The sequence below is a fragment of the Hemitrygon akajei genome, chromosome 9 (assembly GCF_048418815.1).
Source record: "Hemitrygon akajei chromosome 9, sHemAka1.3, whole genome shotgun sequence".
NCBI lineage: Eukaryota > Metazoa > Chordata > Chondrichthyes > Myliobatiformes > Dasyatidae > Hemitrygon > Hemitrygon akajei.
The window spans coordinates 50,969,196-51,094,833 of record NC_133132.1 but is presented as its reverse complement, the minus strand read 5'-3'; the positions used below and the strand labels follow the sequence as shown (position 1 = coordinate 51,094,833).

The 125,638-nt window shown below is 41.8% G+C and overlaps 2 protein-coding genes across 3 annotated transcripts; one reads left to right on the top strand and one right to left on the bottom strand.

Annotated features, from left to right (window-relative positions):
- Window positions 1-8,877: 8,877 nt before the first annotated feature.
- bub1 (BUB1 mitotic checkpoint serine/threonine kinase) lies at window positions 8,878-58,455 on the top strand. Its single transcript, XM_073055958.1, has 25 exons — window positions 8,878-8,968; window positions 11,192-11,251; window positions 11,339-11,480; window positions 12,509-12,705; window positions 15,388-15,503; window positions 16,867-16,982; window positions 17,332-17,402; window positions 21,580-21,767; window positions 22,572-22,684; window positions 25,444-25,817; window positions 26,259-26,317; window positions 27,614-27,733; window positions 29,639-29,770; window positions 32,883-32,976; window positions 33,064-33,139; window positions 38,872-39,064; window positions 39,154-39,241; window positions 39,523-39,782; window positions 49,197-49,340; window positions 49,788-49,912; window positions 53,921-54,082; window positions 55,389-55,546; window positions 57,538-57,722; window positions 57,931-58,033; window positions 58,140-58,455. Exons 1-25 carry the CDS (start codon window positions 8,925-8,927, stop codon window positions 58,339-58,341), a joined length of 3,522 nt encoding a protein of 1,173 aa, XP_072912059.1. The 5' UTR covers window positions 8,878-8,924; the 3' UTR covers window positions 58,342-58,455.
- A 116-nt stretch (window positions 58,456-58,571) lies between these two features.
- On the bottom strand, window positions 58,572-117,884 carry tpcn3 (two pore segment channel 3). Of its 2 annotated transcripts, XM_073055959.1 has the most exons (19): window positions 117,666-117,884; window positions 114,171-114,253; window positions 108,711-108,825; window positions 99,383-99,511; window positions 97,766-97,882; window positions 95,905-96,023; window positions 90,384-90,485; window positions 87,241-87,367; window positions 76,821-77,022; window positions 73,481-73,625; window positions 70,728-70,913; window positions 70,586-70,650; window positions 68,016-68,103; window positions 64,298-64,367; window positions 63,999-64,218; window positions 62,390-62,480; window positions 62,177-62,290; window positions 61,986-62,098; window positions 58,572-60,549 (listed from the first exon to the last, which is right to left on the bottom strand). In XM_073055959.1, exons 1-19 carry the CDS (start codon window positions 117,762-117,764, stop codon window positions 60,404-60,406), a joined length of 2,331 nt encoding a protein of 776 aa, XP_072912060.1. In that variant the 5' UTR covers window positions 117,765-117,884; the 3' UTR covers window positions 58,572-60,403. The 2 variants fall into 2 exon arrangements, with proteins under 2 accessions (XP_072912060.1, XP_072912061.1); XM_073055960.1 differs by lacking the exon at window positions 62,177-62,290.
- Window positions 117,885-125,638: the final 7,754 nt, after the last annotated feature.

Genomic DNA, 125,638 nt, shown 5'->3' with positions numbered 1-125,638 from the left:
CAGATCAGGCATTAGAGAGAATAAGACTGCGCTAATATCACAGGAGGATTGCTAACATCAGAATTGGCCAGTTCCGATGTAAAAAGAGGCTTTAGAAACTTAAACTTGTTGAATTTGATTTTGAGTCTGCAACATGCCCAGCTGGAAGATCGGTGGATGGCCTGAGGTTGTTTAGTTTGGAACAGAGAAAGCTGAGGGGAAAGACAACTGAGATACTTAAAATTCTGAGGGGCTTACATAAACAAGAAGGACTCATTTGCTCATGTTATTGGTGTTTTTTAAAACATTTGTACTGCAATTTTAAAAATTTATATTCACTTTTTCAGTATATGAATTCATTGTCAATTTCTAATTGGCCTTAGGGAACTGGTGATGAGTCATCTTCCCTGATCTGCTGTCCCTCTGATGGGGGTGCTCTTATAATGTTGAGAGATGGGATGAATGCACCACAATAAACCTTCAAGCCAGAATGATGTGCAATGTGGTCAGAAACCTGCAAAGGATCAGGTGAATGTATGGTTCTGGGGAGCATGTGGCACCTAAGGGGCCACTTGTGAAGGAGCTCCCAGTTGTGTGAGGGGAATTGGGTAGGAAAACTGGCCATCACACAGCACAGTGAGTCAGAATGCCTATTTTCCATAACATAACAGAGGCTGTAGAGGTGGGAATCTCCAGGACATCTGGATCTTCCGGGGAAACTTCTTTGCACAAAGAGTGGTGCATATTTGGAATGTTCTGCCAAAAATAGTGGTTGAGGTGGGCACATTATCAACATTTAAAAGCCTTTAAGGTAAATACACAGGTAAGAGGCCTAAGGATAAAAAATGACCAGCTGGGACGAGCTTGCTGGGCAACACATCAACATGGATGAGTTGGGCATAAACATCTACTTCCATGTGCTGTGACCCTATAACAGCCACAGCTCCTTGTAGGGAACAGCATGTCATGTCATCTGGCTGTCAGAAGCACACGACAGCCACGGCTGCAGACACAAGTAGAACTGGGCACTCTAAATGCTGAGCATAATCTAGAACAGGGATACCCAACCCGGGGTCCTCGGACCCCTCGGTTAACGGTAGGGGTCCATGGTGTGAAAAAGGTTGGGGACCCCTGCTCTAGAACCAACAGTCACTTTAAATACTTAAAAAAAAAGATTTATAAAAACCCTCATTGTATGTTTTAAGTTTTTAGCTCTTCAGAAAACCTTCAGTGGAATGTCAACTGGGTGCCAAATGCCGTTCTCCTCTTCCTTAGGTTTCCCAAAGAACGCCAATTTCCTCCCACATCCCAGAAATGTATAATTTAACAAGTTAATTGACACTGGTGTGTAGGGGAGTATTAGAATGTGGCAGCGGGACATACATGAAAATGATGACGATGTGGGGAGAATAAAAGATTAATGTGGAAGTAAATGAAATAGGTGTTTAATTATATGCATGGAATTCGTGGGCCAAATGACCAGCTTCTGATCTCCAACCTGATGTCATGAACATCGATTTCTTGAACTTCCAGTAATTGCCCACCCTTGTCCTTCACCACTCCCTTTTCCTGTTTCCCTCTCTCACCTTATTTCCTTACCTGCCTATCACCTCCCTCTGGTGCTCCTCCTTCTTCCCTTTCTTTCATGGTCTTCTCTCCTCTCCTATCAGATTCCCCTTTCTCCAGCCCTTTATCTCTTTCACCAATCAACCTCCCTGCTCTTTACTTCACACCTCCCCCTCTCCCAGTTTCACCTGTCACCTGCCACCTTGTACTTCTTCCTCCCCTCCCCCCCCCCCCCACCCTCTTACTCTGACCTCCTCTTCCTTTCCAGTCCTGATGAAGGGTCTCGGCCCAAAACCTCGACTCTTTTCTCTTTTCCATACATGCTGCCTGACCTACTGAGTTTTTCCAGCATTTTGTGTGTGCAACTTCAGTTCTGTATGATTCAATAGTTCAAGTGAAAGTGAAGAACACCACTTAGAGAGTATAGTGGTTGAAAGGGCAGGTAGATCTACAGCTGTATACAGACATTAACATGGCAAAATGATAAAGCAATCAAGAAATTGTATGAGTTTCTTTGCTTTGTAAATAGGGTCAGTGTCTGGTCACGTGTAGGCCCTGGCTAGAATGCATTTCTAGAATGAAGACACAGTCCTCTAATGGTTGTCAAGGGAAGGGGTCATAGAAGATTCACCACAGTTGTTCCTCTCAGAACAAAAATAGACAAGATTGAAGATTGTAAGATGTTTGATAAAGCAAGGGGGAATAAACTGTTTCCTCTGGCAAGCAGGTCAGAAATAGCTCATAGGTTTAAATTAATTTGAAGAACTAAAGGGGAAGTAATTACTCTACTGTGCAGATGTTGAATCTGGAAGGAGTTTACAGAACTTGGAGAGAATAAAATTGGTTAGAAGAAGATCAGTGAACAAATCGATTGGAAGCATGGACTCATGGACTAGAGAGCCTATTTCAGTGCTGAATCTTTCTATGACTCTATGAATGACAAATTACAGAGAAGGTGATCCGGAATGGACCAGGAGAAAGAACAATGAAGGAGATTAACCTGAAATTTTTGAAATAGTATCTTAGTTACTAATGATGGGACATTGGCTTAAAACACTCTCTCTGCCTCTGTCTGTCTTTCCCCACAAATACTGCCTGAGTATATCCAACATTTTCTCTTTTGGGCATCTAGCATCTGTAGTATTTTGCTTTTGAGTACTTTCTAGGATCATTGGGGAAGGTGGTGGGTTGTGAGACTAAATCTTACATGGATGTGACAAAACAAATCTTTCTGTGATATTGTGATTCGGTGATTTCTATTTATGCTGTGGGCAACTTGATAGACACCACCAGTAGAAGTAAAAAAAAATCTGCAGATGCTGGAAATCTGAAATAAAACAAAAATACTACAAATATTCAGTAGGTCTGGTATCATCTTTGGAAGGCAATGCAAGTTGCATAAAAGTACAGATGCAGAAGTGACTGCAAACCCGGTGCAAAAAGAAAACAACTGCTGGAAGAACTCAGTATGTCAGGCAACATCTGTGGGATCAAAGGGATGGTCAACATTTCAGAATGAAACCTTACATCAGATCTCAGAGTGTAAGGGAAAGATAGCCAGTTTAAAGAGATGAGAGGGAGGAGTCAGGAGTTGATAGATAAGAACCAGATGAGGTGGGGATAATGGACAGATAGAACATAGAACAGTACAGCGAACAGGCCCTTTGGCCCACAATATTGTGTTAAACCAATTAAATTAGTAATCAAATGGCTAACTAAGCTCTTCTGCCTCCACAATGTCCATATCCTTCTATTTTCCTCATATTCATGTGTCTATTTAAATATCTTTTAAAAGTCCCAAATATTTTTGCCTCTACCACCACTCACTGTAAAAAAAATTACCCCCCTCACCTTAAGTGCATGCCCTCTGGTATTAGGCATCTCAACCCTTGGAAAAAAATATTGTCTGTCTGATCTATCTATGCCTCTCATAATCTTATAAACCTCTGGCACACCTCAGGAGTGTGTGCTTAGCCCATTGCTCTACTCTCTATATACACATGACTCTGTGGCTAGGCATAGCTCAAATACCATCTACAAATTTGCTGATGATGCAACCATTGTTGGTAGACTCTCAGGTGGTGACGAGAGGGCATACAGGAGCAAGATATGCCAACTAGTGGAATGGTGCCGTAGCAACAATCTGGCACTCAACATCGGCAAGACGAAAGAGCTGATTGTGGACTTCAGGAAGGGTAAGACGAAGGAACACATACCAATGCTTATAGAGGGATCAGAAGTGGAGAGAGCAAGCAGCTTCAAGTTCCTGGGTGTCAAGAACTCTGAGGATCTAACCTGGTCCCCACGTATCGATGTAGTCATAAAGAAGGCGAGACAGTGGCTATACTTTATTAGGAGTTTGAAGAGATTTGGCATGTCAACAAATATACTCAAAAACTTCTATACTTGTACTGTGGACAGCATTCTGACAGGCTGCGTCACTGTCTTGTATGGAGGGGCTACTGCACAGGACCAAAAGAAGCTGCAGAAGGTTGTAAATCTAGTCAGCTCCATCTTAGGTACGAGCCTACAAAGTACCCAGGACATCTTTAGGGAGCAGTGTCTCAGAAAGGCAGCGTCCATTATTAAGGACCTCCAGCACCCAGGGCATGCCCTTTTCTCACTGTTACCATCAGGTAGGAGGTACAGAAGCCTGAAGGCACACACTCAGCGATTCAGGAACAGCTTCATCCCCTCTGCCACCTGATTCTTAAATGGGCATTGAATCTTTGGACACCACTTTTTAAAAAATACTGTATATTTCTATTTTTGCACGTTTAAAAATATCTATTCAATATAGGTAATTGATTTACTTGTTTATTTATTATTATTATTTTTAAATACATTTTTTTTCTCTGCTAGATTATATATTGCATTGAACTGCTGCTGCAAAGTTAACAAATCTTACGTCACCTGTCAGTGATAATAAACCTGATTCTGAACCTCTATCAGATCTCCCCTCAGCCTCTGCTGCTCCAGAGAAAACAACTCAAGTTTGACCAACCTCTCAGGGTACATGCTCCCTAATCCAGGCAACATCCTGGTAAACCTGTTCTACACCTTCTCCAAAGACTCGACATACAATGGGGTGACCAGAAATATATGCAATACTCCAGATGCTGCCTAAATAGAGTTTTATAAAGCTGCAGAATAACTTCCTAACTTTTGAACTCAGTGCCTTGACCAACATGGGGAAGCATGCCATATGCCTTCTTAACCACCCTATCAACCTGTATAGCCACTTTCATGGAGCTATGAACTTGGACCCCAAGATCCCTCTGCTCATCATCACTATTCAGGGTCTTGCCCTTAAGGGTACTGTCTCTTTGCATTTAATCTACCGAGGTGCAACACTTCACGTTTGGCTGGGTTAAACTCCATCTGCCATTTCTCCAACCACATGGGCAACTGATCTATATGCTGTTGTATTCTTTGCTATTCTTCTACCCTATCCATGACACCACAAAGCATCTACAAACTTACTAACCCATCCATCTACATTTTCATCTAGGTCATTTACATACATTACAAGCAGCAGATGTTCCAGTGCAGATCCCTGCGGAACACCACTAATCACAGACCTCCAACTAGAATAAACCCCTTCGACCACTACCCTCTGTTTTCTATGTGCATCCAAATGGCTAATTCACGATGGATCCCATGCATCTTAAGCTTCTGGGTGAGCCTCCCATAAGGGACCATGTCAAACACGTTACTAAAATCCACGTAGACAACATCCACAGCTCTACCTTCATCAATCACCCTTGTCACCTCGTCAAAAAACTCAATCAAGTTAGTAAGACATGACTTACTCCTAACAAAACCACACTGCGTCTCCCTAATTAGGCCACCATTTTCCAAATGCTCCCAAATCCTCTTCCTAAGAATTCTCTCCAGTAACTTTCCTACCACTGACATGAGACTCACCGGTCTATCATTTCCAGGATTATCCCTGCTTCCCTTCTTAAACAATGGAACAACATTAGCTATTGCCCAGAGCCCCAGTACTTTGCCTGTGACTAGAAAGGACACAAAGATATTGATCAAGATCCCAGCAATCTCTTGTCTTACCTCGCTCAATAAACTAGGGCATACCCCAACAGGTCCTGGGGACTTATCCACCTTACTGTTCTTTAAAAGACTCAACACCACCTCCTCCTTGACTTTGAAATACCCTACCATATTAATATGCTCAACACTGATCTCTTCTCCTCCACATCCTTCTTCCTGGTAAACACTGATGTGAAGTGCTCACTGATGATTTCACCCCATCATCCAAGCAAATGTTCCCCCCTTTATCCTTGAGTGGTCCCACCCACTCCCTAGTTATAGTTCAATAGTTCCATTTAATATCAGAGAAATGCATACAATATACACCCTGAGTTCCTTTATCTTCGCAGACATCCATGAAGACCCAAATAATGAGTAACAGCTAAAGCGTTAGAACCACAAAGACCCGCCCCCCCCCCCACTCACCCCTCCTCTTGCTCTTAATATATGTATAAAATGCCTTTGGATTTGTTTTAATCCTACTTGCCAGGGACTTTTCATGACTCCTTCTAGCTTCCCTAATATCCTTCTTGAGTTCTTTTCCAGCTTCTTCATAATCCTCAAGGGCTCTGTTTGATTCGAGCTTGCTAAGCTTTACATACTTTTCCTTTTCTTTCTTGACTAAATTCATCACCTCTCGCAACTACCAAATTTGGAGCCAGGTTGGAGTAGGAGGGAGGGGAAATTCTGAGATAGCGACTGGTAGGTGATAGTTGAAACCAGATAGGGCAAGGATGATGGGAAGATCAAGTCAGGTGAGGAGTGGATAGCAAAGGCTAACCAAAGATGAAGAAACCCAGGCAGATAGGTGTGAAATTGGAAAATTCAAAGTTCATACCATTGGGCTGTAGGCTTTTGAAGCATAATTTAGGTGCTGTTCCAGTTTGCAATTGGCCTCAACATGGCAGTGGTGAAGGCCCAGGACAAACAGGTTGGGAAGGAGTTGAAATACCAAACAACGATAAACTTAATATGGCCTTTGTGAACAGAGTGCACGTGCTCTGTAAAACAGTCACCAAATCTCACCAACATTATCATTTCAACTCCTTCTTATAAAATAATGTTTCAAGATTCAAAGACTTTATTGTCATTCTGACCATACATCAGCTCTGCAGGGCAGAATGAGACAGCGTTTCCCAGGAGCAGTGCAATCATAACATAACAAACGCGACACTAAATAATAAATATAACAATAAATAGTAAAACACAACAGCCACATGTCAGTTAAAAACAAGTTATAAGTGTCCAGTGCAAGTTAAAAGTGTCCAAAGCAGAGTCAGGTAGAGCAGCTATTTAGCAGTCTGACTGCCTGCGGGAGGAAGCTGTTTAGTAGCCTTGTTGTTTTAGTTTTGATGCTCCTGTAATGTTTGCCTGATGGCAGAAGAACAAACAGTTCATGGAGAGGGTGTGAGGGGTCTTTAATGATGTACCGTGTCTTCTGGAGGCATCGACTCTGAAAGAGATCTTGGACAGAAGGTAGGGAGACCCCAGTAACCTTCTCTGCTCCCCTAACCACCCTCTGCAAGACTTTTTTGTCAGCAGCACTGCAGCTAGAGTACCAGGTAGTGATGCAAAAGGTCAGCACACTCTCAACCATGCTTCTGTAGGATGTAGTTAAGATGTTAGTGGGGAGTGATGCTTGTTTAAGCTTCCTCAGAAAGTGCAATCTCTGCTGGGCTCGTTTCACAATCCCAGTGGTGTTTCTGGACCAGGTGAGATTGTCCGAGATCTGCACCCCAAGGAACTTGATGTTCTACCTATCACCCAGCAGCTGTCTCCAAACCCTTCCCTTTCCCACCAAGCTTCATCCCCCCACCTCACGGTTGCACCTATGATCTCTCAGCTTCTATCACCCCCTCCCCCTCTCCTCATTTATACTGGTTGTCTTCCCTTTATACTCTCAGTCATGATGCTGGGTCTCGACCAAACATTTCAACCAACACACACAGAATGGTGGAGGAACTCAGCAGGCCAGGCAGCATCTATGGAACAGGGTAAACAGTCAATATTTTGGGCTGAGACCATCAGGAATGGAGAAAAAAGATGAGAAATCAGAGTAAGAAGATGGGTGGATGGGAGGAAGAAATACTAGGTGATAGGTGAATTTGGGAGAGAGGGGCAGGTAAAGAGCCGGGATGTTGACTGGTGAAAGAGATAAAAGGCTAGAGAAGTGGGCAAAATCTGAAAGAAGAGGATGGAAGGCCATGGAAGAAAGGGGAAGAGCACCAGCGGTAGGTGATGGACAGGTAAGAAGATAAGATGAGAGAGGGAAATGGGGAATGGTGAAGGGGGGCATTACTAGTAGAATGAGAACATAGAAATCTACAGCACATTACAGGCTCTTTGGCCCAGTGTTGTGCCAACCATGTAACCTACTCTTGAAACTGCCTCAAATTTCCCTACCACCTAGCCCTCTTGCTAAGCTCCATGTACCTATCTAAGAATCTCTTAAAAGGCCCTATTGTATCCGCCTCTACAATGCCACCGGCAGTGCATTCCACGCACCCACCGCCCTCTGTGTGAAAAACCTATCTCTGACATCCCCCTTGTACCTACTTCCAAACACCTTAAAACTGTGCCCCCTCATGTTAGCCATGTCAGCCGTGCGGAAAAAAGGCCTCTGGCTATCCACACAATCAATGCCTCAAAGATCGATGTTCATGCCATCAGGTTGGAGGCTACTCAGATGGTATATAGGGTACTGTTCCTCCTACCTGAGCGTGGCCTCATCGTGGCAGTGGAGGAGGCCATGGATTGACATGTTGGAATAGGAATGGGAAGTAGAATTAAAATGGGTGGCCACTAGGAGATCCCACTTTGTCTGGCAGAGGGATGTGGTTGAAAATATTAACCATTCCTTTGCCTCCACAAATACTTCTTGACCTCTTATCTAGATCATTGGCATTCCCTTGGCGATGTTACAGGTCATCATTTGATACTTTGCACTTATTGTAGCTTCCTCTGTGATTAAAACAATGGTTACCGTATGTTTGCATGCTGTTTATTTAACGAGCAACCACACATCAGCAGACCATAACACCGTAAGGCTTACAGCGCCAAAAGCGACGCCTACCTTGGACGCTAGTGCGCGTTCACGTCACAAAATCTCCGCCCCACCCCCTCGTGTTGGGTGCGAGCACGCATCGTGCGTGGGATGAAGAAGGGCGGAGCGAGCTGCGCGATCCTTTCGTTGATTGGCTAGCGATGCCGCGGTGAAAGGTTGCAGAAGCGCGCTGCTCGCCAATGGCTGTCGAGGAGCGGTGCGGCGGTTATAATTTCAAAATTGTGCGGCGCGGATCCGGACGTGGGGACGGGGTGGGTGTGAGGCGATGGCGGCCTCCAGCATCCGGGAGGACTTCCGGCGTTGCTGGCAGTAAGATCATCGGGTTCTTCTTTTCTTTCCGAGGGGTGGGAGTTTAAAGGCATAAGGGTGAGGAGAGGGCTGGGGGATAGAGGTGAGGGTATAAGGGTAATGCGAGAGCACGGGGGGGGGGGGGTGAGGAGAGGGCACAGTGATAGAGGTGAGGGTATAAAGGTATGCGAGAGCACGGGTATGTGAGGGGAGGGCACAGGGATAGAGGTGAGGGTATAAAGGTATGCGAGAGCACGGGTATGTGAGGGGAGGGCACAGGGATAGAGGTGAGGGTATAAAGGTATGCGAGAGCACGGGTATGTGAGGGGAGGGCACAGGGATAGAGGTGAGGGTATAAGGGTAATGTGAGGGCACAGGGAGGGTGACGACAGAGCATGGGGATAGAGGTGAAGGTCTAAGGGTAATGTGAGAGCACAGGGAAAGGAATAGAGAACGATTTGGAAAGGGGTAAAGCTGAGGAATGGACAAAGTGGGCAAAGAAAGTTATAGCCACGGCACAGAAACAGGCCCTTCAGTCCAACTGGTGTGTACTGACCGCAGTCTCCATTTGTAGTCCCATTTGCCCATTATCCCTCTTAAACCTTGTAAGTGTGCCTGTAGGTCACAGTCGAGGCTGATAACTGTTCTTGAGCCTGGCGGTGTTGGACCTGAGGCTCCTATACTTCCTGTCCGATGGTAGTGGAGAGAAGAGAGGGTGGTCTGGATAATGGGGTTCTTTGACGGATACTTGTAGATGTACTCAATTGGCGAGGAGGGCTTTTCCTGTGATGCATTAGGCTGTATCCACCACTTTATGTAGTCTTTTCTGTTACGGGCCATTGGTATATCCATACCAGGCCCCGATTCAGCCAGTTAGGATGCTCTCTGCTGTGCATCTATAGAAGTCTGTCAAGGTTGTGGGTGATGTACCGAATCTACGCAAACATATAAAAAAGCATAGGCTCTGTCGTGCCTTCTTTGTGATGACACTTCAGTGCTGGTCCCAGGACATCCTCTGCTATGTTAACACCAAGGGATTTAAAGCTACTGACCCTCTCCATCTTCCTTTCCCTATTGAAGACTGGCTCACGGACCTTCAGCTTCTTCCTCCTGTAATCGATAATTAGCTCTTTGGTTTTGGTGATGCCAAGTGAGAGATTGTTGTGGTACCATTCAACCATTCCTGCCAAATGCCGGTTTGTCGGCACCTTTGATTTGGCCAAAAGCATTAGTGACGTCAGCAATGATAAATGGAGCTGTACATAGCTGCACAATCGTAAGTATGAAGCGAGTAAAGAGATGACACATAAACACGAGGTTCTGCAGATGCTGGAAATCGGGAGCAAGACAAGAAATGCAGCCTTGTCGTGCACCTAGTCTGAATGGGAGTGTGGAGCATATGTTGCGAATCCATATCAACTGGGGTCTGTCCGTCTGAGGAAATCGAGGATCCAGTTGGACCGGTTTTGAAACATAGTGATGAGTTTGGATAGGATGATAATTTGTGTCTTTAGCACAATATTTGTCAGTCATTTATGAATTTTTTTTTGAAATTCTAACATATTTCTTATCTCAAAGTGCCTGTTAGAAAATGAATCTCAAGGTAGTATATGGTAATATGTCCATGCTCTGGTAGCAAATTTACTTTGAACTAAGCCTTTCCCTATTCATGTACCTGTCCAAGTACCTTTAAAATGTTCTTATTGTACCTGTCTCAACCACTTCCTGTGGTAGATTATTCCATATAATGATCAGCTGGGTGGGAAAAAAAAATACCCCTCAAGTAGAAGCAAGTGTGCAGAAAGTTGTCACGTTCACAAGAAAACTGAGGTAAAGGTATAATGAAAAACACACTTGCAGCAGTAGCATGAGTGTGTTGGAACAATGTCACCTATTGTAGAGAATATGCGAGTCCTCTAACATATTGTCCGTAAGATGGTACAACACTTTGATCCTATTCTTATTGCCATCAGGCTTTTACTTGGTAATTTGGAATCCTGTTTGAAATAGTTGGCTTCTGACCCATATAGTTATTATATTGGATTAAATCTAAATTAGACAAGGTATTGAACTTGCCCTGTCTTGATAGAGTTTAACATCTGAACCATTGGATGCTATTTGCAAGGAAACATTTTTCCTTCATTCTCTTCATGGTTATTTCATGTCCATTGTGTGAGTGCAACATAGTTCTGAATTAATAATATTGAGCAGGGCTGATATTAAGATATTTAATTTTATTTGCAGACAGTTTGAAGCTGAGATACAAAGCTATGCTGGTGATGATCCGTTAGATCTATGGGACAGGTAAACTATTCAACTAGTAGAATGTTTCTTGATTGTAATATTATCTGAAAATTTAGTTAAATTTACTACTGTATTTGTTATTTCTAGATTTATACAGTGGGCAGAACCTCTACTTCCTCCAACAGAAAAAGATGAATTGGTCTCGGTGTTAGAAAAGCTTGTGAAGAATTTTATGAATGTCAAGAAATATTCAAATGATCCAAGATATGTCAACTACTTGTTGAAACTGGTAATCACTGTGCAATATTTTGGACAGTTAGTTTGATTTTTATCATATAATATGATTTTTAAGATAAATAACACTAATGTTATTTCCAGTTATCAATGTTGACATGTGCTTTTATTGTGAGTGAGATGTATACAATCTTCGGCCTTGGGATCTTATAGAAAGAGATGTGAATGGCACACCAAAGCACAGTTACTGTTTTACGTGGGCATGGTTCCTAATTGGTCCCAAATACTGTCTTACATCTTCAGCCCCTAGTTTGCAATCACTTTCTTTTTTGTGGTAAGGAGATAAAATTAACTGTGTTTTGTGTACAGGTAAAATTAAAATATTTCTTCCCCACATATTGCTACCTTTCATTTAAGTTACGTCAACTTGCATCTTTAGATAATTTGCTGTTGCATAGAATTTAGAATATATGCTTTCAATTTTTAATAATTTTATTGCAATTTTGGAATTTATCTCAATCACACACTATTCTCTACGTTGTCTTTTTTCCCTTTCATATTAACTGGGTGTAATTAAGTTATGGAATGACCTGTAAAACAAAAGCTTTTCCCTGTATCTTAGTACATGCAACAATAAGAAAACTAATTACTAAGCACCAATCCCTGATTTATTTGATTGCTTACAGTAAGCTTGAATACACTATGCACCAATTATTCACTGGACATAAAACCCCACTATGCACCTCATTGCTGGTTTTCTGATGGTCTTGCCTATATCATGCAGGAAATTTAAATTATCTTTCTGCAGATTACAGAAGATTTGATTGGAAGAAGGGAAATTCACAAGCCTTTCTCATGAATTCTTTACAAAGCTATCACACTGTATTTAAAAATTAAAACAATTCAATAAACATAAATTGGTAGCTATTTTCCTTTAGTAAAGGTTGAAATTTCTAATCAACATTACTATCATCTAGTCACTTCTCTCAAATGTTGCTTTTTGTTAAAGAGCTTTCTTATCCTTTTTATATGTAATATTGACGATGTTTTTCTTTTTGATTATTTTGTTCTTTATTTCTTCAGATAAACTGCAGCACAACACCACTTGAATTTTTCAATTACATGGATGGCCAAGGGATTGGCACCAAATCAGCTGCATTCTATCTTGCTTGGGCAGAGGTGCTTGAGATGAACGGGAACGCTTTGATGGCGAATAGTATTCTCCAGAAAGGCATTCAAAATTCTGCAGAGCCATTGGACCTTTTGGTCCATCACTATAGGTAAGATCAAACAAAAAATAAGCCTATTGCTTTGTATTCTACCTTTATAAATTGGATTGGAAATCTCTAATTGTACAGACTTGAATCAAGCTATATATGTTTCACTAAGTTTTTAAAAATAACATTACAATGGGGGGAAAAAGACTTAATTTCTACTCTTTTTTTGGAGCCTGTGTTATAATGTAAAATAGTCATAGTAAACAGCAGCACAAAAATGGACCCTTTTGCCCCATCTAATCCATACCAAACCACTTACAATTGCCTACACCAATTGACCTGCACCGGGACCAGAGCCCTCCATACCCCTACCATTCATGTACCTATCCAAACTTCTTGGATGTTGAAATCAAGTTTGCATGCGCCACTCGTGCTGCCAGCTCATTCCACACTGAGTGAAGATGTTTCCCTTTCACCCTTAACCCATGACCTCTAGCTGTGGTCCTCAGCGGAAAAAGCCTGCTTGCATTTCCCTCATCTATACCCCTCATAATTTTGTATACCTCTATCAAATCTTCTCAGTCTTCGGCATTCCAAGGAATGAAGTCCTAACCTATTAAATCTTTCCTTATGACTCGGGTCATCCAGACCCAGCAACATCCTTGTAAAATTTCTCTGTACGCTTTCAACCTTATTTATATCTTTCCTGTAAGAAGGTGCTAAAACCACACACCATACTCCCATTCTGATATGTCCATCCATGGAAAATTTTCCATCCATAGAAACACATCTTTCTTCCCACACTCCTCCCACCACCACCACATTCTGCTTGCTGCAGAGATCGCTCCCTACGTGACTCCCTTGTCCATTTGTCCCTCCCCACTGATCTCTCTTCTGGCACTGATCCTTGCAAGCAGAACAAGTGCCACACCTGCCCCATACCACCTCCCGCACTACCATTCAGGGCCCCAAACAGTCCTTCCAGGTGATGCGACACTTCACCTGTGAGTCTGTTGGAGTCGTATACTGTGTTCAGTGCTCCCAGTGTGGCCTCCTGTATATCAATGAGACTGATTCGCCAAGCATCTGCTTCATCTGCCAGAAAAAGTGGGATCCCTGAGTGGCCACCAATTTTAATTCCACTTCCCATTCCCATTCTGATATGTCCATTCATGGCCTCCTCCACTCTCGTGATAAGGTCACACTTGGGTTGGAGGAACAATACCTTGTATTCTGTTTGTTTAGCCTACAATCTTGATGGCATGAACATCGATTTCTCAAACTTCCAGTAATGCCTCCCCCATCCCCCTTTTCCGTCTCTCGTGTTACCCATCCGTTGCCTCCCTCTGGTGCTCCTCCCCCTCCCTTTTTTCTTTCTTTCATGGCCTTCTGTCTCTTTCACCAATCAACTTCCTAGCTCTTTGCTTCATCCCTCCCCCTCCAAATTTCACCTTTCACCTGGTGTTTCTGTCCCCCTTCCCCCACCTTTCAAATCTACTCCTCAGCTTTTTTTCTCCAGACCTGACAAAAGGTTTCAGCCTGAAACGTTGGCTGTGCTTATTTCCATAAATGCTCCCTGGCCTGCTGAGTTCCTCCAGCATTTTGTGTGTGTTGCTGAGATTTTCAGCATCTGCAGATTTTTCTCTTCTTCACAATACTCCAAATTAGGCCCCACCAATGTCTTATACAACTTCAACATAACATCCCATCTCCTGTACTCAGTACCTTGATTTATGAAGGCCAATGTAGCAAAGCATTCTTTATGACCCTGTCCACCTGTGATGCAATTTTCAACAATTTATAGACCTGTATTCCCAGATCCCTTTGTTCTACCACATTCTTTAGTGCCCTACTGTTATTGTGTAAGATCTACCTTGGTTTGTCCTATCGAAGTGTACAACTTTGCACTTAACTGCATTAAATTCCACTTGCCATTTTTCAGCTGACTTTTCCAGCTGGTCCAGATATCTCTGCAAGCCATGTTATCTTTCCTTGCTATCCACTACGTCCCCATCTTGGTGTCAACTGCAAATTTGCTGATTCAGTTAAGCACATTATCATCCAGATAGTTGATATAGATGACAAACAGCAATGGACCCAGTGCTGATCCCTGCAGCACATCACTAGTCACAGGCTTCCAGTTATAGAGACAACCATCAACTACTGCTCTCTGGCTTCTCCCACTAGGCCAATGTTTAGTCCAATTTACTACCTCATCTTGAATGCCGAGTGACTGAATCTTCTTGACCAACCTCCCATGTGTGATCTTGTCAAATGCCTTACAAAAGTCCATGTGGAGAACATCCACTTCATCTTCATTTTGCCTTCATTAACTTCCGTGGTAACTTCCCCAAGATTCTATAGGACTAGTTCGATTTGACTTGCCATTCCTGCCCCTTCTGCAACCAAATCTCACTAATGGCTACAATATCATAATTCTGGGTGGTGGTCTATGCCCTGAGATCTTTGGCCTTTCCTACGATACTTCTTGTGTTGAAATAGCTTAGGACATTAGTTGCATCATGCTCAAACTTTTGGTTCCTCACTTTCTCTACAACCTCTCCACTAACTGTTCTGGCATTCTGGTTTCCATCCCCTACAACTCTAGTTTAAACCCCACTATACGGCACTAGCAAACCTTCCCGCTAGGATATTAGTCCTATTAATTTATATTAATAAAGTAAGTTTTGTTTCTTCCAGATTTTGTTTCACTTTCTTGTGAATCACAGTTATGTTATTTTGTAGGAATTTCACAGCTCGAGATTCTCAGAACCTATTGCCTGTACAAATGGATAATTCTATTAAATCTGCAGCAATGTCTTTGGCAAACCAGCAAAGTATGCCGTTGGCGGCTCAAGATGGTGAGGTATTTTAACTCAAATTATTTAATGTTTATTCCCTTGTATGTTAGAAGAGTTGGTCCCATCACTGATCCTTGCAGTACTTCAGAGCCATCTAATCCAAAAATAGCCTGTTAACTTTCTTTCAGATTTTTATTTGTTAACCAATTTGCGTTGCAAGCTCCTTCAATTCCACATGCTCTGATTTTCTTTAATTATCTTGTGTGTGCTCTATAGGCGTTCACTGGTTTGCCTTTGCTGGCGTTGCTCTTTGAAACCTGTACTTGAACAGTTTCCTCAGACGAAATTTACTTTACTTAAATCCATGCAGACTCTACTCAATCCTAACATTAGTTTTCAAAGGGTCCTGTTACTATTTCAATAATGCATGCTGACATTTATCCAACTAATTTCAGGCTAACTGGTCTGTAATTCCCTTGTTACATTCTCCCTTTTCTTAAATAGTATCATTATATTAATGACTTTCTAAAATCCATAGAGTCATAGGGCAATATCTGCATTCCAGAAATCTAGCCAACTTTTGTTACTTGTACTCAAAGTCCTGCATACAGTGTCGTGGACAAAGAAATAAAAATCATACATGCAATTTTGTGTGTGTGTGTTGTGCTGTCAAAGCCTGATGTAATTACGTTTAAGCAAAAGCTTGCATTTGCTTTTAATATAGGCAAATAACTCAAGGATTACAGGAGCATTTTAGCATTTTCAAGGAAAAATTGATATCATTGTACAAAATGAAGCAAGGAACCATGCAAGCACAAGCTTGGTCATAGCTTGTGGTAGGTTTTCCGGATAGTCTTCAATGCAGGAAGAGAGGAGAGCTAAATCAGAGAACTTCAGAAGCTTTGGCCTGCTGAAGATAAGGATATCAATCTTGGAATAAGTACATGTATATATGTGGCTCACCAAAGATCAAGATTTAGAGGAATCCAGCTATATGCAGTTGTAACAGGGTCAGAATGATGGGAGTTGGGGAGGCATCGTAGAAATTCAAACTGAGGGTTTACTTGGTCAAAGATCTGACAAACACTTAGTTACACTGTTATAATATCAAAAATATAACAAGTTTTCAAATATGATCTGTCTCATAAATCAATTTTGACTTAGCTGAATATCAATTTTTGCAAAATAACTACTTTAACCAGTGTAAATTGTTAACAGCTGTCTTATTAACATTATGACAAAATATCTTGGTGTTGTTACCTGAAAACTGTTGCACAACAGAAATTCCATTTTGCTTTTGTTTTCATACCTATACTAATACATCGTTCTTGATGTTTTAGGAGTAATGCTTAGATATGGGCCTATATTTTCAAGTACAAATATATACTTTTTAGATTTTATTTTAAGTGTTTTATACATTTAGGCTTTAAACCTGAGCCATTGGGAAACTCTCAGCTCATCAATCAAGATTCAGCTGGTTTGAGTAAATTAAATTTGAATGCTGTGCCGGCAGGCATAGAAGCTCTTCCCAAATCTCAGGTAATCTAAATTTTTATTACAATTAAGGTCTATGCTAATTTTAAATAATATGTGAGCTAGTATGGCATTAGTTTTGACTTTCCACTTACTGAAATTGCATGATTAAATACCTGCAGTGCAGTCTTGTATCTTTGAAGACCTGATAAGGCTCACACAAGTCATTCCCTTTTGCTAAAGGTACCAGAGTGCCAGTAAAGAGGGGAAGTTTTCTCATTTATAAACATTGCTGGGGTTAGTGGGAAACTTAAAGAAAATGCATTGAATGCATAGAATTCTGTCAATGTTGTAGCCTAACCTCTGAGTATTTGTTAATCTTGTTAAAATTAGGATTTGTACCTTTGCAATATAGGGTAACATAGAAAATGACTCCAGCTGGAAGCAATCTACATTTAATTCCTATGTTACGGAATCTAGAGCCTTGTAAGTATATTTATGTTTATAGATTACTGATAAAACATGCCAAGAGGTAAATATAGGAGGTCTGGTAAAATTTTGAGGTGCATTGAAGTTGTCAAAATATAAAGCAAAAATCTGTAAGAGTGGGAACTCTTGGGAGGAAAAAGCAGATGTGGCAAGCCTTATTGAAGAAAGAAAAAGATTTAACATTTCTAGTCAATATCTTTTCACCAGAAATATTATTTTCACTGTTTTTAGTTTCATAGGCAATGGTGTACACCAAGGACTTCCATTATACTGTGTTTCTAAATTACTAATGTTGTTGGAGACTTTGTTGTCAGGCAAAATTGATATAATTGTTCCTTTCCTTTTTTAATAGTTGTGATTGCAATTTTTATTACAGCAGTTACAATGATTCAGCATGCTTGGGAGTTTGGTGCTTATGTAGCAGATTTTCTGGACCATCAAATGTTATTTTATCAATATTCCAACACCTTTAACATTTCACACATTTAATTATTTTTAAAGATGTTGCATACCAATGTTTTAGTGAACCTTGTAAACTTAAAGGAGTGTAGGAGCAGGACCAGTTAAGTTTCAAGGGAGTGTGGAAATTGGAGATTCATTGAGCAGGCAGTGCACAGCCACCAATAGACAGGGGTCCTGGTGAATGGGAAAAGAGCACAGTAAGCAATGATTAGTGAGCCATACGGCAAATCATTGGGATTTCTGAATGTGCAGCTTCTCCAGTGAGAAATGTGACTAGTCCTGAGGTGTAGGTCTTTGTTATTAGATCAGGGATACTGTATGGTTTGCTGCATCCATTGTTCTCCGTTTCATGTGGAGTGAATGGAACAGGCAACTATCTTCTGTGTTAGTGTAGATCTTGGTGGAAGCTGAGATAGAACATCTACCTCACACTTTGGCTTTAGATGGTTAGAACTGCTTCAGCCTTGTATTTGGTGTTCATGCCTGAATCACAATGGCATGATTGGAACCTCCTCTTTCCCGGTCTACTACTATAAGTGACTAGATAGATAGAGAAATGCAGGATGGAAACAAACTGTTTGGTACATCAGCTCTTCCATGCAGACAATTGAGCACCCATTTTACATTGATCCTGCCTGAAACCATTTTATCTCCCCATATTTCCATTAAATCTTCCCCCCACCAGCACTCAACATGTACATTCTACCAGCCATTTACACACTAGGGCAATTACAGCAACCATTGAACCTACCAACCAGCTCCTACTAAGCTACCAGCACTCCTCTGAAATATGGGAAGAAACTGAATCACCTAGGAGAAATACACACCTTAGTCACAGGGTAAAAGTACAAACTCCATACAAAAAGACAGCATCAGAAGTAAGGGTTGAACCTGGTTAACTAGAGCAGTGAGACAGCAGCTTAAACAACTGTGCCACTGTTTCTTATTGTGCTAGGATGTAGACGTTGGGTCTGGTCTTGTTATTGTGGTGGTCAGAGAGTTCTGTCTGTTCTGTTATTTACTCCTTTGTTGAAATTTCATTGGTTGGGAACTTCAGTTTTATGCACATTTGTTACTGCATCCATTGTGCCAATGTGAGCTACTCATTAAAGCTGAATTTCCTCCCAGGGTTGAAAGTAGTAAGAGTGACAGATATTCCTTGACGTGAGCCTGCAGGTTTACATTTCTGATACTGCTGCTAGTGGCCCATATCACCTTATGGATACCTGAGTAGTTAGATCTATTCTGGTTCCATCTCATTTAATTCATTGTCCCCACATACAGTCATGAAACAAAGAAGAACCATGGAACCCATACAAAAACATCAAACCCTCCTCCCCTTGCAAAAAAAACCCACGCAAACAGAACAAAAGAAAGCGCTAAAACACAGAATATAAGCACAAAATCAATAGGCATATTTCAATACAGTTCCACAATGTTCATTATCTACAGGCCACCTCGATTCAAAAATCACCTAAACTAGCAACAAAAAACAGTGACCAGACCTAGTACTAGAAATTAGAACACATCATAAACCTGAATTACAGTCGGTTAAACCTTGCTCTGGTACCATCCACCGATGGCATAGAGAGAGATTGCTTGAACGCAAGGACCTTTCCTCAGGAGTAGCGAATGAGAGACCTCCAAAAGCAGACACCTTCTCTGGCAGCAGCTAGTGAGCAGCTGATAGGCAGCGCTGAATACTCACTCGCCTTCCACACCCACCTCGATTTCAGTCACCTTCAGTGCTTTAATTGGCAAGATATGGAGTTGATCATGGACTCACGCCCCTCCTCCTGGCTTCCTGGCCTCCATGCCACGTGCTTTGGTCGCAGCCTCATGGAACACTGTCAGAGACATCCGAGCGCCAGATTGCACGATTGACCTGAATGTAAATTGCAGGCTCTAACAGTAGCAGAACCATAATGAAATAAAAAAAATGTAAAAGAAGTGAAAAGAATTATAAATGTAATGGTTGAGGTTAGTTAGTGCAGTATTCCAATAAAGACTTCTGCGATTCACCTACAACCTGTTATTCCAAATAACCTGTAGAATAAGACAGTGTAATATATCTTAAAATAAAAATTATGGAAGGTTGGAAATGCTACAAGGCCAAGCAGGATCTAGGTGAAAGCTGGTATTATATCATTAGAGTTACTTCATGACTAGAAGGTGAATAGTTTTAAAAACAATAAAGATAAACAAAAATAGAAAAGGAAATGACTAGTAGTAATATTGTCCAGGCAAAACAGTCCAGGATCCTGTTGGTTTGGCTGTTGCCTCTTGATCCAATATAGCATCAAATTTCAGCTATCAAGACTGGTCTGCCATACAGCTAAACCATACATTGTCTGCAGCAATTTCATCAATCTTCCTTGATACAATACTTTTGAATCCTCAAATACTATAAATGATGATTACCAATCTTTTCACCTTTCCATAACCCAAACTCAAGTACTCTAAATTATCCATTTGCATGTGGTATGTTTATGCGTAGAGCTGCTTGTTCATTTCATTCTTCGCCTCTTTTCAAAGAATCAAAGTATATTTATTATCAAAGTTTGTATGCAGTATATGAAGCAAAGATTTGTCTTCCTGCAAACCGCCACAAAACAAAGAAACACCATGGGACCTTTTCATTTAAAAAAAAAAATCAAACCCCAAACGAGCAAAACAAATCATACAAGCGGCAAAAAATGAGGGAATAACAGAATATTAAACATCAAACCACAGAGTCTTGAAACAATTAATTTAATTTTGTGCTGTGTTGTTCATTAAATGAAGACCATATAGCCAGTCCCCCCCGATCAAAATCGCAGAAGAATATCAATAAATGCGTATAACATGAACTGCAGAGTCCTCTAAACAAGTCCAATCCACAAACTGTGCTGACCAAAACTTGCCCAAGACCAAAGACTCTGACAGCAGGGAGGGGGAGACCAGTCAAACGCAGGGAGATGGCACTGAACGCCTATTTGGCTTCTGCTCTGCAGTGATTTCAATTTTACTTGATTCTTCAATTGGTGAGATCAGCGAGAACTGGAGCTGATAGTGGGCTCACGTCCCGTGTCCCGGCTTCTCAGCCTCCAAGCCACATGCTTCACTCCAAACCTTGCCAAGCTCCCTCAGAGACAGCAAAGCGCCAGATCACTCAATTGACACAGAAACACATCACCAAAATGTAAATCACAGGTTCCAATCCCATGTAGTTCAGTAGAATCATATTTGAAACCCAATTTCCCTCGGGATCGATAAAGTATATATATCTGTCTGTCTGTCTGAAAGAAGTATAAGTAGTAGTTTTGTGTACTGTCTGAAGGACGTCATCATTGGTCACGTTGCTCACTGGCATCATCTTGTCAGAGCTCATTAACATTGCCTAGAACATTGAATAGCTTTTCAGTGTTCTGGGCCAAGAAAGGCAAGGAGTGAGCAGAAATGAACAAGCAGCTCTATAAATAATACACAAGTATATATGTCTAAAAATATATAAATAACAATGAAAAACTTCAAAATGCTTCACAGAATAAATGCTGAAGAAGTGGAATGATTCTTATTTGGGTATATCAGCACTTTGCTTTAACAGCTAGTTTTTGTTGTGATCTTTTCTGTATGGTTCTTATCATTTCATGACCAACAGTTTTTATTCTGCATATGGCACAATTTCTATAAATGGCTTGATTTTTACTTTCTCTGTAAAATATCCATTTAGAAATTCAGTTGCATCTGCACCTGTGCATCAAACCAGCTGTAAGATGCAGGAAATATCTAGTGAACTGCAGCAAGTTGTCATGTACGACAAGAGTGCTCTCTTTTCTGGAGATAAAGAAATGTGCTTTGAAGAAATACGAGCTCAGAAGCACATCGCACAAAGCCAACAGACAGAACAAGAGGAATGGAGTATGTTGTTTATTCTTTAAGTATAACTTGCAGCTAATTCATTGAATAAACTAGGACTCATTATCTGCTTTAGAAAGATCTCCTGTTTTCTTCATCTCCCTGTTGATATGACTTTTGGGCTATCGAGGCTCCTTTCACATTAGGGGAGGAAGGGGGTTGTATTTGAAAACATAAATTCTATGAGTGAATTTAATTCTGCATCTCAGATTTTTGGATAATGATTTGCTAACTTTTAAAGGAGAATATCCATTGTCCAAAAAAAACTAGTGTATGGGAAGTATCTGAGGTCCAAATTAAATGGACCACTAAAGTCTAGATAGTAAAAATAAAAGTTCAGAGCGTATCTTCTAAATAACTTTAGCACTGTCAGATTAGATAGAAGGTAAAGTACAGCAACATGATATAGTTGTCCACATTAAAGATGTCTTCAAAGTTCAATGAATCTTTGAGTCCTGTTGAGGTTATAAGTTTCCTTGTATTGTGGTAAATATCTAATAACAATTTTAAAATAAAATGCATACAATGCTATAAATTGATTAGATACTTGTAATAATATTTTGATACTGTTGGATTTTTTAATATAGTATTAAACCTCTCTTATCCTAGAGCTTTCTTATCTCTAAAGATAGCTTAATCCAAATGAAAATTGTTTCAATAGATAAAGATAGGCTATGTCGCCCCAGAGCCTGTGCCAATATTCAAATAAATCATGACAGATCTTGTCTGTCAAAATTCCAAATATCTCAATTTTGGAAGCTGTATCAAAAGGCCCAGGAGGTAATTTCTCAATTTTTTTAATTGAAGAGGAGATGTTCAATAACACCAAGTCTGATGAGATAAGGTCACTGGAGCAGAAACTTGAACAGTTGAAAATGCAGCTGAAGTTAACTCAGGAGCGGGAGCAGGAAATACTGCAGGTGAGTGTGTTTGTATTGTGGGCAAAGGTGGTTGAATGTGGCTCCTAGCCAAGACGTAGAAGCTTTAATTTATTGTATGTAATATATATCTTTTAAAGTGTCAAAATAAGGTCATGATCATAAAGTGGAATCAGACAGCTAAATAGACAAGACATGGAAGGATACTATGTCCTAATGAAGGCAAATAGTATTAGTGTGCATGGCTAATTAAGGTCAACATTGATATTATGGGCTGAAGGGCCCCTTTTTTTTTACTGCTGAACAACTCTGACTTGTATATTTATCCACTTGCACTTGAAGGTTGTGGTAGGACATGGAACAGTACAGTACAGTACAGGCCCTTTGGCCTACAGTGTTATGCCAATCTTTTAACCTACTCCAAGGTGATTGTAATGCTCCCCCCCCCCCCCCCCCCCCCGCAAAACTCTCCAATTTTCTTTCATCCATGTCCCTAAGAGTCTCTTGAATTTCCCTAAACTATATTCCTCTACCACAACACCTGGCATTGTATTCCACACACCCACCACTTTAAGTTTATATACAAAAAACAGCTTGCCTCTGACATCCTTCTATACTTTCCTTCAATCACCTCAAAAGTATGTCCTCTCGTATTAGCCATTGCCATCATGGGAGGGTGGGGGAAAGCTGTCTGTTCACCCCATCTATGCCTATTTTCATCTTGTACACTTCTATCAAGTCACCTTTCATCTTCTGCTCCAAAGAGAAAATCCCTAGCTCGCTCAACTTGTCCACATGTGACATGGTGTCTAATCCAGGCAGCACCCTGGTAAATCTTCTCTACATCCTCTCTAAAACTTCCATTTCCTTTCTATAATGAGGTGACCAGAAATGAGCACAATACTCCAAGTATGGTCTTACCTGAGTTTTATAGAGTTGCAAGATTACTTCATGTCTCTTGAACTCAGTCCTCTGACTAAAGAAGGTCAACACAGCACACAACTTCTTAACCACCCGATCAACGTGTGTGCCAATTTTGAAGGACCCAGGGATGTGAATACTAGGATCCGTCTGTTCCTCCACACTGCTAAGAATCCTGTCATTAACTCTGTAATTTGCCTTCAAGTTCGACCTTTCAAAGTGTAACACTTCACACTTTTCTGAACTAAACTCCATCTGTCACTTCCCAGCTGAACTCTGTATCCTGTCAATGTTCTGTTGTAACCTACAACAACTTTCTACACTATCCACAACACCGACTGTTATGAAATCTGCAAGTTTACTAACCCACCTTCCACTTCCTCTTTCAAATTAAAAATGACACATTCCTGCACTGTATCTTTAAGTAGTTCATGCCAGATTCCAACAACATATTACATTTTAGAAAAAAAGTTTTTCCTTCCATCACTCTTAATTTTATGCATTGACCTTTACTCCATCCTTCCATGGAAAGGACCAGCTTTTGACTATGCATTCTGTTTAGATCCTTCTTTATTCTGTATACTTCAATAAAATCTTCCTTAAGTTTTATCTTTAAAGAAAACAATCCTAGCCCAGAAAATGTAGTCCCATGAGCCAGGAAGTAGTGTTATAACGTTTTCAATGCCTTTCGCTAAAAGCCTCTCGGTCATCCTGTAATATCGCAACCAGGATTGAACACAATACTCTGGTTGGGGATATTGTCGGATAAATGTGGGAGGATATTGCCCAAACACTAAAATTGTATACAGAATTGTTTTGTATACAATCAGATATGCAATCAGATCAATGTGGATTGATAAGTCTAATGGCCTGGTGAAAGCTGTCCCGAAACCTGTTGGTCCTGGCCTTAATGCTGCGGTACTGTTTGCCAGCTAAGCTAAAGCAGTTTGTGGTTGGGGTGGCTAGAGTCCCTGATCATCCTCCCAGCCCTTTTTAAGCACCTGTTGCTGTAAATGCTCTGAATAGAGTGAAGATGCGCTGGGCTAGCCGCACCACTCTCTGCAGTACCCTGTGATTGAGGGTAGTACCGTTCTTGTACCAGCCGATGACATAGCTGGTCAGGATACTCTCGATGGTGCTTCTGTAGAACATCCTGAAGATCTCAGGACTCTTGCCAAACTTCTTCAGCTGTCTAAGATGAAAGAGGCGCTATTGTGCTTTTTTCACCATGCAGCTGGTATGTATAGTTCAAGTGAACTACTCAACCTCTCAAATACAGTCCCATTGATGTCAATAGGGGCTAGTCTGTTTCTGTTCCTCCTGTAATCCACGATCAACTCCTTCAATTTTTGACAATTAGGGAGAGGTTGTTTTTATGGCACCGTTGTGTCAGGGCATTGACTTCTCTGTAGGCTGTCTCGTCATTGTTGAAAATAAGGCCTATCAAGGTTGTGTCATCTGCTGAGCTGTGGGTGTAAAGGGAGTAGAGGAGGGGGGCCCTGTTTCTACTGTACTAGTGTAGACTCATGCATGGTTACTGCAGTAATGTCTGGGGTATTGATAGATGATCATCTCATGTTGTAAAGGTCAAAAGCTACTCAGCAGGTAAACTCGGTAAGCAGAGCAAGAAATAGGATGGACATCTTAGGGCAGTAACTTTCAACAAAGAACACCTGATTGTTGGCCATTGATATGAAATGTTTATTACTCAGCATTTGCTTCTTGATCTGCTTTCAACTATTCACTTTAATTTCAGAGGAAGGATAATGTTTTGTATTATTTTTACTATCCCAATAATCTTCTAAATGTTTTAAAACTTTCAGTAAAGTTGCACTTCCTACCAACTTTTTTTTTCCTCAATGTGTACAATGTCTATGCAGATCTCATCTCAAAGTGCCTTGGAGTTGGTAACTGCACCTTCACCATTACCCACTAAGCCTGATACACAGTCTATAGCCACCGCTTTACCAATGGAAATGGACAGTAGGGGAGAAACGAAGAGAAATTTATCTTCGAGCACCTGTGCTGGAACAGTTGTGACTGCAAGTTTTACAGATGCCACGCTGCAATCGTCCCAACATAGTACTTCACTGTCGGTGGCAAAGAGAGATATTAAGCAAAGATCTTCTGAAATTCAACCTTGTTTTCAAATTTTCGGAGAACCAGAGAATGGCCTTAATAATTTCAGGGCGCAGTTAGAACAGCCATCCAGATCTGTGGTTACAAGTGCAAATAATAGTAGCAGTGGGCAACAGTAAGTATTTTTAAAAAATTGTTTTGAATTTTATTAATGCCAGACAGCTTTTACCAAAAGCATATATAGCAACAATCACATTGTGTTTTAGTTCTAGTTTTCTAAAAAGGAACTAAATAGTGTTTTCAGTTTAATTTTTATTTTGATGCATGTTGGTAATTTAGTTGATGCATTTTAGTTATGTTCATAATTGTAAGTTTTAAGTAAAGCCCTTGCACTGTAATGTTTAATTAAAATAAAATATTCTGTTATTGGTACACTGACATTATTTAAAAATGTCTAAGATATCAGACTGATGTAAAAAAAAAAATACACTGAACCAGGCCCAAATTTTGTGTTTAAAAAAAAAAATACTATCCTGTAACAATTAGTTCAAACAGAAAATGGTTTAAATACAATTTGATGACTACAACAGACTGAGAACTTTTTAATTTTCCTTAGGCTTATGAATGAAAGTGCTAACAGTTCTAGAATGACTTCTTTCACAAGACCAAAAGAAGGTAAATTTAAATAATGCTTTTTGCAGATATCTAAAATAATATTACATGTTATTGAAGAACTTTTTTTTAACATTTGTGGTGCTCATATCACACCACTGAAATAGCACTCACTGAGTATTGTTAAAATATGCCAAAAGTAGAATTGTAGCGGTGTGCTACACACAGTGCTGAAATAATGACATGCAGTCGGTGAGTTGCAGTTGCAAAAAAAATTTATTCAAACGTTGCGGCCTCGCTTTAAAGTCTTTCTGTTCCCGCCCTCCCCGGGTGGGAATGCCATAGGGGGCGCATATTCACGGTCCCGTCCCGCGCGCGGGCTTTTCTCCTTGCTGGTGAAGAAAGTCTGGCGCCCTTTTTGGGGCTGGCCTCAATGTTGGTGTGCGCCACTTTGTGAGCCGGTTTGAGTGCGCTGGGAAGTGGGTCGCCACAGAATTATAAAATTCTAATCTTAAGCCAAAATAAACACAATTGGAAATACAAATGTATGCTAATTTATTAATTAAATAGTTACTACAACTTGTAAAGAAAGAAAGCCTAGTTTATTTTTATGTGCGTAATTCATGGACCATTAATTGCACTAGTCCTCAATTCCTCTCCCAGTTCTCCCATCATGTCCTCTCCCAGTTACCTCTCGCTAAAATGACCTGATAGTTGTAAGATGCTGGCAAGTCCGATTTTCACGTAGATTTCTCTTTGTTACTACTTCCCCTTCACCACATTATCTTTTTCTTAAACTTGTTTGTTATTTATTCCAAGATCTGATGAAAAGTCATTGACCAGCAGCATTAACTATTTCTTTCTCCAAAAATGCTTTTGTGTAAATGTCAAGAACTTAAAGGTTTTAGTCTTGCAAGCCTTCAGATATGCTCTAGCCTTGTTCTCAGTCTTCCCTCGCTGATTGAACAGCATTTGGGATGACTTGCTAATGCACAATTAAGATCATGGCTGCTGACTAGTGGTGCCAATTTGCTGCAGGTTTCAAATGGTTACTGCAGCATTCATAGCAAGTGACTCTTGCTTGTAAAAAGACTACGTTCTGTTTTGGTTAGACTGTGTTCTGTTTTTGTTCCTTACTACAGTTATTCCATGAGCAGGCTCTTGTCTAGTTGTAACTTTGTATTCATTTTCTATCTTAACACCTTGGTTTTTTTGAGCATTTTATTAGAATGTCTGGGGACTGCTAAACTTGATTTTTTTTGGTACTTTTTTTAAGTACTTATCTCGTAAGAATCACAAGTGAGGAAATGGAGGATTACAAATATTTAATTATTCATTTTAAAATTCATCTGCTGACAGGAAATCTATCGGGATTAACCATGAATAGATCTCACACTCCAAATTCCTCTTTTGGCATAATTCAAGCTACTCCATCCAGAGTCCTCCCATCACCTACTGTTTGTACTAAAGAGGCTTTGGGTAAGATGTTCCTTTCATTTTATGTCGGTATAGTTAGCCCATGAAAGTCTCACTTATGCAAGTAGTAAAGTGTCCTCTCAGAACTGCTTCCCCACTTGATAAATTCTAAATTCCAACTGGTTAAATTATAAATCACAACCAATTTTAAATGTTTGCAAATTGAGGGTAAAAATTGGTCGTGGATGTTAATGCTAAAGGAGATGTATTACATATCCAATTATGTATATGTATTTTCTGCTGATGTCCATGAAACTACAGTTTTTTCAGACACTAATCAGCAGCAATTACCTACTACTTGTTTTGCACTGTCACACGATAGCCATTCTTATTCTCATGCATTTTAACAAACTTCTCAGGATAGGGTGCATTTTGACTGCTATGAGTACTTGACCAACACACACAAAATGCTGGAGAAACCCAGCAGGTCAGACAGCATCTATGGAAATGAATAAACAATCAACGTTTTGAGGAATATGGCACTTCCCCCCCACCCCCCCCCCCCACCCCTTCCATTCCAGTCCTAATGAATGAGCTAGGCATGAAATGTCGACTGTTTATTCATTTCCATAGATGCTGCCTGACTTGCAGAGATCCTCCAGTATTTTGTCTGTGTGCTCTGGATTTCCAACATCTACAAAATCCCTTGTGTTTATTGTTACTTGAGTCTGGTTTTACTTTTACTAATAGATTACTACTTAAATCTGATAAATAAAAATCCAGGGTTGAGAAACAAGCTGATCTATGCAAATCAGAAGTTTGAGATCTCAGAACAACCTAGTGGTTTGAGATCTGAAAGAAATAATAGGACTATCTCAAGAACAATGTTAAATCGTTGTATTTTAGTTTTTGTACAAGTTTTTAGCTTGTTCAGTTTAGGAGGAAGACTTTTTTTTGTAGTTCTCTGTTCATTGTTAAACAAATTGACACTAGGGTTGAGATTTGCCTTGAAACTGCCTCATATTTGAAGATTTGAGATGAAAACTTTGATTGAGATAATTATAAGACATAATAGCTAAAAGGTAGGAAGTCTTACTTTCATGAATACATTAATGAATGCTTAGACTAAGGAGGTCACTGGAAAAGATTGGGGAAATGTTAATGTGAAAGTAATCTGCAGGGTTAGAGGTCCAAAATAATTATATATTTCTAAAATAAATTGTTGTAAGCATTCCATAAAACATAGAACAGTACAGCATAGGAGCAGGCTCATCGGCCAGCCATGTGGTTTATGTCCATTTATTTCCTGCCTGTTAATGTGCATAAATAGTTGTTTCTTAGTCATTGCCATAGGATATGCTTCTATACTCTGCTGGCTGTGACAGCCCAACACACTATCCGCAAATCCACCAAATTTTGTGTTGTCTACAGACTTGCCAGTCAAACCACTTACATTTTCATCCAAATCATTTTTGTATAGAAGTCACCTCTATGATGAGCCAATTTTATTTACTAACTCACTATGGATCCCATGTGACTTAATCTTTCTGGGTCAATTTATCATGAGGGACCTTGTCAAATGCTTTAAAGGACAACATCCACTGCCCTATCTTCATCAATCTCCTTTAAATTACTAGTGTAGCAGGGGAATGGGAACCAAGTTACAACTAGAGGTAATGGGTTAAGAGTGAAAGGTGAAATATTTAAGGGGAACATGAGGGAAAACGTCTTCACTCAAAGGCGTGAGTGTGGAATCAGCTGTCAGTCAAGTGGTGCATGTAAGTTGGATAGTAGCACTATGGAGGGCTTTAGTCTGGGTGGAGGTTGATGGGAGTAGGCAGTCTAAATGGTTTGGCATATACTAGATGGGCTGAAGGGCCTATTTCTGTGCTGTATTTTTTATGACTCTAGACTAATATAGTCTATGCTTTAGGCATACCCAGGAGTAAAAGTTTTCTTTTGCTGCAGATGTTATAATGGACATGTTTCAGGCACCAGTGATTCCTGAATTGTCGCAAGTGAATGAAAATATTAGTGCTTTTGTAGAGGATCAAATGGAAGTACAAGATGGTGATTTTGGAACATATTGCAAAAAGGACAGTAAGTTTGCATGAATTTATCATTCTAATATTTCATGTTCATAGTCTATATGAATTTTCTGGCTTGTTATCTTAGATGGACTGCAGTTTAGAATTAATTGTGATTTTGAAATAATTTAATTTCCTTTCTTTGTTCATTTCTAACTATTATTATTTTCCCAATTTGTGAAGTGCTGCGAATGAGTTTTTGGAATGCAAGTTTATACTATTAAAATGAGTACCATGCCGCTTTGGGTTCTAGTTTAGTGCTGATAATGAACTCCGGCAAAATTTGTTTCTAATCTTCTGTATTTTCTTTGCTTTCTTGACATCAAAGATTCATAGGACTTTTGGAAAAGCAAAATAATTATCCTGGTATCATAAGCAACATTTCTCTCTTAACCAAAACTAACATTATATGGTATAGGCATGAGTCTAGAAGAGGCAAAGTAACATTATGTAGGTGGCTAAGAGGAGCTCCAATAATTCAGAAAAACTTCAATGCCATCCAGAACAAGAGTTTATCTGATTGTTGCCCCACCCACAATCCTAAAGAAAAAGGCCATTTGTTCTCTCTGGAGCATGCCAGGTCCTGGGGCATCACTGTTCACCCTTCCTCATTTTCTCACAACCCTGCAACTTATTTTCTCTCTCTCATATCCATCAATTCCCCTTTAATTTGTTTGTCATATACCTACACACAATTAAAAGAGTAATTTATAGTAGCCAATTAACTGATAGTGTATCTTTGGAATGCAAGAATTTCCGCACGGACTGCATGGACCAAAGGGCCTGTTTCAGTGCTGTACTTGTCTGTGACTCAAAAGAAAATTTGAGCAACTAGCAGAAACCCATAAAGCTTACAGGGAAAGAATGCAAACTTCACTCAGATGAAGTAAGGATTGAACCCAAATTCTCAGAGCTGTGAGTCAGCAGTGCTAATTCCATTCTTGGTTGCCATTTGAAGAACGTTACCATCAAAAGTCAGGCGGTAAGCTGGCTGATGAAAATGATATCACCTGTTTTCCCACTAAGTTGTACCCTTTCCTAACTTTACCACATGGGCCTGTTTGTTTCTGGGTCCAAGTATACGACCTCCCTACCTAACTAATACTAGCTGTCTTTATTGTGCTTACTGACTGATCCAAAATGATGTCTCACTGTGAGCATTTGCAGTTAGGTGAAATAAATGAAGTGGTAATTGTTGTTCATTTTCTATGCAAGCTGCTATTGCTAGCAAAATGAGTATTTAACTTTTAATATACTGTTCGTACTGTAACATTGACATTTTGGTCGTTGCTTTTACTAGGGAAAGGGTGCTTAGGTAAAATGAAAGGTCGGAAGGTAGATTTGTCACTTGGACACCCCAGGGTTCTAAAAGAGGTGGCTGAAGAGATTGTGCAGGCATTAGTAATGATCTTTCATTAGTAACTAATTAATAGATTCTGGAGAACTGGAAAATTACAAATGCCACTTCACTCTTCAAGAAGAGAGAGAGGCAGAAGAAAAGAAATTATAGGCCATTTAGCTTGACCTCAGTGGTTGGGAAGATGTTGGGAGTCGATTGTTAAGGATGTGATTTTGGGATACTTGGAGACATATGATAAAGTAGGCCATAGTCAGCATGGTTTCCTTGAGGGAAAATCTTGCCTGACAAATCTGTTGGAATCTTTGAAGAAATACCAAGCAGGATAGACAAATGAACATCAGTTGATGTAGTGTACTTGGATTTCAGAAGGCCTTTTTTGACAAGGTGCTGCATAAGAGGCTGCGAAACAAGAGCCCAGTGTTTTACAGGAAAGATACTAGCATGGATGGAGCATTGGCTGGTTGGTATGAGGCAGAGTAAGGGGGAAAAAGGGAGCCTTTTCTGGTTGGCTGCTGGTGACTAGTGGTGTCCCATAGGGGTCTGTGTTGGAACTATTTTTACGTTATATGCCAATGATGTGTGTGATGAAATTGATGGCTTTGTGGATGTGGATAGATGGGGGGACAGGTAGTGTTGAGGAAGCAGAGTCTGCAGAAGGACTTAAGCTGATTAGGAGAATTTGCAAAGAAGTGGCAGATGGAATACAGTGTCGAGAAGTGTACAGTGATGCACTTTGGTAGAAGAAATAAGTGTGGATTATTTTCCAAATGGAGAAAATTCAAAAATCTGAGGTGTATAGGGGCTTGTGAGTCCTCGTGTAGGATTCTTTATAAGTTAATTTGCATGTTGAGTCTGTGGTGAGGAAGGCAAATGCGATGTTGGCATTCATTTCAAGAGGATTAGAATATGAAAGCAAGGATGTAATGCTGAGGCTGTATAAGGCACTGATGAAGCCTCATTTGGAGTAGTGTGCAGATTTGGGGCCCTTATTTAAGAAAGGATGTGCTGACATTGCAGATGGTTCAAAGGAGGTTCAGGAGAGTGATTCCGGGAACAAAAAGATTTATCATATGAGAGTGACTGAAGGGCTTGGACCTGTACTCACTGGAATTTAAAAGAATGAGGGAGAATCTCACTGAAACCTATCATATGTTGAAAGCCCTAGACAGAATGGATGTGAAGAATATATTTTCTGTGGTGTTAAGAGTCCAGGACCAGAGTGCACAGCCTCAGAATAAGGGTACGTCAATTTAGAACAGAGATGAGGGAGGAAATTCTTTAGCCAGAGGGTGGTGAATCTGTGGACTTCATTGCCACTGGTGACCGTGGAGGCCAGGTCACTGGATGCATTGAAAGCAGGAGTTGATAGGTTCTAGTTGGGGTGTGAAAAGTTGTAGGAGAATGCATAAGAATGGGGTTGAGAGGGAAATCGATCAGCCATGAAATGGTGGAGCACACTGGGCTGATTGGCCTAATTTTGCTCCTGTGTCTGTGTGTGTAATCAGAGGCAATTGGGGTAGGGTTGATATCTAGTGAGAACCCTCTTTGATCATAAATTATGAGAAAGCTCCAAGCAAGAGTGTCACTAATCCATCAATAGCATTGGATAAAATAATACTCTGATAAAACATTTCAATGTTTATCTTTTAATATGGATTTTCTCATTACTGTATCTTTATCCTTGTATCCAAAAATCATGAGTGCAGGGCTTGACAGCATTTTGTGTTGTTTTTGTACAGTAATATCATTTCATTTTTTCCCCAAGATATCCATCAATCCTTGGAAATTGTGGGTATGAACATTGCTCCACCTTCCACTGTCCCATTTTCAATCTTTGAAGATGATGGTGCTGTAAATAGGTATTGGGAACTACTTCTGGCAATTTTTTATTAAAAATGTGTTCCTGGTTGACTCATTTTGTTTAAATTAACTTTGCTATATTGCAGCATAAACAATACTCAAACCAGCAAACCTATAGTGTCAAGACCACTGGGAGAACTATCTGACAGACAAATCACAAAGGTAAAGCTTCTGTATTTTTCTACGCAACTAATGTTAAATGTTAGTTTAAGTGACACTTTCCCTCGAAAGTAAGTGGAATATCATATTATGTAGTTTAGCTCTACAATAGTCCTTAGCCTTTAGCCTTGCGCCCTTAACTCCTGGTGGAGTCGTGGGGGCACCCTCATGACCAGCTTTGCACCAGTCTGTTCCATCTGTCGCAGTTGTGTGCCAGAGCCTGGGTCACCGCAAATGATTTCCCTGTCCATTCTTTAATGTTGTCTGTCCATCTTTTCCGCTGTCTGCCTCTCCTTTTCCCCTCCATAGTTCCTTGTAGAATGGTCATTGCAAGGCCATTGGATCTTGTTACGTGGCCGTACCATCTCATCTTTCTTTTCTTTACCGTTGTGAGAAGGTCTTCATGGGGGCCAGTGTGGTGCTGGATGGTCTTGCAGACCTGCTCGTTTGTGATGTGGTCCAAGTATGAGATGCCCAAGGTGTTGTGACAGCATTTCATTTCCAATGCCTGTTCCTTCCTCTCTAGCTCTACTGTGAGGGTTCGCGTCTCGCATGTGTACAGGAAGATGGATTATACCAATGCACGCAGGAGTCTGATCTTGTACTTCATGGTGATGTTGCTGTCCCTCCATATTGTCTTGAGTTTGGATAGTGCAGTCATTGTCTGTGCAGTTCTTGCCAGGACTTCTGGTCTTGATTCTTCATCACTGATGATTGCCCCCAGGTATTTGATCTACTGCACTGTCTCAAGTTTGACCATGGACTGAGGTGTCCGTTGTGATGGCACCATTGGCATTTGCCATGAGCTTGGTTTTCTCGGCACTTATTTCCATTCCAAACTTTGTGGAGGCTCTGTCAAGATGGCTGACCAGGCTGGCCAGTTCGTCCTCTTTTCCTGCAAGTCCATCAATGTCATCAGCAAATCTTAAGGTTTGTGATGTTCCTCCCTCCGATGCCTACTGTGCCCACGTGATCTTCAAGGGCATCACTCATAATCCGTTCCAGGAAGACGTTGAAGAGAGTGGGGGAGAGGAGGCAGCCCTGACGGACTCTTACAGAGGTATGGAACCACTCCCCGATGGTGTCCTGAGCAAGTTCTGTACTAGTTGCTATGGCGTAAAGCTGATAGATTGTATGAATCAGCTTCTGCCCCATGTTGAATTTCTTCATGGTGACCCATAAGGCATCATGCCAGACTCTGTCAAACACCTTCTTGAAGTCTATGAAGATATGGTAGAACTCTCTCTGGTGCTGAAGGTGTATCTCACAGATGGTGTGGAAGTTGAAAATCTGCTCAGGGGTGCTTTTGCCCTTACAGAAGCCTGCTTGTTCCTCGGCAATGAAGTCTTCTGCCTCAGTCTGTTCAAGATGATTCTGAGCATTACCTTGCTTACATGGCTGATCAAACTGATGGTACGGTAATTTTGGCAAAGTTCGAGATTTCCTTTCTTGGGAAGCACAATTCAGCGACTGAATCCAAGGTGTCGGCCATTCACTTATCTGCCAGATCTTATTGCAGATGATGGTAAGCATGTCTATTGTGGCCTCTCCTCCATGCTTCAGTTTAGCAGGGATGTTGTCAACTCCCGCTGACTTCCCACACTTCAGTGATCGTATTGCGGCTTCAACTTCTTCATGCCTGATTGGATAGTCACCCTCGGAAGCTTGGATGCCCTTTGCTCTGGTAGCTGTACAGTTCTGAACAGTACTCTGTCCACCTTTCCATTATCTCCTTTTCTTCTGTGAGACTTTTGCCATTTTTGACTTGGATGGTGTTCACTTTGGCTTGTTTTCTTTGGTAAGATATTTCACCAGTTGGAATGCCTTCTTTGTGTTGTGGTTGGAGAGGCTGCCTTCAATATCTGCACATTGTTCAGCTATCCATCTTTGCTTTGCTTCCTTCAATTCCATCCTGATTTCCTTGTTGATTTTCCCATATTCTGTTCTTTCCTCTGCTGTGTGTTTATCTTTAATTTCTTTCTTGTGTCACCGTCATCACTGTGTTAAAGTTATTTGTGGTGGTCTCCAAGTCTTCATCAAGGAGGAGTATTGGTGCAAACTCCCCCCCCCCCCCAATTGCCTGAAATTCTTCAGAGATGGCGGGGTCTTTCAGTTTTTCAAAGTCAAATCTCAGCTGGCTGTTTTTTGGCTTGTTGATTCCCCTCAAGCGCACTCTGATGTTCATCATGACAAGGGCATGGTCACTGCCCACATCTGCTCCTGGGAATGTTCTGGTTTTTAGTCTGTTCACACTGGACTTGTGCCATCTTTGCACCAGAATGTAGTCAATCTGGTGATGTTGACCATTGGGGACATGGCCAGGCCCATCTTCGGGATGCTTTGTGCTCTGCAAGTGTGTTTGACAGCACCATGTTTTTATAACTGGCAAATTTCAGCAGGCGTAGTCCTCTCTCATTGGAGGTGTCATTGCATGAGGGGCTGATGAGATTCCCCCCCAATCATCTTGTGACTCTCTGCCCACCTCGGCATTCGAGTCACCCTGAATGATCAACATATCTTTTTTTGTCCACCTTGTCGGTGACATCTTGTAGTTTCTTATAGAATTCTTCAATGTGTTCATCGTCATAGTGTGTTGTTGGGGCGTAGGCTTGTGCCACTGTGATGTTGAATGGCTTTACTCGCAGGCGGATGGTCATCGGCCTGCTTGACACTGGTTGGCATCCTAGGACAGCGTTCTTGATGGATTTGTTGACTAGGGACCCTACACCATTTTCATGTCTGTTCTCTTCTCCGCTATAACAGAATACATGTCCTTCCTTGGTATGCACTTCTCCAGCGTTCTTCCATCTGGCTTCACAGAGCCCAAGGAGGTGCCAGTTGTATCTTTCCATCTCATGCGCGAGTTCCTTGAGTTTCCCTGCTTGGTTCAGCGTTCTTGCATTCCATGTGGCAATTGTGATGTTACTGTCTGCCACTGATCTTCTGTATCAAATCACCAGTAGCACATTTATCGCGCCCGCCCTGATGTGAGACGGATAGCGCGGTTGTTGGTAACCCGGGTTGCGACCGATCTGGTGTGAAATTGCTTTTTGGTGTGCTCGTCATGAGGTGTGTTTTAGGCATCTAAAACCTGACGGAGCCCATCCCTCTCCAGGTTTGACCACAGCTGATTTCCTCCAACTAGATGGCTGAAGCTTAAATGTTCCAACAGCAGAAACAAAACTACTACTTCCTGAGCCAAACTGACAGCAGAGTAGTGCAGCTGGTCAGGCTGCTGCCTCACGGTGCCAGAGACCTGACTTTAATACTAACTTCAGGTGTAGTTTGCTAGGCACTTGCACATTCTCACTGTGCTTCTGTGGATGGCCCATTCTCCTCCCACATCCCAAAGATGGTTTATTGTATGGGGGTAGATTCTCAGAGGGGTTGGTGAGAATGATGGGAGAAAAAAAAATTAAAATGGGTGGTTGACACCCAGTATAGACAATAGGTGCAGAAGTAGACCATTCGGCCCTTCGAGCCTGCACCGCCATTCTGAGATCATGGCTGATCATCTACTATCAATACCCGGTTCCGTCCTTGTCCCCATATCCCTTGATTCCCCTATCCATAACATACCTATCTAGCTCCTTCTTGAAAGCATCCAGAGAATTGGCCTCCACTGCCTTCCGAGGCAGTGCATTCCAGACCCCCACAACTCTCTGGGGGAAGAAGTTTTTCCTTAACTCTGTCCTAAATGACCTACCCCTTATTCTCAAACCATGCCCTCTGGTACTGGACTCTCCCAGCATCTGGAACATATTTCCTGCCTCTATCTTGTCCAATCCCTTAATAATCTTATATGTTGCAATCAGCTCCCCTCTCAATCTCCTTAATTCCAGCGTGTACAAGCCCAGTCTCTCTAACCTCTCTGCATAAGACAGTCCAGACATCCCAGGAATTAACCTTGTGAATCTACGCTGCATTTCCTCTACAGCCAGGATGTCCTTCCTTAACCCTGGAGACCAAAACTGTACACAATACTCCAGGTGTGGTCTTACCAGGGCCCTGTACAAATGCAAAAGGATTTCCTTGCTCTTGTACTCAATTCCTTTTGTAATAAAGGCCAACATTCCATTATCCTTCTTCACTGCCTGCTGCATTTGGTCATTCACCTTCAGTGACTGATGAACAAGGACTCCTAGATCTCTTTGTATTTCTCCCTTACCTAACTCTACACCGTTCAGATAATAATCTGCCTTCCTGTTCTTACTCCCAAAGTGGATAACCTCACACTTATTCACATTAAACGTCATCTGCCAAGTATCTGCCCACTCACTCAGCCTATCCAAGTCACCCTGAATTCTCCTAACATCCTCATCACATGTCACACTGCCACCCAGCTTAGTATCATCAGCAAACTTGCTGATGTTATTCTCAATGCCTTCATCTAAATCGTTGATGTAAATCGTAAACAGCTGTGGTCCCAATACCGAGCCCTGTGGCACCCCACTAGTCACCACCTGCCATTCCGAGAAACACCCATTCACCATTACCCTTTGCTTTCTATCTGCCAACCAGTTTTCTATCCATGTCATTATCTTCCTTCCCAATGCCATGAGCTCTGATTTTACCCACCGATCTCCTATGTGGGACCTTATCAAATGCCTTCTGAAAATCTAGGTACACCACATCCACTGGATCTCCCTTGTCTAACTTCCTGGTTACATCCTCGAAAAACTCCAATAGATTAGTCAAGCATGATTTGCCCTTGGTAAATCCAGGCTGGCTCAGCCCAATCCTATCACTGCTATCTAGATATGCTACTATTTCATCTTTAATAATGGACTCTAGCATCTTCCCCACTACTGATGTTAGGCTGACAGGATGATAGTTCTCTGTTTTCTCCCTCCCTCCTTTTTTAAAAAGTGGTATAACATTAGCCATTCTCTAATCCTCAGGAACTGATCCTGAATCTAAGGAACATTGGAAAATGATTACCTATGCATCCGCAATTTCCAGAGCCACCTCCTTTAGTACCCTAGGATGCAGACCATCTGGACCTGGGGATTTGTCAGCCTTCAGTCCCATCAGTCTACTCATCACCGTTTCCTTCCTAATGTCAATCTGTTTCATTTCCTCTGTTACCCTATGTCCTTGGCCCATCCATACATCTGGGAGATTGCTTGTGTCTTCCCTAGTGAAGACAGATCTAAAGTACTTATTAAATTCTTCTGCCATTTCTCTGTTTCCCATAACAATTTCACCCAATTCATTCTTCAAGGGACGATGGGTTAAAGAGCTTGTTTCTCTTAGTGTGGTTTCTCTAACTCATCAGAACTGTAAGAGAGGTGATGAAATTTGTATCTTAAAGTTGCTTAGTACAGACCAAACATTAAATATATCTTGGTCAAGTACCTCCTGAGTAATTCTAGTTGAAAATTTCATAAATAAAATCACTGATTAGGATAATCTTTCTCGGATTTACTGGAGGTATTCCATTTATGCTTGTATCTCTCCTGTGTATTTCGTAAGTATTTTCATTTTTTTTGGTTTAAGCCACTTTATGATGTCACTTATCATTGTGATATAAAATTTTCCCCCACCCCTGACACTGAATGTAAAACATGGTTTTACTAATTCAGTGTTTTTCAGTGTAAGGCACTAATAATGTTTTTTTTAAAAAAAAATGTCCCTGTAAACTGACAATATTGCCACAGTTCACTTGCTAGGAAAGTTGTGTGACATGTATAAATCTTTTTGCTATCTAACTTGCTTTTTCAACTTTTGCTCAGGAAATTAATGAGCAAGCTATTTGGGCTGTGTGTGATAACAAAACCCTGACGATAAATCCAAATGTCACAGAGGGTTTTACCTTTCCGGCACCATTAGCATCAACTCCTTTCTATGGGGTCCCACAGTGTCCAAAGCGAGATTCTGAGGAATGTAGTGAAAGTAACGTTCCCTTTTATGGTGAAGGTCAACAAGGTAAGCAAGATTTGAAGTTTTAGGCTGCGAAAACACTCTTATTTACTCTGTCATAGAAATGCAGTTATGAACTTTAATTATTCTTTTAGAAAACCCGCAAATTAAAGATCATGAGTTCTCGGTTCTTCGTTCATCAGAAGAGGAATGCATTCAGCATGCCAAACTCAGAAAATATAGGTAGGAATTTAAAGTTGCTCAAGTTTATCTGAAATATTGGGATTTAATTTTAAAAGATCGTTAGATTTTTTATTATTATTCTTTGTGGAATTTTCAGAAAAAGTTGTTTTAAGAACATTTTAGAATTGTGATATTTGATATTTACATAAATTGCATAAATAAAACAGTGCATTCAGGAAGATAGTAATCTCCCTAAGTCATTGTTCCTCAATCAAAACAAATTTTATTGGTGATCATTATATATTTTCTTCCCCTTGTCCCTATCCTCAAATTTTGTACAGTTCAGTTCAGGATCTGGGCTTCGAACCCATCAGTCACTTAACAGACCCTGCTTTTGTCCTTGGCATTAATCGGAATTCATCCAGTGAACTGCCAATCTCTGAGGAATTTCAGGTGGTTGAGAAGAGACTAGAGTCGTGCACACTGCTTAGCCCTGAAGAAGAATGTCTCAAACCTGAACAGTCATTTTGTTGTCTAAAGGAAATGCACTGCAGTGATCTACAGTTTGATGAGGAGCCGAACGAAACTCCAAATGAGACTGGTAAATCTGACTGTTCACCTCATGCTTCGTTATAAGTCAGGGAATTGTAAATGTGTATGAGGATCTATGTAATTTAATTGAGTTTTCCACAAGAGTGGTATTAGCATTAAATTCTTTCTTATGTTCTCTTCTTTCTAAATATTCTTAAACAGTGCACTCGTTTAATTTTGTACAAAATGTTCAAGGCATTACAAACAAGAGATTGTGAGTGGTTGAGATTGGCAATAGAGAGTTGAAGTACTGAGGTAAAGAAGTCTGCATTTAGCTAGAAAACTAGACAACCGGGTGACCCTGTTGGGGCACCCTTTGAGAGAAAGGTAGTGCAGTCTGATGTGGTGTGCTTTGGAAATTAAACAAGAGAAACTCAGTTTATTAAAGAAGAAAGACGCGTAGCAAGACAAATATAACTCCTCCTCGTTTAATGAAGGACACTTTTGATGACAACATTTCTGGTTGATCTGCCACCCTTCAAGAATACTCTAGCATTTTCATTTCTTTTTCCCCGGCTTAAAGCCACATACAGCTGACCATGCTGGAATACCAGTTTCTCCAGATAAATCAGCACATTCTCCATGATTTGGCCTTGCGCCTTATGTATAGTCATCGCAAATCATGACTGTTTTGGGAACTGGCTCTGCTGAAGAGGGACATCTTCCCCTTATGATAAATTGAGAGTAGTTCTTGGGATCATGACAATATCATTTATGAAAGCAGCAATGTTTATCTCTGCTACGATGAGATTGTCGTGCAGTTCTTCCACCATCATTCGCGTTCCATTGCAAAGCCTTAGTGGATCCCAAGTTCCTCATTGAAATGATGGGAGATCCCCTCTTGAATTCCAGTTAATGTGGCAATCCAGAGAGTTCGACCGAATCAAGGAATTCTGTTGGAAAATGAGTGGCATAAGCTCCTTCACTTCGGCGTTGAAGGAACAGTACTCTGATACCAGGGAAGCGTCTAATGCATGTGAAGTTTACTTTTTGCATCATTTCATTGAGAGGAACCAAGATAGAATTCCTCGAGAGCAGTTCTGCAGGATTGTTGAATGTCAGGGTAGATGAAATCAATGCATTCTTCCATAGTTTTTGCTGGCAGAATAATTTCTTCAGGTAATTTAATTTCATTGTTTTCATTTTTCATAATCTTGTCTTCTCCAGCATCCAATAAGAACTCAGAATATCGTCCTTCTCCCTCACTCAATCGCATGTTTCTCTTCAACTGAAACTTGACAAATCTTCTCCATAACCATCAGCAGAAATGTTACACCATGCGAGTTGTGCATAACATCCCCCTTCTCTTTCCACACGGCATAATTAGGCTGTCCATATTTTTTTTAACCCTAATGCTGGATAGAAGATACGAAGCAGTAACACCAAAGCTTCCAAGATGCTGATTTTTCTTGATGATGTGGTTGATGCTCTCCTGAATGGACGTGATAGCCCTGTCCTTTTGCTGCGGTTGGTGTCGCTGCTGAGGTTGGCCGTGTGCGTGTTGTGGTGTCGCGTTGCGGTTTCCATGAAAAGTGGAATCAGCTTGGGTTGTGGAAAGCGGGGCCTGGTGATTGACGAGTGAGCAATTTTATACGAATATATAACCATGAACTTTGCATGCATTCTGTAAGTTAGCGCATTTTAAGTTGATTTAGTCAAAAAAAGTGCCACTGTAGTGCACTGTTTGGGCTAATTGGAGGTCACAAACAGAGCATGAGAATTTTAGTAGTATATAGATTCCATGTGATTAGATAAACTACTTACATGTTCCATTTGATGAGACATTTGAAAGACTGCAAGTGGGGCAAAACAGTAGAAGGATTTAAGGTTAAAGAAGCTGTGATTTCCTGCATTGGGTGTTGGAGCCATTCTTGATTACTGGCAAGTTGTTGGTTACTGACAAAGTGATAAGTAAAAATGTGGTAGATTATGAACAGCTATGTTTAGGGCAAAATTGAAGAAAATGGATAATTCAATTCAAATTTGATGAGAAGTAAGACCATAAGATATGGGAGCTGTATTAGGCTATTTGCCCTATTGAGTCTGCTGTGCCATTTCATCATGGCTGATCCATTTTCCCCCTCAGCCCCAATCTCCTGCCTCTTTCGTGTATCCTTTCATGCCCTGATTCCAGATTCCACAGACTTGCCATTCTCTAGCTAAATAAATTCCTCCTCATCTCCATTCTAAAAGGGCGCCCCTTCACTCTGAGGCTGTCTTCTTTGGTTAGACTCCTGCACCATAGGAAACATCCTCTCCACATGCACTCCATGGAGGCCTTACAACATTCAATAGGTTTCAGTGAGGTCACCGTTCTTCTGAATTCCAGTGAGTACAGGACCAGAGTCATCAAACACTCTTCATAGACAAGCCTTTCGATCCTGGAATCATTTTCGTGAACCTCTTTTGGACCCTCTCCAATGTTAGGCCATCTTTCCCTAGATAAGGGGCCCAAAGCTGCTCACTATACTCTGTGAGGCCTCAGTGCTTTATAAAGCCTCAACATTACATCCTTCAGTCTTCTTGAAATGAATGCTAACATCACATTTGCCTTCTCAGCACAGACTCAACCTGCAAATTAGCCTTCAGGAAATCCTGCCCAAGGACTCCCAAGTCCCTTTGCACTGCAGATTTTTGAATTTTCTCTCTACCTAGAAAATAGTCTATGTTTTTAATTCTTCAATCGAAGTGCATGAACATACACTTACCAACATTGTATTCCATCTTCCACTTCTTTGCCCATTCTCCTAATCTGTCCAAGTGTACTTCCTGACTATGGGCTATTTTATCTTGTGCCTTCAAGTACCCTGAAACCATGTACTTAACAATCGACTCCAACATCTTCCCAACCTCTGAGGTCAGACTAATTGGCCTATAATTTCTTTCCTCCTTGAAGAGTGGACTGCCATTTGCAGTTTTCCAGTCCTCTGGAACCATGCCAGAATCAATTGATTCTTGAAAGATCATTACTAATGTCTCCACAATCTCTTCAGCCACCTCTTTCAGAACCCTGGGGTGTACACCTACTGGTCCAGGCAACTCGTCTGTCTTCAGAGCTTTCAGTTTCCCAAGAGTCTTCTCCTTAATAATGGCAACTTTACACACTTTTGCCTGCTGATACTCTCAAACTTCTGGCATACTGCTAGTGACTTCCACAGTGATATAAAGTTCTTACTCAGTTTGTCTGTCATTGTCTTGTCCCCCATTACTACCTCACTAGCATTATTTTCCAGTGGCTGATATTCACTCTTGCCTCTCTTTTACACTTTATGTATCTGGAGAAACCTTAGGTATCCTCTAGTTTACCTTCGTATTCCATCTTTTCCTCCTTAATGACTTTTTCAGTCGCCTTCTTTTGGTTTTAAAAGCTTCCTAATTCTCTAACTTCCCACTAATGTTTGCTCATTATATGCTCTCCCTGTGGCTTTTATGTTGGCTTTGACTTCTCTTGTTAGCCACAGTTGTCATCTTGCCTCTTATATTGTGTCTTCTTCCTCTTTGGGATGTATATATCCTGTGCCTACAGAATTGCTTCCAGCAATTCCAGCCATTGTTGCTCTGCTGTCATCCCTGCCAGTGTTCTTTTCCAATCAATTTTGGCTAGTTCCTCTCTGATGCCTCTGTAATTCCCTTTACTCCACTTCCATACTGATACATCTGACTTTAGCTCCTCCTTCTCAAATATTGTGATCACTTAAATCACTTTAATCAATTTGGGTTCCATGCTCAACACCCAATCCAGAATAGTAGATCCATGAGTGAACTCATCCACGAGCTGTTAAAAAAAAACCCCATCTCGTAGACATTCTAGAAACTCCCTCTCTTGGAATCTGGCACCAACCTGATTTTCCCAATTTACCTGAATATTGAAATTCCCTATGACTATTGTAACACTGCCCTTTTAGCATACATTTTCTATCTCCAGATATAATTTGTAGACCACATCATTGCTACTGTTTGGTGGTCTTTTTACCCTTGCAGTTCCTTGGCTCCACCCACAACAATTCAACATCTTCTGTCCCTATGTCACTCTTTCTAATGATCTGATTTCAGTTTTTATCAACAGCCACACCACCCTTCTGCCTATCTTCTTGTCCTTTTGATACAATCCTTGTACGTTAAGCACCCAGCAGTGCAGTGCTGTTTGTTTTGTTGTGTAATTTGTATAATTTATGTTTGCCATGTTTGTATTGTACACTGTTGCTTCTGCAAAACGTAAATTTTCATAGTATTTGTACTCTGGGTACATGTGCCCATGACAACAAAGTTGAACACTATTCAATTATATTGTGGAAATTAGAGCTGAGAGGTTTTGTTGGGTTTAATGGCCGGATGCTCTTCCATAACTGATCAATGAAAAAGACAATGTTAGTGAGGTGATGTCTGTACCAATCTAAGTTTAGGATATAAAGGATAGCAGGAGTCCAATTTCCCCTTTCTGAAGTCCACAATCAATTCCTTAGCCTTACTGATGTTAAGTTCAAGGTTTTTGCGACATCACTCAACCAGCTGATCCATCTCACTCATGCACACCTCTTTGTTGCCACCTGAGGTTCTGCAAGCAAGTAGTATCATTGGCAAATTTATAGATGGCATTTGAGCTGTGCCAGGCCACACAGTCAGGAGAGTAGAGAAGTGGGCTAAACCTGCATCCTTGATGTGTCTGTGTTGATCATCAGTGAAAAGATGTCACTTCCGATCTGCACTGTCTCATCTTCCGATGAGGAAGTGAAGAATCCAACTGCAGAGGGAGGTAGAGAGGCCCAGGTTTTGAAGCTTGTTGATTAATACTGAGGGGATGATGATGCTGAATGCTGGGCTGTAATCAATAAGCAGCAGCCTGACGTGGGTATTGCTGTTGTCCAAGTGGAGAGCCAGTGAGATTAGGCAAATTGCGTTGGGCCCTGGCTCTTGCTCAGGCAGGAGTTAATTGTAGCCGTGACCATCCTCTCAAAGCACTACATCACAGTAGATGTGGGTGCTATTAGTGATGATCGTTGAGGCAGCTCACCCTGCTTTCTTCAACACCAGTATGACTGACACCATTTTGAACTAGGTGGGAACCTCCAACCGCAGTAGTGAGAGGCTGAGGATATCCTTGAACACTTGATTAGCAGAAGTTTTCAGTGCCCAGGCAGATACACCATCAGGGGCTATTGTTTTGTGAAGGTTCACCAACTTGAAAGATGTTCTGAGATTGGCCTCTGAGATGGATATCACGGGTTCAGAATCGGGTTTAGTATCATTGGTTTATGTCATGAAACTTGTTGTTTTGCAGCAACAGTACATTGCAGTACATAATAATTAATAACCTATGAATTATAATAAGTATATATTAAAATTAAATAAGTAGTGGGGGGAAAAAAGTGAGGTAGTGTTCATGGGTTCATTGTCCATTCAGAAATCAGATGCAGTAGATTACCAGATGATGCAGGGATTGACCCAGGTTTCATTTTATTCTCTTTCAAAATGTGTATAAGAGATGTTCAGCTCGTCAGGCAGTGAAGCATTGCAGTCATTTATGATACTAAATTTCTCCTTGTGGGATGTAATGGTAATGTGCATCCACTTATGTTGTAGTCCTTAGTCTGCCAGTCGATCACACCTGCGTGTACGGGATGGCAAATCCCGTGTTAGCAATCTGGATGGTGGTGTAAGAGTGGTCAAATGTCTTGGCTCTTCCAGTTCTGCAGATGACATTGAGAATAGTTGGTCAGAGATTTCTTCAGGCTGGCCTGGCTGAAGTCTCCTGCAGTGACTGGGAACGCACCAGGCTGTTTTGTCTTGTGACTGCTGATCATGGTGCTCAGCTTCTCCAGTGCCAGCCTTGTGGTGGCCAGGGCTGGAACGTACACTTGCAGCCAGGATGATGAAGAACTCCGGCAGATAAAGAAGGTGACACTTGACTACTTGATGTTCCAGGTGGTGGGGGGAAAGCAGGACTGAGACAGAACCACCACATCTGTGCACCACAATGAGTTAATAAGCAAATGCCACAACTCCCTTTACCTTGGGGATGGCCAACCTGTGGCGCATTGGATGATTAGAAGTGGCGCATTGCACCCCAGTGGTAATAATTTAAAAAAGTAAGCCTACTCATGCAAAAAGTATTAACCAAAAACTGATTTGTAGAAAAATAAATCTATAACAGGAATTCAAGTAGCTTAGAGCTAGAAATAGGTTTTAATGAGAATAAATCTAAAACTTAGCAATTATTTTTAGCAATTTTATCATTTCGTGCACATCATTTGGCAAATGTTATCTTCTTTCACATTAATCTGTTTTCAATTTTTAAAAAATGTTCAATGAGTTCAATGAGTAAAGAAGGACTTTTGCTCTGCATTTATTCCATAACTGTTCAATACACGTTTGATACTTGTTTGATTCGGAGGCACCAGGCGTCTGCACCAGCAGTGCGTCGCAGGTTTTTGCCAGTCAGTTTGCAATTCGTGCACTACGGAGTTGTGCTTTGTTCGCCTTTTGTGAACATTTGCAGTTTTGTAAATTTTCGAAAATTAAGCCTTGTTTTTACATTCAATTACCCATCACAGTGCAAAACAAAATGAGTAAAAGAAAAGCAGAACGTGATAGTAAGCATGAATTCAGTGAACAGTGGGAAAATGAGTTATTTATAGCGGGTCCGTCAGGAAAACTGTTGTGCATTGTTTGTGAAAACACTTTCTCACATAATAGAAGACATGATCTTAATAGACATTATAAAACACGTCATCGGACTGAAATAGAAGGAAAACTTAAGCTAGTGCTTGGGTCTGAGTTACGGAAAGAATATGTGATTAAGAAAAAAGGAAGAAATCAAAAGAAGACAAAATATATTTGTTAAGAGTCTCGTTAAGGTAAGTAATGTTTATCTTGTTATATTAAATCAATATATCATGTAAAAATGCTAAATATGTCTACAAGAATTTAGACATTTTTACAAGAATTGAATGGGGGTACAAGAGTTGTATGGCGCATCTGAACTCGTGTGTGAAAAAATTGACGTATGGAATGTAAAAGGTTAGCCACCCCTGCTTTACCCGATGCTGGTGGAAGGAGAAGCCCTCGGGCTGAAGTGCTGTGTCCTGATAATGAGCCATGCCTCTGTGAAGCAAAGTACACAGCATTACCTATGTCCCTCTGGTATTGCAATCGTGCTCTGAGATCTCCAGATTTATTTTCCATGGACTGCTCATTAGCCATGAGGTAAGTAGGGAGTGGGGCCTCGGGCCTGGATTTCACTTTTACCTGCAGCCCAGCCTGGTGACCGCACATTTTTAAAGGGAAACTGCACTCACTGCCTGGATGGTCTGCAGCCCAGAGTTTGCCATTTTTGAAGATGGATTTTTTTAATGCCTTGTAACAGTTTTGCTTACTGAAGTACTTATGACTGCGCTTGTACTGTAGATTTCCTAAATGGGAATATTTGATGATTTTCTTCAGAGCTGCACACAGAAAGTTGGACTTTCAAGAGCCACTTTGATTTTAATATTCTTGTATAAGTTAATGCAGTTAGTTATGTTTGAAGCAAGTAATAAAATCACAGATATTAGCAATGTATAGTTATGTTCATGAATAATATAACTGTCAAAGCAAATATTGATCTAAAAACAAAATGTAGGAAATGAATAGGAAAATTTGAGAATCTTCCAGCACAATGGTGGATTAGATTTAATGACTGGTTATACAAGAGAGGTTTATGCAACATAGTCTAAAATATAGTTTTTATTTTCTTCTTGTCATTCTAATTTGCGAGAACTTAAAATATTTTACTAAGGATTCTACACTATGTAAATTTGAAAGTTTATTAAATATATCTTGGTTTGTTTTAGAAGCATTTACCAGTATTTGTTTTTAAAGTAGAACTGCTGCAGAGCTATAATAAGTTTACTGGGTTACTTAAAATCTGTAAATTAATGGAAAGGGAAGTGACTGAAATAACAATGAAAACTTCTGGAAATACAGTTAAGTCTGAATGGTAGGTGGTGGGGAAAGATGTACTTCTGCCAGAATATTTTCCCATTTGCTGATAAACCTTGATGTTTAGTGACCTAGAGTGAGAGTCGCAGTGCTAAGTTAATTAGAAATAAAATATCTTGTGAGGTATATATCAGAAAGCAATGAGTTATTTGTTTATCCACAATTATGTGTTAATAAATACTTGTTGATCTCCTTGCATCAGTCCCCTTTTCCAGTTTGGTTTCAGATATCAACTGGCTCCCAGCATATTACAGTGATCCAACATAGTGTGGAGCTGCACAGTGCTTCTCCCAGCGCAAGTGGCTGTCTGGATTTGTACAGAAGTTCAGTAGCTAGTGTGGTTCAGCCTTCAGGCTCAGGGTTCAAAGATACAAAATTTCAATTTTCAGTGTATGTTTTGACATTTTCAATCAAAAATAGCAATGAATTATTAAAATTACAATTGAATTTTAAAAGTAAGTAGCCTCCTTAAACTTTGCATTGATCACATCACGCTTGGAGTTTTGTGAGTAGTTTGAGCCCCTTGTCTAAGAAAAGATGAGCTGGCATTGGAGAGGGTCCAGAGGAGATTCACGAGAATGATTCAGTGTTTGCCAGAGTTTAGTAAAATGAAGCAAGATCTCATTGAGACCTATTGAATATTGAAAGGTCTAGATAGAGTGGATGTGGAGAGGATGTTTCCTATAGTGGGAAGTCTAGGACCAGAGTTCATAGCTCAGAATACAAAGATGTCCCTCAGAACAGAGATTAGAAGGAATTTCTTTAGCTAAAGGGTAGTGAATCTGGAATTCATTGCCACAGATGGTGACAGGCCACATCATTGGGTATATTTAAAGAAGAGTTTGATATGTTCTTATTTTGTTAGGGCATCAAATGTTCCAGGGTGAAGGCAGGAGAACAGGATTGAGAGATATAATAAATCAGCCATGGTGGAATGGCGGAGCTGATTTGATGGGCCGAATGTCCTAATTCTACTCCTATGTTTTGTGTTCGTACCCATTTCTTCCCATTCACTTGGATAGAGCTGAATTTCCTAGTCTTCAACATGCAGAGTGTGTGAAAGTTCCTATTTGCATCGTTTTAGACTATGTGAAGGGTCCACCAGCGCAGCATGAACAACTGGCTGCACAGATGGCATAGTCAAAGAAGTTGTGAGTTTATGCATGCCAGAGATGGATTTCAGGTTTTGCTCATTGGGAGCAGAGATTGATCCAATGAAAATACTGGTGACTTCTAGGTGAAAATCTACTTCATGATCTTCAGGTGGAATAGGTCATTGCCTTAGTTTTGTTTTTATCTGCCTTAGATTTAGAAATTTTTGGAGTCCAAGAAGGCCACTTTTTCTTGTGCCTATATTAATACAAACAAAGCCAGTTTGAATGTGTATCACTTCAAATGAATTTAAATTAGCAATGAAATGAAAGCTTTTCTCCATCTGTCTTTCCAGGTGTAATCATTAAAAATCCTTGGGATAAGAATCTTATTGATGAACTTCTGTCAAATCTAACCAAACCACTGAGTTCCTACGCTTCTTTTAAGACTTGCAAAGACAACATGCCTGCTGTAAGGCCAAGATCCAACATTCACTTGGGTAAGTTGCTGAACACACAACAGTAACTTAAAAAATTTGTATTTCATTGGAGAACACATTTTGTGTGACCTATTGTTCTTATAGGTATGCCTTTAGTCATTCCAAATGAGTATATTTAAGATTGAAGGGTTACAATTGGGGTTGCTTGAATTTTGTTAGTATTTTAAATTGCATTATATGGAACCAAGATGGGTACCTGGAAGTTTGGTGAAAATTATCTATAATCTCATTGAAGGCTGGAATACATCGGAGATGCTGAATTTTCAATATTCCATTTTCAGTGCTTCAGTAAATAGTTTTTGTTTTTTAATGTATTTTATTTCCCCACATTATTCTGCCCCTTCCTCCCCCCTCCACACTCTTTTTCTTCATTCTCTTCGACCCCCACCCCACCCCTGTGTATCTATACCTATATTTATACCCCATATTCACCCTACCCCTCTTTAGGAAATGAAATGTACCAGGTATCTTATTTGCTTGGAGAGGGATCCTTTGCTCATGTCTACCAAGCCTCAGTTTTGGATATGAAGAACTTGTCTGATTTGAAGAACCAACAAAAAGTGAGCTTAAAAGTGAGTGAAATGAATTTTTTTTCTATCTTAATTTCCTCTTCATGGAAACAAGCCCCGATTTGGTTTGCACTTGGGTTTTGGTGCTTTCAGTGCAGCTACTTTCTGGATTTAAAAAGTACATGCCCCATGCCAATCATAAATACAGTGGATTCTGTTTAATTGGAACACATCAGCAGCAGTATATTTTGGCCCAATTAAACAGTTGCCCCAAATAGCCAAAGTTTCACAGAAATAGTTAAAAAGATGTATATAAAAAAAAACAACCATTGTTTAGCTGAGTTACAAATAATGTAGTTAAATGAAATGCAGAACAAATTAGAACACTACCATTACTACTACAGTACTATAAAACTATTAGTTCCTAATAGTTATCGATGGAGGAATTCATCCAGATAATGCTGCCATGTTTTTTTGACTAACTGTAAATAAACAAAATCAGCACACACACCTAGTTGCAGAAAATGGATGGCCTTCAAACAGTGTTATCGATGGTTGTATCTTCCAAATCTTTATTTTTATTGTAACATTCAAGATGATTGTCAATATCTTCAAATTCTTCGTAGTTCCTAAGTAGTTTAAGTAAATAGTCTCATTTTCACACCCAGCTGTTTCTGGCATCTCCAAACTAAATACTTGAAACTGCGGTGAGCAAAACAGTTCTCAATTGTCTTGCTGCTTATTTCTTGCCAACTATCAGTAACAAAAATCACTGCTTTTTGAACACAAACACACAACTGACACTATTTAAAAGTTGTTTGCTCTAAGCACGGTGTAGTGATTAACAAACATACGATATGCACACGATTGACGCTAGTTAGAAACTGCTCAGCAAGTCCCCTGTCCCAGTTAAGTGGCATAGTGTCCTAAATAAACAAAGGGAATCCCAGCTATTTTCTCCATTTGTTTTTGTTCTTTGAGTTGTTCTAAATCAGCAGCTTCCCCAATTAACCAATAGACCAAATAGCTGAAATCTACTGTACATCTGAATATATTGTCCTAGATCTTGTAGCAGTTTGATTTTGATATTAACACTGTAATTTCTGGAAATAGAGTGTAAGGTGGAAATTCCAGAGTTGCTGTGAGTCACTTGCCGTGCTATACAAGGCTATACTGTTTGTAGCCGGCCCTAATGGAGTGGAAGGAAATAACTTCAGTATTTTATGGACTGAAGCTGCTGTAAAATACCTTGAAATTCTGTATGGTCTAGTAGGTTTTTAATGAGCTGTAATTAATGTTATCAATGAACTATCCAGCCACTTACAATACTCCCCCACCCCAAAAATACATGCACACTTTTAAATAACCCAAGAAAAGGGATTTTAAAATAATTTGCATTTTATATTTTGACTTCTTAACCATATGTGGATATTCCCATCTTTAATTGGCAATGATAAACATTTAAAAATTTAATAAAAGCTTATTTTTTTGCTTCCTAACCAATGTTCTGAGAAATTCTCTAATGCATATATGTCAAACTCAAGGCCCGCGGTGGAATTATCTTTGGCCCACGAGATAATATCTAATTACTATTAAAGCTGGCCCCAGTAATCGAAGCGCCTATGGCATATGATATGGCTAATGCTGAATTTATTCAGGTACCAGGTTTTCAGGGTTTTTAGTGTTTATTCGGCAGTCTTCTTCATAAGAAATGGAATTTGTAAAGTGAAACACTTTGTAGTTATAGCAGAGACTGTGGCACATGAGAGCAGGCTGAAAAAACGGAGGCAACGAAAGCTGCGTTCGCACGCGTCCGACTAATCCGGCCCGCATGAAGCTGCATTTTGCTCAATCCGGCCCGTGACCTAAAATGAGTTTGACACCCCTGCTCTAATGCATAGACTACTCAGCCAATTTGGTATTTCAGCTGTTAGGTGCCAGAGTTTGCTTTGAATTAATGACTGATCCCAACAGACCACTGCCATCTAAGGAACACATTGTAATCTGGGTATTGCTGGCATGGATGTTTAGAATTTAATCATTTATTTTCCTGGTTATTGATTGGTAAATTATCACCCAGCATAGTATCATGTTTTGCAGACCAGATCCTTCCCAGCAAGTAATGAACTATTACTTAAAACTGAGCAGGCTTGGAGTGGTTGAACATGACAGAGAAGTAGCAGATTACAGTAGTGATTGTAATGGAAATATAGGGAAAGGAGGAATTCTACACTAAATACCAGAAGGCTACTGGGTAAGAATGAGACCCTTGTAGTTCCTGCGTAGGTCTATAATTAGGAATACTCAAATTCTTTGTACTACAAAGATTTGGAGGTGTTGAGATCTGAAAATTATCAATTAATAAGAAAGAGTGCTAGAATCTTTTATTAAAAAAAAGGTTAGTCAAAGGAAGGACAGTTCAATAGAGGATAAAGCAAATTTTGTCCAGGGAAAAGTCTTGGCTCAGATACTGAAGGTATTTTTCATTTATCCAATAGAGTCATAGAGCAAAACAGCTTGGATACAGATTCTTCAGCCCTACGAGTCCATGTCAACATAGTAGTGGAATGTGATAAAAATATAGGTACTTTAAAGAGAGGTCACCTTGTCTGGAATGTGCCTCCTATGTTGGTGAATGAACTAAGCATGTAAACAGCAATGGATTTGGTCACGATCTTTCACCTAGCCTTGATTATGTAAATGATGGTAAAAAATAGAAGGTTACTGGTTTAAGTGCCAAGGCTAAATCTTGATAACTATATCTCCCATCAGCTGTAGCTGGATGTGGAAAACATCCATGGATTAAATATAGAAATTCTTTTCTGTACTGCTGTTACACTTCTCTGCCAATCATATCTCATGAAATGTTGGATGAAGTGATATTCTTATAAGTTGATATACAAAGAGGGTTAAAGCTGCTGAATAATGTACAAGATGTCAGTAGTGGACATGGTACAAACAGCCAAGTTGTAGTTCTGGAGGAAGTTGTAGCAGAGCAAAAAAGCTATTTGGTTATCTATGAGCAGCAACTGTCAAGTTGACAAGAAATACAACACACTGCTGATGCAGTAATGTGGAGCAAACAAACTGCTGGAGGAACACAGCAGGTCAAGCAGCTTCTGTTGTATCACAGGGATGGTTGACATTGTGAGGCAGGGTCTCATCCTGAAACATTGATCATTCCTCTGCCTCTATAGATGGTGCTTGACCTGCTGAATTCATTCAGTTGTTATTTTCTTTTCCATCAAGCTGGCAGAGCAGCTGATAAAACCATTATGGTACATAAGTTATTCTAAGTCTTGACAAATCTTTGGTTAAGAGAGGAAACAGAGGATATTTGCTATAAGGATATTACAATAATTACAAATTCTTTTTCAAAGACATGGGGCAGGGGTTGGGGGAAAGATAATGGCCAAATAGCAGCCTCCTGTACTATGGCTACATCCACACTGAGCCAGTAAATTTTGAAAACGCAACTGTCGTGAAAAAAACAATAGGCACCCACACCAGGGGTTTCTGAAAATACCTCCGTCCACATTAAAACAGGTATTTGGGCAAATCTCCCCCTACTGGGCACGCGCGTGGGACACAGCTACAGAAAACAAGTGAAGAAGAAACGGTATGCTATTTCCATTTCCTCCTCTTAGTTCAAGAAAACAATGAAATGCCGCGCTGCCACCATCATCTGTTCTGGCACGTCATGACAGCATTTTTACAAAGCTGTGGTTACCCCGTACACACTACACCGCCCAGCCGGCATTTTCAGATTTACGCACTCTGGAGAGCGTTTTAGAAAAGCTCTGTTTTCAGGGGAGGAAAACGCTGTTTCAGTGAGGAAGGAGGGTCAAAACAAAGAGTAAAAGTTTCTGTTACGGATTGGGTGAGGCCTATAATTGTAGGATACTGGAGAACTTCTGGAACCTCCTGGAACTGTACTGTAGAAAGAGTTCTTGCTTTCACACATAGTGAATAGTCAGAGGAAAATGGTTTCCTTTTGTGAATTCTGATTTGTCTTGTGATCTGAAATGTATAAACTTTCTAAAGTAGTTTTTTTTTTAAATCGCTTTTCAGGTTCAAAAAATATCCAGTCCCTGGGAATTCTACATAAATACTCAGCTAAGTGAGAGACTGAAGCCGACATTTCGCAGTCTATACAATACTATCCACTCTGGTCATTTCTTCAACAATGGCTGTATTTTGGTTGGAGAGCTGTACAGTTTTGGAACTCTGCTGGTATTTCCATTTTTTTATGCTGAGAATATTGTCATGAGAAAAACCTCCTTGGGTGACTAATGTAAAAGACCTACTTATAGTGCATGTCATAAGTACCTGTTTTGGGGCATGGTCTGGTAAATGTACTACCGTGATTTACTGAATAATATCATTCAGTGGCACGATAGGCAAAGCTACTGTCTACAGTTCTGACAACCTGGGTTCAATCCTGATCTCTGCTGTCTGTGTGGAATTCGTACTTTCTCCCTGTAACAGCATGGAAGTTCCCTTTTTTGCCTCCCATATCCCAAAGATGTATTGGTAAGTTAATTGGTCTCTATGGTTTACTCCAGCTGGTAACAGGATTGGGAAGGGATGTCGGGCAGAAGAGGCTATAGCAGGGGCTCCCAACCCTTTTTATGCCGTGGACCTCTACCATTAACCGAGAACCCCGTGTTATAGGAAGTAAATGGGGGACTATAATTGATGGAAATGCTTTGAGAACTGCCATGGTCGCAAAAGACCAAATGGCTGTCTGATCTGTCATAAGGGAATATAATATTCATAATATAATTACCTGGTCCAACTGGTTTATTTTATCAGTTCTGTTTTTAGTTCTACGGTGTAATTATAGAAATGTTTTCTTTTTAAAAACAAAAAAAGAATCTGCACTGTAGAATGCATAATACCACATTAATTTACTGGGTCCTCCATAGTTGGCAGTAGGAATCACAGCAGACTTTGGCTTTGGTGGATTTCAAAATTCTAAGCAATAAGAACAGAAATTCTATTCCATATTCTTTGATATCATGGTTTACTGTACAGTGATAAATGGGAAGTTGTGGTTCTGGGCATCCTCCACATTGATTCTAGACCTTAAGTCTTTTTCTGTTGAGATACAAGAATTTCTGGGAAGGGCAGCATTTATTCCCTATCCCTTAGTGTCCTTAAAAAGTTGATGATGAGCGCTACTATCTTGAACTTCTGCAGTCCTCCTTGTGAAGGTAGTCCACAATAATCTTTGGGTAGAGAATTTCAGGTTTTGGACCCAGCAATAATAAAGGAACTCCTTCAGGTCAGCATGGTGTGAGAATTGGAAGGGAGCCTGCAGTTGATGGTATCCCCAAGTACCCATTGCCTTTGCCCTTCATAGACTTTATTTTTTGAGAAATGCTTTTATAGAACTTGAAAAAGATGAAATATGTTACCTTAGAGATCAAGGAAGGGAGGAACATCAGGCTGCAGTCTTGATAATCCCACTAACCTTTGAACATGTAGAAGTGAATGTTTTTTGAAATGTAGTAAAATTATTTTTTTTTAATTTCAGAATGCAGTCAATCTGTATAAAACACTTGTTGAAAAAACAATGCCTCAGCCTTTGGTGATTTACTTTGCCATCCATATTCTTTATATGGTAGAGCAGCTCCACACTATCGGAATCATTCATGGTGATATAAAACCGGACAATTTTATCCTTGGAGAAAGGTTTGTATGATTTTTTTCCCCCCGCTTTGAATAAAAGAAACAACATTTTGCACTTAACTATTATTGGTCCTTAAACTCTGGCTCAGGGAATAAATGGATACTACTTTGGCATCTGCCCACTGAACCCTGTCAAAGTTAATCAAAATCCAGGATGTCTCTCTCTGACAAGTACATTTTGCTCACCACCCCTGTTCCTTCTCATATATTTTGCTCATCCTCTAGTATCTAAACCTTAATTCCAACCCAGATCCGTTCTACTTCTATAGTTGTCACTTCTACCTTCTCATCGGCTTCGTGATGCTACAGATCTTTTTATAAGCTAAGGATCTGAAAATTCCTATTATCATGATGTAGATGGAAGTCACTAAGCCCATCCTGTCAATGCTGGTGAATGTATTTCCTTATATCCATGGAACTGGTTCTCTGATTCTTGCTAATTAATGGCACGCCCAACCCCACCCTTCAATTCTCATCTCTCAGGATGGGTCACTAATACTGTGAGACAGGTGCACTATCTTCAGCTTCAGTCTCTCCCAGTTCATGTGAGGAGAATCCACCATCTGTCATGCTGCCTCTCATGTAGACGTACCAATGGGCAGTACCCATAAGGAAACTGCAAGGCCAGAACTGCAGATTATACCCTAATGAAGATTGTAGCATTTTTAAACTAGAGCTGCTAGGTTTTTTTTCTTGAGTCTGTGTTTTCTCACATATTAAATGGCTACATCACTGTCTGGTATTGGGGGTGCTACTGCACAGACCGAAAGAATCTGCAGAGAGTTGTAACTTTAGTCAGCTCCATCTTGGGCACTAGCCTACAAAGTACCCAGAACATCTTTAGGGAGCGGTGTCTCAGAAAGGCAGCGTCCATTATTGAGGACCCCCAGCACCCAGGGCATGCCCTTTTCTCACTGTTACCATCGGGCGGGAGATACAGAAGCCTGAAGGCACACAGTCAGCAATTCAGGAACAACTTCTTCCCCTCTGCCATCTGCTTGCTAAATGGACATCTTCATTATTTCTGTTTTTGTATGATTTGTAATCTATTCATTATATACTGTAATTGATTTACTTATAGATTGGGGAAAAATTATGTTTTGCATTGAGCTGCTGCTGCTAAGTTAACAAATTTCACGACACATGCCAGTGAAGTGGACTCTATAGTTTTTCCCTGGATGCATTAGGCTATCCTGTGAACCATCATGGTAATTTCTAATACTGAAATGTAGATATTGGTGTTCACCTGGTGGAGAATCTCACCTGGTCCCTCAACACCAGCTCCATAGCAAAGAAAGCCCAGCAGCGTCTCTACTTTCTGAGAAGGCTGAGGAAAGTCCATCTCCCATCCTCATCACATTCTACACAGGATGTATCGAGAGCATCCTGAGCAGCTGCATCACTGCCTGATTCAGAAATTGCACCACCTCGGATCGCAAGACCCTGCAGCGGATAGTGAGGTCAGCTGAGAAGATCATCGGGGTCTCTCTTCCCGTCATTACAGACATTTACACCACACGCTGCATCCGCAAAGCAAACAGCATTATGAAGGACCCCACACACCCCTCATACAAACTCTTCTCCCTCCTGCCATCTGGGAAAAGGCACCAAAGCATTCGGGCTCTCATGACCAGACTATGTTGCAGTTTCTTCCCCCAAGCCGTCAGACTCCTCAATACCCAGAGCCTGGACTGACACCAACTTACTGCCCCTCTACTGTGCCTATTGTCTTGTTTATTGTTTATTGTAATGTCTGCACTGTTTTTTGCACTTTATGCAGTCCTGGGTAGGTCTATAGTATAGTGTAGTTTTTTTTCTGTGGTGTTTTTACGTGGTTCAGTGTAGTTTTTGTATTGTTTCATGTAGCACCATGGTCCTGAAAAACATCGTCTTGTTTTTGCTGTGTACTAAACCAGCAGTTATGATTGAAATGACAATAAAAAGTGACTTGACTTATTTTAAATATTAAATAGAATACTTCTTGTTCAATTTAGGTTCCTGGATAGTGATACTGCCAGTGTTGATGACAGCTTGTCTCAAGGATTGACATTGATTGACTTTGGTCAAAGCATAGATATGAACTTGTTCCCCAAAAATGCAGTTTTTGTTGAAAATTGTAAGACATCAGGCTTCCAGTGTATTGAAATGCTGTCAGAGAAACCATGGACCTTTCAGGTAGGTCATTCAGTTACAAAATGCATTAACTCTTGCTTAGAGTTTGGTAATTATGTTTGATCGTAAGGCAGTATTTTACCATGACGTATTGATAAGTGACAAGTTCAACAAATAGATTACTCTTTTAAAGATGTGATTAATACAGTAAGCAAAGCTTTGTCTAATGCCATGATGGGTAACAAATGAATTTTGTATTGCATTTTTATAGGTAGACTACTTTGGAATTGCTGCCACAGTTTATTGCCTTCTCTTTGGCACATATTTGAAATTAAAGAAGGAAAATGGTGTTTGGAAGGTCAATGCTAATTTTAAAAGGTCAGTGTTGTAATCACAACTAACCTTGAACTGGTAGCAGCTGATGTAGACACATTCAGGTCTTTCTGCAGTGCAAAACTCAATGAATATTCTTCCATTGTTTTAGAGGTCATCACAAAGAGGTGTGGAATAATCTCTTCAATACCCTGGTGTACATCCCCAACTGCCAAAATCTACCATCTCTTCGAGATCTACGAGAGGAGCTGGTGGCACTTTTTAAAGAGCATTACTCAAAAAAACTGAAATCACTTCGACAGCAGTTGATGGTGCTTTTACTTGAAAAGAAACATTCTCAAAGAAGAATATAATGTGGTTGTAATCTAGGTTTTTGTATAAATAGATCTCTAATAATTTACTTATGCTTAAAATGTTATTCCATTGCTCAATGGCGGAATCTTGATTAAAAATAATTTTAACCATCAGTTTTGGTCTCAATATACTAAGCAATCTGTAACTTATTCCAATTTCTTCTGGTATCCAGCCCTCCCTTATTATGGTCTATCAGAGATTGTTTAAATAAAAACAACTACAGATGAAATCACTGGTTTGTAAATTAAGTTTCTAATGCAAGAGATCCAACCAACTGTAAAATCAAATTGCAGTGGTTAAGCATCAAAGCTGTTTTAGAATCTCTAATATAGATTTTATTGAGGAATGATGGTTAAGTTGCAGAACGAGTCCTTTGAAGAGAATTAATTTGGAAAAATTGTGATAGAGGCAGTGGTTAAAGTTACATTTCAAAGAACTGAAGTGCCCCATTAATGCTTAATGTGCTTATGGGTGTTCATCTAACTTATTATGTCATTCAGGACCCAGAATATAGACTAAAGTTGAAATCTCCTGGTGCGTATTAGGAGGGAGGTAAGCAGGGATTTATTTATTTATTTTTTTAAAAAAATAGCACCATGGGCCGTTTCAAACACAAAAGCTGGTAAGTTCTTTAGCACTTAAGGTAACTACTATCTACTGACTCAGTGTTGTACTGGAGCATCAGTCTGAAAGTTTTGCATGTTTCAGTCACAGGCCTTGACCCCAGACTTAGTGTTAGACACTAAACCAGCTTAATGGTGACCATGATAGTGCTACCTTGAAATATGACTTGTGGAATAACAGGTATGAGAGATGAACAGTTGGTTTAAATAACATTAGAAACAGTGCAGAATGAGTTCCCAGGATCAATAGTTATAAGGGATCAGTGAAGGACTATAAACAGATGCGCTAGTTACCATTGCGGTAATGAAACATGGCAGTTTTTCTACTGGCATTCCTGCCATGAGATGGTTAAAATGGTTTCACTGCTGTATGCTTGTTATCACAGAGGCAGAGGACAAGCTATCTATTAAATGGAGACAAGACAGCATATTCCATCACATTCTCCAGCAGATGAGCTGAAAAAGGCTGAGTGGTCTGGCAGGTCTACTAGTCCTCAGCAATAGCTGGCACTCATTGTACCAGAAAGGATGCAACCCCAAGCAGCTCCATACTGCTATAGCCCTCTAAAACAGGTAGAGACTGCGAGAAGCTCAGACAACACAGAAACAGGCCCTTGGATCCCATTTACCAGCACTTGGTCTAGATCTAGGGGTTCCAACCTCAGTCCACAGCCCCCCCCCCCCCGCCACCCTCTATTAATGGTAAAGCTCCGTGGCATAAAAATGGTTGGGAATCCCTGGTCTATACTGTTTTATGGTAAATCAAAATCAGAAGATGTAGATTTAAGGAAAAGGGAAACTTGCACAGATGGAACCCTGTTGTATCCTGGAGTGGATCTGTAAACTTCTGAGCCCTCTGCTCCAAGGAAAGTAAATCCAGCCTACACAATCTCTTAAAATGCTGAAGCCGAGCTTCTCCAGTTCACTCCATCCACATCAAGCCAGCAGTGAAGCGAGACCACCATTGCATTGGTGCAGGCACACCAGAGGGTCAAATATTACAGCCCTGGTAGATGTGTTTATGGGCAGGGCATACTGATGTGTTTGGACTATAGGACCAGACATGTCATGAAAAGAAAAGCAGAATGTTCTGGTATGGAGGAAACTGGGTATAAGCAGCACTTGTACATTTTCACTGCTTGATTTTCAATTGAAATCTATTAAGCAGGTAATTTTGAAGATATGGCTCAAAACACCAATTCTTAGCAATTAGTTAATTAGCTACATTGGCTATTATAATACCTAGAATTTTGGGAGCATAATCTAATACTGTCTTTCAGATACAAATTAAACTAATTTGCATTTAATAAATGTAAATCATTGTACATTTAAGTGCAAGTTCAGTTATATTTAAATGCTGAAACATGCTGCTCAATTAGCAAGATGAGCCATTTCTTATTTTCTGTACAATATTTCAATAAAATTTACAACCAGTAAGTTAAATTACATTATGAAAGGTATGTGGCTTTGGTGGGAAATCATCTGGTGAAAGGTTATCAATCTCTTCCAGTGTTGGTATTTCGTCTTCTGGTTTTAATTCCCCTTCAAACATGTGCTGTAATAAAGCATCAACTGTCTTGTATCCTATAAATAAACAAATGTATCATATTCCTCATTACAAATGTCCTTAAAGAAATTGACATCAAGGGAATATAGTAATCACACAAGAACAGACAAAATGCTTGTATAGTCTATTACTCTGTTAAGCAGGAGGACAAAATGTTAGGAGCAACATGTGACCAGTTTGTGCAATCTCAAATACTAAGGAGATCAGCAGCTATGCCCTGGGCTTTGGATGCTAACATCTTTGATTTTTTAAAAAATACAAAGCATATCTATGGACATAAAAGTCAACAGCATTTGTACCTGAACTGCTTCATGTTCAGAATATCATGGAACAATTGGACCTAGGTTAGAATTCCTTAAAATAAACAGCTAGTTACAAATTCCTGCCGGTGCACAGGAAATTAAAGAAAAATCAGCACTAAGGGTGAAACATTTATTTGTGAAAATTTGTTTTCTGACAATTAATTAAGGTTCTTCTTCCTGTTTTACGGCAGTTGGCACCCAGCTTAATGGTGCATTACCACCACCTTGTGCTCCAGACTGTGGATCAGATGATAGACTTACATTCTAAATCCCTTCACCCATTCACACACATTCCCACCCTAATCTACACTTTATCCTTCTTTGACCATCCTAGTACCCTATTCCTGCTTATCCATCATATCCTATTTAAAAAAAAAACCTGTACCCCTTAAGAAAGCTAAAGGTACCCTGACCTGTGCTCTCTCACCCATGCCCAATAACCCTTTTAATGTGAATTCCCGCACCCACAGTTCCCTTAGATTAATTCTCATCATCTCTCTCTGTATCCCATACTTCCTGCAAGTCAGAATTACATGTTCTACTGACTCCTCTTCCTGACATTCCTTACACAAACCTGTCTGGTGTTTCCCTATCATTTTTAATTATTAATTATGGTTAGAATAGAAAGTTAAAAGTTGAGGTAATCTCTGCACTGATCCTCAAATCATATTCCGACAGGTCATCAAGTCCATCTCTCACACATGACCCCTGTATTGCCAGCATTTTCTGTTGTTATCTCAGTATCAGCAAATTGCTCAGATATGGCACTTCACTGTTTGTGAATAGGGCGGGAGGAATTAATCCATGTAAAATATTTCACTGTGCATTTTTGCAGAGGAAAATGCCTCTTCATATTGTAGTAATGTTGCTTGACTTTTGGAAATCAATAGTGGAATGTTACATTATTGCATATAACCTCAATAACTAAGATTAGCTATCTATGCAATGACAGATGGATTATTGAAATGAAGATAATACACTGATTGATCTTGCTTCCTTCTGACAAGAGGAGGTGATAAAGAGAAGTGACACAACTTTCAGAAGCTGTGGTCTATAACCAGCTAACACTGCACAGCAACTAACTTTCGTAGAGTTGGACACCGAACTAGCTTAATTCAATGAAGCAATATAATTATGCAGACAATACTTACGAATTGATGCTATTCTGAATCTCAGTGTGGAATTCAAATTAGTATCATCAGTGTTACCAAGGTCATTTTCACTTGTTTCCATAACTTCAACTAGGTTTCCAGCTGGATGGTCCCTAAAAGTAATTTACATTAAAATGGTGTATGACAAATAAAAACGTGCAATTATATGCACCTAACATTGTTGTACTTACACATAGTCTCCCATTCCAAGCTCTTGAATTTTCTTCTCAACGGCATTTTCAACAGCACTCCTGGACAATGAATACTCCACAAAAAAAGCTTCCAAAACAAATGCTATGAAGATACTTTCAGAGGAGGAGAGGGGGAAAGGGGATGGAAAGTCAGGCATGTTGATATCAACTAATTGCTTTACTGAACTTTTTAAAAAGTCCTATCAGACTTACTTGATTAGTATAATGACAACCACTATATGAAAGATGACAAAGAAGATCCTTGCAGTTAAGTGAGTTACCTTCACAAATCCAGTTGCAAGAGGTATTATTGTTAAGGAGTCGAAGTGTAGAATGAAAACACAAAAAAGTCATTGGTAATTAAATAGTATGATTGTTCTGCAAATAGTAAATTATCTATTTGAAATATTTATGAGGTTTGTCCGCCATAATTAATGGTACGTCATGCAACAGAAGCAGTGCAGCAGGATAAAGTTCACTTCCCTCTGGATGCACAGAATTTTGATTTGATTTTTAGAAAAATCTCAAAAAAACAGAACAAAATCTGGTACCAGGCTGTGAAATCTATTAAAGCACCACACCTACAAGTAGATCACTCAAATGTAAATATTTCAATATATTCAATTTTCTAGAGTTTTTTTCCGCATTTGACCCAACTGTGCGTCTTTTCAATTAAATTCTGTACTTCATGATTCTCCAAATTCCAGGCCTTCCCTGAGTATTTATTACCATCCTCATAACTACAATAATCACCCAATTTAAGTTGCTCATTAAGCTCTTTGAGGTCTTATTTGTTCAAAAGATCTAATTTATTAGTTAATTTTGTGATATATTGAAAAACCAATTCTCTCAAGATATGCCAGACTTTCTTCAACAATTTCACAATTATTGTAAGGTTTGTCCCTTGGGATTCTTGTTCAAGGAAATGTACACAAAGTGTGAAGGTGTTTCATAATTCCAAAGTTACATTGGATTTATTACTTGTCAAAAGTCTAAAACATAGAAGGGCAATCAAATACCAACCTAATGAGGGTGCGTACACGTATTTATACAATTTAGAAGGCTAAAACAGAAAATACTGGAAAAATTCAACAGTATTACAAAATGTTTCCTTTTCAATATTAGTAATGTAGCATCGAGGTTGTCTGCTCTCCTGGCCATTCCCTTTTCTCTCTTCTAAAACAAACAGGAGCATGAAAGCCCAGATGATGAAACTCAAACCTGCTTCTTCCCCACCTATATCAGACTTCTGAACCAATCACCTTTCAAAGCCTTAAATTCTCCCTCCTTTAATCATCACTGACATTTCTTTTTGCTCTAGTATACCTTATGCCATTTAGTTGTTTTACAATTTTTGCTGTATTTATTGTTATAATGTTACTGCAGGTGGATAAGGCATTGGTCTAGTGATCTGAAGGTCACTGGTTCGAGCCTCAGCTGAGGCAGCATGTTGGGTCCTTGAGCAAGACACTTAACAACACATTGCTCTGTGACGACACCGGTGCCAAGCTGCTTGGGTCCTAGTGCCCTTCCCTTGGACAACATCGGTGGTGTGGAGAGGGGAAGGCTTGCAGCTTGGGCAACTACCGGTCTCCCATACAACCCTGCCCAGGCCTGCACCCTGGAAACCTTCCAAGGCACAAATCTATGGTCTCACGAGACTAACGGATGCCTATGTTACTGTTTACACTGCAAGCTTTAACTAAGCACATAACTTTATTACACTCTGGCGTACAGGACAATAAATAGTTAACATGACAATAATAGTTATCACGATTCCGATAAGAGGGGGAAAGTCCATTTGAAAATTGAGAAAGGATATCATGCCACTGGTTGACCACTGTCAATTCAATAAGTAATATGAAGGCTGAAAGGAGATTATTGAAGTTGTTCTTGCAATATCTAAGAGTAGCAAACTGTGAACCCTTCAGTGCTGGATTCCCGCAATATTTTGCTGCAGGGTCACTGGAGTTAGCACTGTAAAAAATGATCCTCCCTTTGAATGCTTCCATTCCAACTATAGCAAAAATGTAGTATACAACCTAAAAAAAAAGAAAATGCATTTAAAATCACATTTAAAGATTAGTGATCCAAAAGTCTTAAAAAGTTACCTTTCCTTACCACAAGTAGTCCTGCATATGTTAGCATTGTGGGTATAAGATTCACCAATGTGTTGAGCAAAATCCTGAATCTAAAAGGAAAAGGACGGAGGCATTAAAATAATGACAAAGTCTATCATTTCAAAGATTGTGGAAAAGTCTTCTCTTGGGTAACCATCTTCTCGTCCCAGTAAATTTCCCCATTCTGCCATAAAGCCGAGAAAAAAAAGCTACATTTTATATGTTAACAAGGTGGATGGCCAGTCTTTTCCCCCTGTAAAGGTTTGTGAGAAGAGAAAAACTTAAAAGGGACGCTAAGGTCAAATTTTTTACTGCATAGAAGGTGGTGGGCGTGTGCATCAAGCTGCAGTAGGAAGTGATAGAGGTTATTACAACGACAATTTTAAAAGACATTTGGAATGTCTTACAGGGATATGGGTGCCAACAGGCAAATCAGACTAGCTTGGAAGGCACCTTGTTGATATGCGCCAGTTGGGCCAAAGGGCGTGTTTCCAAGCTGTAAACTTTTGTGACTCTATTAACTTGGATTGCTTTTGGAGACGGCATTGAATTCCACAACACAGGTGTCACGTTCACTGCTGTTTACACAACTGTAACATTAGTGACGAACTGCAGTTTGGGAATAAAACTGCTTCATGGAGCATTCAATTGCCCTCCCACACGAGTTTGTCAGATTATTTCATGCATCAGATTACAGAAAGCACGTGTCAAAGTTGAAAATGACTGGTTTCCCTTAATTTGAGGGATCCTGTTATTTCTTTAACCAATTAAACTGAAAGATTGAAGTTAGCAGCAGAAAGGTATTAAAATTAGATCTTCTGAATTCAACATGTAATCAACTGAGAAAAAGAAATAAGTATTGATCACAACACAGGGAAATGCATATTTTAATTATCCATTAAGAAGTGTTCAACTCCCCTATGAGTTGAAGGACTGGCGCTCAATACTTGCAATTGTTAATCAACAGCACAGTGTCATTGATTTAATTTGAAGGATACCAGATTCAATTTACCAAGATAATTCTGGCAATTTTATTTTGCAACTGCATCAAATTTTCATGAATTGATTCTATTCCAGGCAGACAGTAAAGATGATAATTGCTTGGATATTTGGACTGGAGCGTTTGTTCTTCCCTGGAAGCTGCTGTAGCAGTGGGAGACACTAACATTATTCAGAGCTCATTGGACTGCGACGCCAGGTCCTTTATTTAAATCCGGAGCAAAGCTTTCCTGGGATGTTCAGATCACACACTGGATTTATACTTCAAGTACTTGCTCGTGTGGCAAGTCAGCACGAGTTTCTGCTATAGTTCTATCAATGAAGCCTTTTGTGGACTGATAAAACCCTTCGATCCCGCAGACAACTCGCTGCTCTGTTGAGGTAATGTCATTATTTATCCAAAAGCATTATTGGGATTAAAAGAATGAAGGCTTTTTTTGGGGTGGGGGGCTTTAGGAGTTTGGATGTGGATGATGCAGAAAGTCGAGCATCATAAAACCCCTTTGCCTGGGGAAAAGTAAAATAATTGGTTTATTCCTATAGCCATTTAACATATTTGTTCATGATAAAGGAATATGTTGTCAGTGCATCAACGCTGATGCTACAATGCTTGGTAGGCACATAAATAAAGCATCTTTACAAAGATGTAAAGACAAAACAACCGTGTAAGTAGTAAGACTGAAATATCGAAGACAAAAGATCTTGTTGTAGAGGAAAGCCATGAACAGACTGATTCAAGCTGACAGGAAGGTGGCAGTAACTCAAATGAACTTGCATTATAAACAGAGTTGTCCAGAAGACATCTCTGAATGCACATGTCGAAACCGTGAAGCGGATGGGCTACAGAAGCAGAAGACCATAAACATACACTCAGTGGCCACTTTATTATGCACAGGAGGTATCTAATAAAGTGGCCACTGGGTGTAATTCCTAGCGTGAGAGGAGGGAGCTAAAAATGGAGATACAGCAAGCAAATTTTCATTCCCAAGAGACAATTTGGATGTAAAGACTGAGCTTTCAAAGTAAGGTAAGCACACTTTTTAACTTCAGATGTTAAACAGGATACAATATTTAGAAGGTTAGACAGAAATCTCCCAGGAGTCTCTTTACCCAAGGGAGTGCAGTGAAGATTCACTCGGCTGGTCGCAAGAATGGCAGGATTATTTACAAGGAGAGATTGAGTTGAACAGCTATATATTCACTCGAGTTTTGAGGAATAGGAGGGGATCTCATTGAAGTATTGGGATCGACAGGTTGCATTCCAGGATATTCCCAATGGCTATGTTTCCTGAATGGCGGAGTCACATCCAGAATATGGGATAAGTCACTTAGAACTTACCAAACCTGAGTGGGTAGTGGAGGACACGACTGAACGTTTGATTACTTGAGCTGCCAAAGCGTAGTAGGGAATGTACCAAGCGCTGGTAAATGAGATTAGTGTACACCAGGGGTTTCCAGCCTGGGATCTATGGATCCCCTGCTTAATGGTATTGGTCCATGGCATAAAACAAGGTTGGGTTCCCTGGTGTAGATAGTGCTTGATGATTAGCATAAAGCGGTGTTGTGCAACCAAGACTATGATATGAGGAGAAACTACTTTGTTTGGAGTGGTGATCCTGTGGAATTTACCACAGAAGACAGAGGAAAGCAAGTCCTGACTATATTTGGAGACACAGAGAGACTACAGTTGCTGGAACCTGGAGCAAACAACTGCTGGAGGAACTCAGCGGGTCGGGCAGCATCTGTGCAGGGAAATACAGTAGTGTAGCGGTTAGCGCAATGCTATTGCAGCCCGGGGTGTCACGGAGTTCAGAGTTCAATTCCAGTGCCGTCTCTAAGGAGTCTGTACTCCTCCCCATGAAACGCATGGGTTTGCCCTGCGTTTCCTCCCACAGTCCAAACACACACCGGGTATATTAATCGCTAATTGTCCCGTGATTAGGATAGGGCGATTGGGTTTGTTGGGCGTTGCTGGGGCAGCATGGCTCAAAGGGCTGGAAGGGCCTACTCCGCAATATATCACTAAATAAATCAATAAATAAGTGGACATTCTGGATTTGGGCCAAGACCCTTCATCTGGACTGTATTAAAGGAGAAAGCTAACATTGCTCGACCCCAAGATATCAAGGACAACAGGGAGTAACAGCAATATGGTATCACAGAATTATCTGTAAACATACTGAATGGTCAGAGGGCTCCTATTCTCAATATACTGCATTGGCATAATAGATGTGGAAGTCTCTCAAAAGGCAGAGGTTTCTCTTCAGAATGTAGAAGATTGAGAGGAGATTTAACAGAGGTATACAAAATTAAGGGCTATCGATTGGGTAGATGCAAGCAGACCTTATCCACTGAGGTTGGGTGGGACAACAGCAGAGGTCATGGATTAAGGGTGAAAGGTGAGAATTTTAAGGGGAACATGAGAGGAAACTTCTTCACTCAGGATCGTGAGAGAGTGGAATGAGCTACTAGCACAGTGGTGCATACAAACTCGATTTCAACGTTTCGGAGAAATTTGGATAGGTACATGGATGGTAAGGATATGGAGGGCTAGGGTGCCAGTGCTGGTCAATGGGAGTCGGCAGTTTAAATAGTTTCAGCATGGTCTAGGTGGGCTGTGCTCCTCTAAGGTTATGACTCTATGGCAACAGGTTTCACATCCATCTGTTGCATTTTAAATGCAGGGTAGTCACTTACAAACTCCAGCCTTTAACTTTTACCTCTGGAAGCTGTCGACGATCCGGATTAGTCGAAGTACCCGCAGGATGAACACAATATCCAGGATCTGTTGACTACTGTACCCGTCAGCTGTGTTGGCAAAACAAAAGCAAACAACGTCATGAGTTGGATTGCGTTCTTAATCACGCAGTTGAAGCAAAGCCTGAAATCCAAGTTTCACGTTGCAAAGGGGGGGGGCTGAGGTTACAGATTCTATGTGATGGCAGAGCTGGGGTGAGCGGCACGTGGCTCAGTTCATATGGGGGGCACGGAGAGATTGCAGAATTGGGAGCAACAGGCAAGATGCTGAAGGAACTCAGTGGCCAGTACAAAGGGATGAAGGGAAAGGGGGTGTAGTTAGTAGAGGGACCGTATGTTGGCGCTGTGGTTAGCACAACACTTTATGGTGCCAGCATCAATTCTCATCACCGTCCGAAAGGAATTTGCGCATTCTCCCTGAGGCCACACGAGTTTCCTTGGGGTACTCCGGTTTCCTCCCACAATTTCAGGTTAGGGATTCGCGAGTCGTGCGTATGCGATGTTGCCTCAGGGAAGTGTGGTGACCATTTGAGATGACCGGCCCAGTCCTCACTGATCTGATTAGGCTGGCCATTTCACTGCATGTTTTTTAATATACATGCAACAAATAAAGCTAACTTTCTTTCCTTCCTTCGCGGGCTGGCAGGATATAGGAGAATTTGGGTGAGGAGGGATGATGGGCAGACGGGGAAGTGGGCATAGTGCCAGAAGCGGGGATGTGACAAAGTCACTGCACAACAGGGGAGCATTGTGAAGAAGTCTGCTTCCTCTCTTCAACAGGATGTCTGGTAGACCCTCTCTCACTGCTCCCCCACCCCTCTACCCCTCTCTTTGGTATTTCTGTTCATTACCTTCCAGCTCCTGGCACGATTTCCACTCCACTCCCGGATCTATCCCTGAGGCTCACTCTCTTGGATCCAGGTTTTTCTTCAGACCCTCCCTGCACCTTTCCCTCTTTTTTAAAATATACACTGGACAACTTCCTCCTATCTTCCATCACAGGTGAAGTCTCTCAACCCAGAACTGTTCACCTCCCTAAATCGAAGCTGCCAGGCCCACTGAGTTCCTTCAGCATTCTATGTGTTACTTCATATGACAGTTCCAGGCTCAAACATGGAAAAACTGGCTAATTGATAATCTTCCCTCCCAAGTTCAGCCGAGAATTTTTCAGCAGTACATCCCTGCAAGACAAAGACAACATTCAAACATGGGATAAAAGTTGGTATAAATTCCTACCACAAGAAAATACCCCCATCGATTAAGATTTCTGTTTTGGTGATCAGAACGTGATCTTTATACAAGAAGGCAAAACCAGTTATGTGATTAATTTGTAGAATACCTCTTTTCCATCTGAAAGGGTGTCTGCGAGCTCCCACCAACTCTGACCCCCGTCTTTTGCATCTTACTTTTGCTGACGCCCCCCACCCAATGCAAGCTCGAAGTACTTCAACTTGTCTTCAGATTTGAAATATTACAGCCCTCGGGTCAGAACATTTAATTCAACAACTTCACATAAACAGATTCTTCAGTTTGTATTTAAACTAACCATTTCTGTAGAAAGGTAACTGACACATGAACTGTGCTTATCTCTCTCCACGGATGCTGTTAAGCCTGCTGAGTATTTCTAACCTGTCTTGGTCAACTGTACTGTTTTTCCCTCTCTCACAAACATTATCTTTATTTTCCTCTCCTTCCACTCATCGTCTAGTACATTGCCAGACAGATAGGTGTCACAAATAACTTCTTTGAGCTGGCACTGTCCGCTTGGCCATTTAGTTTCATGATCTCCACTATTGATCGTCCCTTTGTTCCCTCTCTTCTGTGCATGTCTGGCATCGGACTTTTCTAGTTCTAGTGAAAGGTCATGGTTGGCCAACATTAATTTAATGTTTCTCTCCACAGGTGAAATTTAGAAAGAAGTGTACGGTACTGGTGGAGTGGAGAACGAGTTTGTAAATCCGACAAGAACAAAGGATGTTAGGAATGGCGAGAGTGTGGGTCAGGTGACAAGAGGAGGAGTGTTGGGGTAGGGGGAGGGTGGGCTGGTGTGGTTGCAGACACACCAATTGAGTGCAAACTTTCCATAATGTCCCAACACTTAAGCAGGTCACACCTGAAGTGGGAAGAGCATGTCATTTCACTGCCGAGGAATGGCTGTGATGGACTCAAGCATTAAGGTTATAGAACGCCACTATCGTTCCAAGCAATGTGCTGACCACTGAAACATCCTTTACAGCCGGTAGCACTGAGACACTAATTTTATCCCAGAGAAATTAAATCCACATCCTAGATCAAAAGACAGGTTTTCCTGACACTCATGGGGAAAAAACACAGTGCAATGGGGAGAAGACAGGCACCATAACCAAATGGAGGCACAAGAGATTGCAGAACCTAAAATCTGGAGGACGGTCCACTGATGGTGTAGGAATCTATTAAAAAAATCATGATATGCTCATTTGTATTAAATGTAACCAATTCTGCACTAATTTGAAGATTTTAGAATATACAGACTTATATAAATTCAAGTACCTACATGATTTAAGTGTAGCATTGACTATGGCGCCCAGCAGAGCAGCAACGATAATTATGGTATCAAACCTGAAATAGTAATCAGAAACTTAATTCATTGTTTCACATCCAGAATAAATAATAGTTTAAAGATGAAGTAAAATTACCAATTCCAAAACTGAAATTTAGCAAAGAAGGCCCTGGGTTCGTGTGCGTAGAGTTTCAGCAGTATTTCAATTACGTAGAGGGTCAAGAACACCCATTCCGCCTTAGATATTAAAGGATTGGTCTCATCTCCACCGATAAAAATAGCATTTATAACAATGATAACATCGTATGTGTAACGAAACCCTCTGTGTGAGAGAGAAAACAAAACTTGTAACATGTTGTAAGAATCTTACCTCTCTGCCTAATTGTAAAATTGTCAGGTGAACAAACAGTTTTTGTTGTACTGCAGATCATGGTCTTTCTTGGGAGCTTTGCTACTCTTGCTTGGTGGGTGGACGGTGCTGATGCTTTTTGCTAAAGTAAGTGGGGGGGGGGGGTCGATGTTTTGTTGTTGCTCGTGTGTGGGGGGGGAGCGGGTGGGGCATTGGGGTTCTAGCATTTTTACTGTCATTCTTTGGGACACTCTTCTGTTCCATCAATGTCTGTGAAGAACAAGAATTTCAGGTTGTAAATTGTATACATTCTCTGATAGCGAACGGAGATATTGAACTAAAAAAGTCAAGTCCAGCACGCACTAGTTAACTCAAATGATCAATACGTGCGGATTACATCTAAGTCTGCTGAAGAGAGCAGGAAGCTGGAGGAGACTGATCACAAAACAGAAACTAGAAAGGAAATAAGATAATGAATTAAGACTGAACATACAGCACTCAATAGGCCAGCGGAGAGCCAAACTATGAATTTCTTGCTTTCTATAGATGCTGCAACCGAAGCAAGTCACTGCACACAACCAGGCCACTACAGACCTGCCCTGACTCAGGATTACACTCTGTTCCTGTATCACCACGTCCATATTTATAACTTCAGTTTGAACATCTTCGCCTTCCAATCCAGCAGTGAATACCACCCACACACAACTCTCTCAAGCTACAAAAGCACAAGTATGCACGGGAAGACAAATTGGTATTACCACCACAGATGGAAACTTGCTGTCATAGATGGACAGCACAAAAACACGCCCTTCAGCCCATCAAGTCCGTTTCAACCATCAACAGCAATCGCCTTTATTCTTCTCTCCGCATTCTCAACCACTTGCACCAGATCCTATCATTCACCTGAATGTTGGCACAATTTACAGTGGCCAACTAACTTACCGATCTACATGTCACTGGGAAATGGGAGTAAAAACTTGAAAGGAACCCACATTGTGACAGGGAGAGCATGCAAACTCCACACCAACAGCACCAAAGGTCAGAAATGAACCTGGTTCTCTGGTGCTGTGAAGCGATGCCTCTTCTAGCTGTGACACTGTGCTCTACGCAGTCGGCAATCGCCTCTGATCCGGGCCAACATCTACGTGCCGGGCAGCACCTAATTAATTAGCTTGTTTATTTTGGCTTTCTTCTTAAAGATGTGCTGGGTGCGTTCCAGCTACCGCTGCACCCCTGCATGCCTCGCGGCCCGATATCGGTCTGCGGCCCGGAGGTTGGGGACCACTGGTCTGGCAGCAAGGTGACCGATGCCCTGACTGATGAACTCATTCATCTTTCCCACCCTATCCACTTCTGTTGTCATTTTCAGGGAGCTTGCACTCTAAGATTCCTCTGTACATCAAAGCTTCTAAATTGACCTCCTAAAACCCATCACCTCACCTGTCGGGATTAAGTTCCATTTCCCATTTCTTCACCGAGATTTTCAACTGATCGATACCCTGCCATATCCTTTGACAACCTCCCTCACTAAACACAACTCCACCACATTTTGCATCATCTGAACACTTTTTCACCAGTCTGATGAACGTAAACCCATCCTGACACTACAAATGAAAAACATTCTGCTGGGTTTGAGCCTCAGACACTTAAAATGACACTTGCAGGTGAAACAAACACTGGTCAGATCCTTCAATATACAGTACTGCTCAAGTGTTAGGCACACACACACATATTTTAGAGTTAGAGTGTATAAGACTTTTGCACTGTCAGCATGGAGAGGAGAGTGTGTTTGTAAATCTGACAGGAATAAAGGACGTTGGGAATGGTGAGGGTGGAGCGCTGCGTGAGGGGTGTGGGACAGGTGACTGAGAAGGAGTGTCGGGAGCCAGGTGGGGGTAGGGTGGGTGCAGATACACCTAGCTCTGAGACACCAGGCAAGGTCATTTGGATTCAAACAACTGGTTTATTGATTATTGGAGAATGTCTCTCTGGTGCTTCCCACACCTTCCCCTTTCCCTTTCTTTTTATTCAACCATAATTCCCCAACCCCTGCTCCCTTCCCGCTCTCAGTCCACAATAGAGACCCATATCAGTTTCAGGTTTATCATCACTCACACGTGTCATGAAATTTGTGCAGTACTGTGCGATTCAGAAAATTACTGCAGTACTGTGCAAAAGTCTTAGACACCCTGGATATATATACATGCCTAAAACTTTGGCACAGTTCTCTAAATAAACAGCATGAAGAAAACAGTCAATCTTGTTTGTGTTCTACTAGCTGCCATGAAAGAGAGGGCAGTAAAAGGAGGTTAATATAACCCCACTGACTTCTGATACATAACATCTCCCACAGTTAAAGCTGATGGGAGCATTAGTTTTTGTACTGGTGGGTAATCAATACAAGAAATAACTAACTCTGACTAATGCTCAAATGGAACTTGTCTATCACGAATCTCCTGTCAGCCAGTTGTACAACAAACTCTAAGTATTAAAATTACATATGAGAATGCTGATTTTGATAATCAGTCACTGGAACATACTGGTGCTTGACCATCCTGCAGATGAGCTGGCTCACTCTAGAGTTATACAGGTTCGGTATGCTTTTCTCCAACGGATGGACCCTCTCCTTCATCTGAACAATCTGTATGTTTAGAAGGTCTGCCAGGCGGATGAAAGACTCTTTTCCTGATAAAAAAGAAAACAGAATCGGAGCTGTGCAGCACAGAAAACAAACCCTTTTAGCCCAACTTGTCCATGATGACCAAGGTGTCTTCCTGAGCTGGGTCCCATTTGTCTGCATTTGGTCCATGCCTCTCTAAACCAGGGGTCGCTAATCTGATGTTCACAGCCACCTTGCTTAACGGTATTGGTCCATGGCATAATAAAGGTTAGATACCCCTGCTCTAAACATTTTATGAACCCATCCAAATGTCTTTTAACAACTGACATTCAGTATTGATCATGACGAGTAACTAACATTTAAAGATGTGTTTCATCTTCGACATGCTTTCCCACACTTTCCAATACCCAGGGTTGGGGCGAGTGGCTTTGAACAGACGGATTTACACAGTATCAAGAGTTGCCTTTTAAACAAGCAGAGTAACGCAGACAAAAGCAGTAAAACATAGGCTTCTAAGCACTAAATCCAAGGCATACCAAACCCCAAACACAGCCTCCCTAAAGCATAATGTAATTGGCAAAGGTGAGTTGCACTCCACTGAACCAGAATTTTCGAAGGGTTTTCTTTTGTAGTGGAGGAGCGGACATGGGTAGGATGCTAAATAAAAAGGGATGTGTGACCTCGTGGGAAGTAGCTTGTTGGAGCTGAGAGGATGGAAGAGAAAGGGGGTATTCTTATCAAAAATGGTCAAGTAGTTTAAATATAATTTGCTTCTGTTGTGTCATTGGGAATCAAATGTGCCACATCTGCTGCACATGCCAGGACTGAAAAGTTTGCTGAAGGCCAAAAACAGAGGGAGAAGTTCATGAGGTGAGACTTTACCACTTCACTGAAAGAAAACTTTCTAACATTCCATAGAGACCAATTTATTCAAAATTACCAAAACGATCCAAAATGAAAGGCAAAAGAATTGAAAGAAGTAGCTACATCAATGTTTTCTGAGAAATCCATTAGGCTCACGAGAAGTAAAGAGAACATTTTCTTGCATTTATTATTCAACTAACTCAACTTTGATAGATGCACATACATGCACGCACATTTCTGGTTTATGTGGCGTGTCTGCTGGGACTATAAAATGGACAGAACTACCCATTAAAAGTACATCAGCTGAACCAAATGATCCGAGTCAGTTCCAAATAGTCCAAATGATCTGCACTGGATGGAGGTGTTGATAGATAGTGGGGTCTGGAATGGACATGGATCAGGCACCTTATAGTTACTTTGCCAAAGAGCTGTACTGAAACAGAGATGCTCTTCCTCATTAATCACCTCTCAGTCAGAAACCAAAAGAGATCAAAGCTTGTTCAATTGAGTTTGATAAGATGCTAAATGGAAGTGGTTAACTCCTTATTCACCACAGACGTGCAAGGAAATTTTGCAGCTGTGTTATTGTGGGTGGAAAACTAGGTGAATATAATCACCAAAGCGAAACATTTAACCTTGTTTTAATTCAGCACAAGTCCAGGTTGGCAGCAAACTAACTTGGGAGACTGAAAAAATGAAGGGCAGAAATGCTGGTGGGAAAGTTTCCTCATATTTTCACAAGGAAGGAAAATATTCCTTTAGAGAATTTGCTCTTTCAAAAATATATGACCTAATCTTCTAACTTAACAATGCTAAAGATATAGATTCTGCTTTACCCTCACTTTGCGTTACCGCTTTCATTGTGAACATTACCACTTTCTCTGGTAATGCTCCCCAACTCTTTCTGTGCCATGTTGTCAACTGCATCGGTGCTGCTTCATGCACCCATGCTGAGCTCATCAATTTCATCAACTTTGCCTTCAACTTCCACCCTGCCTTTAAATTCACTTGGTCCATTTCTGACACCTGTCCCTCCTTCCTCGATCTCTCTGTCTCCATCTCTGGAGACAAACTGTCAATCAACATCTTTTATTAACTTACTGATTCCCATGGCTACCTTGATGATACCTTTTCCCACCCTGTCTCCTGTACAAATGCCATTCCCTTTTCTCAGCTCCTTCACCTCTGCCACATCCGTTCCCTAGATGAAGCTTTCCTTTCCAGACCATCAGAGATGTCCTCCTTCTTCAAAGTATGGGGTCCTGCTTCCTCCACCATTAATGCTGCCCTCAACTGTATCTCTTCCATTTACCCGGACATCCAACCTCAGCCCATCTTCCCACTGCCTTAACAGGGTTAGAGTTCCTCTTGTCTTTATCCGCATCCAACACATCGTTCTCTGCAACTTCTGCCATCTTCAATGGGATCCTACCACCAAACGCATCTATGCCATCCCCTCCCAACTCTGTTTTCCACAGGGATCACTCTCTCTGTGATTCCTTTGTCCATTCATCCATCCCCCTAATCCCCCGTATGGCACTTAAGCATTTTAATTCCAATCCCCATTCCCATTCCAGCATCTCAGTCCATGGCCTCCTCTACTGCTGCGATGAAGCCATCCATAGGGTGGAGGAGCAAAACCTTATATTCCTCCTCCAACTTGATGGCATGAACATCAACTTCTCTAACATCAGGTAATTTCCCCCACTCCCCTCTTCTTCCATTTCCCATTTAGCTGCATCCTGATCTCTTCTCTTCTCCTCCCCCTGGTGCCCCTCCTCCTTCCATGATCCTCTCTCCTTTCCAGTCAGATTCCTTCTTCTCCAACCCTTCACGTTTTCCGCCCATCACCCCCCCAGCTTCTCACGTCACCCCCCTCCCCCATCCACCTAGCTTCACCTATCCTCCTTCCTCCCACCACCCCACCATCCTATTTTGGCTTCTTTCCCCTTCCTTTCCAGTCCTGATGAAGGGCTTCAACACAAACCATCAACTGTTTATGCCTTTCCAGAGATGCTGCCTGACCTGCTGAGTTCCTCTAACATTTTGTTTGTGTAAACCTCATTTTGCTCTGATTTTTTGGGCAGAATAAAACTTGCTTCGGAATAAACACCCTCTCCAAAATCCAACTGAATACATGCATAGAATGGGGGTGGGGGTGGGGGGGGGGAGAGTGGATGTGGATAAATATTTTTCCTCAGCCTAGATAAGGATAGTGTTCTTAAACTAGAAACTCACCCTCAGGAGGAATGGGAATCCCACAGACAGACCATGTACTGACTCTGAATAACATCTTTCTCCATTCCCGATGGATCTTGCCCTTAAAGATTATTGCAATTCAAATTTCTAACTATCTTCAATGAAGGTTTTTTTTTTCGTTTTCCACTGCTTCTCACCTATAAAGCCCTTCTGCTCATCATCCAGAACTCTCCACAGCAGTTCTCGATGAGAGCTGGGTATCTCGGGCGCCACCAGTTTCACCAGCTGCCTCCATTGAGAATCCTGGACTGCAAATTCTGTTCCATTCTTTGTCTTCAATATGTTAAAGGCTTCAGTCATTTTCCGATGCTTCATATAAACTAGCTTCCTTACTTCATTCTGGAAAGTAGTGTGATAGTTTTTGATACAATGATGGAAAATACAAGAGCCGAAATGCAAATACAGTACTTAAAGTCAATCGGAAAAACAAATATCATCTAAAGTTTTTTTTTTACTTATTAGATTTAAGAAAATTGCGTTAGGGTTTGTAGAAACTATCTTGCTAATGGTTAGCACGTAGACGGCCTGGGTTCAATTCCTGCCACTGTCTGTAAGGAGTTTGTACGTTCTGCCTTTGACCATGCAGGTTTCCTCCAGGTGCTCCAGATTCCTCCCACAGTCCAAAGACATATTAGTTGGCAGGTGATGCACTATCAATAACTCCAAAAGACTGGAAGTAGAGTAAATACTAAAATCGGAACAGTAAAACGGAGCACATCCATGCTGGACGACTGCCCTGGACTGTGGGAGGAGCAGTGACACAATCACCTTTATCCAGGGGTCTGTGGGAGGAGCCACAGGAGCAGTCAGCAGAGGGGCGTGTCCAGACAGATATACATGGTTTACCACAGTAGGTTAATTGGTCATTATAAATTGCCCCGTGATTAGGCCAAATAAAATCGAGGGGCTGCTAGGCAGCATAGCTCAAAGGGCCGGAAGGGCCTATTCTGCACTGTATCTCAATAGATAAAATAAATATTTCCCTAGCCGGAATGTGCTGAAACGGCCCATGGTTCATCAGCTCTCCATGGCACTTTTGGGGCCCAAGGGTTGAAAGCCAAGATGGGGGTCATGTTGCCATAGTTACTCTGAGGTGCAGAGGTCAGCAAGAGGTGATGAGGCCTAAGATGGCAATTCTGGCACCAATACCTACGAACTCCCATAACCTTTCTGATGGCCTTTCGACAGCTTGTACCAAAGTATATCCCACTATTTTCAATTATCTCTGATGAGGTGCTTAACTCAGCCAAGATAGATGTAGTTAAGACTAAATTAAAAGAAAATTTACAATCAATAAAATGTCAAAACATTTAAAATGATGCAAAACTAAATCAATCAAAGTAAAGGAAAAGAAAGTAAGGCACATAACTCTCTGACACAGGTTTCACCTCAAAGTATAAAGTACATTTATTATTAAAGCATGTATGCAGTATACAACCCTGGGATTCATCTTCCCACAGATAGCCACTGAAAAAGAAACACCATGGAATCTGTTTAAAGAAAACATCAAACACTTAACATGCAAATAAAAGAACAAATCATGCAAACAGCAGACAAAGGGACAAATAACACACAGAATCTTAAATATCAAACTGGAGAGTCCCTGAAAGGGTCTGGGTCATTCGTTGACTGCAGGCCGCAGAAACAGTCCATGTCCAAGAGCCTTGATCAAAATCACGCAAAATAGCAATTAAAAAAAGAGCAACCAGAAACAAATAATATGAGCCACAGAGTCCTTTAAGGACAAATACAATCCACAAGCCGTGCTGATTGAACCTTGCCCAAGGTCCAAGACTCCATAGAACCATAGAAGACTACAGCACAGTACAGGCCCTCCAGCCCTCCATGTTGTGCCGACCCATATAATCCTTAAAAAAAAAGTACTAAACCCACACTACCCATAACCCTCTATTTTTCTTTCATCCATGTGCCTGTCCAAGAGGCTCTTAAATACCCCTAATGTTTTAGCCTCCACCACCATCCCTGGCAAGTCATTCCAGGCACTCACAACTCTGTGTAAAAAACTTACCCCTGACATCTCCTCTAAACTTCCCTCCCTTAATTTTGTACATATGCCCTCTGGTGTTTGTTATTGGTGCCCTGGGAAACAGGTACTGACTATCCACCCTATCTATGCCTCTCCTAATCTTATAGACCTCTATCAAGTCCCCTCTCATTCTTCTACGCTCCAAAGAGAAAAGTCCCAGATCTGCTAACCTTGCTTCATATGACTTGTTCTCCAAACCAGGCAACATCCTGGTAAATCTCCTCTGCACCCTCTCTATAGCTTCCACATCCTTCCTATAATGAGGTGACCAGAATTGAACACAATACTCTAAGTGCGGTCTCACCAGAGATTTGTAGAGTTACAACATGACCTCTCTACTCTTGAACTCAATCCTCCGTTAATGAAGCCTAGCATCCCATAGGCCTTCTTAACTACCCTATCAACCTGCGCAGCGACCTTGAGGGATGTATGGATCTGAATCCCAAGGTCCCTTTGTTCATCCACACTCTTAAGTGACCGACCATTAACCCTGTAATTAGGCTTCTGGTTTGTCCTTCCAAAATGCATCACTTCACACTTATCCAGATTGAACTCCATCTGCCATTTTTCTGCCCAGCTCTGCAGACTGTCTATATCCTCTTGTAACCTTCGACAACCTACAGCTCCATCCACAACTCCTCCAATCTTCGTGTCATCCGCAAACTTACTCACTCATCCTTCCACCTCTACATCCAGGTCATTTATAAAAATCACAAATAGCAGGGGTCCCAGAACAGACCCCTGCGGCACTCCACTAGTTACTGACCTCCAGGCAAAATACTTTCCTTCCACAACTACCCTCTGCTTTCTTCCTTTAAGCCAATTTTTTATCCAAACAGCCAAGGTTCCACTTATCCCATGCCTCATGACTTTCTGGATGAGTCTCTCGTGAGGGACCTTGTCAAATGCCTTGCTAAAGTCCATGTAGACCATATCCACTGCCCTACCCTCATCAATCTCTTTTGTTACCTCTTCAAAAAACTCAATCAGGCTCATGAGGCATGATCTTCCCTTCACAAAGCCATGTTGACTATTCATGAGTAGATTGTACTTCTCCAAATGCTCATAGATCCTATCCTTAAGAATCCTTTCCAGTAGTTTGCAAACCACTGATGTAAGGCTCACCAGTCTATAGTTCCCAGGTTTCTCCCTATTACCTTTTTTAAACAAGGGAACTACATTTGCCATTCTCCAGTCCTCTGGCACTTCCCCTGTAGCCAAACAGGATTCAAAGATCATAGCTAATGCTCCTGCAATCTCTTCTCTCAATTCCCACAACAACCTGGGGTGTATCATATCTGGCCCTGGGGAGTTATCAATCTTAATGTTTTTAAGATGATCCAGCACTTCTTCTTCCTTAATCTCCACGTTGTCCAGCACACAGGCCAGCTCTACTTCGACCTCATCCTGATCAAGATCCTTTTCACTTGTGAATACTGAAGCAAAGTATTCATTTAGGACCTCCCCAACCTCCTCCGCCTCCAGGCACATGTTGCCCTCTTTATCCTTTAGCGGTCCCACCTTCGTTCTCATCATCCTCCTGTTCTTCACATATGCATAGAACGCCTTGAGGTTCTCCTTAATCCTACATGCCAAGGCCTTCTCATGCCCTCTTTGAGCTCTCCTAAGTCCTTTCTTTAGCTTCTTCCTGGCTACCCTATATTTCTCATAAGCCCCTCCTACTTCCTGCTTCTTATATCTAACATATGCTTCCGTTTTCCTCTTGACGAGTTGCTTCACGAGTTTCATCAGCCGCGGTTCCCTTTTCCTACCATTTTTTCCATGCCTCGGTGGGACAAACCTATCCTGAACCCAGCTCAAGTGGTCCCTAAATTTCTCCCACATTACTTCTGTGCTTTCCCCTTTGAACATCTGTTTCCAATTTACTCTCGCTAGTTCCTGCCTCATCTCTTCAAAGTTAGCCCTTCCCCAGTTAAGCACTTTACCATTTCGTCTGTTTTTATCCCTTTTCATAGCTATGCTGCACCATTCTCCAGCAGCGGTAAGCGAGGGGGGGGGGGTGGGGGGAGAGACAGATCAAACGCAGGCAGACCGAGCTGAACACCCGCTCACCTTCTGCTCTCATCCTTGTCAATTTCAATCTTCCTTTAGTTGGCAGTATCAGGGAGTCATGGAGCTGATCAAGGGTACGTCCTCCACCATTAGGCCGCACTCTCTGTTCTCAGCCTTGCTCTCAACCACCCCAAATTCCCTCAGACAGCAGAAGGCTCAGATTGCTCAGCTGGCCCAAAACGCAATATCAAAATGTCAATTACAGGCTCAAATCGCCCACAAATTAGTAATATAAGCACATTTGAAAGAGGAAAGAGAAGAAGAAATAGTTTTGCGAACTGTGTGCAGGACATCACCATTGGTTGCGTCTGTTGCTGGCGCCACCTTGCTGGACACTTGTACTGTCCAGCAGTGAGTACACCAGCAGCTGGCCTCTGCTACGAGGCGATGCTGCTACATACCCGTTCTCTGGAAATGCAAAATGAGGAGAAGTACAATCCAAGCAGCTGCAACACATAGAACAGAGAACAGTTCAGCCCAGAAACAGGCCCTTCAGCTCACCAAGTATGTTCCAAACATAGTGGCAAATGAGACTAACCCTACAATACCTCACTATACAACTGCCACAACCAGCAGCCACCTTTCCACCTCTTACCTGGCTGCCTCGTAGCGCCAAAGCTCTGCAGTTTTGGAAGGATGAAATCACCTTTCAGAAGAGTACAACAGAGGGACCAGCCCTTCAGCCCACAATGCTGTGCTGAACCAATTAGATCCCATTCTTTCCACATCCAAGAAGCTGTTAAACACCCTCCAGAAGGTTGGCAGGGTGGAGCGGCGTCTCCACCAAAGGAGCTGTAAGACACTCCTTCCCTCCGCTGGCCTGCAGGTCACCCTTGGGCAAGGTGAATTACCTGCTTAGCAATGCCCTCACCGATCAAGGTCACATGAAACCATGGGGGCAAGTGGTGGACGGTTGTATGAGTAGCTGGTGCATATCACAAGTCAAGTGAAATGTCATTTAACTACATGCATGTATATAACATACAATATGTATATAGAAACAAGACAACGTTTCTTTGAATCAGGGTATAAAGCGCACAACCCACATAACACACGATAACCTATGAAGGCAAGGAGATGCTTTACACATAAATAACAAACTACAGTACATTAATATTAAGTATTGTAAGGTACGGAACAGATTAGACAGAGACACTTCAAATACGATGCAGCTGGGAGTTCAGAAGCCTTATGGCCTGAAAGAAGAAACCGTTTCTCATTCTGACCGTTCCTGTTTTTATGCATCGGAGTCTCCTGCCTGATGGTAGAAAGTCAAAGAGGATGCTGAATGGATGGGTGGGATCCTTAATTATACTAAGGGCCCTGCATATGCTGTGCTGCTGATAAAGGAAAGACCCTCATGAGGCAGAGCAAAGTTAAGATGGTGCTCAACAGCGACTCCTTTGCTATCATCTTCGGAAGCAGCTCTATTTCCATCTTTAATAACTTTATTTTTCCCTTTCAGGATTCTTTTGAAGCTCCTGACCTGGAGTTACACGCCGACTACGGTTCTTTGCGGGAATGGGACCCGTTCTCGGAGTTTCACGACTGGCCGTTGCTCGGCCTGAGAGTCTGGCTCGGATTTGGAAGCCTAAGATTTTGGAGCTCTGGAGATGGGCAGATTGTGGGTCGGTGTCACGGCAGAAATATCTATGGTTGTGGGCCCGAAGACCTGGGATCTTCGCGATCTTCAGGCACCGAGCTCGAAAAAAGTGACATTACGGACTTTTAACATCGTAAACCAGTGAGTTGTTTGTTATGTCTCCCTGCTCGCTGGGAAAATAGAGATACCTCCTTCTCCCTTATTAGGGAGAGAGAGAATCTGCGGTATGTCGAATACCGGGTGAAACACAAAGTCTTTGCAGTAACTGCAAGTCTGTGTCTTTGCTATCGCTTTGCTCACACCTGAGTGCTCGGTGGCAGGTCCCGATGCTTGTTTTTTTTTGCAGGTGGGGTGGGGGGGGGGATTGTTCCCTGCTGCCATTTATGCACAGAAGGGAGGGGAGTTGGGAGGGACCTTAGGGTTCTTACGTTTAACTGCCATTCATTCTTTGGGGCATTTCTCTGTTTTCATGGATGTTTGCAAAGAAAAAGCATTTCAGGGTGTATATTCTATGCATTTCCTTGACATTAAATTGGACCTTTGAACTTATGATCCTCTCAGCTGCTCTCACAGTCCTTCGTAGGAACTTGTGGTCCGATGCTCGGCTGGTCCCGTACCAGATGGAGATGCAACTTGTCGGGATGCTCTCAATGGTGCTCCTGTAAAATGCAGTTAAGATGGTGGGGGTGGGAGAACCTTGCTTGCCTCAATCTTCTTAGGAAGTGGAGGTGCTGCTGTGCCTTCTTATTCAGGGAAGTGATATTAAGGGACCAGGTGTGGTCATCTGTGATGTGATCTCCCAGGAACTTGGTGCACTTAACTCTCTCTACGGAGCCATGTATTCACAGATGGATTTGGGTCATCTGCATCTTCCTGAAGTCCACAATGATTTCCATTGTCTTCTCCACATTCAGGCTTAGGTTGTTCTTCTCACACCAATCCACCAGCCGCTCCACTTCCTCCCCATACTCCGTCTCATCATCGTTCCTGATAGAGCTGTTCTGTCATCTGCAAACTTCATGACAAGGTTTCAGCTGAATCCCACAGCACAGTTGTGTGACTGCAGCGGGCTGAGCACTCAGCCTTGGGGAGATGTTGCTGCCCACACCGACTGACTGTGGCCTTACTGTTAAGAAGTCCAGTATCCAACTTCAGAGGGAGGTGTAGAGGCCCCTGTTTGTGACCACTGACGCCAGGCAGCCAGTCTTTGAAGAGTATTGATAATGGCTGGGATCACCCCTCTTGTAAAGACGCTGCCCAGAAGATGGTAATGGCCAACCACTGCTGTAAAAAAAAAATTGCCAGGAACAATCACGGTCATGGAAAGACCATGATCACCTGCATCATATGACATGGCACATAATGAATGAATGATGGCATTAGTCTCCACCACCATCCCTGGCAACACATTCTGGGGGGCTCTCACTCCCTGTTAAAAACTGTGTTGCAAACATCACCTCTGAACTTGTCCCCAGTCCCCCACTCCCCAGCTTCTGTACAAAATTTAACCATAATCAATTAACACAACAATTGCTCGGGTAAGTGATGGAAGGGGGTGAAAGAGTGAAGAAGCATTATAAGAGCAAACACAGTCGCAAACAATTTTAAAACAAGCCCAGGACTATTTCAACAATAAAACTAACTATGTTAGAACGAAATACTACTTTAAAGAAAACAAACCAGATGAGGATAATTAAAATATATGACTGAAAGAATCAAGATAATTAGATGAAATATGTAGTCAACACAAAGTTGAATTTAACAGGATTAATTAAGCAGTGGAATGAACCTCAAGGCCATTAAACTAATTTTGTATCAACAACAAGCAAAGTCCTAATTGAACAACATGGCAGGTGAACATAAAATAATTAGGGTCAGGAAACAGCATCAAGAATGATTGCAGAGCTGTGGGCAAAACAGAGAGAAACTCAGAATTTTATGATTATTCTCGACTGAGATTGCCCTTGAATTTTAAAAACCAAAGTTTAATTTGTACAGGAGGCACAGTTTTCAAGTAAGACAACGTTAGGGGCCGGGAGTTGCTAAGAAAAGTAATCTCAAATTCAATTTTTAAAATAGCATATTATGTTTTAATGGTCTAGCACAGGAGTGGGCAAACTTTTTGACTTGTGGGCCACAAGGGGTTCTAAAATTTGACAGGGGGGCCGGACCAGGAGCAGATGGACGGAATGTTTTGGTAATACACCTCATAAGAGAAAATAAAATATCATGGGATATGTAGAAAACACGTGCTTTAATTTCAATTGAAAATGAACAAATGCATTACAACAAAATATCTGTCTTTGAAGTCCCATGGTATTTAGCTATTTATTGAAATGACTTTTAAAACACTGAAAATTAAATGAATAAAATACAGCTTTTTTTAATAGTAACAGTTATTATTTTAAAGCACTGAAAATTCTGTTATCCTTCAAGATATTATCATCATCACTCTCCTCCTGACTGTCTTTATTTCAAAAACGGTAGGAAATGCAGGTTTACTTGTCCTGCTCCTTCTTATTCAATTGTCCCCTGTGCCAAAACTCAACAACGACCAGCACAAGGACAGAACAGTGACAGCGCGCCAGTATGCGGAGCGCGTTATTTGATCTGGAGCGCATTTTTTATTTTGAGAACGTACGTGCACCTGCGCACTACTCATGTCCATCACTTAACAGAAATGACATGTAACATGTAAGGCTTATCGAAAAAAATATTTTCAAATGCATTTTTTACATAACACAACAAAGAAACTTATTTTTAATTTCAGTGGGAACAGTGTTGTTGGTCTCCCTTTTTAGCCAGCGCATCAAAGTCTGGATTTAGTTTTGTTGTGGCGATTCTCAGGATGGATCTGAGGTGTTGGTCAGTTAACTTGGATCTGTGGCTGGCTTTGTTGATGTTCATGACGCTGAATGCCTGTTCACACAAATAGGTCGAGCCGAACAACGCCAGCATCTTCTGTGCCGTCCTCCGGAGGTGTGGAAACACCTCTTTACCAAGTGAAGCATAAAAGTCATTCAGTTTAAGAGAGTTGAACTTCTCTTTTAAGACGGGGTCAGACTGAAGGTTGATCAGTTCCAGCTGTAGCTCCTCTGGTGCTGTTTCAGGATCTTGTGACAGGGGACAGGCCACCAACTGAAGTGACTTGTCAATTTTTTCAAAATCAGAAAAGCGACGGCAGAATTCTCTGTGCAGCGCATCCAGTGACTCGCTGTATTTTTTCACATTTATGCCGGCCTCTTCCAGCGTGGCTAGTGTGGGAAAATGAGTGAATAACTTATTCAAAATTTGCCTGGAGAAAAAAGCCAGCTTGGATTTAAAGGCTTTCACGTTTGTGTACATGTCATGCACAAACTGATCCTTCCCCTGTAGCTTCACGTTCAGTTCATTCATGTGTGAAAATATATCCACAGCAAATGCAAAGTCACAAAGCCAGCTCTTGTTGCTCAGCTCAGGAAATTCGCCGGCCTTCCTCAGTAACTCCAAAAATGCACCGATCTCCTCCTTGAGCTCCCATACTCGTTGAAACACTTTGCCCAAACTTAACCAGTGGACACGGGAGTGATAAAGTAGGTCCTGGTGATCCGCATCAGTTTCCTCCAGGAACGTGATGAACTGACGGTGCTGAAGTCCCCTTGCACGTATAAAGTTGACAAGTTTTACGACAGGATTCACAACATGATTCAGCTGTAATACCGATTTACATAGAGATTCCTGGTGGATGATGCAGTGAAGGAAAATAACATCCTGGTCAGGATTTTCATCTTTCACTTTATTCTGTATTCTCCTCAGCAGGCCGACATTTTTCCCTGTCAAATTAGGAGATCCATCTGTGGTGACGTTGATAAGTTTACTCCAAGGCAGCTTCATATTTTCGATGACAGTAGACACCCGGTCATACAAGTCCTCTCCCCATGTTTTTCCTTTCAGAGACTCCATTGTCAAAAACTCCTCCGTTATTTCAAAAGTATTGTTAATTCCTCGGATAAAAATGAGGAGCTGAGCAGTGTCTTTTACATCGTTGCTTTCATCCAGTGCTAATGAATATAACGTGAACGACTCTGCCTTTTTATTTAAGTCGCTGGTTATATCTTCATCTATCAGTTCCACACGGCGAGTCACTGTCCTGCGTGATAAACTGATTTTTTCAAATTTGTCTTTGCTCTCCGGACACAATACACCTGCTGTCTCCACCATACATTCTTTTAAAAACTCTCCTTCAGACAGAGGGTTGCTGGCCTTTGCTAATTTGAATGACAGCATAAAACTCGCCTTGGTACTTGACTCATGAATGGCAGTTTGACGGTGAAAAAAATTTTGTTGAGCCTGTAAATTAGCTGCCAACCTCTGAGCATTAGCTTCCCGTTCTTTCGTTGACTGGTTGCTAGCATAGTTGGCATGTTTTGTGGCAAAGTGATGGCTGATATTATATTCTTTAAAAACCGCCACAGTCTCTTGGCATATCAGGCATACAGCAGTTGATCGGTGTTCGGTAAAAAGATATTTAGTTGTCCACTCCTTATTAAACACCCGACATTCTCTATCCACTTTTCTTTTCTTAGCTCCACTCATCTTTACAGAAGGGGTGAGAGGTCAAAGAGTAAAGCGCAAATGTGGAATAATACGCTGCACCTCAACAAAGGTCAATGTATATAGAGTGCGTCATCTATTGGGAAAACGCCAGAATTGCGGGGAAAAAACGTTAACAAGGTTTATTAATATAATTTCATCAAGTTCTGCGGGCCGGATTAAAAAGCTTAACGGGCCGCATATGGCCCCCGGGCCGTAGTTTGCCCATGCCTGGTCTAGCATCTTCCACACAATTACATACCTTCAAATGTTTCTTGTAGTCATTGTACACAACAGCCAGGAAGAGAGACATAAAGACATAGGTGTTCACTATTATAAAAATGATAAAGAATATTGCATAAGCCCAGCTGACCTCATAGGCAGGCATCCTGAAAAAAAAACAGAATAAATAGCATTTTGCAGACATTTCACAAGCTAAATACCATATGGTCTAAATTAGAATTTATCCTACAAGCAGTGGCATAATTGCCATTCTATCTCCAGACACCACTCCCCTTATCAGGGCACATGGTTGAGTAACTGCAGGGAGATTGCACATCCGCGGTTGTGAAATTGAGTTCACACGTTGGTGTTTTGCATTGGGTCCAGATGTGGTCTCCACAATACAGGAGGAACCAAGCACAGGTTGGGTGACCACTTTGCCCAGAACGTCAAGCACCTTTCCCTTAACTCTCCATGCTCTCTGACTCAACTTTGGCCTCTGACATTGTTCCAATAGTGACCAACTCAAGCTCGAGGAACAGCACCTAATTCCACTTCTAATCGGAAAATTGTAGCTTTCTGGACTTAATAATGAACTCACGTATTTGGGATAAGCAGCCACAGATGTTTCTCTCTCTACAGATGTCACTGGATGTGCAAAACTCCATTAATCCTGTATGTATAGCAGACTTACAAGGTTATTAGGAATTACCCGAACACATTTTTAATTAGTGTTCAGGTATCACATTGATGGTTCAGTGCCCTCAGATGTTGAAAGGGAGTAGGTCCCAGAGAGTTAAAAAGGAATGGGGGATACCAGCACTCAGTGAGAGAGATGAGGAACCATTGGGATTTCTGAACAAACTGGACACTGGATTAATGGAATTTTTTCAACAGAATATCAGATTCAATTTGAGTTTATGTTTCTTATCTCCAAATGCAATATTTAGAACCTTTCTTACCTTCACAACTTTGATCTGCTTACCAATCACAGGTACTCCTTCTGACTGGGGGCTTCCTACTGTAAATGAGCCTTAGTCTCACCTATATCACCGCCACACTTTCTGATCAGCATTTGACCTAAATCGAGCCTCTTAAAGCCACAAACATTGTCTCCGACCTGTTAATAAGCCCCTTACCCTTGCATTTTGTACATATGCAAAGATGCTAGCTGGCAAGGAGAAACAATTGGTTGATGAAATCCATTCTGGTGAAGGCCATACGGTCTGAAATGTTAACACAAAAATACAACTCCAGATGCTGTGGATCAAAGAATACGTACACAACGCTGCTGAGGTCTGAAATGTTGACCTTTTCTTTTTCCACGGATGCTACCTGACCTGCCGAGTATGTCAGGCACATTCTGCTTTACCTTAAGCAACACACTTTGTCACACATAGATGGCAAACTTCATTCCAAATCCCTACCCAGTGATGCCTGAAATTTACTTTTTTGAAGATGTCAGTCACATTATCCAATGATGTCACAATAAGTGTAGCAGATTCAATAACACAAAAGATTCTGAAGATCTGTCCTTACATGTAACATGAAGCAAACAGGCCATGAATTCCCACTGAATGGCATTGGTCTTTTTGACCCAAGAGTCTCCTCTGAGGTTTCAGCCCATCTTTCTATTTTGGTCCCTACTTGTTTCCCTCTGCTTTCCTCTGCCATGGACCATGCCATCATTTATCTCCTTTTGCTTCAGTATTACTCACTGCACCACAAGCACCTTTTCTATTTTCACCAAAAGCTTCTCTGATAAGGCACAACAATGTTTCAAGCCAAAATTGGTCCAATTCCAGCATCCATTGCTGCTTCGACAGAGTAGCTAACCATCTTCCACACATTTGCTTTTGCTGTCCTCCCACGTGGGCTCAAATCATGTTTACCGAGAGAGTAGTCACAATCTGACATTAACCAAGGGGTCTACGGACCCCAGGCTGGAGCCCCTGCTTTAGCCTTACTTAACTACCATACCCGAGAAACTCCTGAGTGTACAAATCATCCCCCACTACTAGTCCCAATGCAAATTTATTAGCTCTAGCCGTCTATTCTATTCATTTTTTTAAACTAATTTTCAGCCAAGTGGGAATGTTTCATCACATCCACTAAGCAAACTGCTCTGTGACATATATTCCAAATTTAGATGATTTCACAAAATTGCTTCGTTCCCAAGTTCACCAACCTTCCATACCTGAAGGTGGAACATTCTGTTTGAGTTCATTTATGTAGGTAATTTAAGTTTCTCCAGCAACTCATCCAAATGGCTATTCTTTGTGTGCAAACACAGACAGCAAAACTCAAATGGATCAGCAGCACAAGTGAAGCTTAGTCATAACCTCACCCAACCCTCATGGTCCTGAAATTAATGAACAGTCGTCCGAGTGTGTAAACTTTCTGAGATGTGGATTATACTGTGTGCCGATAATTAATTCAACACGTCAGGAAATGAATTCTGTACTTTCTCTAATATTTATGGTTGAACAATACACAGCAGGATACTGTACACACTTCTAGAAAGTTTGCTGCAATGCAGTGTAAAAATCTCAAAAGGTGTCCAACGTGGGAAACTATCAGTAGCCTTAAAACACAATTACTTCATTGATAGTACTGATCATTTAAGAGGTTTCAAAGTTCTCTGCAACCTGCAGTTTCTGTGGCTGATTAAAGCCTCATTTTTGACCTATACTCATCTTCACTCACAGATTCAATTATCACTCTCCAGTAAATAAAGTTTTACCATCAAGTCACTGACCCACTGTGTTTCCATGTGTCCTGCTGCTACCTGGAAGAGTTCCTCTTGCCAAGAGTTACTTTGTCACTTATCATTCCCTGTGAAGTCACAGATACTCCTACACCCAGCGTTCCTCATGTACATACAATCAGTCCATATATAGAAGTTAACCTTGTGTATGTATGGCCACACTCTTGTACATCGTGTGTTTTAGAATTGCTTTTATATTTCTATTTATTGAGTTTTTAATGATTATTCTGTTTTCGGATCCGGAGTAACAAACATTTCATTCTCCTTTACACTTGAGTACTGAAGAATGACAAAATACAATGCAGAATCTTGAAGTCTCTGCGTTGGCTATTAGTTTCCAGTAAAGAATACTACTATAAATATATTAAACATTTAGATACCAAATGTTTAACATGAGAATGCCTGGAAGCACTTACATGATGTCTGGGCTGTTGGCTGTTGTCACTAACACGTAAAGACTGAAGAATGCATCCAAGTAATTACTGAAATATGCTGCTCCTTCTACTGTGGTGAGTTTTCTGTAAAACAAAGGGGGTATTGATATCATGGAATGCAAACTAGAATCTGTGATGGAGGATGTAAAGGGCAGATCATATATGAAGACATACAGAATTTTTTTTAATTTAAATGCAAAAAACCTAGTAAATCTGAAAGTCATTGATTGAAACATTAACAATATTTCCCACAGAGACCGCTAGGTCCATCAACCAGCAGCAGAATTTTGATTTCATTGAGATAAATATTTTTAACATCAAAAAGACCAAGGTAACATGAACTTATACAACACGGCAGTCCATCTGGCCAGTGTCTGAATACACCACGGTAAGTCCATCTGGTCAGTTGGTCAGTGTCTGAATACACCACGGTAAGTCCACCTGGCCAGTGACCGAATACACCACGGTTAAGTCCATCTGGACAGTGTCTGAATACACCACGGTAAGTCCATCTGGCCAGTGTCTGAATACACCACGGTAAGTCCATCTGGTCAGTGTCTGAATACACCACGGTAAGTCCATCTGGACAGTGTCTGAATACACCACGGTATGTCCATCTGGTCAGTGTCTGAATACACCACGGTAAGTCCATCTGGCCAGTGTCTGAATACACCACGGTAAGTCCATCTGGCCAGTGTCTGAATACACCACGGTAAGACCATCTGGTCAGTGTCTGAATACACCACGGTAAGTCCATCTGGCCAGTGTCTGAATACACCACGGTAAGTCCATCTGGACAGTGTCTGAATACACCACGGTAAGTCCATCTGGTCAGTGTCTGAATACACCACGGTAAGTCCATCAGGCCAGTGTCTGAATACATCATGGCAGTCCATCTGGTCAGTGACTGAATACACCACGGTAAGTCTATCTGGTCAGTGACTGAATACACCACGGTAAGTCCATCTGGTCAGTGTCTGAATACACCACGGTAAGTCCATCTGGCCAGGGTCTGAATACACCATGGTAAGTCCATCTGGTCAGTGTCTGAATACACCACGGTAAGTCCATCTGGCCAGTGACTGAATACACCACGGTAAGTCCATCTGGTCAGTGTCTGAATACACCACGGTAAGTCCATCTTTGGCAGTGTCTGAATACACCACGGTAAGTCCATCTGGTCAGTGTCTGAATACACCACGGTAAGTCCATCTGGTCAGTGTCTGAATACACCACGGTAAGTCCATCTGGTCAGTGACTGAATACACCACGGTAAGTCCATCTGGTCAGTGTCTGAATACACCACGGTAAGTCCATCTGGTCAGTGTCTGAACTCACCACGGTAAGTCCATTTGGTCAATGTCTGAATACACCACGGTAAGTCCATCTGGCCAGTGTCTGAATACACCACGGTAAGTCCATCTGGTCAGTGTCTGAATACACCACGGTAAGTCCATCTTTGGCAGTGTCTGAATACACCACGGTAAGTCCATCTGGTCAGTGTCTGAATACACCACGGTAAGTCCATCTGGTCAGTGTCTGAATACACCACGGTAAGTCCATCTGGCCAGTGTCTGAATACACCACGGTAAATCCATCTGGTCAGTGTCTGAATACACCACGGTAATTCCATCTGACCAGTGTCTGAATACACCACGGTAAGTCCATCTGGTCAGTGTCTGAATACACCACGGTAAGTCCATCTTTGGCAGTGTCTGAATACACCACGGTAAGTCCATCTGGCCAGTGTCTGAATACACCACGGTAAGTCCATCTGGTCAGTGTCTGAATACACCACGGTAAGTCCATCTGGCCAGTGTCTGAATACACCACGGTAAGTCCATTTGGTCAGTGTCTGAATACACCACGGTAAGTCCATCTGGTCAGTTGGTCAGTGTCTGAATACACCACGGTAAGTCCATCTGGTCAGTGACTGAATACACCACGGTAAGTCCATCTGGTCAGTGTCTGAATACACCACGGTAAGTCCATCTGGCCAGTGTCTGAATACACCACGGTAAATCCATCTGGTCAGTGTCTGAATACACCACGGTAAGTCCATCTGGTCAGTGTCTGAATACACCACGGTAAGTCCATCTGGTCAGTGTCTGAATACATCATGGCAGTCCATCTGGTCAGTGACTGAATACAGCACGGTAAGTCCATCTGGCCAGTGTCTGAATACACCACGGTAAGTCCATCTGGTCACTGTCTGAATACACCACGGTAAGTCCATCTGGCCAGTGTCTGAATACACCACGGTAAGTCCATCAGGCCAGTGTCTGAATACACCACGGTATGTCCATCTGGTCAGTGTCTGAATACACCACGGTAAGTCCATCTGGTCAGTGTCTGAATACACCACGGTAAGTCCATCTGACCAGTGTCTGAATACACCACGGTATGTCCATCTGGTCAGTGTCTGAATACACCACGGTAAGTCCATCTGGTCAGTGTCTGAATACACCACGGTAAGTCCATCTGACCAGTGTCTGAATACACCACGGTAAGTCCATCTGGTCAGTGTCTGAATACACCACGGTAAGTCCATCTGACCAGTGTCTGAATACACCACGGTAAGTCCATCTGGCCAGTGACTGAATACACCACGGTAAGTCCATCTGGTCAGTGTCTGAATACACCACGGTAAGTCCATCTGGCCAGTGTCTGAATACACCACGGTAAGTCCATCTGGTCAGTTGGTCAGTGTCTGAATACACCACGGTAAGTCCATCTGGCCAGTGTCTGAATACACCACGGTAAGTCCATCTGGTCAGTGTCTGAATACACCATGGTAAGTCCATCTGGTCAGTTGGTCATTGTCCGAATACACCACGGTAAATCCATCTGGTCAGTGTCTGAATACACCACGGTAAGTCCATCTGGCCAGTGTCTGAATACACCACGGTAAGTCCATCTGGTCAGTATCTGAATACACCACGGTAAGTCCATCTGGTCAGTGTCTGAATACACCACGGTAAATCCATCTGGTCAGTGTCTGAATACACCACGGTAAGTCCATCTGGTCAGTGACTGAATACACCACAGTAAGTCCATCTGGTCAGTGTCTGAATACACCACGGTAAGTCCATCTGGTCAGTGTCTGAATACACCACGGTAAGCCCATCTGGCCAGTGACTGAATACACCACGGTAAGTCCATCTGGTCAGTGTCTGAATACACCACGGTAAGTCCATCTGGCCAGTGTCTGAATACACCACGGTAAGTCCATCTGGTCAGTTGGTCAGTGTCTGAATACACCACGGTAAGTCCATCTGGCCAGTGTCTGAATACACCACGGTAAGTCCATCTGGTCAGTGACTGAATACACCACGGTAAGTCCATCTGGCCAGTGTCTGAATACACCACGGTAAGTCCATCTGGTCAGTGTCTGAATACACCACGGTAAGTCCATCTGACCAGTGTCTGAATACACCACGGTAAGTCCATCTGGTCAGTGTCTGAATACACCACGGTAAGTCCATCTGGTCAGTGTCTGAATACACCACGGTAAGTCCATCTGGTCAGTGTCTGAATACATCATGGCAGTCCATCTGGTCAGTGACTGAATACAGCACGGTAAGTCCATCTGGCCAGTGTCTGAATACACCACGGTAAGTCCATCTGGTCACTGTCTGAATACACCACGGTAAGTCCATCTGGCCAGTGTCTGAATACACCACGGTAAGTCCATCTGGCCAGTGTCTGATTACACCACGGTAAGTCCATCTGGTCAGTGTCTGAATACACTACGGTATGTCCATCTGGTCAGTGTCTGAATACACCACGGTAAGTCCTTCTGGCCAGTGTCTGAATACACCACGGTAAGTCCATCTTTGGCAGTGTCTGAATACACCACGGTAAGTCCATCTGGTCAGCGTCTGAATACACCACGGTAAGTCCATCTGGCCAGTGTCAGAATACACCACGGTAAGTCCATCTGGTCAGTTGGTCATTGTCCGAATACACCACGGTAAATCCATCTGGTCAGTGTCTGAATACACCACGGTAAGTCCATCTGGTCAGTGTCTGAATACACCACGGTAAATCCATCTGGTCAGTGTCTGAATACACCACGGTAAGTCCATCTGGACAGTGTCTGAATACACCACGGTAAGTCCATCTGGTCAGTGTCTGAATACACCACGGTAAGTCCATCTGGACAGTGTCTGAATACACCACGGTAAGTCCATCTGGTCAGTGTCTGAATACACCACGGTAATTCCATCTGGTCAGTGTCTGAATACACCACGGTAAGTCCATCTTTGGCAGTGTCTGAATACACCACGGTAAGTCCATCTGGTCAGCGTCTGAATACACCACGGTAAGTCCATCTGGCCAGTGTCAGAATACACCACGGTAAGTCCATCTGGACAGTGTCTGAATACACCACGGTAAGTCCATCTGGCCAGTGTCTGAATACACCACGGTAAGTCCATCTGGTCAGTGTCTGAATACACCATGGTAAGTCCATCTGGTCAGTTGGTCATTGTCCGAATACACCACGGTAAATCCATCTGGTCAGTGTCTGAATACACCACGGTAAGTCCATCTGGTCAGTGTCTGAATACACCACGGTAAGTCCATCTGGACAGTGTCTGAATACACCACGGTAAGTCCATCTGGTCAGTGTCTGAATACACCACGGTAAGTCCATCTGGACAGTGTCTGAATACACCACGGTAAGTCCATCTGGTCAGTGTCTGAATACACCACGGTAATTCCATCTGGTCAGTGTCTGAATACACCACGGTAAGTCCATCTGGCCAGTGTCTGAATACACCACGGTAAATCCATCTGGTCAGTGTCTGAATACACCACGGTAAGTCCATCTGGTCAGTGTCTGAATACATCATGGCAGTCCGTATGTCCAGACTCTGAATACACCACGGCAGACCGTATGTCCAGACTCTGAATACACCACGGCAGTCCGTATGTCCAGACTCTGAATACACCACGGCAGTCCGTATGTCCAGACTCTGAATACACCATGGAAATGGAAGAGACGGACCTCTCTATCTTTGCTGGTAAGTGACCCAGTTACGGGGTTCGTAACAAATGGAAGAGATAGGGATGCTGGCAGCATCAATTGTGGTGGAAAGGGGCAGCACATTTTTTTTTCACTTCTCATTCCGGCTTCGGTCTCTTTCCTCTCCAGTCCGGTTGTTTATTTCCCTCCACAGACACTGACTGAGTTCACCCAGAGTTTTGTGTATGTTGCTCAGAGAAGTACAACTCATTATTTACCCAGTTTCAGTTAATGGAACCATGGTGTTTTCAGAAAGACCATTCAAGCAGTTATTTCATAAACAAGAAACTATGCCATATTTCATTCAAAACGAACTACATCAATCGAAATAGGAAGATCTTATGCAATTGCTAAGGTTACATGCATCTATTGGACACGAATTGGCAGCAGGTTATGGAATGATCTTAGAGATGTGAAATAGGGAAGAAAGAAAAGGCAAGCATTCGAGTAACTGTAGGGATCTATTAGTTTTACCTTTTTGCAAACAACTTCAAAGCCATAAGGGAAAAGACCGCAACACTGAACATAAAGAGTATAAAGACATAGCTGATCTCTGGAAGAGTGTTGCGGATATTCCTGAAGGCCCTTCTGAGCTGAAATGAAAGAAATATTAGCAACTACATTAGGAAACAAGGGTTTGAAGTTAGCTCATATCATGACACAACACGTTGGTTCTGCAACGTGCCACAACATACAGCATTTGAGAAGACTATAAGATTTCCTTCTTTTTGGTAATAATTAACGTGCAGGGCATTTAACGTCCCTCCCCATTGGCCCATGATGGTCCAGTATGTTAAACTACTGAAGAACTTCTGGTGAAAATGTATCCACAGTGTAATAAAGTAGTTAGATCCAGTATTTAAGGCCCAATCATGAAGGAATAAGACCATATGACAAAGGAGCAAAGTTTGGCCATTCAGCCCATCAAGTCTGCTCTGCCCTTTCATCATGGCTGATCCATTTTCCCCTCTCAACCCCATTATTCTGCCTTCACCCTGTAACTTTTCATGCCCTGACTAATCAAGAATCTAACAACCTCCGCCTTAAGTACACCAAATGGCCTAAACCCCACAGCCACCTGTGGCAATAAATTCCACAGAATCTCTAACAAGATTTCTCCTCATCTCTGTTGTAAATGGACATCCCTCTACTCTGAGACTGTGGTCTCTGGTCCTAGACTCCCCCTCTATAGGAAACTTATTCTCCACATCCACTCTATCTCGGCCTTTCTACATTCGATAGTTTTCAATGAGATTCCTCCATCATTTTTCTACGTTCAGTGAGTATAGGCCTGGAGCCTTCAATTGTTCCTCATGCAATGACCCTTTCGTTTCTGGAACTATTCTCCTGAACCTCCTCCGAACCCTCTCTAATGTCAGCTCATCCTTCTTAAACAAGGGGCTCAAAACTTCCCACAATTCTGTAAGTGAGGCCTCACCAGTACCTTATAAAACCTCAGCATTACATCCTTGCTTCTGCATTCTGGCCCTCTTGAAATGGATGCCAACACCGCACTGGCCTTCCTTGCACTGACTCAACCTTTAGGGAATCTTGCACAAGGACTCCCAAGTCCCTTTGCGGCTCGGAATTTTGAATTTTAGACCACGAGACATAGGAGCAGAATTAGGCCATCCAGCCCATCAAGTCTGCTCCACCATTCCATCATGGCTGATCCTGTATCCCACTCAACCCCATACACCTGCCTTCTCGCCATATCCTTTGATGCCCTGACCGATCAGGAAATTATCAACTTCTGCCGTAAGTATACCCCACAGGCTTGGCCTCCACCACAGCCTGTGGCAGAGCATTCCACAGATTCACTACTTGTTTTCTGCTCCTTTAGAAAATAGTCCATGCCTTTATTCCTCCTACCAAGTGCATGACCGTACTCTTCCTGACACGACAAGGAAGGGCCTGCAGGTGGAGTTCACACCCTTGCTTTTACCTCTTGACAGTAGAAAACACAAGTTTAGGGAGGCACTGTTCGAGTGCCTTGGTAGTTATTACAATACTGTACAAGGTACATACTGCAATCTCAGGTTTATAATCTATTGCATAGGACAACAGAATGCCACCACTGCAGGTTGCCCCGCAAGTCACACACCATCCTGACCCACAGATCCTCCATCTGGCTGAGTCTGAGTCTTGAAATGCCCTGTCCACTGGCAGTACGCTTATCAGAAATTTTATAGCAGTTCAAGGGGCGTCTCACCACGACCTTCTCGAGGGCAATTAGGGACAGGGAATAACAGCTGGGTCTCAAAAACACCCATATCCTATGTCAGTTAAACTAGTTATTACCAGGGCATTTATTCAGATATAAAAAAAAGCTCACCTGACGACTTTCAGTGAAGTTTACACAAAATAGTGGTCTCAAGACTCTTGACCACCTGACTGCAGGATATCCATTTTCTATTAAAACCAAGTATACAATCATATCCACCGATGTGAGCTGTAAGTGGACAATGTATCGTTTTAGAAAGAATGGCTTCAGACAGTTAATGCAAATCACATCAGAACTCAATTCAGAAATTTGCGGGAGCCTGGCATAAGGCAGTACGGAGCAGAACAAGACATAAAAACTAGGGTTACAGGAAGATAAATAACTTCAAGTTATCCTTCTCCGGATGGAAAATGCATGCACTGAAATGTAGGCAGCTCAAGTGTTGTGACACTCGAGGGAGTTGAGGAGTGTGCTAGGGACATAAAGGGAATGGAGCATGTCAGGGATTGCAGGAGAAGGGAAGAGAGGCAACAAAAACAAATGGAGAGCAAGGTGGAACATTAAACCAAAAAAAATTCAAAAGGTTTAAACAAGTCAAAGAGAGAAATTGGGAAAATGGAATCTCAGTTATCATTAAGCCACCTGCGGCCATTGGCTTCAGATGAGCATTTTAAGAAGCACATCATGTTGAGTTACAAATTCTTTAACAATTCATTTATTCCATTTTGTAAACACAGCCATATGTAACAAATACATTTTAACACTTGATCCTTGTTCTTTCCTGAAGCAAGCACGACGCGCCCTTCCTTTGCGAATACATATACGTGTCAAAAATTGCAAAGATAGCATTTTATTTGGATGATATGAAAACTGCTCATTAGCCACTTCAAAGACCACAGATTGACAGAATACAATGAACCCTTATCAACCGCTCGTTGAACTGATCGACATAATGCTGGAAGGAATCCCAGCTGTTCGAACAGCTATGTCCACCATTCTCTCTCTCAAACTCTTTCCCTTTCATCTGGTTGTGACTGCCATCCAAAATGAGAGTACCCCAGCACAGAAGGCTGCCCCTTTTTCTTTATGTATACCCTTGAAGCCACTTACCCTACTACTTTATCATGGTACGGTACCAGGTGGCACCTGCACATCTTTTTCCCTTTCTCAGACAAGCATGTTGTCAAAAGCATTTCAGGATGTATGCTGTATACATTTCTCAGACGTTAAATTGGACCTTTGAACCTTTGAATCATTATCTACTCTCAAGGCTGTGAACGGGTACTACTTAACCCTCTCAAAATGTTCCCACATTTCAAGCTAACACCATTTTGTCTTAAGATCTTCATGTTGCGTTACACATTTTTGCACGTACCAAGGGGCAGTCGAATATGACTTGTGGTAAATTTAGCTCTTTCTCTGACGCGTTGGTAAACATGGCAATCGACGTGATTAAAACAAGATCCAACAAACAGCAAATGGCTGAAAAAATAGGTAATTTGTTTTGGTGCTGATTCACCTGCGTTCATGAAACACTTCTGCTATCACTAACAAAGGAGCATCTTCTGCTCACGTTGCTGCATATCCTGATTCATTGATTCCCAGACAGCTGATTACCTGGAACAGGGATTCCCAACCTGGGTTAACGGTAGGTGACCATGGCATAAAAAAGGTTGGGAATACCTAACTAGTAAAAATCCTGCAAGTTTATTGAACTTACACACTCACCAATATTCCAACAATAACACAGATGTTCTTTGCATCTTTCCAAAACACTTTTGTGGGAGTGACTTTTGAGAAATGCCAAAGCCGAATGGAAAACATCAGCAGACAAATAAATTCTACGGTTGAGGTAACCTGTCGAGTTCAAAAAGAAGCAACTGATAAATTATTGAACGTGGTAACTCTGGGAATTGAATACTTTACAAAAAGATGTCATTGAAGGTCCCAAATGGATAAAACCGCTGTCAAGACACTTGCAGCATTTGATAATTTATGCATTAAAGTAGTAGTTTTTGAAACCAAACAAAATTAATTGAAACTGGAGACAAATATTATTTGTGCATTATTTGCTCTGTTAAAGTGCAATTACAAAAAGGCGAAGGCTGTTAGAAAATAAGAAAAGCAAAAATATTTGAGAAGGAAGCTGTCCATGACCATCGATACATCAGAGGAGGGATAAAAGAAAAGAGGTGCTGAAATAATTGCCATGCAGGTGAGGGCTTAGTGAACTCTCATAAGAAATAAACACAATGCAGTTGGGACTCTGAACTATCACAGAAGCAACTATGGGTAGGAAGGAGATAGATTGTCATCAGAACAGAGATGACAGAGACAGAGGAGGTGGAGTGTAATGTTTTATCAGGTTTGCAGGTCTGGCAAGTGAATCAGAAAACACTGACTGCGAATAGGTATATTGGTAATTTATTTACAGACAGTAAAAATTCAACCAAACATTCATGCTCCAAGTTACAGAAACTACACAGCTGAATATTCAACAAATACTCTTAGTTAAAAGCATGCTCAGAGCATACCTTCCCAATGGCTATGTGCACCACTTGCCTTAAACAAAGGAAGAGAGGGAAAGCCTTTTCCACATGTTGTTTTATACCTGGGATATTTGAAACTGGACACCAGGCAGCTAACCAACGGGTAAAGCAGCTGCAGTTCCTAAACTAACCAACCACGGCAAAGTGACTTTGGACAGGTAGAATAAGCCATGCCCCTCACAGGACGGGGGCGGGGGGGGTGTTGTGAAGGAATGATACTTCTGCCAGAAAGGGTGTGGAGGTGGGGGGGGGGGGGGGTAGTATGGTTCCGATAGCGACAAGTGTCTTTGGATGCCTGCTGCTTATTCATCCTCAGAAATGAGCATAGCAAGACCTATAAAGGGCATGGAAGGTTCTGAAACAAAGCAAGTGAAGGCAAGAACATGGTGGAAACCAGCAGCAGGAGTAATAAACTTTTAAAGTTCTGTTTTAGTGCAGGAAGCAGCAATGATGCAGTCCCCAATAGACAAGAAAGATGTTTCAATAGGATTGAAACAAAGACTGTTCCAGGTATGCCACAAAAAGACAGGCAGAGCTGCAGCTACACAAATTTCCATTGGCCTCTGATCTGCGTTAAAGAAGGATGACTCAATGCTGAGCTCACATTTGGAGGAACAGCTGGCTTTAAAGCTCTAGATCATAACAGGTCCAAAGGTGACACAATTGAGATTCAATCCTTCCTCTGTTTTGTGGTCAGGAAACAGATGTCAGTATATATTTTCCTCTCAGGGACTGGGAACATCAAAGAATATTTTTGAAAATTTCCTGATAATATTAACATACAACTCAATTCCAAAATGCAAAGGGCCTTTACTGTGTGCACAAAGTCAGACATTAATGGGAGTTCCAATCCATTGTCCAGAGTCCAAACACAAAAATATCATATGGATCAAGAGACTTCAACAAAACATTGGTTACTCCGCATCTTCTGAGGTAGAGACATGTTCAGCACAACTTTGTGGGCCAAAGGGCTTGTATTGTGCTGTAGATTTTCTATGTTTCTATTCTCTCTGCCACCTGCTATATTGTCCTGACAGAACTTTGCACATTTCCATAGGACTTCTAACCTTCTAAATCCTCATGATCAAGGATATTGAATATGGTTCTGCTCACCACATTACAGAAATGATGTGGTAGCAATAGAGAGATTGCAGAAAAGATTCACCAAGATTACCTGGAGTGAAGGGCTGTAATGATAAGGACGGATTATGTAGGCTGTGTTTTCTCCCCGCTGGAACCTAGGAGCCTGACGGGTGACCTTGTAGAGGTTTATAAATTATGAGGAGAATCAATCAGAGAGATAGATAGTCAGAGACTTTTTCCCATGACAAGAGTGTCCAGAACTAGATGACACAATTTGAAGGTGAGAGGGGAAAAAAAAATTAAAGGAGATCTGAAATTTAAAGAAGATTTAAGAGACCGGTGACTATCTGGAACCCGCTGTCAGAGGAAATGGGAGAAACAAATCCAATAACAACAGTTAGAAAGACATTTGTACAATTACTTAGATAGGAAAGATGTAGAGAGATACAGACTATATGTGGGCAAAATAGGATTAGCATAGATGATCATCACAGTCAGCAGGGACAAGGAATACAAACAGACTCATTTCTTTACTATACAACTCCCCAATTCCATGATTGTTAACCACCAGAAGGAGAAACGTTTAATATACAGTATGAAAGACCTTTCTCCTGCCAACAGCAGGATGAGCCTTAGGACTCGCACCACTGGGATCAGGAACAGTTATTACCCCTCAACCATCAGACTCCTGAACCAAAAGGAACAACTTCATTCATCTTCACTCACCCCATCATTGTAACGTTCCCACTTTCAACGGCTCTTCATCTCATGTTCTCAATATTTATTGCTTATTTATTAATTATTATTTCTTTCTTTTTGCACGTGCACAGTTTGTTGTCATTTGCACACTGGTTGCACACCCAAGTTGGACGGTCTTTCATTGGTTCTGTTATGGTTATTATTCTATGGATTTATTGAGTATGCCCACAAGACAATGAATCTCAGGTTTGAATATGGTACTTTGATAATAAATTTACTTTGAAAGTTTTTGAAAGAGAAACAGGAGCATGAGTAAGTCATTCAAATCTCTGAGCCATTCACTATAATCATGGTCAACCCTGTACTCATTTCCACGCTCTCCCCATATCCCTCAGTATCCTGTGTGCTGAGAACTATCTCTCCACTTTAAACACACACATATTGATTTAGTCTCCACCATCTTGCGATGAGGAATTTCCATGGGTACAGCACACTCAGAGAAGAGATTTCTGATCTCGTTCAATAAAGGTCTCATCATATATCAGACTCTGTGACCTTCTGTCTGAAAACACGTGGAGAAATATTCTCTCCATAACCCATCCAACCTAACCTTGATTAAATTAGTATGTTTCAGTGGGATTTCCTTTAATTCTTCAAAATTCTAGTGAATACAGACCTAACCAAACTGACTTCTCCAAACTCCAGGGATCAGTCTGGTGAATCTTTATTTTTATGGAAAGGACTAAAACTACGCAGAAGACCCAGGTGTGGTCTCACCAGGATCCTGTACAATTGTAGTAAGATAATTTTGCTTCTGTACTGAAAGCTCTTGTTATGAACACTAAAATATTATTTGGCACTTTAACTGTTTGTTGTACACGCACATTCCCCCACCCCCCCCCCCCCGCCCCCCCGTGACTGGTGTAGACAAATATCCTTTATCCTTTTGTACACCAGCATTTCCTAATCTGGTCAGTTTAAATAATGTTCTGCAATTCTGGTTTTCCTCCCAAAGTGGTCAACTTCACATTTATCCACTTTATATTGCACCTACAAATAATCATCCATTCAATCAATCTGTGGTACTTCCGCCCTGTGGAAATCATGAGTTTTCTCCAGGTGCTCCGGTTTCCTCTCACAGTCCAAAGGTGTGCTGGTTACTAGGTCACTTGGTCATTGTAAATTGTCCCATGATTAGGCTAGGATTAAATCAGGGGTCGCTGAGTGTCGGGCTCGAAGGACCGGGAGGGCCTATTCCACACTGTATCTCAGTAAGTAAAAATCATCTTGAAACCTTTCATATTTTCCTCACAAACCATTCCTACAAAGTTTCATATAATTGGTTCTTTCACCCAAATCAATGATGTGTATGTTATAAACAGCTGGGGCCCCAGGCATTAACGCAATCTACCACGATATCCTATTGCAGCGTCTATTTGTACTTACAACTCCTGTGAGGTTTTTGCACTGTATATTCCTAAATGTAATAACAAATCATTTCTAAGTACAGTTACATTCCATTTATTCTTTCAGTTTGAAATTATCTCCACAAACTGCAGTAGAAAATCTCTCATTTATTCCTGTCACTTCCTCTCCAAGATACCTGATAAATATATTTTCCAGGCAGGGATATTCCAAACCAGGGGGGTTCTCCTTGTTCAACGCAAGGTTTCCACATCAATGTTCCTCTTAAATAAGGTCATGTGACCTCACTGTGACCCTCACTCTACATATCCATCTACAATTCCTTGCTTGCCGAATATCTATTTACAATCGTCTTAAAATTATTCCACAGACTACTTTCAATAAACTTCAATGAAGAAAGTTACAAAAACTCATGATGCAAAATGCATTTTTATTTTTATTTTATTTTTATGCCTCAATTCTTCTGTAGTGTAACCCTTTATTTAAAATAAAAGATATGAATGCTAGTTCTAGATTAAACCACAGGAAGCACCTTCTCCACATCTAACCCTCAAGATCTTAGGATTCAGTCAAGTCCCCAATCCTTCATCTAAATAAGCCTAGCCTGGTCAGTCTTTTCATATAAAGCAGTTTGCTCATTTCACCATTTGCTTAGTAAGCCTTCTCTGAACTGTTTCAATAGGATCCTTTCTTAAATAAGGTGCCCAATATTGTACACAGCAGGTTATAGAGGTAATTGCACCATCTCCACGCCACCCCAGCAGAAAGATGAAAGCATTTACAATCAGGTTAAAGAACAGCTTCTATTCCACTGTTATTACTACAGAATGAACCTCCTGTGTGATCAGACAGACATGCTGTAATTGAACTCATTATGGCCTTGCACCTGGTGTCTGCATTCCCCCATTATACTTCATTCAGTATTCTGTTACTGTTTTTCCCTTGTACTATCTCAATAGTTTGATGCGATGAAATTATCTGAATGGATGGCATGAGAAACAAAGCTTTTCACTGTAACTTGGTATGTGTGGCAATACTAAACCTGTTCATCAATTTATTCCAGATGTTACCTCACTTGTGCCCTACATAATCAAAGCAACACCTCTGTGTACTTTTATAGTCAATTCCCAGTAATAAATACTAGAAGTAATACCCAGTAGCCAAAAGAAAAACACACAGTTAAATAAGCAACTATGACTAAGTTAAGCTCAGTCTTAAAGCCTAACTTTTTAAAAAATATTTATGTGAACTGATTGGAATATCAGTTGAAGGACCTTTTCAGTATACAGAGACCACAACACAATTTCATTGATGATCAGGAAGGGGAGGGAAACATGGGTAAAGAAAGGTTCCTGTTTTAGGAATTGAGATGAGCAAGTGGTTTAAACATATGCAAGGCGTTAACACAAAAAATTCTGGAGCAACTCAGCAGGTCAGGCAGCATCTATAGAAATGAATAAACGGTCAACGTTCCAGGCCGAGACCCTTTGTCAGGACTGGAAGAAGCCAGAATAAAAAGGCGGGGAGAGGGGAGGGATGATAGGCGGTGATATCTGGGGGGTGGGAGGTGGAAAAGGTAAAAGAATCCAGGAGGTGATACATGGAAAAGGTAAAGGGCTGGAGAAGAAGGAACCTAATAAAAGAAGAGTGTGGAGCATGGGGAAAGGGAAGGAGGAGGGGCACCAGAAAGCGGTGATAGGCGTCTGAGGAGAAGGAAAGAGAGAAGAGGGGAGCCAGAGTGGGAAACTGAAGAAGAGTAAGGAGGAAGGTTAAAGTACCAAAGATAAGAGAAATTGATGTTCATGATATCAGATTGGAGGCTACCCAATCGGAACATGAAAGTGCTCCTCCAACCTGAGACCGGTCTCATCAAAATAGCCATGGGCCGACATGTTGGAATGGGAATGGAGATTGGCAGGCAGAGTGAAGGTGCTTGACAAAGCAGTCCCCCAATCTATGTCAGGTTTCACCAGTATCGAGGAGGCCGCATCAGGAGCACTGGATACAGTCGATGACCCCAACAGATTTGCAGGTGAAGTGTTGCTTCACCTGGTAGGACTGACTAGAGTCCTGAACAGTACATCGTTTCTCTCACATTTTTCCCTTTTCAGCTTTACTCCCCCATTCCACAACACATCCCCTCAATAAGCAGCAACTAATATATGCTAAATGTAAGCTTCTATCAAATTATGAATGAGATGTGACTGTTGCAGGGAGGCGCACCTCAAGGGTGTGTGCTCAACCCACTAGTCTACTCTCTCTACAGTCAAGTCTGTGTGGATAGGCATAGCTCAAATGCCATCTATCAAGTTGCTGATGACACAACTGTTGTTGGCAGAACCTCAAATGGCAACAAGGTGGTGTACAGGAGTGAGGTCGGTCAGTGGGTTGAGCAGTCTAGCAACAACCTTGCACTCAACATCAGTAAGACAAAGGAATTGATTGTTGGACTTCAGGAAGGCGGGATCAGGAGAACACACAGTTCTCGTGAAGGGTTCAGCTGTGGATAGGCTGTGTAGCTTCGAGTTTCTGGTCAATATTTCTGAATAATTATCCTGGGCCTAACAAACCGTTGCAGTTATGAAGAGGGCCCCACCAGAGGCTATGTTTCATTGGGAGCTTGGTAGACTCGATACATCGAAGACTCTTCAAAATTTCTACAGATGCATCATGGACAGCATTCGATTTGGTTGCACCACCATCTGATATAGAGGGGCCACTACACAGGATCAGAAGCAGCTGCTGAGGGTTGTAAACTCAGTCAGCTCCATCATGACCACTAGCCTCCCCACCGTCGAGGACATCGTTAACAAGCAATGCCTCAAGAAGGCAGAGTCCATCATGAAGGACGCTCACCAGGACATTCCCTGATGGCACACACTGAAAATTTTAGCAACAGCTTCTTTCTCTCCACCATCAGATTTCTGAACAATGAACTCTACCTCACTATTTTACTCTTTCTATTTATTTGTTGAGATACAGCACCAAACAGGCCCTTTGAGCCACGCTGCCCAGCAATCCCCCAATTTAATCCGAGCCCAATCACAGGACAACTTACAACGGCCAATTAACCTTCCTACAGGTAGGTCTTTGGACTGTGGGAGGAAACCGGAGCACCCAGAGGACACAGTCACAGGGAGAAGGTACAAACTCCTTACGGGCAGCAGCAGGGACTGAACCCGGGTCACCTGTACTAACCATGACTCTTCTTTTCACTACTTACTTACTACCAAACAACAAATTTCACAAAATGTATCTATGATAACAAGCCTGATTCTGGCAAAGTCACATTCATGGCCGCCTCATTTCCATACAATCATCGAGTCATGTAGCGTGGCGAGACTGGTCCATACCATCAAGGTGCCCACCTAAGCTAGTCTCGCTTGTTTGCTTCCCCTTCAACCTTTCCTATCCAATTGCTCATCCGAATGTCTTTCTACAGCGATTCATTCTGCAGTAGCCTGGGGCCAAGATTAAGCCGGCTAAAGATACCAATTCAGAGAGGGAAATCTGCCAATGACAAATCCCACAGGGATCAGTTCTGGGACCCCCCTCCTCTTTGTGATTTTTATAAGTAACCTGGATGAGGAAGTGGAAGGGTGGGTTAGTAAGTTTGCTGATGACATAAAAGTTGGGGGTGTTGTGGATAGTCTGGAGGGTTGCCGGAGGTACAGCGGGACATCGACAAGGTGCAGAACTGGGCTGAGATGGAGTTCAAACCAGATAAATGTGAAGTGGTTCATTTTGGTAGGTCAAATTTGAAGACAGAATATAATATTAATGGTAAGACTCCTGGCAGTGTGGAGGATTGGCAAAATCTTGGGGTTTGTATCCATCGGACACTCAAGGCTGCTGCGCAGGTTGACAGTGTTGTTAAGAAAGCGTATGGTGTGTTGGAATTCATCAACCATGGGATTGAGTTCAAGATCCATGCAGCTATACGAGACCTTAGTTAGACCCCACTTGCTATACTGTGTTCAGTTCTGGTCACCTCATTACAGGAAGGATGTGAATGCTACAGAGAGGGTGCAGTGGAGATTTACAAGGATTGGAGAGCATGCCTTATCAGATATAGGATGAGTGAACTTGGCCTTTTCTCCTTGGAGTGACGAAGGTGACCTGATAGAGGTGTATAAGATAGAGAGGCATTGATCGTGTGGGAAGTCAGAGATAAGTTTTTGACACTGAGAGTGGTGGGTGTGTGGAATGCACTGCCAGTGATGATAGTAGAGACAGATACAATAGGGTGTTTTAAGAGACTTTTAGATAGGTACATGGAGCTTAAAAATAGAGGGCTATGCAGTAGGGAAATCCTAGGCAGTTTCTACAGTAGGTTACATGGTCGGCACAACATTGTGGACCGAAGAGCCTGTAACGTGCTGTAGATTTCTGTGTTCTAATGAGTGGATTGTTTAAGATAAATGTCTGGTAGTTATATGGTCCACCATTAGCAATACCTATTTTAGTTAACATTAGCTAACATTTATAGCCATTACAGCACGGAAACAGGCCATCTTGGCCCTTCTAGACTATGCTGAACACTTGCTCTCACCTAGTCCCACTGGCCCACACTCAGCCCATAACCCTCCATTCCTTTCCTGTCCATGTACCTATCCAATTTAGATAAGATTAGCTTTATTTGTTACACACACTTTGAAACATGCAGTGAAACGTGCCACGTACGTCAATGACCAACACAATCCAAGGAATGCTCTGGGTGGGGGGGGGGGGGGTGCAGCTCACAGGCGTCACCATGTTTTTGACATCAACATAGCACACATCCACAATTTACTAAGGCTAACCAATATGTCTTTGGACTGTGGGAGGAAACCAGAGCACCAGGAGGAATTCTACGTGGTCACAGAGAGAACATAAAAACACTTTGCAGACAGCAGTGGGAATTGAATGCTGATCTCCCAATCGCTAGTGTTGTAAAGCATTATGCTAACCACTATACTACCATGCCACCCTTTTAGTCTTAAAAGTAGATGTGATACAAACTGAAAAGATTGGCTGTTTGAGATTATTCAGTTCAGTGCCCAGTACCAACGTTTTGCACAATATCAGTTCAGAAAGCTAGTCCTGCCCTTTGAGCTGATATTGGTCTTTGTGGGAAGTGCAGGGGACCTGATCTTTAGAACAGGCCCTTAATGTATTCGCTCAGTAATGTAATCAAAATACTGCCGTAGCCTGCAGCAAGGCAACTTCTCCATTGTTGGAGCAACACGAGAATTGTATGTGGTTCTGAAATTCCTAAAAGATCAATTTTCTTTCGCACACAGACGAGAGAAGGAACTTACCCAAAGTGGCAGTAAATAGACGGCAGGGTCCTCAAACAGGCCGAGGAAAAGGTCCGCAAGAATAAAAAAGTAGGTGACACCTCGCGTAGACCAATGATTATACAATTTGTAGAATCTATGGGGAAGATAAAGGTTCCTAAAGTTAGTAATTTTTACATTGTGAAAGGAATGAATCATGCGCACTTTTTCTGAATAAAGAAACCCCTGTGGTCAGTGACTGGTAATGCCTGGTATGGAAGCTCCAATGTACAGCATCAGGAGAGACTGCAGAGGGCTGTAGATTCAGATAGCATAACCCACAGCCTACCCCACCATCAAAAGGTGGTGTCTTAAGAAGTTGACACCCATCATTAAGTACCATTCAGGACATGCCCCCTTCTCATTACTACCAACAGGAAGGAGGTGCAGGAGTCTGAAGATCCACATAGCATTTTAGGAACAGCTTCATCCCCTCAGATTTCTTAAAGGCCCATGAACTATTCCTCTTTTGCACTCTTTAGAAGGATGAGAGGGGATCTGATTGAAACATATAAGATTATTAAGGGATTGGACACACTGGAGGCAGGAAGCATGTTCCTGCTGATGGATGAGTCCAGAACTAGAGGCCACAGTTTAAGAATAAGGGGTAGGCCATTTAGAACAGAGATGCGGAAAAGCTTTTTCACCCAGAGAGTGGTGGATATGTGGAATGCTCTGCCCCAGAAGGCAGTGGAGGCCAAGTCTCTGGATGCTTTCAAGAGAGAGTTAGATAGAACTCTTAAAGATAGCGGGGTCAAGGGATATGGGGAGAGGGCAGGAATGGGGTACTGATTGTGTATGATCAGCCATGATCACAGTGAATGGCGGTGCTGGTTAGAAGGGCCGAATGGCTTACTCCTGCACCTACTGTCTATTATCTATTGTCTTTATTGTAACTTATAGTAATTTTTTATCTCTCACACTGTACTGCTGACATTAGACAACAAATTTCATGACTTATGTCAATAATAGTAAACCTAAACCCAATTCTGAAAAATAAAGCCAATTCCTCACCACTCTGAATGGCAATAATGCATATAATACCGACTCACTCATCACTCAGTATCAGGTTGCAGCACATGAGCACTCAGGCTCAATCCAACAATTCTTAATTCTGTAAAATGTCCAGGTTGCTCTATCCCATCAGATCTGTTTAACATGCTTTCCCCTCTCAGATGAATTGTACTCTCCACTAACAAAGCTAACACTTTTTACGCTCAAGACAAAAATGACTGAGATGCTGGAATCTGGAACAAAAACAGAAAGCTACAAGAGCTTTCTCAGCAGCACTGTGGAGGTAGAGCTTGCAAGTCAACGCTTCAGTCTGGTACTCTGCTTCAGGACTGAAAGGAAACTACCCAGTGTGCAATCACTATCATCCAGTAGCACTTACATCCACTGTGATGAAGAGCTCTGAGAGGTTGGCAATGAAACTTAACAACTCCTGCCTGAGGAGTGACTTGGATTAACTCCATTTTGCCTACTATCACAACAGGTCAACAGCAGACGCCATTTCCTTGGCTCTTCACTCAACCCTGGGACATCAGGTCAGCGAAGATGCGCATATCAGTTGCTCTTCATTGAGTACAGCCCAACATTCAATGCTATCAACCCCTCAAAATAACCAATCAGCTTCAAGACCTTGGCTTTGATCCCTCCTTGTGTAACTCAATCCTTAATCTCTTCACTTGCAGATGTGAGTCAGCTCAAGCTGGCGACAACATCTCCTTCATAATCACCATCAGATCAGGTACACCACGAGGCCGTGCGTTTGCTCCCCTGCTCTACTCGCTTTGCACTTATGAAAGAGAAGCTCGGCACGGCTCTGATGCCATATTCAAGTTTGCTGACGACACAACTGTTGTGGGCAGAATCAAAGGTGGCGACAAATCAGCATATAGGAGGGAGGTTGAAAATATGGGCGAGTAATGCCACAGCAACAACCTCTCACTTCAATTCAATGTCAGAAAATGCATGCAGTATATGACCTGAAGTCCTTGCTCTTCGCAGACATCCACGAAACAGAGAAAAGAACCCCAAAGAATGACTGACAGAAAAACATCTGAACCCCAAAGCCCTCTACTACACCATACACAAGCAGAAGCAAAGCATCGATCCTCCCCCTTTCCCCCACTAGTCTCAGTACAAAGCGTCAGCCCCCTCAACCATACAAGCAATAGTAAGCTCCCAGAGAACATGACCTAGAGTCCATCCCAACACTTCAACGTCTCAATAGGCCGTCTCTCTCACTAACGAGGGAGAGATACCACTCCTGCCACAATGAGAGGGGAAGCCGCCAGCTCACCGTTTTGATGAGCATGGCTTATTTGAGATTCCCCCAACAAGGATCGAGGAGGCCTCGGCCAGTGGCGCCCGCTGTCTCAACGTTTTGATCTCCTGTGATGCTTCATTTGGCGACGTCGGCAAGGGATCGGGCCATCCATCGAGTACATCTCCCAAGCCACTCCTGGAGTTGCGAAGAGTGGGAACCCACCGCCCATATCAATAAGATCAAGGAGCTGGTTATCGACTTCAGGAGGAGGAAGGCAGAGGTCCATGAGCCGGTCGCCATCAGGGGATCAGAGGTGGAGAGAGGCAGTAACTTTAAATTCCCTGGTGCTAACATTTCAAGGACCCATCTTGGATCCAACACCTTACCACCATCACAAAGAAGACACGGCAGCACCTCTACTTTCTTAGAAGTATGCGCAGATTCAGCACGTCGTTTAAAAGCTTGACAAACGTCTACAGATACACAGTGGAGGGCATCCTGACTTGTTGCGCCACCACCTGGTATGGAAACACTAATGTCCTTGAATGGAAAAGGCTACAAAAAGTAGTGGATACAGCCCAGTGCCTCACAGGAAAAGCCCTCCTTACCACGGAGCACTTCTACATGGGAGTGCTGCCACGAGAAAGCAGTATCCATCATCAAAGACACTCACCATCTAGGTCATACTCTCTTTTAACTGCTCCTGTTCGGAAGGAGCACAGGTCCCACAGCACTCCTGCAGGTTCAGGAACAGCTAATACCCTTCCACCGTCAGGCTCCCGAACTAGCATGGATAATTTCACTCACCTCAATACTCAACTGATTCCACAATCTCCTGACTTATTTTCAAGGACGCTACAACTCATGCTCTCAATATTATTTATTTACTGTTATTTGTTTATTTTGTATTTGCACAGTTTGTCTTTCTTTGCACATTGTCTTTTTTGGACTGCCTTTGTGCGTAGTTTTTCACTGATTCTATTGTGTTTCTTTGCATCTACTGAGCGTGCCTGAAAGGAAATAAATCTCAGGGCAGTATATAGTGGCATATACATACTTCGATAATACATTTACTTTGAACTTTGTATAGGAAAGATCATAGTTCAAACAGTGTTTAAGGGCTCAGATAATAGACAATAAGTGCAATAAGTAGGCCATTCAGCCCCTTTAGCCAGCACTATCATTCACTGTGATCATGGCTGATCATCCACAATCAGTACCCCGTTCCTGCCTTCTCTTCATATCCCTTGACTACACTATCTTTAAGAGCTCTATCCAACTCTTTCTTGAAAGCATCCAGAGAATTGGCCTCCACTGCCATCTGAGGCAGAGCACTCCACAGATCCACAGCTCTCTGGGTGAAAAAGTTTTTCCTCAACTCTGTTCTAAATGGCCTACCCCTTATTCTTAAACTGTGGCCTCTGGTTCTGGACTCCCCCAACATCGGGAACATGCTTCCTGCCTCTAGCATGTCCAATCCCTTAATAATCTTGTATGTTTCAATCAGATCCCCTCTCATCCTTCTAAACTCCAGTGTATACAAGCCCAGTCGTTCCAATCTTTCAACATATGACAGTCCAGCCATCCCGGGAATTAACCTTGTGAATCTACGCTGCACTCCCTCAATAGCAAGAATGTCCTTCCTCAAAATTGGAGACCAAAACTGCACACAATACTCCAGGTGGGGTCTCACCAGGGCCCTGTACAACTGCAGAAGGACCTCTTTGATCCTATACTCAACTTTCCTTGTTATGAAGGCCAACATGCCATTAGCTTTCTTCACTGCCTGCTGTACCTGCATGCTTACATTCAGTGACTGATGACACCTAGATCTCGTTGTACTTCCCCTTTTCCTAACTTGACACCATTCAGATAGTAATCTGCCTTCCTGTTCTTGCCACCAAAGTGGATAACCTCACATTTATCCACATTAAACTACATCTGCCATGCATCTGCCCACTCACCCAACCTGTCCAAGTCACCCTGCAGAGCGTGGTAGAAAATAGACAATCATTTGGGAAGGAGGTAATAAGCAAATGGAACCTGGAAGGGTAGGAGAGGGAGGGACAATCACCGGAAGATGATAGGTGGAGTCATATGGGGAGGGGAAATAGGCATATTCAATAAGATAGGATAGTGGAGCGGAAGGAGGAACAAAGGGAAAAGGAAACCAGGTGGAGAGGTGAATAATAAACATGAAGAAATAGATAGATGGATACTTTATTGATCCCAAAGTAAATTACAGTGTCATAGTAGCATTACAAGTGCACAGATATAATTATTAGAAGAGAAGAAGAAAGAATAAAAAATAAGTTACCACGAACAGTCTAACAGAAGGGGGTCTTCACTTCCCCGGCTATTGGTTGACTCATTATAGAGCCTAACGGCCGAGGGTAAGAATGACCTTGTACAGCGCTCTTTGGAGCAGTACAGTTGTCTTCGTCTGTTACTAAAAGTGCTCCTCTGTTCAGCCAAGGTAGCATGCAGAGGGTAAGAGATATTGTTGAGAATTGCCAGGATTTTCCGTGGGGTCCTTTGTTCTACCACAGCCTCCAGTGTGTCCAGTTTGACTCCTATAACAGAGCCAGTCTCTCTAACTGGTTTGTTGAGCTGAGTTAGTGCCATTGCCCCAGCATACCACTGCACAGAAGATTCTACAGGAAATCCAACAGACACAAAATGCTGGAGAAACTCAGCAGGTTAGGCAGCATCCATGGAAACAAATAAACAGTTGTTCACAAGATCACAAGACAAAGGAGCAGAAGTAGGCCATTCGGCCCATCGAGTCTGGCTGAGACACTCCTTCAGGACTGTGACGTGAATATATGTGGGAGGAGTGCAGCAGGATCTGGGTTCGCCGTCAGCATTATGTGCCATGTCATATAACACGAGATGGGGGGGTGGGGGTGGACTATTTAATCTGTTTCTACCAACCTCAAGCAGCACATCCCAGATCCTGACAATGCTTTCCATGAAACTTCCTCATTTTATTTGTTTCCTTGTCCACTGCATTCATGGATTGAATTTTATGTGATAGACGTTCACGTGGCCCAGCTAAACTGAGAAACTCATATCTTTATCTGTAATTCTTAATTCTACAAAAAAACAACAAGAACAAAAGCCCTGAGACCCATTTACACTGACAAGAGAATGGATTATTAAACACTTACCGGATTGCTTTTGGTGACGTTTCAAACTGGATGTTTCTGTTATACTGAGCATCGGAAACATAAGCCGCAGCAAGCTGAAGTTGCTGTTAATTTGTAACAGAAACGAGATTTAGAAAGGAAAATGTGTCATTCGTTATATAATTTACCAAGAAACTTATGCTTTTTTTAAAAATTTGATTTCATAGATTACAGAGGTGACTACAGTTCAGGGCAAGTTTACTATAAAGCTATAGGGATGTCTGGAGATAGTGGAGGATGCTTTATAAATGCAAGACTTCCAAGCCTCATTTCTGATTAAAAGTCTTGAAATTTATAAATCAATATTTCTCTACCCCTTCAAGGGGCAGCCTTTCATCAATCATGGCTTGAAACTGTTCATTAAACTCCGAACTAAGCATCCTTCAAAAACTGCTGACAACTTACGATGGGAAGGAAGCAAATCTGACAAGCCATGTTTTCAATACCCATCCTGTAATTCTCCACTCTTGTAGGAAGGGGCTTCCCTGACAGCACATTTGCAAAGAGACCTGCCTTCTTACAGTACTTTAGAAGTTTTGATAAATTAGTTTATTATTGTCACATGTATTGAGTTACAGTGAAAATCTTCTGCTTTGCATAACCACTACTGCGTTTGCTGGTAATAGCATTTTAACCAGTAAAAAAACACTCGAACTTGGATCAAAGGTTCTTGGTAGTTTTGAAACTATGGCAAAGCAGTAAATTCATTTTCAGGCTTACCTTTGCTCAGCAAGTTAAATACTGGTTGCAAGATCAAAAACCAATGTTTTGTACCAATTATTGCAAAGCTCAGTGAAACTATTAAATTACCTGCTGTTCAAAAGTTTCAGACAAATAGAAGACTTTGAATGATGAAGTGGAAAATAAGTGAATTTTTTTGCTCACACTGGCAATCTCGCAGACTAACCTAGCTGGGGAAAACATTCGACAGGTATCCTGTTGTCTCCACTCAATTGCTATGGCCCTAAGGATCTATAAATTTGGCATTCTACTGTGAGGTCCAGGACTTTGTTAGACCACAAGTTCAATTTAACTACTGTTGTGTGTGGAGCTACCTGAAGCATAGAGTAATTGGTTTATTATTGTCCAATATACCAAAGTAGATTGAAAAGTTTTGGCTGCATGACATCCAGCCAGATCATTCCACAATAACAGAATGTAGAACATAGTGTTACAGTTACCAGAGAGAGTGCAGTGCAGGTAGACAAATGAAGTTCAAGGTCCATGACAAACTGACCAGGGAGTTCATAATTATCATATGAGAGTCTCATAGCAGTGAGATAGAAAATAACCTTGAACGTAGTGCATATGTTCTCAAAAATTTAGTACCTCTGCCTGATGGAAGGGGGGAAGGAGAGAGAATGACCAGTGAAGGAGAAATCTTTGATTATATTGGCTGTTTTCCCAAGGTAGTGAGGGGCCGTATAGACAGACTCAATTGAGAGGAGACCAGTTTTTGTGATACACTGGGCTGTGTTCTCTGTTTTCTGCAATTTCTAGCAAGCTTTGGCACCAGCAGTTGCAACACGCAACAGAACTTCTCATAACTTGAAACTCAACTTCAGCACCATTGAAACATACAGGTACGTGAACTCCACCATGCTTCCTGAAGTCAATGCCCAGCTGATACACGACCACTACTCTTAACTGACCCAACCCCACAGCAAGGGGTGAGGTGGCAAAATCTATCCTATTCCTGATTTGCCAGTCATGTCCTTACCCAATATCGCCCACCTTATGGACAAGATATCCAAGCAAAACCTAATGGAATTCAGAAACTAAAGTATGCAAGTATTTGTTGATTGAATAAAAAATTGGACTCGATTCTAAGAAAACCGATATTTAAAAGGTCAAAGAAGAAGAAAAATAAAAGAAACAAAAAGATAAAAAAAACAAAATAAGGTCAGGTAGCTCTCCATAAGGGCAATTTTGTGACAACACTAAATTGATTCAGCTTTTTCTCCTGACACAAAAAGATATCAATGGGATTTTTAAAAATGGGTTGTGAGACAAAGAAAAAGAATGCAGAAAAACTTGAACGTGCAAAGATAACGTAAACTAGGCTTTACGTTAACTGGAGATATTCAAAACCATTGACGCTTTCCAAATTAAACATCTTTGTGTGCTAATAATCAGAGCAATACACACAGATACAAGCCCTTTCTCCTCATAAGTCTACGTTGATCATGTTGTCCACCCTGCTAGTCCCAACTTCCTGGGATATCAATGGGTCAAAACAGCGTTCTTTTGAGAAGACAACCAAGACCAGACACAAAAATTAAGTAGTTCTCACACTTGCACAACAGATAACATTACGGTAGTATTGGGTGGCATGGTAGAATAGTGTTTAGCACAACAGTTTACAGCGCCGGCGACTTAAGTTTAATTCACACCACTGCCTGCAAGGGGTTTGTACGTTCTTCCCGTGACTGCGTGGGTCTCTTCGGGATGTTCAGGCTTCCTCCCACAGTCCAAAGACGTACCGGCGTCAGTCGGTTAATTGGTCATTGTAAATTGTCCCATGATTAGGCTAGTGTTAAATCGGGGATTGCTGGGTATGCAAGTCTCGAAGGGCCTATTCTGTGCTGTATCTCATTAAATAAATAGACTGAAAGGGTGGGGTGTGAATATTTTATTATGGCATTATTTCAAGGATTTAAAAAAAAAATAACTAATCACCTGTTCGCATCGAAACAAACTTTTCTATCTGGAAGCTAAAGAGAACTTTGTTTACAAGTTGTGTTTAAGTTAAAGGGAACTTAAAAAAAAAACATGGTGGATTTTACAAGGAGCTGAAGCAATAATATTCATCAGCAAGCCTTTAATTCTAACTTTTGGGCCATTCCAAATTTAGTTGGTCCATTAATGCTGTCTGTACTTTGACTACACAGTGCATAACAAGACAGTTGGGAAGATAGTGTAAGGTAATACAGGACATGAGCTCCCATCACAAAGAAACTCAAACTTCAGTTGATAAATTGGGAATAGACCTACTTTCTGAGTTCAGACCTACCGGCTGATTGTCCAGCATCCTGAGGTTGGAGGGCAGACAGTAGACCCCCAGAAGAGTGAAGAGGATGGGGGAAAACAGAAGGCAACGAGTGGACGCCCCAGATCAAAGGGGGTGGGGATAGAGGGCTGAGAGTGCGCTCGCCAGAAAACAAGGGTGATGGTTGAAGAAAAGAAGTGGTTGGGTGTGAAGGGAGAGGCAGAAATAGCGTGCTGTAACATCTAAATTCATCCTGGGCGAATCAGGCGAATTACATTAGGGCTATGCCCCTAATTTAGAGGGGAAAAAAATCCGCCCGTGTTGTGATTAACATGAAAATGTGGATTATATCTGAAAGACATTTCGTTCAAATTGTGTACTACTTTACACAGTAACGAACTTTAAACGGGGCCATGAAGAGAGAACCACTTGTTTCACTCGTTATAACCACTGTTGAACTAGCGCCGTAAATGAGAGCGAGCGCTCACCTCATCGTCCACAAAAGGCTCCGACTTCCCGCTCCTTTCCTCCCCGCGTTTCTCCGGTCGTCCTTCGGCAGCGGGCAGTGTGTGGTCCGGGCGCGACATGGTGCGTTCCCCTTCACTCTCCAGCTCGGGAGCGGGGTGGGGGGTTCCAACTCACCAGCACAGGCGGGTCGGCCGAAGGGAAGAACTGCCGCCGGAGGGGCTTACTTTTTGCTGACTAGGCTTCTGTCTCTGAAAACAAGAGAAAAAAAAAATTCCTTTCCTCGTGACCGCACTTCATATTCAGGAACATTGTATAACAACCTTTTGAAAGTATTTTATATATTTGTCAGCTAAAATGCGAGGTAAGCTAGTTATTTTTTTTAAAATCATGTGATAGACTAAAGGGGCAGAAAAAAAGGCGGAAACACGGCAGCGGATCCTTAATTTCCTCTCTTTCGCCCTCGTCAAGTTGGAGAAGAGCTTGGAAAAGCCTCGTTGGTGCTTTACCGATGTCACATCAAATTTTACTTCCGTTAGTTGTTAATGAACGTGCAAGTAAATATGTTGCTGGTCGCGAACTTTTTTTTCCTCACAAGGGATATCGTTTCTTCTTCAAGATGTGGGGCTGAGACCCGGCGGTAATAGTTTGTTAGGTAATGATTTATTGAGGATCGGTCACCAGTGACCGACCTTTCTTTTCCAACCGGCTTTTATCCGTCCGGAATTGTGGCATCTAAATACACGCCTTGTTCATGCACGGACTTCTCGCTGTCCAGATCTCCAGATTTATGCTCAAATGCCTTAGGAGTGTTTTTTTTTACATCGAGCTTAGGGATTGTTTAACTGTAACATCTGGGTCGACAGCAAGCCCTGCTTTCCCCCCATTCTCATCGCCATCGGAGTTAGAAACTAGGAGGAGTGGATTTCGAACGTCTCAGAGAGCCCCCGGAAAGTACATCGGGTTTGGTTCTTAAACGGATTTCGAAGACGCTCAGTTTCTTTTATGCCATCATAAAATTTCAACCAAGTTCTGCTTTGCCGAAGTGTAATTTGCTGATGTCCCTGACTGCTTTGCTCCTATGACCAGCGTAGATTTGGTTGGTTACTGAACCGCGGAGCGAATCGCAGATCGACAAGAACAGAAAGAAATTGCTACAAATACTCCGGAGGTCGGATAGCCTTAAATGAGTGAGTGAGTGAGTGAGTGAGTGAGAGATAATGATCATCTGTTCTTTTAAATACTCTACCCCAGGTCTAACACGTATTCTTCCTGGATGGCGGTCAGATGAAATTCTGGGAAGTTGCCGACCACTATGAGAAGAACAGACAGAATTGTCCTGACAAACACACGAGATTCTGCAGATGCTGGAAATCCAGAGCGACACACACAAACTGCCGTTCATCAGGACTGAAATGCAGTGACTCTGTGATCGCCTGTCAGTCTCCGCCAGTCAGCCGCCAAAATGCATGAACGTTGATTCAGCTTGGTTAGTGTTTCATTCATTCCTATAACACGACGACGTTCGAGGAAGTCTGCTTTTACTTTAATCTCTGGGCAGTGGGTCGGAACTTTTCCTGAGACATTCTGTTGAATATTGTTTCTCAATGCAACACTTGTTGAATTGGAAGTGGATAAGTCTTCAAAGTCCGAAGTTCAAAATAAGTGTATTGTCAAAGTATATATATATATATATAGCTCAATTTACTGCCCTGAGATTAATTTTCTTGCGGGCACTCACAGTAAATACAAAAAACACAACAGAATTACTGAAAACGGCACAAAACCAAGGTGCAAACAAATAGTGCCAATGCAAAAAAAGATAACAATAAGCAAACAATAAATACTGAGACAAATAGTTGCAGTGTTCTTGAAAGTAAATTCACAGCTTGTGGAATCAGTTCCGTGTTGGAGTGAGTGCAGATGTCCAATCTGATTCGGCAACCAGATGACTGAGGGGTAATAATTGTTCCTGAGCCTGGTGGTGTGGGACCTAAGTCTCCTGTACCTCCTTCTTAGTAGCTGCAGCAAGAAGAGAAGAGGGCGTGGTTTAGGTGGTGGGGTCCTTGATGATAGATGCCGCTTTCCTGCAATGACAACGCTCCTTGCCGATGTGCTCAGTGGTGGGGTGGGCCTTACCTGTGATGGGCTGGGCTGTATCCACTGCTTTTTATCGGCTCTTCCGTTCGTTGGTATTGGTGTTTTCATTCCAGCCGTGAGGCAACCGGTTAATATATTCTCCACTGTGCACTTATAGAAGTTTGTCAAAGTTTTAGATGGCATGCCAAATCTTTGTAAGCATCTGAGAAAATAGAGGTGCTGCTCCTAGTGGTACTCTGTGATGGCACTTGCGTACTGAGCCCTGGATAGAATCTCTGAAATGATAATGCCCAGGAATTTAAAGTTACTGACCCTCTCCAACTCTGATCCCCCAATGAGGACTGCCTCTTTCCTTCTCTTGTCGTTAACAATCTACTCTATGGTTTTGCTGACATTGAGTGAGAGGTTGCTGTGGCACCATTCAGCCAGATTTTTAATCCCTCTCCTATATGCTGATTTGTCACTATCTTTGATTTGGCCAACAACAATGGTGTCATCAGCAATGTTGAATATGACATTGGAACTGTACTTAACCTCACAGTCATAAGCATAAGGATGATAGATCAGGGGCTAAACACACAGCCCTGTGGTGCAACTGTGCTGACAGTTATTGTGGAGGAGATGTTGTGGCCAACCTGCACTGACTGGGGTCTGCAAGTGAGGAAATCGAGGGCCCAATTGCACAAGGAGGTAGAGGCCTAGGTCCTGGAGATTACTGATCATTTCTGAGGGGATGATAGTGTTGAATGCAGAGTATTCATCTAGATGAATGCATCTTCACTGACCAGACCTTCCAGGGTTGAGCGAAGAGCCAATAAAATGCCTTCTGCTGTTGACCTGCTATGACAGTAGGCAAATTGGAATGGATCCAAGTCACTCCTCAGGCACGAGCTGATGTTTCAACACCAACCTCTCAGTGCACTTCATCACAATGGAATTAAGTGCTACTGGATGATAGGCATTGAAGCAGGTTACCGCGCTCTTCCTTGGCACCTGTACCATTCCTGCAGTCCTGATTGGAAAGCCAAAGGGAAGCTACAGAACCTGAGCTTTTGTACCTCCTTCTGCAACTGGACATGCCCTCTTCTCACTGTTACCATCAGGAAAGAGGTGCAGAAGCCTGAAGGCACACACTCAGCGATTCAGGAACAGCTTCTTCCCCTCTGCCATCTGATTTCTAAACGGACATTGAACCCATACACATGACCTCACTTTTTTATTATTTTTGTTTTTACAATTTAAAATTTAACTCTTTAATTTACACATATACTTACTGTAATTCATTTTTTTCTGTATTATCATGTTTTGCATTGTACTGCTGCTGCTAAATTAACAAATTTAATTTCATATGCCAGTGATATTAAACCTGATTCTGATTGAAGCGGGCTGAAGCAAGAGGTTAAATATATCAGTAAAAACTCCGGCCAACCGATTAACACAGACCTTCAGTACTCGGCCAGGTACACCGTCTGGGCCAGCTGCTTTCTATGGGTTCACCTTCCTGAAGGACGTTTTCATGCTGACCTCAGAGACTGAAATCACAGAGTCCTTGGAAGTTGTGGAGGTTCATGAAGGTGGCTCCGTGTTCTGTCAGTAAAAGCAAGCATAAAAGGCATTGAGCTCATCTGGGAGTGAAACCTTGTTGTGACGTGTCGCTTGGTTTCACTCTGTAGGAGGTGATGGCGTTCAAGCCCTGCCAAGCTGACAAGCATCCTGTTTGTTCCAGAATTGCCACTTTGGCCGTGAGATGGCTTTCTGAAGATCGTACCTGGACCTCTTGTACTTTCCTTGTTGCCAGACTTGACAGCTACAGCTTATCCAAAATGTCTGCTGCATTCTGAAGGTTTTAGAAGTTTGGGAAGCCCCGTGAGAAAAGTTTTGGTACATCACTACAATGTGAACACATTGCACCACTACTGGACACAGGCATAAAGTGTGCTTTCTATTAAGCGTCGTGGGCATGGAAACAGTCTCTTTACCCCACTGACTCTAAACCAGGGGTTCCCAACCTTATTTATGCTGAGGACTAACACCAGTAAGTAAGGGGTCCATGGACCCAGGCTGGGAACTGCCACTAACTTACACTCATCCCCTTTCATTCTCTCCAAATTCCTGTGAACAACTCCAGACTCTACCACTTGCCCAATACCTGTCAAATATTGCAGAGCATAGCTTAAAGGTGAAAGAGGGAAAGTTCAAAGGAGACTTGTGTATGTTTTTAAACAGAGAGTAGTAGGTGCCTGAAAATGGTGCCAGGGAAGTGGTAAAGCATATATGATAGCAGTGTATAAAAGACATTACCATGAACAGATGGGGAATTGAGGGATATAGACAAAGAGCATCCTGATGGTATAAGTTAAAATTAGCATGGTTGGCACAGACATCGTGTGCTGAACATTCTGTTCCTGCGCTGTTCTATGTTCTATGTACCCACTAGAGACAATTAACCTACCAACATGCAAGTCTTTTGGGTTCTCAAGGAATCCAGAAGACCCTGAAGAAACTGATTCATTTACAGCAGGGGTTCCCAACCTTTTTTTTATGCCATAACCAATACCATTAAGCAAAGGGTGCATGGACCCCAGGTTGGGCACCCCTCATTTACAGGGAAAACTTGACAAAATTCACACAGACAGCACTGGGATTCCTAAGTGACACACACAAAATGCTGGGGGAGCTCAGCAGGTCAGGCAGCATCTATGGGAATCAATACAGAATCAATGTTCTGCACGAAACCCTTCATCAGGGGTTACCGAGGTTGTGAGGCAGAAAGTGCTACTGCTCTACCCTTCGTATTAGATGACATAGAATGTGGTTGGACACAGAGATAAGTGGAGGACATGCCATAGCAATTTTGACTTGTCCTGTAGGTAGTGGAAAGGGAATGGTGAGTAACTGCAGACACTCCTGCCTCAGAGTTCACCATGTAGCCACAGCTTTCATGTAGCTGTTTCTGGTCAATGCGGATCTCGCTGAAGTTGTTGGTTGGTCAGTATAGTGGTGCTGCAGGTAGTAGAGCTGCCTCGAAACTTCAGCAACCCCGTTTCAATCCTGGCCTCCGGTGCTGTTTCCTTAGAGTCTGGGTGTTCTCGCTGTCACTGCAAGTGTTTCTTCCTGGTGCTCCCGTTTCATCCCACATTCCAAAGATGTTCAGGTTGCCAGGATCAGAATCACGTTGAATATCACTGGCCTATGTCGCGAAATCTGTTGCTGTGCAGCAGCAGTACATTGTAATATAAAATAAAAACTGAGGTATACATTAAATAAGTAGTGTTAAAAGAGTAAAAAAGCAGTGAGGTAGTTTTCATGCGTTCAGTGTCCATTCAGAAATCTGACGGCAGAGGGGAAGAAGCTGCTCCTGAATCGTTGAGTGTGTGCTTTCAGGCTCCTGTACCTCCTTCCTGATGGTAGAAATGAGAAGAGGGCGTGACGTGGGTGATGGGGGTTGCTAATTAGCTTCTGAAAATGATCCCTTGTGGAGGTGCCTGGTGGCTGAATGGTAGTGGGAGTGGTTAACATGCCGGTGGGGAGGAACATGATTGATGAATACTCTGATACTGGCACAGACCTCATGGCTTCCTCCTCTGCATTTTTGAAATATAAATGGTAGGGAACTCAGTGAGAGAAATGCTAAGGCAAAGCGGTGAGATTCCTTAGAGCAGGACGTTGCCTGGAAAGTGAATGTTATTTGCCATTTGTCATCCGAAATGTTTTCCAGGGTTGATGCATTCAGGCTCCTTGCTTCCTTAACTGGAATATTAGAACTTGACTTTCATCAATCCCATTGTCTTACATTTGGCCCATGTCTCTCTATTCATATCTTCTACTGTACCTGTATCTGGCCAAAACATTTTTAAATGTTGTGGCTAATCCTGTTTCCACCACTGCTTCTGGTGCTTGTCCCATGTATCTTCCACCCTCTATGTAACAAAACTTTTCCCACAGATCTTTTTTCAATACACACACAGACACTCACACTCACCTTGAAACCTACATTCTCCAGTTTGAGACTCCCTTAACTTTGGAAAAAGACTGAATATCTAGCCTATTTGTGTCCCTCACATAAATTTATATACTCCTATAAGGCCACCCCTCAGTCTCCTATACTCTACCGAGAACAATCCCAGTCTTTAGAAATCTCTCCCTGTGTCTAAAACCTGCCATTCTTGGTAAATATCTTCTGCACTCTTTCCAACAGTACCATATCCTTTCTATTATGCTATGGCATGATATTCCAAGTGTGGCTTAAATGATGTCCTGTACAAGGGCAGCATGATCTCTCATCTCTTATGCTCGGTACTCCTGTCTCTGAAGGCAAGCCAGCTTAAACAATGTCTTCATTACCTATCCATTTGTATTACCATTTTCAGGGAGCTATGAACATATCCAAGGGCCCTCTGTATATCAATACTTACAGGGTCTCTGTCATCTACTGTATATGGCTGACTCATCCATATTAGACAACCCAAAATGCTTAACCTTACACTTGAGTAGATTAAATTCTATCTGGAACCATTCCAAACAACTTTCCAATTGATCTATATCCTTCTGTATCATTAGACAACCATCCTCAATATGCAAATTTCCAGACATTGTTGTATCACCTACAAATTTACTTACCTGACCACAAATATTCTCATCCATGCCAAACAACAAAGGCACTAGCAGTCATCCCTGCAGCATACCACTGGTTACAGACTTCTGGCCAGAGAACCAACCGTCAATCACTACCGTCCGCCTCTTACCATGCTGACAACTTTGGATTCCACCTTGTACCCCATTCTCCTGAAACAGTTCCCATGTGAGATCTTGTCAACTGCTTTGCTAAGACTTCAAGTCAACTGCTTTGTCTTTATCAAGTGACCTCCTCAAAACTCCGATTTGTGAGACATGATTTTCCCTGATGAAACTATGTTCACCCCTCTCCCCACTTAATTGTCCTCTGCCCTTCCAAGTGACCATAAATCCTACCGTTAAGATTTTTCTTTCTAATGGTCTCCCTAAAGTTCACTCACTCTAGTTTCCTAACTTATCACTACTGTCCTTATTGAATATGAGAACATAGCTATTCTCTAGTCTTCTGCTACTTCAGCTGTGATAGTCTTGTGAAATAATTTGTCTTGGCCATTTTAAGCGCAACAACATCCTAGAGCAGATACTTCCAACCTGGGATCCACAGACTCCTTGCTTAAAAAAGGTTGGGAAATCCTGACCTAGAGAAACAGCTATAACCAGAACACCAGATTCAGTGTCAATATGACTTCTTATTGAATTATTACAACAGAAAAACTGCTCATTCCTTTGAATCTATGCTAACTCTTTGCAGAGGAAGGTTGTAAGTTTAATTTGCCCTCTTCTCTTATATCTCTGCAAAGTATTTTCCTGGAACCCTACAAATTACTTTCCTACAAGTGTCTGGCAGTTTATATCAGTTGGTATGTTCTAATCTATAAGTTTTGTACATTACCAATAATACTGGATGCATATTCTTATTTTTATTGTCACTTTATTCATACAATTCTCATATAATAATGTGTAAATATTGAACAGCAGGTATGTGGTGGTCCACATAAAAATTCCAAATAGTAAAGAGATCTTTGCATCAAAAATGTTGAGAATCTCTGTACTAGATGGATTCCCAGCCGGTGAAGAGTTATTCCTTCCTGTTGACTGGAGTTTCTTAATGCCACACCTAGTCAACAGCTGCTGCAACTTCAAGGACAGTCAATTTCATTTCATCTTTAAAATTATTTTATCCAATTTTTTGACCAAGTATATAAGCAAAAATGTGGACCTGTGAACAAGTTCATAGTTTTAAAAAGTGCATTCTGACAGCACACATTCCAGCACAGGGGTTTCCAACCTGGGATCTCGGACCTCTTGGTGAAAGGAAAGG

Bases quoted from the DNA above. Each gene is read 5' to 3' on its own strand.
- bub1 (XM_073055958.1), top strand. From the start codon at position 8,925: ATGGCGGCCTCCAGCATCCGGGAGGACTTCCGGCGTTGCTGGCA. The intron at 32,977-33,063 runs GTATTGGGAACT...GCTATATTGCAG, and splicing joins GATGATGGTGCTGTAAATAG to CATAAACAATACTCAAACCA. The intron at 54,083-55,388 runs GTATTTCCATTT...TTTTAATTTCAG, and splicing joins ACAGTTTTGGAACTCTGCTG to AATGCAGTCAATCTGTATAA.
- tpcn3 (XM_073055959.1), bottom strand. From the start codon at position 117,764: ATGTCGCGCCCGGACCACACACTGCCCGCTGCCGAAGGACGACCGGAG. The intron at 77,023-87,240 runs GTATGTAATTGT...ACTACTTTCCAG, and splicing joins ACTACAAGAAACATTTGAAG to AATGAAGTAAGGAAGCTAGT. The intron at 62,291-62,389 runs GTAAGTCTGATA...CTCCTCTGAAAG, and splicing joins GTTGTCATTATACTAATCAA to TATCTTCATAGCATTTGTTT.